This window comes from Stegastes partitus, unplaced genomic scaffold, assembly GCF_000690725.1.
Source record: "Stegastes partitus isolate 25-593 unplaced genomic scaffold, Stegastes_partitus-1.0.2 Scaffold81, whole genome shotgun sequence".
Taxonomy (NCBI): domain Eukaryota; kingdom Metazoa; phylum Chordata; class Actinopteri; family Pomacentridae; genus Stegastes; species Stegastes partitus.
In genome coordinates this window covers 499,644-641,195 of record NW_007577812.1, presented here as the reverse complement: position 1 = coordinate 641,195, position 141,552 = coordinate 499,644, and the positions used below count along the sequence as shown (strand labels likewise).

Genomic DNA, 141,552 nt, shown 5'->3' with positions numbered 1-141,552 from the left:
GTTGTTGTCGTGTATGGAAATTGCATTTGTTTCAGCTGTTTTCCTCTTTTTCCTCACATAGATTCTTACTATTTCCAGTTGTCCTCTTCTTTATATCCACCTCTAGGTTATGTTAACAGCATAACTGCATTTTCTGCTGAAGCAGGAAATCTTTCATTTTCCATTCATTCACATTGTCCCTTATTGAGTATGCAGCAGAGACATTGAATTGTATTGATTTTCCTGTTCCCTCGGAATATGACCTTGACTCTTTAGGTTGTCTTCCCGTCTCTTTGTTTTCTCCGCCCCTCCCGCCACAACATTTTATACATGTCCGTTCTAGGCTGTCCTTCAGGATTCTATGGCAGGGACTGCTCCGAGGTCTGCCGCTGTCAAAACGGCGCCGACTGTGATCACATGTCCGGCCAGTGCGCTTGCCGAACCGGCTTCACCGGGATGAGCTGTGAGCAGAGTTGAGTGGGCCCGGCACATTTTAACTCTGAGCAAAATTACACCCTGTGGATGAGTGTGGTTATGGATGTGTGTTCTCTAAACACTTTGGCTCCCACTCTGTAAGTGCTTTAATTTTGATGGGTGTAGTAATGTGCCTCTCTGTCATGCAGAGTGTCCTGCTGGTACATTTGGATATGGTTGCCAGCAGCTGTGTGAGTGCCTGAACAATGCTACCTGTGACTATGTGACTGGAACATGCTACTGCAGCCCTGGATATAAAGGCATCCGTTGTGATCAAGGTGAGAGGTGACTGAGCTGGTGGAGGCTTTGTGGTGTGTTATCGCTTAAACGCAGATGTGTACACGTTGTTTAATCAACCCGCTTTCTGTGTTTTCTCTGTAGCAGCTCTGATGATGGAGGAGCTAAACCCGTACACTAAGATTAGTCCGGCGCGAGGGTCGGAGCGCCAGTCCGCAGGGGCTGTCATGGGCATCATCTTTCTCCTCCTCATCATCATGGCCATGCTAAGTCTGTTTGTGTGGTACAGGCAGAGGCAGCGGGACAAGGGCCATGAGATCCAGCCCAGTGTGTCCTACACACAGGCCATGCACATCACCAACACTGACTATTCTCTGTCTGGTAAGATATTTTATGCTCCAAGCATTTGGTGACAGTGACTAAATAACTGTGCATTTATCCATCAGTTACAGTACAATAACACTGAAATGTTAGCTAATTCAAAGTTGCATCGTATTACAACAATTGTATAACTTTAAGATGAAGAATAGGGTTGTTTTATTACATATAGAATTGAAAACAAGCAGGTTGGATAGACTGTATGGAAAAAATATGGGCCCCATCAGTCCAACCTCAATGCATCAAAAGTGAGCACACATGTATCCACTGCAGTAAAATTGATTCCACATCTAATTCCCAGTTAAGACTAACTGCATGAGCAATGTGATAAAGCACCTGTGAACACTCCTGCTTTCTCAGTTTTAGCCTGGGTTGTATCTCAAGCTGTAACAAACAACATAGTAAAGGCTTCACTTACTTTTGTTGCTTCTTAAAGACGGACCTTTCATTATTGTGTAACCATTCGTCAAATGTTCCTATTTTTAATTGGACTCATTCTTCCACAGCTTCGGCTACAATAAGTGAAAAGACAACATTTTCATGTTCTAAGCTTTGCTGTATTCTGAAGATATATGTAGCTTTGCCTCAGTTTGATTTATTGTAGGTAAACATAAATCTACACGCATGACAACAGCGGATAAAAATATCGCAAGCACAATGCATCCATTTAGCTTTTAAACCTCACGCCTCGTAAACCCTCAGAGTGTGGCAGCACCGTTGCGATGAGGACCAGCGCTCCTGAGATCAGTCAGAGCCAGAACAGCAGCAGCAGCACCGGCCAGTGTTTCTCCAACCCCAGCTACCACACTGTGGCCCAGTGTAATGTTGTCTCAACCATTTCCAGCAACCTGGATGGCACTCTGACCCTCAAAGTACGACCATTCTCCATGTGTGCTCAAACAAAAATTTAATTTCCCAGTAACAAACAGCAGTGCAAAAGCAACAGCATATCGTGTTCTTCCTTTTCACAGTCAGGCACCCTGAAGAGCAGAAATGGCTCTGAGTGGAGAGCTTACTGCAACCTCAATGACCTAGGTCAGTCCTCCCCTTTCTTATCGTGTAACACCGCATGCATCCGGAATTTGGGCTTTCCACAATCTTCGATTCAAGGGCAAAGAAGCACGTGTCATTAGTGCAGACCTTTTATTGGCACTGGCCTGCCGTGAATGAAGATGAACCAGGGGTCTCTTGTTAGACATAACCTTTGCTCTGATTTTGATATGATATGCGGGTGGGACAGAGAAAGCAGTGGTGTGAAGATGAATAGGGGTCACTGCGAGCTCATTAGTCCTCTTTCACTTCCACTGGTGGCACATTTTTCTATGATGGCTTACATTAGGTCAAACACTGCACTCTTAGGCTGTGAATTATAGAAAATTAAATGTGGGAATTTTTAAGCAGCACTTTAGCATTCCATGAGTTGCTTATAGCACACGACTATACTGTAGATTTAATCACATTGGAAGTGTTTATTTTGTGTTGCTGTTAAAATGTGAAATAAGATATTAGCTGTGGGCAACCATTAGATGGAAACACAGTCGTAGCAATAGAAATTAGTGTCTTCATACTGTAGCAGAAATTATAATTGGCAAAAAAAAAACACTGTAGTTTATTAAGCAGCCACAAAATACTGTTATATTTGCTTACAGCCTCATTGTAGCAAGTTAGAAATGGGGAGTAAAGGTTGTTCAAGAGTTGCCAAGATTATGCATTAAATATATAAATCATGTTCACAGTCTGTTGGTTTGTGGTGGTGCAAGCTGCAAACTGAAAGAGACTGGAAATACTTTACGAAAATTATGCTTGATTACGGCCTCTTACTGAGAAACATCCTATGAATCCCTTAAATCAAATAAGATTTATGCCAAGTTGATTCTGATTCCCGAGTAGATTTATCACAGGGCTTGTCTTCTCTTTGATATGTTGTTGCTGAGCAAATATCACATTTTGACCACAGCTGATGTAAACTTGTCAGCCCAGGGGAAATGTGAGAGCCAGCAACAGGCTCATAGTAACCCCCAAAAAGCAACAACATACGTAGTACATTGTAGCTTAATGAGACACTACCTGTCAACCTCCACACAGCGGGAACGTGCATATGTGATGTCTGACTTTCATGTTTTGGCATTTGTTCCAGATGTTCAGCAGGGTGAGGCACAGACACAAAGAGGCACCAGAAAAGGTAAATTATTAATTATAGCAACAGTTTGTGTGTGTGTGGCATGTGTGTGTCTGCACGTGGAATCCTGTTCAGCTTCAAAAGCACCAAATGTTACCCCATCGTTTTATGTTTAACAGCCAAGGTATCAATTTCCGCAATTGGGCTCCACTCTCCCCTGAGACTGCTATTTCTTTGACCTAAAATCCCACATCCCTATATTCTGGGTGATTTATGTGAAAACTCACTGCGCTTTGGACAAGATCATGGTGGGCTGAGGTTTTATTCCAGCAGTAATTGCTCTCTATGGCTCAGTGCCTGATACGTCATTTTGTCTCCCACACTGCGCGGTCGGTGGTGAATGTGAGGGACCCAGGGGTGTGAAGAGTGGTCTAAGGGGGCTCTGCTGCGGTCTCTAATGAGCTCTCTTATCAGACTGATGAGACTGTTATGGATGAGATGAGGCTTCCACTCGCTCCCCTTTGTACTCTGATTACTACCGCCATTAGTCACCTGTCGGAGACAAAAGAAGTTCAGCTTCCTCGTGGCGTCGAGTTCTTGCGGCCGCACTAATATCTGTTTAAATTTAAACTGGTTTAATATCAGAGCCCAGTGTTAACGCCACCGTTGTACATCAGTGACAATCACTTCATCTTTGGTGATACTGAACATGTCCCTGTCTTGCCGCTGCTGCAGATTACATCAAAGGCTCCATGTGCAGCAACAGCTCCTGCTCCCTGAATAGTGAGAATCCATACGCCACCATTAGAGACCCACCAGGACTGGCTTGCAAGCACACAGAGAGCAGCTATGTGGAGATGAAATCCCCCTCCCACCGTGAAGTGCCCTTTGGAGGCACTGCCACCCTCCTGGGCAGTGCGAGCAGGAATGTCTATGATGTTGGTGAGTGCGTTGTTGCTCTGGTGTTTGGAGCTCAGCAGGGTCCTACAGTTTGTGGCCTCTCTGGTCAAGTCCCACGCTGCGAGCCTGTACAGACTTTGTAAGCCTTGATAAGAGGAAATGTGAGCTGCCTCTCTATTGCATGCACCTCTCCTTTCTCTTTCCCCCCCTCAGTCTGTGCTTGCTGCTCTTTAGCCTCCGTGTTTCTCATGCACCTCTCCCACTTTTTTCCCCCCTTTTCCTTCTTCCCTCAAACTACCACAGAGCCCACGGTGAGCGTCCTGCAGGGACCCAATGGAATGGCCACCGGCTTCTCCCAGAGCCCCTATGACCTTCCCCGCAGCAGCCACATCCCCAGCCACTATGACATACTGCCCATGCGTCACAGCCCCACACACACTCCCCCGCCACCCCCAGAAAGCCCCAGCTCCCTGCTCTAGAGGGCGCTCCGTCCGCCTGGCCCCGACAGCGTGCCGGCAACTTTCAGCCAACTTTCAACCGACGGCCCTCCCTTTGTCTCTGTGTGTGTTTGATTAGATACTGAGATGTTGAGATGGAGGGACAGCCGCAGCTCCTCTGGACACTGCTCTCACTCGCACTCTTTCTGTAGCCCCGAAGGAGGGAGGGGAGGAAAGAGTGTCTCACTCAACAGTGACCATTCACCCATTTTATTTTCTTATATAACTGATCACTCAAACTGCTGCCTGGCCTCTTAATGGACCTCCTCAAGTGGAATGTTATGGTTCCAAACAGTGCTTAGGGGCAGTATACTTGGATTGGGTGGACGGTTTATTTACAGGGAGAGAGCTATACTCACGCTCATTTTTAGCCCATGATATAGGTTCACTATTCAAGAGCAGTCAAGTGTTCGTAACATCCCCTAAACGGAGGTGATTTTCGCCACACGAAGGAGCCGTCATCATGTCAAAGCAGGCAAAGGTTTACGGCATCAGAGGTTGTGGATTTTCACTGTGTGCAGCAGCTGCAGATCACAGTACAGCCGACATGATCATCTGCGCAGGAAGTGAGGAGAAAGTAGAGAATACTCAAAACATGGAAACTGGGCCAAGTCAGAGAAAGCATGGATACATAGTAAAATATTGTAATGGTTCTTTATTCACTGTTATCCAGTAATGATCACACAGTTTATGCTAATGTGATCCCTGTCTGTAACTAAAGAGCTTCTTTAAGTTTTAGTGTTAATGAGGCCCAGTGTATCTGGACATGTATTCAGGTCACCCGTGTTCATGCATTTACTGCATTACTGAGAGTTACACACACATACAGTAAGTATAAAGTTTGGATTTTCCCCCACTCTAATGAAGTGATCTGATCTTGTGTTGTTTTCTATGTAAAAGATTTTTTTTTCTTTTCTTGCAAATGTCTTACTTTACATTTTTAAAATATTGGGTGTTAAGAAGGGATTGCTTTGACCTTTTATGTTTTGTATTTATAAAGCTAATTGCTTTATTATTTATTAATTTATATTAGTGATGGTGTTTTTTTAATCAGTGTGACTAGAATTTAAAAAAAAGATGAGCATGATCAGATAATGGATACCCACTGTTGTAGATAACACACAATTTATCTTCTTGTGAGATTATCAGTGTCATTTTGTGAACTGTTTTTGAAGTCACTTAAAATGTTCTCTCTCTCTCTCTCTCTCTCTCTGTCAAATTGTAAATTGAAAATAAGATTTCATCAGACCAATTTAAGACCCACAAATATCCTGTGCAGTATTTACAAAGGGAACCATATGTATAAAGTCCATTTATAAAATATTTTATGTTTGTATCAGGCTAATTAACTTCTTTATTTATTGAACTGAATTTATTCATTCACTATGTGAATTCCATTTCACCCTCTGTAGAAGCAATAACATGTTGACAATCGATGCACAGACAGCGTTTCATTAGTGCTGGACATTATGCCATCTTTGACCAGTTTGGTGACAGTGGATCATACTTTATGTGAATTTATCCTCTGAGGAAGGTTTTTCTAGTTGCTGTCATATCAAAGCTGGTTGTTGTTTTGGTACATAAGTTTCAGATTAAACACCTATTCTGCCATCCGAAACCTGTTTCACTCAAGTTAATACCCCGAGAAGATGAATGGAAGTAGAGAAGGACTCCAGTCAAACAAACAAGAAATATTATTTGGTTACTTAGTACTTCTAATTTCTAATTTGCTTCTGTTTGTTTTAAGTGTCCAGAGTCTCTAGGTGAGGAAATGAACGACCACGCATAATTCTCTGAACAAAAACTTCAAAATTCACAAATCGAGACATCTTGTCAAATTGTTCTCATGTTAAATGTGTAATTTGCTAAGTAAGTACAGGGGGGACAACATGATATGCACTGTGCCTGCAATACAGTTCTGTACAGCTTGTGACTTTATCTGCTAGATTAGATTTAGACCACTAATGCTACACATGAGTGAGACTACTGCATTAAAAGTCCAGATTTACAAGGTTAAATGTTGGGCAACCAGGACGTACTAATGAAAAGTGGAATACTGGAACAAGACACACGTGGACAAGGATCGAGAATACTGAATAGATGGAATGCTACAATAACAGCAGGCCCAAGGGAAAAAGGTTTTATGCACTGCATGTGGGCACTAGATAAGCAGAACATCCTCGCTGATTAAGAAGAAGTGGTCAGACATAGAAAGTGCCATTTCATTAGAGCAGTGGTAAAGAACTTGGTGATACCCCATCGCCAAGCATGACCGCTACAGCCACTGAGCCGAGGCTACAAATTGTGGCCAGAAGCTTGTAGCTCTTTTTCGCTATCCCCACTACCATTGTCCCCAAAGTCAATGATTTTGTTGGTGCAACTGCAGCAGTAATCCATGGAGAGACTTGGGTATAAGGTCAAGAATGCAGCATTCAGAGAGTGCCCTACACAGACAAGAAGGTTGGAAGCTAAGATCAAGAAAGCCCTCCGGCAAGGAATCCCAGAGGGACACTAAGTGAGGCTCTTGAGACTGCAGAACAAAGACACAGCTTACAGCCCAGCTTCTGGTCTAGCTAACTGCTAGACTGAAGAGATACACCAGGGAAGTGGAGGCTAATGAATGGTTTTTCTGCAAAGACTCAACTGGGGTGTTTTCCCAGCTGCAAGGGAACAGCAGCGCAAGGATAGAGGACTGAGGACACATGGTAGAAAACGGCATCACACAACGCTGATGCCAGAGTAACCTCCTGTAACAAGAAGCTGCCATAATCATAAAAGTTAGACATCGGACGTCATGGCAGCCTGGTGACTAAAGAAGCTAACAGAGGTCCATTATCACCTGGCAGTACAAAGCTGACGATGGGACTCACCCAGTCAGGCTACAACATGGTAGAACAATCCTGATCATGAAGGACATCTTAAAATTACTGACCAACACCCTGTCAGTCCACAACATGGAAGCTCTTCTCATGTTCGTAGCAGCTCAACTGTGTAGGTACATGAGTCGGCACAAGCAAAGCTCAGAAAGATATTGGAAACAACAGCAGAGGACTGGAGCACCAGCTACTGGTCGGTAGAGCAGTCACCTGAGACTGTAAGATTTTGTAGACCAACCTGAACACCACCTGGATTGACTACAAGAAAGCCTACGACTCAATGCCTCACAGATTGATACTAGATTGTTTGGCAGTATGCAGGGCACCGATCACCTTCATCAAGAACCCAATATGGCTGTCAAAAATAATGCTGGAAGACAACGCCAAGGTTGGCTTCCAGCACAAGTCACCATCAAATGTGGCAGTTAATATTAAAACCCACCACAGCAGTGATGTCACACTGTCCTGGGGTTCAAGTTGAGAAGTTAAACTGTTGGAGGTCAGCAAAGCCAAGATTTTTACAGTGTTAAGTTACCCTTTAATTTCCTTATGCACCGGCCTGCACAGATGTACTTTAAACAACACAGTTAGCTGATTTAATATACTGTGCACAATGTAAATATAAACTGATAAAACGCATGGATAACATATAGTTAAACCAAAATTATATTGTATTAAGCATTTAATATCCACCATATAATGTCTAGCCTGTGGCATTTATGCACAATGTCACATTATATGCATAGACCTGTGTCTCACACTCTGCACTAAAACATTTCACACCATTTATCACAGTGCGTTACAGGGTTGAAGTCTTTTCCGGGCACTAGTTTAACTGCTGGCTCAGTGGTGACTGCAGCCGATAGGCTAAGAAAAAGAAATCAAATAAAATCATGAAAGCATGCAACAGTAAAAAAAAAAAAAAAAAAGATGTGCTTTCAATGTAATGTTAAATCTAAACTACTCTGTGTCTTCTTAAGAGACATTGTGGAAGTGTGGCTAATTAGGTTTCTTATCATTAGTTTAATTATTAGAAGTGGGTGACGGTGCAGTGGGCCTGCTTGTCACTGTAGAGGAGTTCTAATTGCTCCTCAGCAGTAAGGAGCAGACTTCCTGAACTCCACAGCTGATGGACAGACCATCGAGCTGACAGTCAACCAGCCCGGAGTGATGCGCCACTGAAAGGAAATGCAGCCAATGGGTCAAGGAGCTAATGGACCGAATACAAGCGGGTACTTTAGAGGGAGCTTGGAGGAAAGAGAAGCAAAGCAAGACGAGGTCACGTCGCAGCGAGGTGAGCACTCAAGAGATTTTATAGCTTGTTGGTATCGTCTCAACACAGAAATAAGTTATGTTACTTTCTCACAGCTCAGACAGGGCAGAGAGTCAAAGGCACCAACAAAACCGAGACCTCAGTTAACTTTGACATCAGATTGAAAACTGGGACAGTGCTGAACAGAGGAAAGTTCTGCGTGTGTGAAAATCGAATGAATCGTAGCTCTCTGTAAAGGTGCTGAAACTACTGCTTTTGCTCAGGAGAAGCTATTGTCACTGCTGATGGGGAGCTTGTGGAGGGAATCTGGATGTCACAATCCCCCTTTGTTCATATGTGTTCTACTAATATTTAAGCCTCCTTTTAGTATAAACGCTGTGCGACTGGTGTGTTTCTACTCTAGTTGACTGGTTGTGATGGGAGGAGCAACACACCTGTGTATAGTGTGACTCCTGCTGAGAGCGCATGGAGGATCTTCATCAGCAGTATATTTAGGTTACCAGCTGGCAGCAGGCTGCGATTCGTCGCAGCTCCTAGCAGAGTATTCTCAGTCTCTCAGTTCATTTAGTTTTCTGCTCCTTCTGATGTACATCGAGAGTGATCACTTTGTTTGCACTAAGTTTGTGAATTCTCCACTTAAAGGTCTGTATTTGTCTTCTCCTGGGTCTCCGAGTCTCGATCTAGGTCCTTCCGTCATGTGACAGGATTAAATATCAATGTAAAATGTGTAATCAAATATACTGTCTAAACTTGTATATCTTAGCTGTGCTCTAACGATTTCTAAATTTTCAATTACACATCCACATCTGTCCACAGCTGTACGCCATCATTTCTAATTTAGCAGTGTCAGCTGTCTCAAAGGAGGCCATTTGTTCTCCTTTCAAACACATTTACAGTTTACATTAAGTATAAATTAGGAAGAGAATGCATTATTTCTCCTTTGTTCTTGTATAATCAAATGTGAGGTGTTAAATAATTTGCCATTTAAATACATTACACTAATGAACACTAATCGATGTAAAAGGTAAGTTTTGTGATGTAACAATGCAATATGAATAGTAAATATTCAGGTAAAAAGTAAAAGAAAAAAAGAAAGCAAATATTCAAACAGGAGAAGTTAAAAGGCCAAAAACAAACAAACAAACAAACAAAAAACTTAGAAGGCAAGAAAAGTCATGTCAATTAATGCAGCACATATCATTAGAGATACATTCACATTTTTCCAGGCTATAAATATGACCATGATGTACTCACACTGCCACCATTATTCTTATTAAAACTAAGATTCCTCTTGATTTCTCTTTTAGGTCTCATATTATGTGCTTTAAAATGCATCATACCATCACTTTTTAAGCCACTTTGGTAATGCATCTCTTTGCAACCACAATTATAGTGCTCAATAACCTGAATAAGTCTTTCAAATCCAAATGCTTATTGTAACAAGTATTTAGTATTTACAGTAATACCTGAATGTACATCAACATTGTTACAATACTTCTTGTTCATTGTGTACCTGAAGAGATTCTTCCTTATGTGATTTATTATTTTTAAAGTGATGGCTTGCCAGATTCAGATTCCTAAATTTGTATAAAAATGCACCCACAGCTTTTGTTGAAGTTAATAGGAGGTTTCAACAGACTGAGTTTAGACAATTAAAGATGATATCTTTCAAAGTTATTGTATTTTGTTCTTATTATCCCTCCACCACAGCTCAACATTGAAGCACTGTCATGGAAAAGAAAACAAAGAGGGAAATTTGTACTCTTTGGAAGAAAAAACTTCCAAAGATTCTCATTTGATTTGTCTGAAACAGTCTGCTGAACCCTCATATAAGCTTCATCTGAAGTAGACAGAAAATAGAAATATATTTTTGTACAGAATGAAGACTGGATTTTGTGCCCCCTCACTTCTATTGCAATCACATTTGATTAGATCTCTTGAGCGCCAGTATGGACATGAGGGATTACAGTAACCCATAAGTCAGTCACCAACATGTTAGTCCCATGTGATGAAAATCCATTTTTATTGTGTTTTGTGGTTGATATAAACTTGGAGATGTAAAATGAAAGTTGTTAAGATATGAAGATGTTTTCCTCTGTCATTCATCTGGCCTCTCCACAGCTAGATAGCCTCCCAGCTTTACAAGCCTCCACCACCAGCTTTGTTTACTTTCTGGAGGTGCGCTAACTCTAAAATGCCTCAACCACTAGTAAATCATATCAAATGTTCTGCTTTTGGCTGCAAGAGTGAACACAAGAGTCTTCATGCACTCTCAGCATTGGAGGAGCTGAAAACCCAGTGGACAGTAGACCTTTTTGATGGCAATGTCCCCACAACATTTATTTATTTATTTATTCTAAACTCCGTGTTCATCCATTAGCTTTGATTGTATGTCCACAGGTCAGAGCTCTGTGAAAATTGTAATGCTGAGAGACAATCAGAAATGGTGGAAACGTTTTGAAACCAGTAAACAAAGACTGGATATGGGCTCATTAGTTTTTAGGTCTCCTGTAGTGCTTCAGCTTGAGCTGGTGTTTACATGTCTTCACTTCTCTCCTTGTCTCTGTGCTCATACATGCTGCATTTTAATTAAATCAAGTTCACAATAACACTGTTCTCATTTACATACTTTTCTGTACCTGCTGACAACGGAACAAGTATTAAAAAGTGACGTAAATGCCGTCCATTAAGACTACATGTTAACCAGCAGTTGCTTCATAGCAATTTTCAAGCTGTAGTGCAAAACTATTGATTTTACAACCGTCTGACAAACTTAATGTACGCCTGAGTAAAACAACAGCTGTAAACTGAAATAGCTGAAACTGCCTGTTTCAAAGCACGCTTAAATTTGTCAATTTTTTCCCCCTAGGTTGTAGTATGTTGATAAATATTTTACATTTTGAGAGGTCATTCAACACTTTGAAATTAGAAATCACAGAGTTGACCTTTTTTAAAATGACATTTCATTGAATGTTTGTTGATGTAGGAGTAAGTGTATCTCTGTCTCCTGTTTTCAGCTTTTTGTATGGAGCTAAGCTAAGCTGTCTGCCAGCAGTAAAAACAAACAAAAAAAACAATGTTTCCCAAGATGTCAACGTCTTTTGTGAAGGACTTTGTCTCTTTTCAACATTGTTAAATGAGTGCGATTAATCTACAGCCAGACCAATACACTAGTTCGATGACGTTAGTGTCCAATATTGACTTTTCATAGATGGACTGATATCAGCGTATATGTTGTCTGACTTTCCACAGAACACAATGCAGGAAAGGATACTTGGAATAATTTAGAAATGGTACCACCACATAGTTTGTCTCTTGCACTTTCTGCAGCACATGTAGCAGAGTATGTATCACAGCTGAGCAGATGGTGCTGGGCAGTCAAGTTGTGTCTTCATGGTAATTTGCTAATTAGTTTGAAATACATTGGTGGAAAGTTAATTAACATCTTCAATGAACTAAACCGTTAAAATAACTCTAACATACAGCATGTCGACATCAATACTGAAATTCTTAACTCCCTATAAATTAGTATTGGTCGTAAAATCCAACATCGGTGCACTTTGGGAGAACCCATTAAACTAGTCGAGCTTGCCTCTGGTGCAGCCAACTGTGGGGCCGGAAAAGGGAGGAAGAAGTATTTTGACTGCTTCTGATTTACATTTAAAAGTCTAACATGTCCTTCATAAAACACTGCTCAACACCTGAGAGGAGACTACAGACAGACAAATCCAGACATTTTAATCCAGGTAGCCAATCAAGATTCCAGATGTTTGCTCCTGAAACGACAGCAGTCAAAATCCACCTAATGCATAAAAATAAAGGACGGTTTCAGTTATGTAACAGCAGTTGTTTTGCATCAGCTCCAGTGATTTTACCTGAGTAGGTGAACCACACTTCTGTTGTTAGCTGAATGCAATGCTGATCTAAATCCCCTTCAGATGTTTTTGCGACAGAAAATTGACACTGATGTACCCTCTGTATGGCTATTACAGAAAATACTGCAGGATGTTTTTGGATTGTGGAACCTTTTAGCTGGAAAACTGATCTATAATGATGTCACTGTAGCTGAAAGAATTTATTTTCCTGCAAATGATCAATAAATCACTTCTCTATATTTCATAAGCTTCAGAAACCTTTAGTTATGTCGAAATTAAAACCAGTGTTTGTACAACAGCAACAACCAGCAGCCAGATGTAATTAACTCAGTAGAGCCATGCACATGCAGAAAGATGTTTTCTTTTGTTTTATTTGGTGGATTTATTTGAATTTGAGGTGAGGGAGGGAGGGATGAGGGGTGGGGGAGAGAGATGATGGAAGATGTGGGAGAGAGGGGTGAAAGAGGGTTAGGGATGGGGAGAGAGGGGAGAGAGGACGAAGGAAGGAGAAGAGGATGCATGAAGGCCTGGTCGAGGGTGGAGGAGATGGAGGAACGGTGATGGTGGAGGAAGACAAGGTGAGGACAAGAGGAGGGAGAAGGGAAGATGGGGGAGGCAGAAGGAAGGTGGGGAAAGAAGAGGAGACACAGTCCTGAACAAGAGACTTGTTCAGAAGAACCAGCCCCTTTCCTTTCTCTGCTTCTCTTTTTGCTCCTTCTCTTTCTTCTCCTTCTTGTCTTTCTTTTTTCTTTTCTTTCAGTTTTTTGATTTTTTTTTTTGTTTCTCCTCCTCTGTCAGCCTCTTGAAAAGTCTCCATCTTGACTTCTTGATCAGGAGATCTTGGAGCTCCTGGTTATCCAGCTCCAGGTCCTTCTTAAAAGCAGTGGAGGGAGGAAAGAATAAGTGTGTGATAGATGAATATTAGAAGATTCTTGAGACAAAATGAGAAGGAAAATAAGCAGCCACCCACAGCTTTAAACCTCCACACCTGCTACCTCAGCAGCCAAGAGCACAATAATTACACTCAAGGAGTCCACTGGCAACCCAACAAATGAGCATCTCTGCAGAATATCCAATGTAGATGAAAGTAACTGACCCAACAGAGGACTGATTGTGGATGATGTGTTCATATAGATTCAGGCTGATATTGTTGTCGTCTGTTGTCATATTTAGTTTGTTAACTTAATTCACAGGTTCTTGGCAAATGTGATGAAAGGAAACCGGCTCATTCCTTACAGGCATAATAAGTTTACAACTTTCACAGGTTTTATTAAATAATTCGGTTACATTCATGATATATAGGCAGAGCCAGCAATTCTGATCTAATGCAGTTTTTTTAGGGTTTTTTTTTTGGTCAAATTCAGTGAATATCTTGTTCAATCTATTAGCTATTTGTTCTGTGTGTGTGCTGAAACAAATTTTGGTTCATGCAAATTCCTATCTTTGTAAGTCTGAACAAACAAAGTGGCTCGGACACAGTGCTGTTCTACAATTCTACAGTTTCATTTAGCAGACACTTTTATCCAAAGCGATGTACATCTGAGAGCAGACACAACACAAGGCCAACACTGTTCCATCATGTTCGTCTGTGATTGTGTTCAAACAGTCATTGTTGAATTAATGACTGAACTGATAAATTAATTTAACTGTTTATGAAATAAATAAATATTAAATATTGTTGTTCTTCAGTTAAGCTGTCTCATTTTACCTGATCAGAGTGAGGCAAGTGCCAAAGCTTCTAGAATATTTTACTTGGCAGCATAGAAAGAGTTCATTTGCAAAAACAGATAACTCCATCTTCACAAACCTTCAGAAAACCCACTTTTCCATCGTCTGCCTGAGACAATATCAATCAAACTTAAGTTATCTCTGTTTTTGTCATGTCTTTCTACTGAGTCAAATCCAATTTCAGTTTGATATCATCTCAAGCAAACAACAAAAAAATAGGTTTTCTGAAAATCTACAAAAATTCAATGATCTGTTTTTGAAAATGAACTCTTCATTTGTTTTTTTTACATCACATTTTACAAACAGCCTCATAACTCATTCTGAGTTTTTGTTCTTTTTTTAAAAAAAGAAACTGAAGATCTCCCCTCATTTTGTGCTGTCGGCTTCCATGTTGTGCTCCTGACTGGACACACTCATTATATCTATTCCCTTTTGTTTCCAATCATGTCGCTAGCAACCTTTAGCAATTTAAAGGAACAGATTGCTGTTTTTGAAAATATGTTAATTCAATTTGTTAATTCAGTTGAATTAAGTTCATTATAAAGGTTTTTGTAAAGGTTTAAAGAAACAATATTGCCAAAGCATCAAAATACAATTTGTCTTAAATTTCATTTTTTTAAATGAGGTGTACGAAATAAAAATACATTTACATTAATAAATACAATAATTAAATATAGTATGAGTAGAATGTGTGTATTAACAGTTGTTGAAGAATGAACCATCTGAACAGTACTTTGAGCTTCAGATAAAGGACACACCGTGGGGACATTTGAGACTTTTAATAGTTTGCTTTAAAACGCAAAATGAGAACTCCAACATGATTTCAGTATTTTGTAAACAAAACTAAATACGTCTTTCCCTGGGTCCATATGTGTGCTGAAAATGGAATAACAGAACTTCTACAATGTATGAATTCAAAGCAGGACTGTCTGTAGACTGATTATTAAAATGTTGTAAAATATTGCTGAACCAAAGAAGAACTGCAGGGACTTTCCCTGCTGATGCAGGCCTTAGGCATAATCCTTTCTGCTGCAGTTTGCCTGTCAGCTATATCTTTTAGCCAAAGCTGTTCCTCACAGAAGCTGTCACAGGAAAGAGGGCATACGTCTACATGCTCTGACAGGCTGCACCTGGATGCTGACCACACTGCTGCCAGATAACCTGCCACTTTCACTTCAGCATCACATCGGCTGGCGAGAGCCAGGGTGGTATATTTATGTATGCTGAAGAAAAGCGAGGTGAACATGGAACATCAGAAATGACTGACACATGACCACCTCTGTTAAAGCTTGATTTTCCCAGTGAATTTCTGCCAGCAGGATCAGCACCAGACTAACAGTGCTTTCTGTTAAACATGTACCGTTTGACTGCACTCTGCCGTGGCTCAGTCCAAAGCACAGCTCAGCTGCAGATCTTTATTGTGGTCACGTCCTGCTACAGGAACTGCGAGGATCCATCAGACCCGAGCTGGATCTTTACTTAGCCATTCTTAATGCACAATCAGTATTCATCCCAGTCGGGCTGCTCATTTTCACTCCCTCTATGTCTATAGCTGCTCCCAAATTTAGATCAAAATGATATACGACACACATAACTCTGCACTATAACTAAATAAGTCGTTTAACAAAGTAGGGATGGAGCAGCAATTATATGGACAAATCCTCCAAAGAGTCTCAAGGACAAGCACTGAGCAGAGACAGAGGTAGTCAATACTTGTACAAGCTGCTGGTTCTGCTGTTGGCCACCAGGAGGCAGCCGGGAGGCCATGAGCGTGTGAAACCAGGCAAAAGTGAGTACAACGTTCAGTGGTAAGTACACAAGTTACTGTGCTAGAGACGCTCTACAAAGAATGTGTCCCAGTTACAATCACATGCTATCAAATAGCTAGGATTCTGCAGCGAACTGAATATTATCTTATTTAGATAGTGCTGGTGTCACGTGGTTCTATGGTGTAATGGTTAGCACTCTGGACTCTGAATCCAGCGATCCGAGTTCAAATCTCGGTAGGACCTACGTTTTTTTATTTATTTATTTTAAAAGTTCCAAGTGGCTCTTTTAGGTCTATGAATGCTGGATTTCCACATTTATTACAGCATTCTTTCAACAAATCATCATAAAGTCTGACTTATGTAAGGGTGTACTGAAGGCTCCAAATAAGTAATTTAAGTCTACTTTAAAGCTTCAAAGGCAGCACATCGATCTAAAATCTCTTCCTCAGGCAAGTATCAAATACAAAAAGGACTTTCTTGTAGAGGCAGTGATAAACTCACATCATAATCACTGTCAGGTCAGCAGGTAACTGAGCAAGATCTTTTTGACTGAAATGTGGCCTTTGAAAAGAAGGAAGGCCTTTAAAGCAAATTAAATTACTTATTTGGAGCCTTAAAGTGTGCAGACCTTTATCTGACCTGTAGTTGTACTCTTCTGTCTTAGAACGCTGGGTGTTGGGTGTACACACATTTGCTACCTCCTCTTTATCTTCTTGTTTAGCCACAGTAAAAACTTTTGGACAGTTTATTTTGATGGACTATAGTTTAAACTAATTTAGCAGCTTTTCCTTTCAAACACATTTGCATTTTACATTCACTATAGACTCCCATTAGAAAACGCATTCCTTTATTTTTAAGTTTCTATTCCAGTGTGATGTGTTGAATACTTCAGTGATAAGCTATACAGAATGTGTTGCATGTTTCCACTAATTTTTTTCACTGTTTGCATACAAATTTGCTGGAATTAGCAGATTTTTTCATGTAACCCTACAATGTGAAGTGTAAATGTTCAGTAAAAAGTTAGAAAAGTTGAGCCTCTTCATTCTCTACCATACAGTCACTATTGCAGAGCATTTCATTTAGACCAGATCCTCACGTCCCTCTCTTTCTTTTATCTTTGCAGCAGTAAAAACTATAGGACCCTGAAAGTTTATTTTAATGGGCACTAGCTTAAAAGTGTTCTAAAGTGCAGACTGTAGTTATATGCATTTCATAACTAATTTTATGGATGACGGAAAAACAATTCACTCTTGAAAAACGCGCATAAGCATCAAAAAGCTGGGCAAACTAGTGCAGCTTGCATGACAAGCTGATGATGCTCAACTGCTAAGCCTATGAGCATTGCAATATTTTCTCATATATTTTTGTGGCAGATTTTTAGCCACCTAATAAAAGAAAACTGTTTGCACTGAGGAGCTGCAAGGTGGTTAGAATTGTTGCCTCGCAGCAAGAAGGTCGCCGGTTCACATCCCGGTGAGGACATTGGGATCTTGAGTTTGCATGTTCTCCCCGTGCAGCGAGTGTTCTCACTGGATTCCTCCCACACAGTCCAAAAACATGTTGAGGTTAACTGGTGATTCTAAATTGTCCGTAGATGTGAATGTGAGTGTGCTTGGTTGTCTGTCTCTAAGTGTAGCCCTGTGATAGACTGGTGACCTGTCCAGGTGACCCTGCCTTTGCCCTAAGTCAGCTGGGATAGACTCCAGCCCTCTAGTGAGGATTAAGCGGTGTGTAGATGTTCTTGATGATGTAATAAACAATAGGCTTAACTGTCCCTATTATAGGAGAATTTCATGCAGACTTTTCAGCAAGAATATTAATAAAACTCACTGTAGGATTCACAATGTCTTTAATGACAGGCTGACATATTTACATAAGACAGATCAAATTAAATCTTCAAACTTTTGGCTGGATTTTACAGCTCAGCAATAACCCCCAACACAAATATTGTATTTTTTCCACTGAAGCTCCTCTTGATGTGAGTGAAGGCACAAAATGTTGGTCCAGTAAAAACAACTTGATGCTTTGTCTGATTTTCCTACAGTTTGTTGGTGAAGTAATGGTAATAATAGTGTCCACATTGCCTTGTTTAATTTCTTTATTCGTTCAGCAATTAATAGTCTATCTTCCAGAAACATCTCAGTGGTGTGCAGGTTGTTGCCACAGGTGCCCTGTTTCCTCCTTTTCATAGCAGCCGTATTGCAGTTACTGTCATCTTTAGATCCTCCTTGTGATTTTATGGAGCGTAACACCTACAGACGTTTACTGATCTGTTTTTGATCTGAAGCTCCTGAGCTCATACTGAGCAATCCACTCAGATCAAAACATGTCATGTGATGTCAGTGCTGCAGATTAATGTTACTGCAGAGGCAGTATGACTCCACTGTCTCATCTTTTAGACATCAAGAAGTATATAAGAAACATAGGAAGATCATGACTTCTTACTTGATGATGAGCCCACTAACATCAAATGAGATCTGTGGTTACGCAACAAAATAATTATTTTATCATTTTGAATAATAGAAGAGAAGGAGGCTACATTTAAACATGGCTGCTGTTATTTGCAGGTGTTCATGAATTTTTCAAACTCTTTAATTAAAATTGAACCACTTTCACTACAAAAATACAGTTCTAACTGATCTGGGGTGGACAAAGATTTCTAAAATCCAAACAAATCTCGAGTCAGGCCTCTGAGATGTTCACGGATACTAAATATGTTGGTTAAATCAAAAGGTCAACCAGAAATGTAGCACAATGTGGCAAGTAGATATAGAATATGATCATGATATTATCATTACATGTGAAATTCTGCGATTTCATATGCAATATTGTAATTTAAACTGTTTTTGTAATTTATTACTCTGGTTTAGGGAACTTTATGTCTCTTTTGCACAGCAGTTTTTATTTACATTGTACTTTTATACTTTTCTCTTCCATATAATATTCTATTTAGAACTTTTTTAGATTTAGATTTCTATATTTCTTGTCTTGTTATTGTTGTGTACCACAGTTTTATTCACCATGTCAAATCCCTTGTGTGTGCGAGCTCACTTGGCAATAACAGCTTTCTGTATTCTGTATTCTGTAAGTTGATATAGAATATGGTATCTTCAGACAGTGCGGGAAAAATTAGCATTTCTAAATTTATATATTTGTTGGAGTTGACTGCAGTGTATCATGCCTTCGGGCTTTTTAAAGTTTGATTATTCATTTATTTTTCAGACAGCCCTGTCGTAATATATTTGGAGATCTCTGATGAAAAACTCATTAAAACTGGATGCCGGAGCAAATGGGATGTTGGGATAATTCAGTAAAATATGAAGAGTTCATTTGCAAAAACAGATAACTTCATCTACACAAGTCGTCAGAAAACCCACTTTTCCATTGTTTACCTGAGACAATATCAGGCAAACTTAAGTTATCTCTATTTTTGTCATTTCTACTGAGTCAAATCCAACTTCAGTTTGATATTATCTCAAGCAAACAACAAAAAAATAGGTTTTCTGAAAATCTACAAAAATAGAGTGATCTTTGTTTTTGCAAATGAACTTAAGTACAACAAAGTAAATTTCTGAATTCATTAAAACCAAATTAGTGAAAAGTTTTTATCTTATTTTCTAACTACAGAAAAGGTTCCACTTTAAACTGCAAACAAATAGCAAATTATATAAGCTGGTATAACTTTTAGCTTCAATATTTGGACCTGTGTGCACTGAGAACTTGAGCACCTTTGCTTCACAATGAATTCTTGTACATTTGAAGTACCAGGCAGCATCTCTTAGTGCTGAGAGCGTTGCAAGAAGGCAGGTGATGGTTTTTGTTTCTGTGCTGACATCCTGCGACGCAGTCAGCGACTTCCAGTCTGTGTGTGATTCAATCTCTCAGAGACAAATGAAAACTCGGCCACTGTCTGCTGCCGCTGAGCACGCAATCCACTTTGAGCATTCAAGCTGTTATTCACATTCTCCCTGCAGATTCATTTTTCTCATTTTCTCTCCAAACACAGCTCCTTCACTCAAATTGGACAAAGGGAGCAATCCAACATGTGATAGGATTATTCAAATATTTGTTCCCCTCCACCTGCCTTATATCTTATCGTTTCATTTGTTTTCAACCTTTTACATAAAGGTATTACCATGTCTAACATTTTTGATGCAGTAGCTGCCATCACATGTTTGACCACGAAACTGCAGCAACAATACAATGTTGATACCAGTATTATAAAGACGCATATCGTCGAAGATGATGCAGCACAATATCTAAAAATGGAGCCCGTCTGAACAGCCTACAAGCTTCTGGTATTAAGATACGGTCATTTGTAAAAATTCCACAGAAGTGTATGTCTTGGTAATCACCACACAAGGGCAGTAGAGGGCAGGACAATAGGCCATTTGTCTGTGCTCTCAGGTCCTGCCAGTTCTCTGCATCTGCATTCAGTCTTTCCAAACATGAAACTTTCTCAATTTCTGTATCAACTATAGCTGCAGATAGAAAAGTTGAATCCCTGAGGCCATCTAAAACGAATTAAATATGTTCATTTATAATCGGCATCCACCCACTTCAGGTCAGTCTAACTAAAAGTTTAGCTTGGACTATCGAGTCTTCTACCATGTCCTAGTTTTGCTTGCTGTAATGTCAGTGATGATGGAGTGATTTTATAACTCTGTGGGGCCAAACTAGACTGTAGTTGTGTATATAATGTAGATATCAGTTATTCTTTTTGGTCTCTGAGGGGATTTTGATTTGTAGCCAGGTGGTCTCAGTTGCAGACACATCTATTAGGCTGATCGTCAGATGTGGAAAAGAGATGTTGTGATGTTTATAGAAGCATGGAACGGACATTTTAAATAATTTGTCTTTTTTTTTTTTTTACATTGAAGGTTTAAAAAATCATTTTATTATCAAGCAGGGTCTTAAATTTGGGTATGTTTCCGTCAGAAGTCTTGGTAATTAAGACATGTCCACACTAAACAAGGCATAAATCCATGAGCTTTATCCAGTGGAAGGTCACAGGAGGCTGGAGCATGTAGCAGCCGACTTAAGGCAAAAGGCTGCTGGACACGACACCAATTCAACACAAAGAGACACCCTCACTCCCTAGAATCCCATATTAACATTGCATGATACCTTATTTGTGCATGTCTTTGAACTGTGGGAGGATAAAACCCACACAGGCTGAGAAAACATACAAACTCTACAGAGAAAGATCCCGGCTGAATAGTAGGTTTGAACTCAGACTCATTTTGTTTGTAAGGATAATAGTGTCAACCCCCCCAAAAATAAGTTGGCAGTAGCTATGTAGGCCAGATGCATTATTTAGACTAAGTAGATTTAAGTGTGGCTAATTTTAGGACCCCCCAAAAAGCATTTTGTTCCCATCATCATGCAGAAAGTCTGCAAACATTTACACCTTTGTGCTGATAAAATAAAATACACTCAAGATTCCTGTACGTCAGGTGAATAAAACTGTCTAACACAACAGGTGTGCATCAAATCCCAGCTTTATGTGGGCTTTGATGTGTCCAGCTTTTGTTGTGTGAGAGAGAAAGAGGTCTTGGTTTAGGTGTTGAGATCTTTTTTTTTTTTTTAAAGGGTTTCCGGAGCTGGGTGTCTCTATTATTTTGTCCAGCCTGTTTACAGTCAATCACTGTCGAGCCTTGAGAATCTTACACAGAAATGACAACACTGATCTTGCTCCATCCTGTGCAGTTAAGTCGCACATGTTGGCCAAATGTTTGCTCACAGCTCAGACGTGCTTCTTCGCTCACAGCTGCCAGCAGAGTCACCGGTGACGTGGGTGAGGTTTGTAATGAGTCACGTGGGCAGCGCAGGTCTGGATAAAGCGCTGCTGTGAACTCCAGCGTCTATTCGGATCTGTCCAACCCACTGTGAATTATTATTGTTGTGATTATTTTTTTATGGTAACTCATTTAGATTGAAGCAAAAAAAATAATAATCGTTAGAAGAAGAAAAAAAAATTACACAGCCGAACCAAACACTGAGGATTAAACATTTATTCTCTGCAGAAATCCGGGTTGTATTTCGACGTGCACTCATATTCGACAGATCGTCTTTCAGTCGTCGTGATGTGAGTAGATTCTTCTTTTATTGAGAATAATAACAAACGACGCTCGCGTTTGTTCTATAAATGAGGTGCTTGATGTGTTATTTTTTATTTTTCTTTAATATATAATATTGCTGGGCTCTCGTTTGTGATGTTATCTGTTTGCGATCGTTGGAATTTTTTATTCTAATGTCAGATTGTTGATTGGGTAAATAGATGAATGTGTATTGCCGGAGTAATTTAATGCTTTATGGTGTGCATCGCTGCCTGTGTGTGATTTGCTGTATATACAGTTCGCCCATTGGCTCCAGTGAAGTCATATGGAGGCTTATTTCATTGCATCCCGTGTAGATGCTCCATAAGATGGCTTCTTCTGTTGTGGCCATATGAGAAAACCCCCCTCTGTTATTGTGGTCGCTCTGGTCAGTGATATTTTTTTAGAGGACCATTGGATTGCAATTCACCAAATTCTCCCTCTGCACGTGATGCAAGCTTTACAGGCTTATCACTAAAGGCTCTTTAGCATTTTTTTTCTTTCTATTTCCAGCACCACCTTAGACTCTTTTCTCCCTCATCTTTCTGCTCTGTTTATCCTGGGCGTGTGTGGTTTCCTCATCAGGCAGCCAGGGTTCCCCCCACTGTCAAACATAAGGAAGGCAAATGGCTGATGAGGCTGAGGGTTGTCTTCATGGGCTAAAAGGGAGCAGATGCTGAGTGAAATGTTGTGGTGGTTCCCTCCTTGATCAGGCTGCCCATCCTCCCTGCCCCCCTGCTGTTAACACAGCCCTCTAATCCCTGCACAGCCTGGGACTGACCAGCCAGCAGCCGCTGCCTCTGTCTCTGGGGCCGTAATTACAACAACACTGGGATACTCAGAGCAAAAGTCACAAAGCCTGTTTCACAGCAGAGCGGATCAATTTTTAAGGATTCTGTGTCAAATTTCTGAAAAAACAAAATGTTCCTGGCATGAAATATCAAAAGATATTGGGGTTACACAACCAGTTGCATTGTTTCAAATGAAAAAGCTCATTATAACTTACAAATTGAGTTTAATGGGATTCCGAGCGGCATTTAGAAATCATTGTTGCCACTTTAAAGCTCAAACATGTTTAATATTTGTTGTTTTGAGCCTCTTTCACCTGTAAATCGTTTGACAATTCCGTCTTTACAAACTGCTGCTGTGATAACTCTCAAAAAATAAAGCAGTTTAGTAAGTAAAATCACAAGGTCCTAGAGCCCAAACACTTCAAACAAGAATAAATGTTTGAAGTGGTGCATGCAACATTAAGAAATTCAAATTTCAGCAATGATGCAAACTGCAAAAGACATTTCGGTTTGTGCTAAATGTAGCTCTGGGAGAAGAGGATGCAGAATGAGATGTGATGCACTCAGACAGTGTGGGGCAAAAATGTTAGGGTTGCACCTCCATTTAGAGGGAAATTGCACTAAATGTTGGGAAGCTTGTGGCTCAAGTGGTTAACAAATTACTGCGAAGCTGATGGTTGGAGGTGAGTCATTAAAACAGTAGTGACTACGAATAGGGAAGTCAGTTCTGAAGCTGACAAGAAGAGGAAATCCGTCATGTCCTTATTTGTGCCGCTATTATGAAGAAAACTCTGGTGAATGAAAAGATTGCAGTTTCTGGGGAGACCGTGAGTCACTGGCTTTCCAGGCCTGAGCTAACACTGGACTGCCTGCAATAAGTTAGACAGTGAGAAGGTGTTTCTTTTCGAAATAATACTGGAAATAAAATACAAGATCTGATTTGAGTTATTTATAGCTTTTTGTAGCGCCCAAGCAGGTCTTGAAGTCTTTTAGAAAACGTGTCTCTCTAGATTGATGGACTAAATAATCAAAGCCATGAAATGTTGTGCAGGAACAAAACAAAGCACACGACAACAGCAGGCTAATGATGTTTCTCAAGTAGCACAGTCTAGCCAGCACTATGATGGAAATCACAGAAAACATTTCTTGGAAAACACTATCGACAGACACTTAGAGGTGAGACGAGTGTGTTCCACTTTCCAGGTCAAAACAAAGAAAGGTAAATTACAACGACATAAACAGACAGAAACTATTGCTACAGCTGTTCTGATATCTCTTAATATTTAAAACGTGCATCACAGAGATTGATTTCACTTTATTAGTTGGCACTTCTGTAGTTAAAAGTAACCTGCACAGTGTTGGTGGCTGTTTTCTCATCAGAGCGAGAAATGTTCAGTCTTCAGTTCACTGTTCAGTTTTAATGTTGTTGCTATGGAGAGGATTAGATATAATTTTAGGCCTCCGCTTCCTGTCGAGGGGGAGGAATAGACGCAGTGGATGTCATGGTAGTTGGAGCTGGAGATTACATCTATATTTAATCCTGAACCTTCAAAGTATTACACGACACATCTGTCATGCTATCAGCTGTATATTTAGCAGCATTCAGGCGGCAACTCCTGAGAGCAGGTATCTTACAGATCGGCTCAAAGGTTGTGTCGCATTAAAGAAAAGCTGGTTTAGGTGAAAAGAATAATTTGAGTCTTTATCAGTGGATGAAAGAGATTCTAAGCACATATTACTACAGATTTTTTTCCCCCCCTTATGTGGCAGTTTGTCCATCATAAACAGTTTAATAGAAGTTTTTTTACAGTGAGGATGCAGAGTTAGTCTAGCTAACCAGATTAGAATATTGGTTCAAATGATGCTTGATCACTTTGTGTTTGTGGAGGGCAGCAGTTTGAGATGTGTTTTGTTTGCAGGTATTTTTCAGAAAAACATCATATGATGTAACATATAATGCATCTAATACAGAAAGAAACTGGGCCATCATACATCTTCTTTCATAGGCAAATCAGTGTAGAAAATGAATGCAATTATTATTTTGGTGCCACTTGTCTAACTGTGAAGCACACTCACTAGCCACTTTATTAGGTACTTGTGAACTATAATGCAGCCCAGTGCAACAGCTCTGGCATGAATTCTACTTTTAGAATGCTACAGATTTTGACAAAATTCTATTTTATGTTTATTGCTGGGTTCATACTAGACTGCATTATAAAAGCGTTCCTCATACCCTTTCATGTCTCTTCATGAGGAGGACTAAATTTAGCAACACTTAAATGTAAAACAGTGTAAACATGTAAAACCCCCACCTTCACTCACTGAGACCTCGATGATAGACGGAAAGTATATTCGTCATCTTTTTGACTTCAAGATTGAAAACGAAGATGCTTTATAAAAATAGAATTCATGGCAGAGCTGTTTTGTTGAACTGCATTATATTTCAAATGTGTACTGAGTAAAGTGGCTGGTGAGTGTAGGCTCAGTGCGGCAACATGCAAACGATGCCAGGATGTATAGGGTGTTTTGAAGAAGTCGTTATGAGTCATATTCTGGATCTCGACTGCACAGCTCATGACACTTTTTGCATCATTTTCGAGAACCTGAGTGAACATTAGAAGAACAAGTGCGATGCTGTAATGAATATTTATACATTTTGGTTGTTCCAGTATTGACAATAGTCTCCTGTGGTGAGGGATTTCAGAAAAATCTGCAAACTTTTTTTGCTGCTTCTCTTGCTGAGTCATCAGGCATGCCCAAAAGGCTCCTCTGCAGAGCACAAGTAACTTCCATCAAAAACAGCCGTCAGCTACGAAGGGAACATTAGACATAAACAAGTGTAGATTGAAAGACCGACTGAAAGACTGAAAGACCATGAACAACCCTGTGAGGATGAGTCACGATTAACTCTTACCGATGTGCAGCGAAAACAAGCTTATGAAACAGGAAATATATTGACCTGAATCTTGTTGTTGTAAATAGTTTTGAAGCATTTTTGGATTTCTGGTTGAGAAATAAGTCAAATGCAAATCAATCAAATCGATCTCTGACTGTGCAGCTTTAAACGGGGGGACTCCTCCTCACCCCTCAGCACTACTTTTGAAATGCTGCTTGCTTCTATAGATTATCTTTATTTTTCCATGTTCTCTTGTTAGCGGTCAGTTCCACACACTAAGCCTGTAAGCGGCGCTTAGCTGTCTGTCCCATCACACAGCCACAGCGAGCAACAACACGCAGCTTCAAAGCTCGTGGAAGCCAAAGTCCTAAGTAGGTGAGATATGGTCAGGGCTTGGTGTGCCATGTTTCCTAGCAGTGACACATCCAGCCCAGAGGAGGGGGATAACTTGAGGCTAACTCCCACATATACCAGTGGGGGAAATAATAGGCATCTGTTTATCAGTTTGCTAGTGAGTGTGGAGGAACTGCTGAGAGAGCTAAAGCAGGCTCTTCAGCTGAAGCACAATGAGCTGGCCCAGCGCTGAGAGGGCTTCCAGGGCTCCATGCTTTGTGATAAAGCCCTAACAAGCTGATTCACAGGCGCTCCCTCTACCCCTTTTCTTTTTTTTTGCGATGTTGTTGAGCCCAGAATAAATGTTGTCTGAATATTACCTCACTAAAAGCTCAGAAAAGCTGTTTGCTGCACTACAGTGTACCCTCGCTCTTCATTTCCGAATGCTGAGTTACAGTTCTGTTTTTTTTTTTCTTTAACTTTCCGCATGTGTTTTTTTTTTTCTTTCTTTCTTTGTTTCTCTACAGAGGCATGTGTTTTATTTTACATAATCAGTCATGGCATACAGCAAGGTCACTGGTCCAAAGCTCTCCTATATTTCTTGGTGAAATATTGTGTTTTCGCAGACAGGAATGCACGTTAAAGGCTTCCAGATGCTCTCATTACATGTTGTTATTTCTTCAGTCTTATACGTATTTATAATGCAGGTGAGGTCTGTGTATTGCTTGCTGCATTTTATCTCTATTCCCATGTTTCATGCAACAATTGAAGCAGCAGCACAACTAATACAGTGTGCTCAAAGAAGGAATTCAAAGGTGGTGCAGTTTTAGCCAAGCGTGGCCGCTCAGCCGTCCTGTTTCCTGATGGCAAAAGCTCATTTTCCACTCGTTTTAAGCCGGAGCACATTTTTCAATATGATTATAAATGTATAAAGGACCCCCTTCTTACACCCTCCCCTTTCTCCACTCTCCAGTTCACAGTGTGGGAATGGGAAATGATGGAGGATAAAGGGCCTCGTGTAGCCGACTACTTTGTGGTTGCCGGCCTCACCGACTCATCCAAGCCTCTGGAGGAAGATCTTCACTTTGATGATGCCGGTCCCAAATCTGTGAAACCCAAAGCCCCCATCACCGATGTCGCCGTGGTGATCCGCTCCCTGGGCGAAGAGGTACCCCCGGGGTTCACCTGTGTGGAGAGCACCCCCTCGGGCCTCTCTGCAGAGCTCAATGGAGCCAGCCTCAGGGGCCCGCAGATCTTCTTGTGCTTCAAGCGAGGCAGAGATAAGCCTCCACTGACAGATCTTGGGTAAGAAGTAATCCTCACTCGCTGACCCTTTACTCACCCAGCACCACTAATCACTTCTCTGCCTAGGGTCAGTGTAATCTGCTTTTATACATATCCTCTACTCTGTCATCTCCTCAATGCATGTTTTATCAAAGCTCTACCGTTTTCAAAAGCATTGTGTAAAAAGTTGGCCTAATGCCGCCTCGTGTTTCAGGGTTCTGTACGAGTGGAAAGAGAAGCTAAAGCCTGGATGTCACATCGTCCAGACCACGCCCTCAGGTCGCCCTGCCAACATCAGCAGCTCATCCTCCCAACGCATCTACATCACCTACCGCCGCGCTCCGAAGAGCCAGCCCCACACTTCACTGGCTGTCACTGATGTCTGCATCATCATTCCTGGGAAGGGGGAGACGCCCCCTCACACCTTCTGCAAGGTGGACAAGAACCTCAACAGCAGCATGGTGGGACAGAGCTCCAAAAATATTCACACATATCTAGTGTGTGTGTACAAATAACGCAGGTTTTCACCGATCTGTGATTTCTTTCTTCATATTCCAGTGGGGATCCTCAGTCTACCTTTGTTATAAGAAGTCTCTGGCTAAAGCAAATGCAATTGCATATAAAGCAGGTAAACTATTGTGTGGATGTCTGTCAATAACCACAAGTATCCTTAAGAAGACTGTGTGTGACTCTGTTGTGTGTATTTGTGCCTAGGTCTGTTGTGTAGGTACCCTGAAGAGGACTACGAGTCCTTCCCACTGCCTGAGTCAGTGCCTATGTTCTGCCTGCCCATGGGGGCCATGATCGAGTGCTGGCCAGCACACACCAAACACTCCCTGCCTGTTTTTTCCACATTTGTACTAACAGGAGCCTCTGGAGAAAAGGTAGAACCACCTACCTACATTGGTGTTACCATGAACCATGCTTCTTTTCTTTTTTTTAGGATCTTTCACTCATACTTTTGTGTCTTTTTGTCGCATGCAATACACAGTGAATTGCAAACTTGCATACTGATATTGCCAAGAAAACCATTACTCCCCTCAGAGTCATTTACAATATCATAAATTAAGGACTTTCCCCAAAGTTTGCATCAATTTTTTGCCCTTTAAACACAAATTCTCCCTTAATTGCTTCATTCCAGCCAGCCTCTCCATCTTTATCTCCCCCTCTGTCTCTCACTGTTCATTAGGATCCCTTATGGATTAGTCTGTTGATGAACTGCAGTAGTATTTCTAAGAATACCAGACAATCTCAATCAACTTCTAAGCTCTGACTGGAATCAACAATGGTCTAAAGGCTGTGTATGGAATACTAAAAGGCTGTTAGCCTTTGAAAGCAATGCAGCATAAAAGATTTTTTTTTTTGTTACAGCTCATCTTTTGAATAATGGATGGCTCATGCACCACTTGGGCTTGTGCGCACGTTCTAACTGCTGAATGCCTCAGTGCTCATTCGTTCCTCACTGCAACCTCTAGTCTCCAGGCTAGTCTCCTGGCTCTGCATGCCTGGAATCATTTGTTTATTTATTTGAGAGAATGAACTTCAAAAGGCTGAGTATTATTTAGCAGATTTATTATGCTGAAAATTCTCCGGTGAAGCTGCCGCAGCATCTTACCTGATTGTGTTCTTTCAAAGGACTTCTTCCTACTGTGTGGATTTGTTTCTGTAAAGTCTGAATCAGGGTGTTAACAGCTATGCGCGTCCTTGAGCTTGTACTAGATGTTCCTTATGATGATCGTCACACTGACATTGTGATCCCTTTGTGTGAAGGTCTACGGAGCAGCTATCCAGTTCTATGAGCCTTACTCGGAGGAGAACCTGTCGGAGCGTCAGCGCTCTCAGCTCGGCCTGCCAAGTTCTGACTTTGGACCTGATGGGACCAGAAATGTTTACAGCAACAAGAGCATCTGCTTACTCTCCCATTGGCCCTTCTTCCAGTCCTTCAGGAGCTTTCTCACTTTCCTCTACCGATATTCCATCTCTGGACCACATGCCGTGCCTATTGAAAAGTTAGCAAGTTTGACAGTTTTTGTCTTTTAGCTTAACAGAAACATCTAAATCTTCTTCACAGAACTTGCTGCCCTGACTTCTTTAATAACTGGTTGTTATTTTTACTTACAGGCACATCTCTCAGTTCATGCAAAATGTGCCATTTCCCTCCACCCAGAGGCCGCGCATCCTCGTGCAGGTGAGCTTAACGTGGTGATGAGCGAAGAAATGACTTCAGCTCGGTGTGGCTGCTGTATTTGGTTTGACATGAATGTCTTTAAAAAAGCAGCAACCACAAACTAAATCATCCACCCACTGACGCACAAACCCACTAATGCTCCTCTGTTTGTCTTCCGCAGCTGTCTCCACATGACAGCCTGATACTGAGCCAACCTGTGTCCTCTCCACTGCCTCTCAGGTAGAGAAACATCAATAAATCGCAACAGTATATCATGACAGCGCACCGTATTTGCAGCTAACCTGGTGCCATCTGGTTTAATCTGTGTGTGTGTTTTTGTGCGGCAGCGGTGGAAGCCTCTCCACGTTACTACTGAATCTGGGACCGAAAAATGCAGCCACTCTGCTGGTGCTGGCTGTCACAGAGCACAAGATCCTGGTTCATTCCCTGCGTCCAGCTGTGCTCACCAGTGTTACTGAAGCACTTGTGTCTGTAAGTCCTATGTTCTTTTTTTTCCCCCCCTTATCCACTTTTCTGGGTAAAGGAGGGTGGTCTTTAATGTGATTGTAAGTGCAGTGGTGGATGAGGCAAGGCTGCAGCTTCAATGAATTACCTGTAATCTCATCAAAGTCGACCCGCTGTGGTATTGTGGCTTTGTAACGTTTCTCTCTGAAAAACATTCTCAATAAGAGCAGGAAGCAAGAAAGACTGCAGACTAACTCAGTGTTTAAACCTCATCTTTCAGCCCTGCAGTGTACGTATTGATAATACTGATACACAGTGCTGATGATTTCTTTCCATCCTTTCAGATGATCTTTCCTTTCCACTGGCCGTGTCCTTACATCCCTCTGTGCCCGTTGGCCCTGGCAGATGTGCTCAGCGCTCCGTGTCCTTTCATCGTCGGTGTAGACTCCAGATACTTTGACCTCTACGTACCCCCGGCTGACATCAGCTGTGTGGATCTGGACACCAACACCATCTCCCAGTAAGTGACCTCTGACCCCAGCCGGTCTGTGATAGATGTCCGCCTTCAACTTTGAAGACGCCCAGCCAAAAATCGATTGTTCCACGGATTAGGTTTTTATTGGTCCAGTCTCAAAGTTATTCCAGAGGTTATTGGTATCTGTCAGCCAGAGCCTCTCTTATGTAATGATAGGAGCTGGAATGTGAAATATTCTTACTGTACACAAAAGCACATTAGGGTACTGCTGGTCTCCCACATCAATTCAAAAGCTATTTTGCGAAGAGATTAAGCTGTCAGTGCTGATGTCAGTGAATCTGTCTCCCTCCCCGTATCTTTTTGCAATGTTTCTTGACTGTCCTCCCGCATAATGAAAACCATATGGTGTGCTTTCAGAAAAGACGACAAGAAGGCTTTAACGTGGAAAATCTTGCCCAGGAGGGCCTGCAAACATCTCCTGAATACCCTGAATAAGCTCCATCAGCAGCTCACTGAGGGTGAGTCCAGTTTGATGCTGTGTCATCTTATAAATGGTTTCATGAATAATTTAGATTGAGTCTGTTGTTGAGTCAGCCTGCACTGTCAACTTTACAGGAAAACTCAGCGGATGAACCCGCTGTTACACAATAACAACTTGTGATTCTTAGTGCATCTGGTGGAGAACGTGTCATTTATGGTACACACACTTCTCCTCACTCTGCCTTTTATACTACCGCAATTTGTCATTCATTTTGATTCCCAGAATTGCTTTGGCCCCTTGCTAAGGTTTCAGCAGGTCATGTGGCTGAAAGGATGAAGATTTATTGTAGTAAAGTCCAGACAATGGATTTCTTTCGTTGTGATGGTTGAACGTCGATGCAAAACTAATCCCAGAAAGAAAGAAGCTGCTTGATTGTGACAGATTAACATTTACCTTTGATGTTTTCCGGCATCACACTCTGTTTTAGCTGGAAATGTAACAACAGAGTATCAGGTGGTCTATTTTTGGCCAGTTTATAACAGCATTTTTAGTATTTTGGCTCTATTGATCGGTTGGTCATTTGGACTCTCCACCACTTTGATCCAGACTAAAATATCTCAAGAACTATTGATTAGATTGCTGTGAAAATCTGTACAGGCTTTCACAGTTCTCGGAAGATTAGTCATAATGGCTTTGGTGACCCATAGCTTTTTTCTTTTTCAAAGTGCTGAGCCTAAGTGTTGTTAAGTGCACTCATCATTGTCGGAAAAAGTGCAAATAATTTCACTGCACGTGCAGAAAAAGCACTTCTGTACTGATGTTCAGTGGCTTAATTGTGCAGCTCTACCTGCTAGTTAAATGGAATAACAACTAACCAGATTAAAACACAGCTTTTCTGTCTGTTACGTGTTTGCATTCTCGCCTTCCACGGAACATTTTGTGATAAACTCGGTGCTGTTTAAAATAACCAGTTCTTCTCTGTCAAGTTGTTTATGGACCCATAGACTCTAAATCATCCACCGTTTTGTGCTCTCAGGGGGTCAGTTAAACCGTGAAGATGTGCAGATGGACCACACAATGACTGACTGTGAGCTTAATGGTGGAAAAAGCCTCCACACTCTGGAGCTGGAGATCCAGGAGGCCTTCCTGCGGTTCATGGCTGCTATCCTACGAGGCTATCGCTCCTATCTGCTGCCCATCACTCAAGCTCCGTCGGAGAAGACCACCGATGCCAGCTCCCTCTTCGACATCCAAGGTATGTTTTACATCTCATACGCTCGACTCTTTGTAATGGCAAACCGTGCTGACAAGCTTTTGTTTCCATGTCCCTGAGATTCAGTGCTGTAGTAGGTTAGGGGGTTATGGACTGAGCGCTTGCTGCATCAAACTTTGCCCTAAATCGCTGCTGTAATGACTCTGGTGATTTAGCTTAAGCCTCAGTGGAAATTAGGCTCGGAGAAGCAGCCATGAATAATAGCACAATGTCCCAGCACATCTGTGTGCTCTTATGCAAGCGGAGCAAGAGAGAACAACTTGTTTCATAATATGGTATTTTATTTCCTGTAGTTGTTGGTTAAGTCCGGATTTTAACCCCATAAATACTCGGTCATGACTTCAGAAGTAAATCTCTGAAGTTATAATCATGACACTGGTATCAATGAGCACTTTTCAAAGTTTGTCATTAAATAATGTGTTTTGTTTCACAGGCTTCCTGAAGAGTAGAGACCGCTCCCATCAGAGGTTTTACTCCCTCATGACCAAGACCCAAATGTTCAGTCGGTTCATAGAAGAGTGCTCCTTTGTCAGCGATAAAGACGCCAGCCTGGCTTTCTTTGATGAGTGTGTTGATAAGGTGAGATTTGCAGCTAATCTTTATTATGGATTTACTGTGTCACAGACAGTTCATCAGAATCACTCTGCGGTGTAGGAACAAATTCTCCATGAATAATATTTAGTCTGGCCTCCACCCTTTTGCAAAGGTTCTCGGAGACAAGCATTTAGAGGGAAAGATTAATCACATGCTGTCCTCTTAATTAAAATCTTATTGTGGCCTTTATTTAATTTGAAGGAGTTAATAAGCAAGGTAACACAAACTAATAGAAATAAACAGAGGGTAATTAAAACACCACTATATCCCTTGAGCCTCTTATTAACATCAGCTTTAAGCTTCTCTCAGCTATAATTTCTAACTGTGTTCTTCCAGCTTTTTAAAAATGTACTGTTCTCTGATTTTCTGCCTTTTATCTTCTCTTTCTGCTCCCTTTTTCTGCCATCATGGCTCCTGCCTGTTAGTTATTCACCACTGGAGGCAAGGTAAGCTGCCAGAACTTGTATTGTTGATTAAACCTTTTGTGTTTATGAGGGTAAATGATTTCTACCCAATTGTAGTGATAATAACATGCAGCGCAGTGTTTTCCATCGTGTATACGTGCCCTTCTTTTGAATAAATCAAAGTGAGGTAGAGTGCAGCACAGAAAAAGGTCTTGACTGTGAGGATGTGCATTAGCTGTCAGAAATCTGCATTAGTGAAGCAGGTGTCATTAGAAAGAAATGAGAACAGCTCAGTTCTTTGAGCGCCAGCCTTTCCTCCAGTCCTGAGACGATGTGATTAATTATATGTGCTTGCCATTTGCTGACATTAGCCTGTGTGCTTTCATGACTTTCCTCTATGAAACATAATACAGAGCAAAACAAAAGCAAGTTTGTTCAAATCCTTCGGGATGTGGGACGTTGTGCTCATTGTTAGTTTGTGCTAATTATTTGCAGATTTGACAGTTTTCATGACACAACATGCCCACATGTTTTGTTACACACACACACAAAAAATGACAAAACATCCGCCTCTGCTCCAAAAATCTCTATCTTCGTCTCTCTGTGCTTGCAAACTTGTGCAATCAGGAAGTCACATACACATCCTGCACGAACAGTAAGAAGTCCTGTATTGATGGTCATTGCGGTTATTATTGAGAAGTGGAAGCGTTGGTTCATTCAGCGTCAGGGCTGCTGAGGTTGACAACAACTGTGGTGATTGAGAAAGACCTCTTGAGTGTAAGAGGAAGGGCAACAAGCGGAGAAACACTGAGCAGAATCGAAGCGAGGGCAGTCAGGTCAGTTGACTGAATCATCCACTCAACTGAGTGGAACAAACCCTGTAATGCAGCACCACTGGGGAACTATTCAGCTGCTGCCATAATATTAACGTTTTTGTGAAACTCATGCCAGAGATAAGCTGGTAATCGATTCAGATAAGCCAAGTGGCTGCACATCAGCATAGTAGGCATTTTATGATTTCCCAGACAGCTATTTGGTGGTGATTTTCTACAATAAAGGAATGTGTGCTGTTGCCCTGCCACTTTGTGTTGCTGTCAGACAGGCAGTGGGGCTTTGTACACTTCAGTCCAAACAGCAGATCAGTCAGTTAAGAGCTAAAACAAACGTAGCAGTTTAGTATTAAGTAGCGCTGCCAAAGCGGTACATTTAAATAGTTTCATGTCCCTAGAGCAACATGGCATCAATTTTGTCCAGGTCACTGCAGCTGAGATTAATTTAGTCTTGGAGGATTCAAAGGATCAAGCCTGTGCCTTGGCAGCGCCCTTTAGATAAATGGAATTGGGGCATAGGCCATATTTCTCATGTACGAGTACATGAGCTCATTACAGACATCTGTTTGTCCTCGCTGACGCTCATATGAGATCAGATCTGAGGGTCCACACTGTGCCAGATGCCCGTGGAGCCTCCAGGCAGGATTAACACCTATAGATATGTGTTTAAAAGAGAGAGGAAAAATAACAACAATGACTGTGTGCTTCTCTTGCAAACCAGATGGACAGTGAGCGGCCAGAGGACACCAGACTGATCGAACTGGACGAATCCCACCGCAGTGAGCACACAGTGTACATCAACCCTCCAGAGCTGCCTCCTCTACCACAGGGAGAAGAACATCCTCTGTGCTATAGGTACCACACTACCGACTGATCTCTAAATCACACATACAAGACAGACTGTCTCTTTTTTCCTTTTTTTTTTGTTTTACTCCGTCTTACACCAGTGCACACAAATGCTGCTCCCAAAGGAGAGACTGAGTGTAAATTGCTTTGTGTTGTTAAAGACTTTGTCACAGCTGCAGGGCTTTGTGATTATTTTGAGCTGGAACACATTGCTTTTGGATTCTTATGTCTGTGCTCAAGCTTGAGGCGTGTCAGAGCCAAATTACTGTGCATGTCACTTGGCTTGCCAGTGTTTAAGAGAGAGTGATGTCTATTTCAGTTTATGTGGTGATATATGAGTGAGTATACCTCTTTCTGCAGCTACTTTGGGTTCCCTGTGCTGAACCCTGAGCTCCTGGAGCCGCTGGAGGGACCAAATCCTTCCTCGGCTGGCGTCGCCTCACGTCACAGCAGCCCGGCCAGTCCTACGGCCATCTTTAGACGCTCTAAACAGGTCAGTCACATGAGTAGTGAAAACACATAGCTATAATAGCTTTTTACTCACGTCAAATAGGTGAATGATGATTTGTTCTTAATGAAACAATATATATAAAGACAGCTATTTGTTTATTTCCCTGATTATCTCATTGACAAGCTTTATTTTATTGTGGAACTGAGAGCCGATAAACACGAGTATGTGTTAGATTTAATGCCATATTTGACCCTTATGTCAACCTTTTTTTATATCTCCTTATGTTGAAGCCTATTTTACTGCTGCCCTTATTACACATGATGACACATAAGGGTATTAGAACGAATGCAAAATGCTAATCTGGTCGGCTACAGGGCAATGATTCATCTCTGCACGTGATCTTTTTTTTTTTATTGCAGGAGATCAAATCAGCTCAAAGGATGGCCAAAACCTATTCATCTATGCCTCAGATGTGGTCCAAGTGTCTGCTGCGCCACTGTTACGGCCTGTGGTTTATCTGCTTGCCGGGATTTGTCGGCAACTGCCACTCTAAGGTGCGAGCTCTGCGCACGGCTTATGATGTGCTGAGGAAGATGCAGGACAAAAAGCTGCAGGCTCCTGATGAGGTAAGGAAATCTAATTAGGTATGCATGCATGAAATGTTGTCTGCAATGAGTACAGTTCACATTTTTAATATTAATGCTATGCTGGTTTTGTATTCAAGGTGTGTTACCGTGTGCTGCTGCAGCTGTGTGGTCAGTACAGCCAGCCAGTGTTGGCAGTCAGAGTGCTGTTTGAGATGAAGAAGGCTGGAGTTCAACCCAACGCTATCACATATGGGTACTACAACAAGGTGAGTGCTGCTGGTATTACCGTAAACATGTAAACAGGAAGCAAAAAGGTCATTTGACTGCATTTACCAGCTTAGTTTAAATATTGAAACGCACTGTGCTGTAACAGGCGGTGTTGGAGAGCACCTGGCCCTCCACCACCAGAGGAGGCTACTTTCTGTGGGGAAAGCTGAGGAACGTGGTCCTGGCGGTGCTCCACTTCAAGCTAGCCGGGAGAAAACAGCAGACTCTGCACAGAGATCCTCAGCTTTCAGGTAAGAAGGTTAACATCCTGGCTCAGTAACACATTAGGTCAACGTCCTACTAATATCTGATACTCCCCCTGTTCCAAAAATAGTTCAGCTGATAACGATAGTTTTTCATTCCTTTGAAATACTTCCACACAAACATCTGGTCAAACATCTTGCTAGAAGGCAGAAATTCTCTATGAATCATAAAAATTTCCCTGCACAGATTTGAAGAAGTCAAACTGTTGCTTCAAGTGAAAAGTTGTTTTTTTCCTTTTAACTGTGAAATATGCTTCCTTCGAAATGTCCCTGAATTTTGTTTGCTGGGTGCGACTGAGTCACAAATGGATTTACAGTTGCAGTGAGGAGTGCAGAATTTTAGTTGTTTTTCTTTCAGAATCGGATGCAAACAGTTTACTGTTCTTTGCAAATTATTAAATAAGACATGTAGAATAAAGTGAGTATATCACAGTTTTAAGCTTAGATTTGGATAATCTCTCTAATGGAAGGGCTTGTGAGAGATCGGTGGTTCAAGGGCTGGAAGGAAAGTTGAAAATCTGGCGACTTTCTGCTTCTGATAAATGAAATAATTTTGTTGATTTAAAAAAAAAAACACACACAGGTGGGTTTTGGGAATCAGAAGGTTCATTCATTTAAAGTAGTTAAATAATCACATTACAGATAAAAAACAAAAATGCACACTTTTACACAAACAAATGAATCATCCACATATAAAATCACTTTGATTTGTCAGTCGTGTCATATAATTATGCAATTATTGCCTAATATCAGTTCACTCCCACTGTGCCTGCTTGCAGATAGTAAAAAATGAAGCAGTAGTCATTGCTTGATTTCCAAGACGAAGCCTGCCTTGAGATGTTTGGGGCTGCATAAGTTCAGTAGTGATTACTTTCCAGTGGCAGACAAATTAAGTAAATGATAGATTGCTAATGTCGATTTCCTTCTTTTTTTCTTTTTTTTTTTTTAGTGACTGTAGTTCTTAATGAATGCATGTAAATGAGTGGTTTTTTTTTTTTTTTTTTTAGTGACTGTAGTTCTTAATGAATGCATGTAAATGAGTGGGATCCTGTGGGAGCAGTCATTTCTTAAAGGCTGTTTCCTGATCTCATAACAAGGTTTATGCGGACTCCAGCCTCCTCCAGCACATATTGTTCCCAGTCTGCGTTTCTTTAATGACTCTAATTAAACAGAGTGAGGAGGTTTTCCTCCCCAGCAGTCACAGCGCACAGGTTGCTCTTGATGTCGGTCCCTAATTCCCACAACATCCCAAAGAGACTCTGATTAGCATAATGACATGTTGTGTGAGGGCTTCTAATGAAAACATTGTGCTTTACACCATATACCATGTTGTCGTTGCGTTCGAGGAAAATTCCAGCTATAGAAGCACTAACAAGTTTAGTAGCGTGATCCTTTAGTTATTTCAGTGACTATTTTTCTGTGACTTTCCAGTATGTGAAATGCTAATGTGTAATTTAATGCGATTCAGTCATCCCTCCTTTTGAGTTTTAAAGGAGACAGAAATCTTTTTATGTTGGGTGACATTCAATCATGATGACAGCTATGTGGCATTCAGAACATTCCAGCATCTTCGCGGTGGAAGATAATGATTACACCACCATCCAGCGCGTGTTTATGCATTGCTCTTACATAAGCTGGGCTCTGGTCTCATAATCCTGTTGGTTCTCTGTCATTTGCTCGGCCTCTCATCCCCTCTCTCCTCTGTTATCTCCCCTCAGATGGCAGTGATCTTGACACGGTCAGTCACGGCAGTTTGGACTCTGCTAATGACTCCGCCGAGCGCACCTCCATCGACACTGACTTCACTAAAATGGATTCCAGTGATGATGGTTTCAGCACAGGTAGGGAGACATGGCACAGCTTCTTTCTTCTTCCATTTATTTCCCACTGAGCCTGTAATTGTTCCTGGTGTCTCAGCTTCTCTCTGATTGATTTGATTTGATTTAATTTACCACCTTGGAAGAGGCCAAACCCCATGATTCATAAACCTTCATTTCTCTGTTCGAATGGCACTGCACTCAAATAGACTGATTTGTTTGACATTGTACTCCACACATTGTGCTTTTTGTCACACTCGGGGAAAGAAATGAAAGGCTCCAGCACCAAGGAATGCCTCAAAAGTCAGAAACATATGTTAAAACAATCCATCTGAACTGTTAAAAGCATAAATAAACACCCAAATAACCACTTAAAGTAAATATGCTAAAATGAAAATTACATTCCCGTGGTATTTATACTGTATAAACATACGTAAAGTCTTTGCATTTGCAATCCTGAAAAAGAAAACAGGGTCACGTCAGTGCAGAATAAATGAATAGGTGAATACAGCGGCATTATGCAGGTGTTTCTGTAAATGACGTTTTTGCAGCGAATAGAGTAGTTATGTTGGTGACACTGTTAGTTTCTTTATGTGCGTCTTTCCTTACATCATGACTAATAGTCTGTAGATAAAAGACCGTACAGACGGCAGGGCTTGTACTGGTACATCGGCAGGCTCTTGCTCTAACAATATCATCAGCTTGAATAAGGCACAATTCTTCTCATCAAACTACTGAATAAAGCAGAAATTCTCTGAGAATGATACAAACCGCAGTGAAGTCGGTTTGTACCTCCTCCCGCAGTTTGACCTTGTGAATATGATGCAAGTTTTTTAAAAAGGCTCCATTCCCTTTCTGCTGCTCTTGCTTTTCTATTCTGGGAGCGTTGTGTGCTATAAGCTGTAGGGAATGTCACTACGCTCTTTTGAAGAAAAACTCTTCAGATCAGTCGGCTCTTATAAAGCATCCATGGAGACTAATAGCACAGATTCAATTCACTCAGCTCCTTCTGAAGATGGAAACAAAACAGTGGGGGTGAAATGTGGAAAAAAAAAAATAACTCGCAGAAGAGTAAAGCTTCTTATCTTTCAGGTGGACAATCAGACCAAGGCTACGACTCTTTGTCTAAAGAGGAGGAGAGGTTGTGCGGCAGGGAGAGTGATAACACACCGCTGGGAGAAGACAAAGGACCGAGGCAGCCCAGTGAGTTGATGGATCGCTTTTATCTCTAATCTTTGACACTGACTGACCATTTCTGCAACAGTGAATCCCAGCTTACATCAAAATGAAGCCTCTGTCTTTAAAAGCTGGGCTATCGTATCGCAGTGTGGGTGTAATGTATTCTCCACCCATCCATTTGCTGTTATATTTAGGTGTTTTTTTTTCAGAAATTAAGGTTCTGCTGATGGCTGAATGTGTTATGCAAGCGAATAATTGTTGGCATGACAGGATTTGTCTTAAAATTTTGTTACAAATAATGACATGCTGTGCTTGATGCAATCTCTGTTCCGGTCTTCATGATCACTAGTCCTCACTAATTGGCGTGGAATCAGAGGCGTAATTGCTTATTATTATTTTTTGGCAGAAAATACAAGGCAGCTATATTTTAAGATAAATACTTGTCCCTTAAGGAACCTCACAGCTGCCAGTTTTTCCTCCTCCTCCCCACTGCAATAGTTTCATGTTGGCATGAACAGCAGCACACCAGCTGCAGCTTACGATTCACAAATGTAACACATTAAATTGTTTACAACAAGAGAAAAAAGTGTTATTTTAGAATTTTGCAAGAATGAAACACATAAGGAGAATCTGATTTAATCTGAATGCACAATGTCAATTGTTCACAGTGTCAAACAATTTGTCATTTAATTCTCCAGCGCCTGAAATCGAGGTTCCGATGAGCAGCACCTCTCTTTCTACTAGAGGCTGCAAATCCACAGATGCCAACACAGGTATGTTTTACTGTCGGAAAGACCTTTCAACTGTGTATAAATGCCTTACATGTCTGAGCTTAATGAATGGCAACATGTGTTTTTGGACACAGGCAGTGGCAGCCGGCTGGTTTCCAGTGCATCCAGTGACACTCTTCTATGTGGAGTTTTGCCAAAGACAGAGAGGCCAAAATCTCTCGACTTGTCTGGAGCACAGGGAACCCTGAGGATCGCTGTCCCTCTCCTCAGCTCAGCCAAGCAGCATCAGCCTGCTGCTGACAGACTGCACGGAGTCGAGGAAGAGGACTCGGAGTGTGATAAACAGAAACCGCTGATGGAGAGGAGTGTCAGCTGCAGCAGCGGGACAGCGAGGAGGACAGGCATCGAGACGGGATTCGATCCCCTGTCACTGATGGTGACAGCACCAGAGCAAGGATATGACCGGGACAGCAGCGGCACACCCACCGCCCGCCGCGACCTCGCCGAGGAGATTGAGACGTACATGAATAACGGTAACAGCCCACTGAGCAGCCGCACACCCAGCATGGACCTGCAGAACCCCTCGAGCCCTTTGTTTCGCTCCACCTCGTCTCCTCACGCCTCCCCGCAATCCTCCACCCTGCTCCGCTCCAACACACACCTCCCGCTGCCCGTCAAATCCAAGGAGAGGCTGAGGCCATCGCCGTCGCTTCCTCTGGGTGTCTGTAGCAAAGACAGGGAAAGGCCTTCCTCCCTGGTTTCACCATCATCGCCCACTCCCTCCACCTCATCGTTCTCCATGGACTCACTGTTCACCCCGACTCTGGACATCTTCAAGAGCAGCGTCATATCAGCATCGAAGGGTGTGGCTGAGAAAGCCAGTCGCCTCTACTCCCGTTTGTCCTCCCAGACGTCATTAACACAGGTCAGTAGTTTCATATTATTTCCACAAACAAACCTTTCCAACATAAGGCTGATAACCAACTATAAGATAAACTCCAGTCTTGTGACAGTGTTTTATCTTTGTTGTTCCCTGTAGGACACAAACTGTGACCGCATGAGTGTGTCCTCACTGACCTCAGGAGAGGCAGACTGCTCCTCGCTGCTCGATAATGACTCCTGTCTGGATCCTGATGGCTTTACCTCCCCCCAGCATGGCAACGTGTCCCGGGTCAGGAGAAGCCCTGTTGGAGCTTACCACACGAACCTGGGCAGCCCCAGCACCCCCAACAGAGTGTTCAGACACAACTCCTTCTCTGGTTTGTTGCACATCCTCTAATCAGTCTGTATACATAAGATTGTTGGAATAAATCTTCAAGATTCAGATGAAAATTTTTGAATGTTTTAAATTCGCATATCTGATAAATGCATCTCCAGTGTAGACGAAAAATCGTGCCTTGCTCCTTCCATGACCGTTATAGCTGCAGCATTGTATTGGTTTAAGCAAAAACACTTCTTGACAATCTAAATTTAGAGTAAGAGAAGAGCTCACTAATGGAAAGAGTTGGGTGTTGTTCTGTGGGAAACTAGGCCAACAGGCAAGCGGGCTGATTCAGTGTGTAGGCTTTTCTGCACCCAGCCACAGGCCCTACGCTAAACATAAACACGTCAACGTGCACACGTGCATGCACACTCACGTGCACACACTTAGAGACACAAATGGGAGACATAGATTCACTAAACCTGTGCCACAAAAACAAAGTGTCCACCGATCGAAGACTTTGGTCACGAGGTTACATTGGTCCACTTTGGCTTTATTTAATCCGGATGTGTATAGCTTTGATGGCTGCGTTAAATCTTGGCTTCGCCTTGTGTGTCTGATTGTATAATCCTCCATCGTATCCAGGTGGTTTGGCGCTTCCTTCTAAAGCTCCTCACACTCCAGATTCCACCCCCGACACCAGCCGCTTCCAGCCCACTCCCAATTACACCATAGAGGTAAAGTACTTATATAGAAAGTCCCAGATCACACACTTGTCTTTAGACTGACTCAGACTATGATAATTGATCATTTGTCCCTGGTTCTGGTGCTGTCTGTTGTAGGTGTTGATGTCCAGTTGTTCACTTTGTAAGACATGTGACTGTCTGGTGTACGATGAGGAGATAATGGCAGGCTGGACAGCAAACGACTCAAACCTCAACAGCACTTGTCCTTTCTGTGGAACAGCCTTCCTGCCTTTCCTCAATGTGGAAATCAAAGATCTGAGACCACAGAACAGGTAAATGGACACACTATATGACACTCACATACAGAAAAGAAGTACTTTGAATAATTAATCAGGTGTTTCCATCCTGCTACGCTTGACTGGATTCATGTCTTTGATCTTATTTTTATAGAGTGCCGCTGTACGTCTGGCACTACTTCCAAAAAGCACTGACACACTCACACACATGCACACAAACGCAGACAAAACGTCTTTTATCCCCGTGGCCTCTTTAAACAGATCCACTCTGTGTCTCCCCGCAGGTCGTCTAAGAAAAGTAATCCTGTTAAAGAGGAAGACACGTCTGCGCCTCTCAGTCCCGAGGCCAAAATGTCTGCAGCAGACCGTGCTACTCCGTCATCTGCAGCTCCCCCGCAGAAGCAGGAGAGCAGTGGAAGCGCAGAAATGGCTGCGCCGGCCTCCGCCTCGGCCTCCACCTCTGCTCCGGTGACTGTGCCCTACCTGAGCCCTCTGGTTCTGTGGAAGGAGCTGGAGAGTCTGCTGGTGAACGAGGGCGACCAGGCCATCTCCTCCCCAAGTGTTGTCGATCAACACCCCATCGTCTTCTGGAACCTTGTGTGGTACTTCAGGAGGCTGGATCTGCCGAGTAACCTGCCGGCTCTCATCCTGGGCTCCCAACACTGTAGCCATGGAGACCAGGTAAAGATGTCTGTCAAGTTCACCTGCATGTACCATATAACTGATGTACTTGCATTTAGTCTGACCCATTACCATTAAAGTCATCATTTTGTTAATAGTTTGATAGTTTCACTTCCTTGGCAAAAAGCGTACACTAAACACTGAGCTGGTTCATTGAGCCCGGCACAAAAAGCTGGAAGCAGGTTTAAATAAATAGCCGAGCAGGTCCAACGGTAACAAATTCTACCACTCAAGAATTAACATCATTATATCTAATTAGTTTATTCCATTCAAACGCCAAAGGGTTAGAAAGACACATTGTTGTTTTACAAGGATATAATGAGAATAACTTTTTGACCGTGCCGACTGCGACACCTAGTGTTAGATTAAAAAACAACACCGTCAAAATCTCATGCACGCAGCGCAGGGAATGTCAGTTTTTTAATAAATTCAATCGAAATACTGATGCAAGACGGTATTAATCTTTCACGTTCTTTTTTATCTCCTTTAGATGCCTCAGATTGTTTCATCTGAGGACAGCAAGCAGGTCCTTGTGAGGATAATGTGGGACAACCTGAAGTTGCACCAAGACAAAGTTCAGCCCTGCTACGTCCTGTGGAACACACACTGTAAGTTATTACTGCTTTTACCTTCACAGACTGCAGTACATTGTATTACAGAAGGTGACATTATTCCGCTGTTAAGGTCAGATATTTACATGCAAATTAAATAATGCATATTAAGGAACCAGAGCATCATACATAATTCATTTCAGGACTCCTATTAGTCATGCCACCTTTACTGGTGCTGTATGCTTTCAGACTTTATTGTGAGTGATGGAGATGAATCAGCCTTTGATCAGGGTGACTTCTAACCGTCTTTCTTCGCAGGTGCCAACTCCTTGGTTCGCTCCGGGCTGTGTGAAGAAGGCCAACTCTTCACCGTGGAGCTGCTGCAGGGTTTTGTGAGGAGCATTAAAAAGAGTGATGTCTACCAGCCCATGAGCCAAATCATACAGCTGCTGGGGCCGGAGTTGGGTTTTAAGAGACAGAGGTGAGGAAATATAGATATTTGTAATGTGTGCAAAGTTATGCAGTGATATGAATGGAAATCTAATTGCCTCTCTACTTTTGTTCTCTTCTCCTGAAAAGGAGCCTCTACAGAGATTTACTGTTCCTTGCACTGGTGGCTTTGGGGAAGAACAACATTAATATCAGTAAGTTCAAAACCCTGAGATGCTGTTTTCAGTCATACTAGCAGTTCACTCCTTGGCATTGAAATCGGGCAGCTGCAACATCATTTTCATACTCATCAGACTATTCAGTGCCTTATGGGTGGTGATACTATCATCCTGGATGAGACTACTCCCATCAGGAGAGAAATGTTTCATCATAGAATAAAGGTGATCACTCAGAACAACTTGATTTGCAGTGATCCTTCTTTCTAACTGGACCTAAATCATATCAGCAAAATCAAAATGCCCTTCAAATTATACCAGTGCCACGAGATCCGCTCACTGTGGGGGTCAAGGGTTCAGGTTTTTCCTATAATTTGTTACTGATCCCTCTTTATAAATGAATCCTGAAGACGGGACTTTAGCTCCACCGGCTGGCCAATTTATTGTTTTTATTATTTTTTTACATGCTCAACATTTGCCTGATGATATGGAACAAAATGTTGTGTGCCTATGTACCTTTTTGATCCCTACTTACTTGTGTAGTGCTATCATCAGGTCAAAATTTCATCCAATTTATGACAAAATACCTTTAAAGCTATCAGCCTTAGTTGTACTCCCTGTTTTGTGCTAATTAGAGACATAAAATGATCAACATGTTTAAATCTTAAATCCTAATTAGCACTAAACACGGAAAACAGGTTTAAATCCTAGCAATAACAAGCATCAGAGAGCTGCTAGCATGACTGTAAACGTCTTCTTTTTACATACACCAGAAGTTCATTCATGGTTAATAAATGGCTTAAGTACATTTCATTTAAAGAAAGTGTTCTGACACATTCCTACCCCGCCATTATCACATTGCAGATGCTTTTGACCGAGAGTACAAGCTGGCATACGACCGCCTCACCCCCAACCAGGTTAAACTGACACACAACTGTGACCGGCCCCCTGGAGCAGGGGTCATGGAGTGCAGGAGGACTTTCGGAGAGCCCAATTTGTGAACTTCTTGTCTTCTTCAGTCTCAGTATGTTTTCCCTTCAACCACGGTCACTGCTGCTGTTTTTTCAGACTGCTCTTCAGACTCAGGACCAGCTCACCTGACTGGAGCACGGAGCTCTTGTAAGCACAATGGGAAATTACACTTAATGTAAAGCAACTGCCATGAGTTTCTTGTATACTGTCAGAGCTGGTAGGCGTAAAGTGACAGGCCTTGTGTTTTGTAAATATTTAGAAAATCGAGCGTATTTTCTGTATAACTATAGTAAAATGTTTGTACAGTTATTATACAGTCTATTTTATGCCTTTGTTTCTGTTGAAGCTGTGAATAAGTACGTAAAAGTAAGTGTACGATCACGTCGTCAAAATTCCTCAGTGGTCCTGGTGACCTTGTTAAGACTGTTGTTAAGTGTGTGTATAATGCATACTTGCTTTTAGACCTTCATGTTTTTACAAAGCACTTTGACAAGATGAGCTCTTGCCATTTTTTCTCATTTATGTAACTCTGTGGCCCTGCAGCCTACGCCTCTTATTTGGCAGCTGCAGGACTTACTGTACTGTCGGTTATTTTCCATTAGATTCAGTTAACAAAAGTAAATATGTGCACCCTGTAAAACCTGACAGGGCGACGCTCATACGCCTGAATACACTAAACTAGATGGTGACGTCAGAACTATGACACATGACATTATTTCTGACTCAAGAAGGGAACACTCATTTAATTTACAGTGTATGCACAATGTTTATTTTATTTCCTTTTTTTTGTACAATGTACCAAAAGAACCCAAAAGGGAATATTACTTCTGTAATTTATTTACAGTTTTTTAAGCAATACCTTTTTTAAAGTGAAGATTGAGTAATTTATGTGTTATATGCGACCACCAAGGATAGCGTTCCTTAAAAACAGTACAATCAAACTACTAGTAGAGAAATACAAACTGAAAAAAATATGTTATCTGTTGGTTTAATCAACACTTCTTTTTTTTTTTTTTTGATAAAGAATTTACGGTAATGGATCCATAAAAATGTACAGAGTATTTGGCTCTAGTATTTTGTATATTTCCTTTTGGTCTTCACTGTATGGTGTAGATGTCAGTTTTAGATATTTGGACAACAGTGCACTGTTTAATGTGACATACGGAGCATAAAATGACATTTTAATCACTTATTATAGCCGACTGTCTCTTTGAGTGGGTGACAGTGCAGGTGTCTTTGTACTGAGCATATTAAAAGATTTATAAATGTGAAAGGTGTTAGGTTTGAACAGCAGCTCTGACCTGCCCGAATTCAAAATCACCTTAGAAATGAGTGTGACAGTTCACTGTGTTAATATTGTCTTTCACTTTTAACTGACAAAAAAAAAAAACCTGCCTAGATTCTGTTCGTAATGTGATGCAGCTCCACAGCTTCTTACTGGACTTCACAATAACTTACGACGACACAATGCTGGATTAGATAAGGCTGTGTGCTTGGAATAGACACCAATCTCACAGCATGTAAATTTGCATTTTAATCACCTTGTAACCCGTAACTAAAAAAAACAAAAAGCAAACAAACAAACAAAAAAAAAAACCACTGATGACCAAAACATAATTTTATGTCTACGTGTTGTTTACACTATTTGTCAATTTGAACAATGTTTCCAAAGTATTATTTATCATTTGTAACACAGATACTAATTTGTATGATTTTTACATTAAAAAAAAAAGAAAAGAAATCAAATTTCTTCCCTGGCTGGATCTATAGTTTGCCTTCATTTATGAATAAACACGTTTATTCTATGGGTGTCAAGTTTCATTTTTATTTATTGTTTTCAAACTGAGTGCCATGTCTGACTGTTTTGATTAAAAACTAAGATCAAGCAAGCTCAGATTCTCTATAATGAACGTCATGAAACAATTCTTGGCGCATTCGTATACTTACATATTGTACAAAATTCACATTTAGAAAGCTATTTTTTTTCCAAAATGTACACATATTCTAGACTTCTATTGTAATTATACAGACAGTGTTGTGTAAACAGTGAAAAAAATGTTAACATCCCTGTTAGTGGACATTCTTATACTGTACAATCTACACAGTATTAAATAGTAGTTCTGCATCTCCTGGTATGATGGGAAAAAAATGGTATAAAAGCTGCCATTGTTACTAAAAGTGAGTATGTATCAGGTTCTAGAAAATGTTGTAGCATGTGTGTCGCATACCAGCCACAATGCAGAGCAACTATAGTAGCGTTCTGAATGTTTTCTATGGATGTCCTGATCCATGCTCATGAGATCCGTACATGTAGGAGTTAACAGTTCTGCTTCAGTGGAGGCAACATTTGCTGTCGTCAAGGCCTCTGTTCACACTTTCAGATAGAAACAGGGCAGACGATGATACGATCCTCCAGCATGACACTGAGCACCAGGAAGATGAAGTAGAGGAGGAACATGGTGGAACCCAGCACCTTATTCATCCTCCACTTACATGACGCGATGGAGATGATGACGAAGAGGAGCATGAGGAAGAGCAGCACGATGGCACAGAAGAGCCCGTTGCTGCTGACGGCCACTGGAGCGAAACCGTGGAAGGATGAGTACAAGAGCCACGGGACTGGGAGACTTTAAAAGAAACAGGAAAATGGGAGAAATTAGTCGAATGTGTGTTCAGCTGCTTTACATTTCAAGTCATGACTGATCAAGTTATAGAGGCTCACCCCACAGTGATGTCGAAGATGTTGCTGCCCACAGAGCTGGATACAGCCATGTCTCCCAGGCCTTTGCGAGCCACAATCACGCTGGTAATGAGGTCGGGGATGGATGTCCCTGCAGCTAGAATAGTCAGGCCCATAATCTCCTCTGAGATGCCGATCGTCTCACCCACCTAAGGGGACAAATCAGAGTTCAAAGTGGGTGGAAGCTGCAAAAATTGTACATGTTTTCCTCAAGATGACTGAGTCCGGACACCAACTTAATTTCACTTTTCAAATATATTCACTGGTTTAGGGAGATTTAAAGGTCACATGTTGTGCCTTTAAAGCAAGTTAATGAAAGTCTTACACGTCCCCTGAATGTATCTTTTATTTCTTCAGCTCAAAATATTGCAAAGTTGGTTCATTTTATTATAACAGTATAACCCCTGTTTTCAGCCCAGTTATAATGAGCTGTGTCAGTGTCTGTAGCTTCATTTACTTAAAAAGCATCTTTAAAAACAACAGGAGTTGAACCAAAGTCTTATACTAACAACAAATTAGGCCAGAAANTCTTATACTAACAACAAATTAGGCCAGAAAACAGAAAATTCTTAATAAAAGATAAGAAAATATTGAGCATAAAAAGATACAAACACAATAAGATGAAGGCAGGATGTCAAGCTGTCCTTAAATCAAATACCAAAGGAAAAGATGTGGGTCTTAAAAAGCGACTTAATTTTTTTTAAAGCAATTCTAGCATGAAAAAGTAAACTGTTGCAGGAGCAGCTGCCATGAAGGCTCAACAGCTTTAATTTTGAGTCTGGATCTCAGAACATCCAAGAGCATTTGGTTGGTCAAATTCAGTGCCCTGAGTGGTTACTCATAAATAAAGCTGTTGTCCATGTCCCCTTCAGGAAGAAGACTTTCTCTGTATCTAAACAGTTGACCACACAGCAGCATACACAGATGTAAACAAATATAGATGACTCTCAACCTTTCTATCCCTTCTAACTTTCTCTCTGTGCAATCATTTTACATGAAAATACTGGCAAATTTACAACACAGCAATTTATTTAAAATGACATGTGGTGAGTTTGATGTCTTAAGGTTATAAAATCGATAATTAATGGTGCTGATTAACATGTAGTCTCAATGGTGAGTATGTCATTCTTACTCCATTGCTGACAACAGAAGCAGAATATGCAAATGATAATGTAAATATGTAAATGAGAACAACTTTATTGCGAAGTTAGTTGTATTTAATCGCAGTGTGTGTGAGCACAGAGGGCAGGAGAGAAACAAACAGATGTAAACACACACTGAGTTTAGGCTTCATGGAAGCACAACAGGCGACATGAAATCTCATTATAAGCTCCGACCCGTGGGGCGTACAATCATGCTAATGTTAGCTGCACTAGCCACAAACCGCACTAATAGTAAGGATTTTCCTGCTTTTGTGGGGATATTGCCATTAAAATCTAAAGTAATCCACTGGGTCTTCAGTTCCTCTGATGCTGGGAGTGCATGAAGGCTCTTGTGTTCACTCTTACAGGTATTTGGTGAGCTTTACTCATGATGGAGACATTTTGGAGTTAGCAGACACAGCTCAAGAAAGAATATAAACCTAGTAAAATGAGAGAAAGCTACTCATTCTGAATGGCTTACTTCAGAAGCAGAGAGTTAGAGCTGTGAAGGAGTGGAATTACGACTACTGGTTCCTTAATTCCTTCCTTGATACGGAATAAAATCCTGACTGGCTTGTAAGCCATCTAGTTGAAGGATCACAACGAAGTTGCTCTGAACAAGTAGATCTACTTTCTGTTTTATTACTTCATTAATGTCTCTTTGCTATTTATTGTTGTTCCTGTGCGATTTTTGCACGGATTGTTTTACTGCTGGCTGCATAGCAAATTACCCCACAGGGATAATAAAGACTCCTTGAACCTTGAAACTTGAAATGGCAGTAATAAGCATCTTCATATTCTCACAGCTTTTAATTTATGCTTTCAAATTTATAAAGCATACAAAACATCATAAAAGAACATTTGTTTTTTTAAAATCCCTTGATACTTGGATTTATGGGTGCATGACATTTACTTTATACTAGTCTTTGTGAGGGCTGCAAAGTGGCTCGGTCGTTAATACCGTTGCCTCGCAGCAAGATCGTCACTGGTGAGGACACCCAGGATCTTTCTGCATGGAGTTTACATGTTCTCCCCGTGCAGCGTGGGTTCTCTCCGGGTTCTCTGGCTTCCTCCCACAGTCCAAAAACATGTTGAGGTTAATTGGTGATTCTAAATTGTCCGTAGGTGTGAATGTGAGTGTGCTTGGTTGTCTGTCTCTAAGTGTAGCCCTGTGATAGACTGGCGACCTGTCCAGGGTGTCCCCTGCCTTTGTCCTAAGTCAGCTGGGATAGGCTACAGCCCCTCCGCGACCCTAGTGAGGATTAAGCTGTGTATAGATAATGGATGGATGGATAGTCCTTGTGAACACTTTTTACTCCATGTGCACAATCAGAAATCACAGCAAAGACTCTCTGCGGTCACTGACCTGATGGGCCCACCACACCATGAGGTAGGAGAAGACAGCAATCCACAGAATCGAGCCCAGGAAGGTAAACACAAAGAATTTTCTGGATTTCTATTGAAAGTAAGTGAGGTAAAAGTAAAAAGCAGTGCAACATAAGGTACAACAGCTGATATCAGAAATGTGTCTGTATCTCCCACCTGGTTGCGAACGTCAGGAACTGTGAGCCACAGAGGGAAGACTATAGGCAGCAGGAAGAGATAGGTGGCTTGTTTACGTCGCGTGTCAGGCCACTCTAAAGACAGGGGCTCATCTTCTTTTTCCTCTCCTTCGTCCTCTGCGTCATCTTCATCCTCATCGTCATCCTCATCTTCACTGGACTCGTCACTGTCATCGTCGCTGTCGTCTTCACCGCTGCCTGAGTCCTCTGAGCCTCCTGAACCTCCTGAACCATCCTCTTTTGCTGGCACATCCTCCTGAAGAGAGAAAGACATTTTGATGGACAGAAGCAGAGAACAAGAAGAAGAAGAAAAAACAGGGTAAAAGCAGTGACTACATTAGCCTAAAGAGACTGGTTGCCAAAAGTTTTTGTTCTGTACATAGACTCTTACATAGACAGGTATCAAAGACTGACTTCTGGGCTTTTTGATAAGGACCTGGACATGGTAGGAGAGTACCTTCTCGTCCTCTGGCTGCTCCTTCTTCTCTGTTTCTGCAGCTGGGGCAGCCTCAGGCTCTTTAGTCTTCTCAGTTTTCTCCTCACCATCTGTGAAAGGAATCCTAAACATTTTGATCATTTCCCTTATGTCTCTGGCTTATTCAGCTATCTGAAGAATTCCCATATCATTTTAGACTTCAGCACTGGCTATACGGAGGAATGCAGTGAATGTGTTGCTGGGACTTACATAATGTATGAGATCATCTTCATGACGAGTGGACTGAATACGTCTCTATCTTCACAGCTGTGTGCATTTGGATATTATAGCACACCCTTTTATAGATGTTGTCTAGTCTTTAGTACTTATTATGTGTTGTTTTTTTACAGTATATAGTCGGCAAATTGATGTATTCCCTGTGGTTTGTTCACACTGTACACACTCAATAGTGCTCTGCTCCTGGTCACACACCTACAGAATGCAGCCAAGCAGTATAAGAAGCTACTGCTTGACAGTTACTTTATTATAGGTGAGGGTATATACCATAAAAGACAAATGAGCCACGGGACCTGTTTGACTCATTGACTTTTTCAAGCAGAGAAACAGTGGCTTGCAGCAGCTTTCAGTCTCTGTTCACGAGCAGACTCTGAAAGCTTCCACGTTACCTTCGCTTTTGTCTTGAGGTTTGCTCTCTGCCTTCCGTCTAGCCACATTATTCAGAGTCTCAGCCTTATCCTTAAATTTCCCTACAAACAGTCAAACAAGCAAAAAACAAAACAAAAACAAACTTAGAATAATATAAGGGCTTACTCAACCGCGTGGCTGAAAAATTTGTGAAAGACAAAGATTTGTTCATGAGCTAGAAAATGTTAGAAGCGGTGCACCAACAGCACCAAAAGCCGCATAATATTCAATATCAGTGTTCAGTGTCATGACAGAAAGAATGATGACATCAAAAGAACAAGATGCACTACAAACCAAAAAAACACAACAGGATCATTCTTCTAACTAGGGAACTACCATACAGGCTGGTCAAGCTGTGTTTCTTTCATTAGTTCTCCCAAACATCACAAAGCTGTTTGATTAACAAAATATAGTTTGCCAGCATTAGGTAAGATGAACCACAGATATCTGAATAATGTTTTTGGATGCATCTCCATGTGACCAGATGTCTCCAAGAGCATAAATTGATTGATTGTACAGGGAAAAAGAGAGTGGGTTGATAAAGTGGCTGCCAGCTGTGATCCTGATTTTCTAGCCCCATTCAAAAGCTGATTATTGTGCTGGTAATGGATTGTTTTGCGTCCTGAGGCCTGAAAGACGAGCAATCTGGGAGCCTGTATCACATATAAACAGATTGTAATATATGATGTACCTCAGTCTGGCTGCAGGCAACCAGAGAACACAGTAATATGTTGTGAGATTACACTGGTACGACTTCCATAGAATGATGCATTAAGCTAGTTTTCCTAACCTATTAGGAAAACCTGTTTTTCTGCAAATGAAAGCTGAACATCACCATCTTATGACAGTATTGTTTAACCAGCTATCAGAAAATGAATCAGTTCTACAAAGGCATTCTACACTCGTAATAGAAATAGGAATAATTTTCCAGTTTAGTATAGAGCAATCCCTGTGTTGGCTATCCACTGTGTACCTACAAATGGATCCCTCTATAGACAGAGGTAGGTATTTATCTGCTTAGTATCAATCTGGACTTAGTGTTGGCTTCATATGGGACACTTCACTAATCCATTTTACAATGAGAAGGACATAGTCCCCAGACAGTTGTAATAAAAGCACTTTCAAAGGTTCGCATCAGGTCAGTCATTGCAGTGATATGTAACTCACCCTGTCCTATGGGGTCTAATGTGTGAATCATGAGTTGGAAGATGGTGTTCCTCATGGTGCTGTTGTGTAGCGAAGCTGAACTCCCCCCTCGCTGAAGGGAAGGCTTCAACTGTGGACAGAAATGGCTGAGGTCATGACAGCTATTCACTTTAGACACATTAGAGAGTCATGCTACAGCAGATGTAAGCAGATGAGTTTTTTTACTACAAGATAATGTTATGATAAATAGGACTGCAGTAGGACAAATAGGATGTAAAATATTACAGAAATGCCAAAAATGAACAAAATATGTTCTTCGTCTTTCTTTTCACAGCTGATAAGTTGCTTGATTGTTGGATTTTTACCTTTAAACGATTCTTGTCCTCTTGAGGAGGAGGTGCATTATCTTCACAGTCCCCATTTGTCTGTGTGCAACAAGGTTTGTTTTCAGCAATAATCATTCATTGGTAAAGATAGACAACAGAAAGTACAGACTGTATACGATAATCGTATACATTGCTGTTTCACATACTGCACCCGCTGGGGGTCTTGTTAGTGTACATATCAGAAAAAAAATATGTTGTGTCATGCACAGAATTATAATTTTGTAACTGTATTGACTGCCACATAAATTTTAAACATTACAATGTGATTGTTTACAGTATGAAATAGCATTTTCAGCAATACATTAGCTTTACAGTGTGTAAATTAAGCCTCAATCACACTTGCTGTTGTGAAACACAGTATGTGTTGAAGCTACAGTTTGTGCAGAGCCATAGCTCCTCAAAGGATTAGTTTGCTGAGGCTGATCAGCTTTGGTTTGCCAGGGCCTGTACGAGTAGCTAGTGCTGGTATCATTCACTCATTTGGCATGTGTGCGCTACAGGCAAAGGCACAGATGTCAAGAGTGATGTGAAGTGTGGCTTTCTATTTCAGTAATAAGCTACACCGCATGTGAAGATTTTGACAGAATGATGGACAAAAAACAGTTTTGTGGAATATCACGTTATGTGATGCTGCTTCCAGGTTCACAAGATTAAAAACCATTTAACTGGTGGCAGTAAGCAATTTGTCAAGTATCATTTTCAGATCTGTTTATTTTTAACTCTTAAAGAGCAATACATATGTTTTCTACAGTGGCATATATTGTTCTTTAAAGTGCCGTAGTTTTGCTCTCAATTAGATTATACTCCTGCCAGAAAGGGATACTAATATATTCAGGAGCATCTAGAAAACTTTGTTAAAATGCCTACATATAGAAAACTGTGTGGAATCTAACAACAGACTCCGAGGACAGGAGGAAAGGACTGATTTTCTATAATCTCTGCTGAGTTCTGTCAGTGCTTACCTTATCAGGTTCCTCCACAGCAATAATTTTAACAATGCTCTTGTGTTTGTGGAGCTGGGTCTTGAATGCTTGCTCCAGTTGCACATTGAACTTCATGAAAATGACATAGAGAGTGTAACCGCCCACCAGCATCATGCTCTCCCACCACATTATCACATTATCCAAGAAGAAGATAATTAGTAGGATGAGGCCAAATATGTAGAATGACACATCTCTGAAAAGTGGCCACCAGGTTAGATGAAGAACCTCCCGAGAAAACAAGGCGCACATTCCAATCACAAACAAAATGTTGAAAACTGCTGAACCGACAATCGTGCCGATACCCACATTGCTGTGGGCGATGAAGACTCCTATCAAGGAGGTAAAAAGTTCAGGAGCAGAACCTCCAGCAGCCATGAAGGTGGCTCCTGCCACATCATCCGAGATGGCTAACTTGTCTATGATTACCCCCAGTGCAGGAACAAAGAACTCATCGCAAACAATCGCAAGTGACACAAACATGTACACCATCCCAAAAATGTGGAGCATCACCCAGCCTCGTCTGCGGTCTTCAACAGAAAATAGATCTTCAGGGTATTCACCCTTTACATGTGGAGCTTCACCAGGGGTCGCTGGAGTTATGGTGGTTACAGGAGGAGTCGGAGCCGCTGTGGGTGTCTCCGGTGGAGGTTCAGGGGCCACATAGATGCAGTGCACAATAGTCCGATTCGTGATTGGTAATAAAGGAGATTCTGTGGTGGTGGAAGCTTCGAAATCTGAAGTTGCGTCTGTCTGATGTACCACATGTATCTCTGCTGTTGTTTGATCTGTAGGCTCTAATTCACCCGTTGCAGTTAGAGGTTCCTCCAGGCCTCCAGGCTCTATTGTAGCCTCCTCAACCCCCTCTGTTGAACCTTCTCCAAAATCCTCTCCAATCTGAGGCATTGGCAAAGGCTCATACAGTCTGGCGCTGATGGTCAGCTGGTAGAGGGTACAGAGGAAAACCCCAGAGAGGAAAAACAGGACCCGACTGAGCTGCAGTCGCTTTCTTCTTGCACAATACATTTTCCTCCAAAGCAGTGTGACTACTGGCTAGGTTGATTTAAGCTGCATAAATGGCCTTTGGTAGAGTCCAGCTCTCTTCCCATCAGACCATAGTTTGACAGAATTCTCAACTTCAGGAGCATTAGTCATGTCACATCCTCGGCTCCTTGGAAAACCCAGCCTGTTGCAAATGAAAGAAAGCAGCAAGGATAAAATGACATTAACATGACATGTGGGATACCAGTAGAACACATCTGAAGAAATTAGAATTATTAATGCACTTCATACATAATTGTCTGTCATAGCATTATTTTTAAGCCCATTTAAAAAGTGTCATCATTACACATGACAGGAGTTTTCCGAGAGAGTGAGCAAGCTGACAGTAAAGGCAAACACCAAAAAAAGACCAAACATCAGTGCAAGCAGCAAGAACTGTGCAATGCTTTAAATGAATAGAAAACATCATGTGGTAACAGGAGAGATTAAGTTCTTCATCAAATCCAGAGAGAACATCAGCGTATGCAATCACAGATACTGACTTACCATCGAATTAATGTCTTGCAAAGTCAGAGGTCCTAAAATGTCCAAAAGCAGATTTCCACCGTTGGGTGTTGTGGCACAAACAAAAACTGTTGGCAATGACCAAAGACTTATGTAGGACGCCGAGCCAGTCTCCACAATGGATCAGCATAATGCCTAACACCTGAAGTCTTCTAAGAGGATTACATGCATTGTCTCACTCTCACTGTCTCCGTAATATTCCTTCAAATGTAAAGTAAAAGGGTTTATTGAGCCTAATAACATTATGTTGCACAGCTATAGCATTAACATTTACTGTATGGAACCTGAGGTGCATTTGGAAATAATACTCTGAGTATGTAATTGAACATAACTGTGAACTCTGCTCCAAAAATACCTATAACAGTAATGTTGTTCCTTATTAAATGTGTGCTATAAAATTAAAATTAAATTAACATGTTAAAGTAGATATTACTTTGGATTTTTTTTTCTAATGTACTCTGCATCCAGCTGGTTGGACATAGTGGTGCACATTGCACTACAAGAGTGGTACCACTAGAGCTGATGAGCAATCTAATGCTGGAGTGTTTGGACAACTGAGTATGGATATGTTGCAAAGGCATAAATGTTTCTGTCTGACCCCTCAAAGTTGTTTGATTTTACTCATTCACCAATAACGGGGACACTTGTGAGTTGGCTTTGAGAAAATTAGCATAATGCAAAGTGAGCCAGACAACTAGCAGTCAGACTGTAAGAAGCTTTCAGAGTTGATTTGATAAGTATGTCCACACGTTACCTTTTAATGCTTTAAACAAACTTTAGAGTAATCCTTCATGTCTGAATCCTTTTCCCGCTTCCATCTTCAACACTGAATAATTACTACACAGTGGATGTAGGAGTTATTTTTGCCACTGCAGCTAACTGAACACCACACAATAGTGCAATGTAAGTGTTAGCCTTTGAAGTGACAGAGAGTTAGGTTAGGTTATCACGGTGGACGAGTTTGTGTGTCCTTGTGATCCTTTGTGTTATAGTATCTGGGCCAAAAGTACCTGGAAGGATCTTCTGATTGGTCCGAGGGAATATGTCAGACTGCGAGTGATTCAGACATCTCAGTGCATCCATGGAACTACATAACCTTGCAGGAACAGGGAGGATGGGGTCCCCTTCTGGAGTCAGGCCAACAAACGTCTTGTGGCCCATGGGGCTTGGTCGGGCACAGCTTGAAATGGCTACATTTGACCACCACCCATTTGGCCCATCACCCACTGAGACAGGCATTTGGATCAGGTGTAAGCTCTGTGGGCAGACCACTAGTGGTGCAGACTGGTTCTGTGGAGGAGTGACTGGAAAATGGAGTATGACCGGACAGAGGACTTGGGGCAACGTCAGCAGTAATGTCAGCATTGTACTGGACTGTCATATTGAAGAGTGTCCAAAACTCACCTATGGTCATGACCAAAAGAACAAGGTCGCAAATACAAGTGACTGAAATGGGTTTTCTCCACGAGGTGGCTGGACAAAAACATGTTGAGGTTAATTGGTGATTCTAAATTGTCCATAGGTGTGAATGTGAGTGTGCTTGGTTGTCTGTCTCTAAGTGTAGACTGGCGACCTGTCCAGGGTGTCCCCAGTCCGTCACCCTGAGTCGGCTGGTTTTGATCTGATGGTTCAGATTTTGCGTTGGACTTCTCTTGAAGATCAACAAGACATAGAATAGGTTTTGTCCTGTGGAAATCAGTTGCTCACACGATTCTCCACTAACTCAATTTTGCAATTTTCTTTTCAAGACAACGAAATGAAAAACTAAATTCACCACAATACACATGTAATTTAAGCATTTATATATATATATATATATATATATATATATATATATATATATATATATATTACATCATTTAATATGTAAATCATCAGTCAGATCAAATGGGTTAAGTGGTTTCCTTCTCAGGTTTTATAAAGGATTAAAAAAAAACATCAAGAAATATATATTATGTAAAATACACACTAGAGAAAGGAAAAAGAAAAGGAACAAGAAAAAGATAGATAGGTGGGATTATCAAAAATAAAAGATGTTTGTATAGGGTTGAAAAATGTGAATAGCATAATATTTATACAAGTATATATTACAAGAAATAAGGTACAAATATTCTGACATACCAGTATACACCTAATACAGTTTCTTATGTCTTTGAGAAGAGGTTGAGACTTGTAAAACATTCTTAAATCAAGGAGAAATATATCTTTAAAATCCACATCAATAGTCATTCGCATGAGCCAGACAATGTTTTTTATGTCAAAAAATATAAATTTGCTAAATATTACAGAAAATCTTAGGGCATGTCTTCTTACCTTTAGAGTAACAAGATGTTTTTTTTAAAAAAGAAAATATTTTCTTCTCACAGAAAGAAAAGGGAGATGGGTAAACATAAGCAACTATGATTTGTTTAAACTGTTAGTACATTACATTTCATTCAAGTTCACATCATACATCTTGGGAGAAGGCAATATTACAACTTGTTTATGGAGAAAACAGAGAGTCTTGTGTTTACTCATGCAATAAAATCTTCTGCAGCCTCAGTGCACACTGTGCTCAAATTGGACATCAGGCACTTGGGTATCATCTATCATTGCTATTAGGTTATTGTGATTGTGGCAGTGCTGGTCTGCATGTAGTTGCAGATATAATACACAAGTAGATATTTATATGGTAGTCTAAGCAGATATGATGACATATGTTAGTTGCATTTTGGTCCACAGACACGAAATGAAGAATTAATTGGCAAAAATTTAATGCATGTAATTGAACTTATCAAAAGTCAAAAGGAGCTTCGGCAACATATGCAGAAACATACACCAGAGAAAAAATTTTAAGCACTTTGTCCAACGCTCACAGGGCAGCGAATGATGCCATTCTGTAGCACAATACTAATGACCACGAAGATTAAGTAGAACAGCAACATGGTGAAACCCAGCACTTTATTCATCTTCCACTTACATGATGCAATGGAGATGATGAAAAAGAGAAGCACGAGGAAGAGCAGCACAATGGCACAGAAGAGCCCGTTGCTGCTGACGGCCACTGGAGCAACACCGTGTACGAATGAGTACAAGAGCCACGGGACTGGTCGACTGAATAAATCGACAGAGTGATGAACAGAAAAAATAAATAAAAAGGGAGACAGAGAAATCAGTTAACTGTGTGTTCAGCTGCTTTAAATTTCAAATCATGACTGATCAAGTTAGAGAGGCTCACCCCACAGTGATGTCAAAGATGTTGCTGCCCACAGAGCTGGATACAGCCATGTCTCCGTGGCCTTTACGAGCCACAATCACGCTGGTAACGATGTCGGGGATGGATGTCCCTGCAGCTAGAATAGTCAGGCCCATAATCTCCTCTGAGATGCCGATCGTCTCACCCACCTAAGGGGACAAATCAGAGTTCAAAGTGGGTAGAAGCTGCAAAAATTGTACATGTTTTCCTCAAGATGACTGAGTCAGGACACCAACTTAATCTCACTTTTAAAATGTATTCACTGGTTCAGGGAGATTTAAGGGTCACATGTTATGGCCCTTTTTAAGCAAGTTAATGAAAGTCTTAAATGTCCTCAGAATGCATATTTCGTTTTTTGGTTCTTTAGCTCAAAATATTGCTCAGACGGTTCATTTCACCATGACGGTATAACCCCTGTTTTCAGCCCCATTATAATGAGCTGTGTCAGTGTCTGTAGCTTTAAATACTCAATACAAGTCAAATCTACTCATGAAGCACACTTTAAAACAGCAGGAGTTGAACCAAAGTGTCATACAGACAGCCAGGATAATTATAAACTGATCTGACATCCCAAAAGTCTCTCCCACCTACAAAAAAATAAAACCAGTGATCAGTTTGCTTCATGAAGAATTTGACTTTTTTGTTCATTGATATAATCCCTCAAAACTAACCTTTGTATCAAAGTTACATATTGATCCACTCCATCTCTGCCTCTTTCTCAAGCTCGAGCACACCGGCTCTGCTACAACTCTACTCGATCAAACACTATAAAACTACTTGACATTACGCAATGGCAACTTGTAATACTGGAGGGATTTAGCCAATAATTATACATAAAGTCCCACCCTGCAAGCTTCCTTAGGTTTGTTACATCGGAGCACTGTAGTTTCAAGTTCCGAGGTGGAAATGCTCAGCCATGGTGTTGACTTCTTATTTCACTCATAATGTGTCGGGTACCATATAAAGAACATCACATGAACATGCTAACAAGGCAAAAAAAAAAACGTTTCCTGGACAGTTATTTCAAGATATACTATAGTGTCTTTTTTATGGAATAAAAAAAAAAAATCTTTCTTTGCTGTGCTCAGCTTTTAGCCATTTTACACCAACCTCTATGTACCTGTGTGCACAATCACAAAACAAAGCAAAGCACTTCAAATGTCACCTCCAAATTTGCTACACTTACTGACCTGATGGGCCCACCACACCATGAAGTAGAAGAAGACATTAATCCACAAGACAGAAGCCAGGAAGGTTATCAAAAAGAATTTTCTTGATTTCTGTTGGACAAAAACAAAAACATGTAAACGTACAAAATGACATTTCAAGAATAGCTGATCTAAAAGATGCGTCCGAGCCTCACCTGGTTGCGAACATCAGGAACTGTCAGCCACAGAGGGAAGACTATGGGCAACAGGAAGAGGTAGATGGCTTGCTTACATCGAGTATCAGGCCACTCTAAAGACAAAGGCTTATCTTTGTTTTCTTCTTCTCCTTGATTCACTTCATTCTCAGCATCTTCATTTTTACCAGAGTCATCACTGCTTTTATTGCTGTTATCTTCATCATTGTCGGGATTCTCCTGATCCACCCCCTCCTGCAGACACATCCTTCAAGAAGTCAATTTGTTGATCATGAATGGCCATAGCAAAAGGTATGTGTTGCTCTCTGGTTGATCTCTTATCATATCTGATCTTTTACAAATTATACAAAGTTGTAATTCTTCAAAAAAGAATGTCTTGCTGTAAACTGCATTATTCTTTAACTGGTTGCCTATTTGATCTTACAAGCGTCATAGCTTTGTTCTCTATTGCATACCCATGTTGTAACATGCAAGTATACAGATACACTGAGATGTATTAAACTGTGGTCAGTTCCTGCAAGTGATATCACAGTAACTACTCATTGTGTATTTTCCGCAGAGTGTGCTCAATCTACAAGGAGACCTTTAGAAAAGCACTCTTGGAAATTATCGTGATCAGTGACTATTGACTCCTTCAGACTCCTCATATTGTCAGTCAAGGAGACGTGTGGGGAAACAACAAAATCCTTTTTACACAAATATGTTTACACAGGGGTGCTTACCTTTTCGGGTTCCTCCACATCAACCGTTTTCACAGTGCTCTTGTGTTTGTGGAGCTGGGTCTTGCATGTTTGCTCTATTTGTGCATTGAACTTCATGAAAACAACATAGAGAGTGTAACCGCCCACCAGCATCATGCTCTCCCACCACATTATCACATTATCCAAGAAGAAGATAATTAGTAAGATGAGGTGAAGTATGTAGAATGACACATCTCTGAAAAGTGGCCACCAGGTTAGATGAAGAACCTCCCGAGAAAACAAGGCGCATATTCCAATCACAAACAAAAGGTTGTAAACTGCTGGACCAACAATCGTGCCGATACCCACATTGCTGTGGCTGATGAAGGCCCCTACTAGGGCACTAAAAAACTTAGGGGTGCACCTTCCAGCAGCCATGACAGTGGCTCCTGCTACATCATTAGAGATGGCTAACTTTTCTGTGATTACCCATAGCGCAGGAACAAAGAACTTATCGCAAACAATCGCAAGTGACACAAACATGTACACCATCCCAATAATGTGGAGCATCACCCAGCCTCTTCTGCGCTCTTCAAGAGTAAACAAATCTGCAGGGTATTCACCCTTTACATGTGGAGCTTCACCAGGGGCAGCTGGAGTTGCTGTGGGTGTCTCTGGTGAAGAGTCAGTGGTGGCGGATGCTTTGAAACCTGAAGTTGTGTCTGTCTGATGTACCACATGCATCTCTAGTGTTTGACCTGTAGGCTCTAATTCAACTGTTGCAGTCAGACGCTCCTCCAGACCTCCAGGTTTTACTGTAGCCTTCTCAACCCCCTCCGTTATATCGTCTCCAAAATTCTCTCCTATCTGTCTGGCGCTGATGGTCAGCTGGCAGAGGGTACAGAGGAAAACCCCAGATAGGAGAAACGGGACAAAGCTCAGCTGCAGTCGCTCACCTCTTGTATTCATTTTGTCCTAAAGAAGCAAAAGTGGTGGCAACAAAAATCAAGCTGTACTGACGGGCAGTGGTGAACAAGTCCAAGTCTTCACACTAGATGATCATATAGTGACAGAATCCAAGCTCTCTGCAGCCCAGTTCATCTTGTCCCATTTGAATACCTGTTGTAAACAAAAGGATTATTAATTAGTATGCATCAGATCAATTTCATATTTTGTATATTTGCAAGAATTCAGGTCTATTCAATTGTTTGTTTGTTTTTAAATTACAGAAGCAGGCTTAAAACCTCCAAAGCACAGTTATAGGACATTGCACAACCTTCATCATACCTCTGGTCTTTCAAGAGGATTATCTGCAGTGTCTCAAACTGATCATCAAAGCATTGGTCATGGATCCAGTAATTCTCTTACACTATTCCTTTCATAAAAAAGTACAGTAAGTGTAAGCTGTCGTACCTTAAAATGGGCGTTACCTCCTCCATCGTTTTCTGCTCACATTTATTCGCCAAATAATTAATATCCACACCGTTACCCAGATGCTACAAACTACTTGTGCAGTCTGGACTTAGCGTTCCCACTTGAATCATCGAGTATTATCCGCTTTTTTTAGTTTTACAATTCGTGCACAAAAACTTCTCACAAAGACCACCCACTTTTTTCCACCCCCGTAAATCTGACTAAACACAATTTAAACCGGTATCCAAACCCAAGACTTAAGTTTAGAATGCGAATAAATCAATGCAATTATTACTTTTTCCATTTTTATCTTAACAGTTTATTTTTTTAGATGCTTTAATGTCACACCTATGTTTTTAAAAAATCTTGAAATCACATAGGAACCATTTATTCACTACTCGATACACTACCCGGACGGAAGTACTGGTGCACATTACACCACAAACAACACTGAATGGCGAGCTAAACGTTCAATGGCACGTACATTTTCAGTTATTCTTTGTAATTAAAATACTGCTTCACTTTAGAGTTTAGCGTGGTAATAATTATTTTCTCACATTGGTAAGATAATAACCGGGACGTTTCTCTCGTTGAGTGTTTTATGGTTACGTTTCCAAATGCTAACGTACTTTAGCCGAACAACTAGCCAACATTAGCCTCTGTTAGCTTTTAACGCCGTTAGTAGTAGTTGTTTGAGGCAGCTAAACAAACCAGAGTAACACAGATACTCAAAGCAGTGGCACTGGCACTGACTGTTGATTATAGCTAAATAAGCTTGATGCATAACTGAGATAATGTGTTAACATGCTCTGAGGAAGAGAAGCGACTACACGCTAAGTTAGACAACTTATTTATACGCAGGTTTTCTCATTAAAAACATCTTTCTCTTTCATGTCCTTCAGTGGGAGCACGTTGGGGGGCTCGTTTAAGTCCGTCGTGTTACTGGGAGTCTCGATAAGCCGAGAGCCATGCCTACCGTGGTCCTAATGGACGTGTCTCTGTCCATGACACGGCCAGTGTCACAGGATGGCAGCGAAGAGTTTCAGAGGAAGAACCTGGCTGTCCACGGACTCAATATGTTGTTCGAACACATGGCCTCAAACTACCGCCTGGAGTTCACGGCACTGATGGCTTTCTCTTCCCTCTATGAGCTCTTGGTGCCTTTCACCAGGGATTACAATGCATTACAGGTAAAGTGTGCCTCTCAGGAGAAGTCAGTGTGAAAAGTTATAGCTTGTGTTCCTGTCTGGAGTCAGTGCCTGAGTTTGAAATGAGTGACTGTAAAGAAGATTTAGGATTATCTCTCTAATATAGGGAGATACAAAACTGGGGAAGAAACTGGCATTACCATATTTACTTCTTCTGTAATATATATTCTGATAAGAACAAATGAAGGATTTTTTGCAGATGACTTGAGTAACTAGTTAGTAACTACTATAGTTTTCTGCTTTGGATGTCATTCAGCTCTGACTTTGCCATTTTCATGCAACAGTTTGTGGTGCTTATTTACATTGCCAGACAAGTTAGTTATATTCCCTTTTACTGTCAACAAAGTACCTGATCAGTGTCATCCTTTCTGTAGCCAAAATATTTTCATAGAAACTGCTGTTGTGTTTCTTTTTGCAACCTTTTCTGTTTCTCACTCATTTTGCTGTGCACATGTGGACTCTCCACGTCAACAAACTGTCTTGTGATTAAAGTGAAAAAAGGAAAAAAAATAAAATCAATGTATCCAAGAACCCTTAAATCATAGTGAATCATCTTATATCAGACAGATTTGTATCATAGGTCAGTCACTGAGAACCATACAGAATTTATTTTTGTGACAAGCAGTGAAAAAGTTTCAGCGGACTGGGTGAAGAACATGATTAATTTGCTTCCCTTCACGTTGCACTGCCTGCAATGAGACGATTGTTCACACACACACATCACAATGTTGATGCTGAAATGATATATTGTTCAGCCCTAATCAAATGTTTTGTTTTTCTGTGCAGGAGGCTCTCAGCAGCCTGGAAGACTATGACAAAACCTGTGTTGAATCAGCTCTTAATGGAGTTAATAACTTCGTTCAGCAGGAGTGGGGCAGTGCCTGTCCCTGTCAGGTATTTTGTCCAGTCCTTTATCTACCATCATCACACATCTGAATTAACCATTGATTATCAAAGCTTGGTTAAACAATTTTCCTACAGTGATTTTAGTAATCTGTGCATATTTGTTATTGCACAGCCATGTTTATGTACCTTCTTCTTTGTCCTATAGGTGGTGCTGGTTACTGATGGATCTCTTGGTATCGGAAAGGGTTCCCTACGTCACTCCCTCCAAACACTGAAGCAGCGTGGGGAGGACAAGAAGTTCCCACTTCCGTTCCCTTTCCCTACCAAACTGTTCATCATGTGTGTAGCCAATGCAGAGGAGGTACTGAAACACAATTTTTTTAAAGGCTGTTCCACAGTCAATTTTAATTTGCCTGCATGGTATGTGAACACAGTCTGTCACTTCATGGAGGTAATTTGATCAGATGCTAACTGCTATTGGTTGCAACCAGAAGCAATTGGTCATAAACACCGCCTAAGGTCACAACCTCTGTTAGGGTATTATTATCTTAGAAATTGCTGAAGGGATGTTGAAGGGAATGGCATTTTGACAGGCGTTTCTCTCTGCAGCCAAGTGAGACAGTGTGTCAGAAATAATAAGAAATAATTAAAAGATGGAGGCCCATATGTGAGCTTGGTCGTTTTGAAAATGTTGTTTATCCCACAGTACTTCTGTATGGACACACAAAAAAGTCTGAATGCCATTTGAAACCTCACAATAGTTGTCAAGCACATTATTTTTGTGTCATGTGTATGATTGTATCTACGTAAAATTACAGTGATTACTGCTCACACTAGATTTTCTAACATTGCATTTCTCCGGCCTTGTGTATTTGCAGTTACAGATGACGGATGCCATGGACAACCTGGAGGAGCTTCTTCGTCTCAGTGGAGGAGACGGACAGATCTTTACTATGGAGGGGCCACTTTGCATGAAGAGTGTACAGGGCATGTTTGGGTATGACTGTTAACTGAGAAAATTACACAAGGAAAAATGTATTTTTTCATCTTCGTTTTAATCACATTATGTGTTTGTATCTCCAGGAGGCTGATTGATTACGCGTACTCTCCCTTCCATGCGGTCCTGCACTGTGGGAATCTTTCCTCCGACGTTCAGGTCTTTCCTCGGCCTGAGCCTGTCGTCATAGATGAAGAAGTGGAGCCGATGCCCAAAACAGTCAGCACAGGTACTGAGCTGGCTTCAGACACAATAGTGAAATTAATTTAAATCACTAATTCTGTAAACAAATCTTCATTCTGTTGCACATCTTTCAGATTTGGAAATTGTGGGCTTCATTGAAATCGCTGACATTTCCAGTCCTCCTGTCATATCCAGACACTTGGTGCTACCTATTGCTGTAAACAAAGGTTTGTTTTAACATTTTTACTGTATCATTCTAAAGAACAGTGAATAGACAAACGAGCTGTGTGGCATGTCCAAGGTGCATTGCTTTTGCTTTAACTAATTTTTAGTGACATAAATACGCATTTAAAAACAAAATGAAATAGTTCATTTGTGACTGCTTTATGTTCCCAAGCTTTAAAATTGTTGCTTGGTTCTGCTGTAAAAAGCAAATGGTTTTAGTGAATAGGGTCCTCTAGCAATAAAAACAGCTTAGAAAATGCTTCAGGTTGTAGAAGCAGCAAGAAAAATAGGAGGAAAAAAATCAAAGGAGCTGTTTATAATCCACCAGATCTGTTAGCATAAATTAACAACAAGGAATGGTAATTTTGTCATGTTTAATGTAAGAACATCAATTTTTAAATATACAACAAAATCCATGATCCCGCACTATGTGCAGATTTCTAATGTCAACGTGTTTTATTTGTACTTGATTTCAGATGTGGATGAAGTCGGCACAGGAACCACAGATGAGCTTGAGGAGGAACCTTCTGCCAGTCAAATGGCAGGCAAAAGTCCTAACTTCTGTGTACTTCTACATGGAAGTCTGAAAGTTGAGGGCATGGTGGCGCTGGTCCAGTTGGGGTGAGATGCGACAAACCTGTTAACATGCATGAATTCTGCTACACTCACCTGCAGATTGCTACAGAAGTTTCTGGTTTTAAATAGAGACTTGGAAATGAAAGGGTGTCCAGGAGTGCCACTGCTCTGTCAACAGGCCTCTTTATTTATTGTCACGGTGGTAATCATATTTCCACACATAAATTACAAAGCTAATTGGTTCTTCCTCTGATCCTCCGGAGACAATAAGCTTATGTAATTTTTCCCCTCAGCTACATTTACCTGGTTATACACTGGTCATGCCCCCACCAGATGCAGTTAAAGGGTCATCTTCATGTCATTTTATGCCCACGTAACAATCTTCTTTATTGAGTAATTGTCCAGCACGGCCTTGTCCTCATGTTAGTGTTTCCTTCACTTGACATTTTTATGACCTTACATCTACAAGTACCACAAGAGGTTAAGGTGCAGATGTTGGTAAAACATTGACATGACATATTTGTAATTATAGCAAGACACAAGCACAGAAGTAATTGAAACACACATCTAGTAATACATGAGTAAGTGATAAGCAGAGCTTTTTCTCCAGAGTAACAGTTGATAGATTCAATGGACAAATGTCTAAATGAACTTTCCTTTTTTTATATTCTTCAGGCCAGAATGGTACGGTATGCTGTACTCACAAGCAGACAGCAAGAAGAAGTCAAACCTGATGATGTCTCTGTTTGAGCCTGGTCCAGAGCCTCTGCCTTGGCTGGGCAAGATTTCATATTTGGGACCAATTTCAGGTAAACTTTCAACTGTCTACCATGTCAGGTTTCTCTGCAGATATAGGTCAGACAAATAAGTTTTCCATGCATTCACAATTCTACAGGACCTCTTTTATTTAGCATAAAGTTCCTGCTACTTTCTTATTCCTGAGGGCATAATTTTACAGGAGACACCTCTTTTTTTTTTTTTTTGTAACATTTGACCCACTAACCAATGTACTATGACTGTTTATCCCTACAGATCAAATGACTCTGCATGTGTACACAATCATGTAGTTAATAATTTACCCAGATTTCTCACAGTTGCTTTTATCTTGGTGCAGTTGACCAACTGACTCTGATGTTCTGTTACCTCTCTTGTGTTTCAGAGGCAGCTGAAAATCCCTATGGGGAGGATGACAGTAAAAGTCCTTTCCCAGTGCAACCACAGGTCAAGCGAAGCTATGCCCAGAATGTCACTGTGTGGATTAAGGCCAGTGGATTACAGGTGCAGTAAAATCACTGTAGAAGTGCATTGCTGTTTGTGGAGGTTGATGGAAAAAAACAAAAAAAGAGATACATTTATTAGCGTTGAATAAGTGTCTGATAAAATACCCACTCAGAAAACAATGAATGTGTGACAACATGTGTCAACATCCATCTTGAGAAACGAAATATAGATTCCCATAAAAGCCAATGTCCATCATCCAGGGACGCTAAATCAAAATTGAGTGAAAATGATGTAATATTGTAAAAGCACTGTATTTTAGTCCTGACGTCGACGCTTTCAAGTCACGGACATGTAGATCTTCCCCATCTCTACCATCCAGCTCATATGATGTAAACACAGCACGAGACTATGTTGGTAATGAGGTGTACAATCAGAGCTTTAACCACATGTTTAGCTTGAAGAATGTCTTAATTATTTCTCACTTGTGGAAATGTGATGATGTTGAGTACTGGTGTAAACATTTTAGAGTCATTTGCAGTCCGAACTGACTTCAGTTATTTCTGCTGGTATTGTACAGACTGATGTCCAAAAGATTCTGAGGAACGCAAGGAAATTACCAGATAAAACTCAGACCTTCTATAAGGTAAGAGCAGCTAAAACAGCTCTGAGCAAAGGATATAATCTCTGATATTTTTCAAAAATTGATAACCAATTTGTGTTTTAATCTGGCAGGAGCTGAACCGTCTGCGGAAGGCTGCGTTGGCATTCGGTTTCTGGGAGCTCCTGAAGGGTGTGGCCGATCTGCTGGAGAGAGAGTGCACACTGCTGCCAGACTCAGCTCATCCTGATGCTGCTTTCCAGCTTTCCCACGCTGCCCAGCAGCTCAAACTAGCTAGCACTGGTGACTCTCAGTATGCTGCTTTTGATCACAACATTGTTCCCATGCACACCGACTTCTCAAGCTGAGTTTGTATGAACGGACCGAAATACAGAAGCTCCAGCCTGTGTGGACCGATGTGGGACAGAATCTGGTGTTTCCCAAATGTTGTGTAAAGAAGTCATCGAAGGGGGACACTTCAAGAACTTTTTTGAGGACACGAGTCAGATGAATAACTGAAAATGTTAGCGTGTACATAATTTTTTTTTTACATTTTCCTTTGTAGGATGTTTTTCACAGATTGACCAGATTCAAATTTCATTTTTATTCAGTGTCAAATAACCGCCACATTTACAGGAAACGTGGGAAACAGCTGGTAATGTTGGCATTTAAAATTCAAGTGACTTTCAAAGTAACACAGAGGAAGAGCGATACACATGAATATTGCTAATAAAAGGTTATTGAGCATATGAGACACAAAATGCTTTCTGTATTTTAGCAGTCACCAGTCTGTGTCTCCCAGAGCTTTGTGGGACGGTTCAGAAATCTGAAATAATAATTATTTGTTAAGTATATTGTTGTTTTCTTCATTCTTATACCAGCCACTGTTTATCAGATGACAACAGCGGGGTTTCCTTATCAGTGCTTCTTGCTGTGCATTTGGTCAAAAATACAAGAAAACTAGATCAAAAGGAAAAACACATGATTACACAAGATATGAAGTGCTATGGTTTACAACAACTCTTCAGTACTTACAACATCAGAGTTTATGAGAAATCACTCACTAGCGTGTGTGATCATCCATGCAGTCATGATATATTGCATCATCTGTAGGGTTTTCATGACAGCCATAAGGGAAGTAACTGACAACAGACTTTGTAAAAGTAAACAACATAATAAACCTATAACCGATTTGACTGGATCAGGGTTTTGGAGTATGATGATTATTTATAAAAATAATCTCCAGAAGCAGGCAGCAAAGGTGTTTGAAGGATGTTGTTGGTGTCGAATCTCAATTTGCTTTCCTCTTTTTGGTACGGAAACGCTTCGTTCTCTGCTTGTAAAGGTGCCGCCAGTTGCTATAAAGTCCTGAAGAGGGTGAGAAAATCAAGACTGATGTAAGAACATAAATGGTGACAATGGAACATAATATGAGAGAAACTGTTTTTATCTGGCGACTTACCCAAAAACATGAAAACAGGAAGGACGCGCAGGATGTAAGAGAAGCTGATGGAGGTACCGATGGCTTTCGGAAGAGGAATGCTGAAGAGTTGAGTTTCGTCAAAGATGGGAATGGATTGTATCACAGCAACGACTTCAGTGGAATAAGAAAATAGATTTTAGCGCTTGTGTGTGAATAATTGTTATGAATTCAGAAAGAAGTAAACAAGCTCACCTTCAGCTAAAGCACCTAACGGATACAGTGGCATCCAGATGGTGTACCGCAGCCAAGTGAGCGTTTTCCACTCTGTATTGAAACAGGCCAGCATGTAAAATGGATACCTGTAAATGGAGCAGCATGTTGGCTTTAGACAAGAAACGAGCTGTGATGCAAACAACTAAAAGTCCTTGACAATACATAGGCTAAATAATGTGCTGATTCTTTTAAAAAAAACAAAGTGCTGCACCTTTCTGCTGCCTTGTAAACCTGAACCTTACATGTGTGAAGTGCCACAATAATTTCATTCACATTGTTTTTACTCATGGCATGCTTGTTGTGTGGAGAAGTTGCTTTGCTGCTCAAAGTGTTTTATTGTAAGCCGAATTGTTTAAAAGCCTAAATCTCATTGACTATAAAATTATGTAAAATTAGGTCAACTTGAAGAATTCCAGCTGATTACAAACGAGGTGCATTTACATGAATGTTAACCACGCAGACAAGGCAGACGCATACTTGCCTAAAAATCTCAATGAAGCTCCACAGATAGAAAACGAAGAACACAACTGGCCGGTGATGCATTTCCTCCAAACAACCAAAAATGATGAAGAGGATAAAAAACCTTCCACCCACCTAGTACACAAACAAGAGCCACAGAAGCACAACAAATCAGTGCTTGCACAAGTAATGCACTGCTGCCTGCTCCACCTGTGGCTTCATGAAACCTAAACTCATGCAAAGGAAGTTTCCCACCTGTAGCACTGTTGGTAAAACACTTGTCTGGACTATGCCGAACGCAGCGCTGAGGACCTCGACTACTGCCAGGGTCTGGCAGAAGAACATCACGTCTGACATTGTGTGATATGTGTCGTAGAGAGAATCTGAAATGAGTTTTAGAAATAACACGCCTTACCAAGGTTTCTGTCAAGCACCTGATCAACAAAGAAAAAGCAACATGAAATTTCAAGCTATAGCAAGGTCACAGTTTCTCACCTTGTCCGAACATAAAGAGGCGCACAGTCATGTTGAAAAAGATCCATGAAAAACCAAGAAACTGCACCAGGTTATATACAAACAAAAATCCTGTTTTCAGGCTGACGAACCCTGAAACACAACAAAGAAACACAAAATATTAGATCCCTGCCAACAGAAATAGTAGAGAAACAAGGAGATGCATCTAAATAGTCAGGATTTTTAATGTCCAGTAATCATTTAATTTGCAAAACATTTTAAAACCACCTGATAAAATAAACATTTTTATTCCCTCAGTATTCACACTGACCTTCTTCTTTATGCCTCGAAGCCTTCAGCCTGTTTCTTTTCTCCTCCTTTTTAAAGTAAGAAAAAAAACAAAGAAAAAACAAGCGTCCAGTCCTTGACTTTAGCAGCAATGGTAAAATCTTTAATCAAACATTTCAGTAACACTGGCATCTTGCAAGCCTTTGTCTGTATGCCATTTACTATAGCTATTAAATGGAAATGTCCCACTGACGTACAAACACAACTTTACCCTCACCTTTTCCCGGATCTCCATCTCAGCGTCTGACTCGTCCAGCCAGCGGTCAAAGTCAGGTGCCAGGAAAACAGGTTTGCGCACCTGTGTGGTCAGTCTTTCCCACCAGCCTCGTTGCTCTTTCTGCACTGTAATGTTTACCTGCCGCTGTGTGGACTTGTGGCGCACCTGGGCACACAGGTTCATGTGATGAGAACAGACAGAAAAACTTTAAGGGCATCATTAAGAAGAGGAGATGCAGATATCTCCGTCCAACTTCTAAAATGAATACATACCCCTGGCTTTACTGGTGAGAAAAACTCCAAGCTGAAGTTGTACTCATTTAGTCCTTTTGCACCATGCCCCTGGGCTACACACAAAACACCATAACATGTCAAAAATATTGCTCCTTTTGAAATATTTTCACAACCAAACATACGTGAGATCAATGAATGCATGTCACCTCTAAAATGGAGGACATTCTCATGCACATGGACGTCGATATTCTGCAAAAAGAAAGACAAGCGGATGATGAGATAAGTTCCTCATACATTCTGAGAATTCACGCATCATTTGACTTCCTGTTCACTACCCCTGAACAGAGATATTAATAAATCGTTTCAAAGGACTGATAAGTTAGACCTAAACAACCATTAATATAAGATTACAAAGTATACAATCCAAAAATAACAGTGATATTTAATCATTTTCTTTCTTACAGCAACTCTCGAGGAAATGAGCCATTTGACCTGAATCTGCTCTTGTTTATATCACCGTTTACTAATTTAAGAACAAATCCTGACAACCTATGTGTTGGTTTCTACTTCTTAACATTAACTAAATGGTAAAAGGCTCTCATAAGGAATTGGAGCATGATAAACAAAGGCAAACTGTGGGCAACATTTCTGCAAAGACAATGTGACCGCATAGTGAATTCCTTCACTGCATCCATTATTATATCTGCATATAAAATTGCAGTATCTGGAATAGACGTAGGTGCTGTTGTGCTGAAACATACAGTGTGCAACATACAGTCTTCATCTGGTTGTAATGTGTATCTTTATGCCGACGACACAATTTTGTTCTGTAGTGCCGATACAGTACATTCTGCTGTCAAGGGCCTTCAGGATTACTTTAATCAGTTGCAACATACACACAATGAGGACAAATAGTTCCCAGTGCAGATAAAATCAAACACCTGATCTTCAAACATTACTGCTCAGGACAATTCAGTCACCTCTACTCTCGATAACAGATAATCAAAGCAGTATGAATATCTGGGTCAGGGTTCAAAGTCGTGTGTCCACTCTGGTTTCTTCTACAGGAATAAATCATGTTTCCCACCGCATTGTAGAAAAACCTTTATTGAGACAACCCTTCTAATGGTATTGGATTATGTTGCCATTTTATACATGCATGCATCAGCAGCGACTCTTAAGCCTTTCAACACTATTTAGGACTTTGAACTGCAACCAAACTTGCTATTTATAAAACTCGTCACTGTGAGCTGTGTGCTAAATCTGCCTCACTCTCTGTAAAGTGAGGAGAAACTGATCCACACTTGTGTTTTGTGTATTTTTTTCGTGTTCCTCACATAAACGTAAAGTACATGCTGACTGTAACACAAGACATAAACCCAGTACACGATCAGCATTTCCATATGTGTCCATTGCAGAAATTGATGCCCTAATAGTTCTCATATCTCGTTTTTTTCTATGACATGATGCCTTGCCAGGCAAGATTTCACTGTACTGAAGAAGCAATTATGGTACATGTAAGAATATCCTATTAGCACAATCCCTGCAAAAGGGCAATCTTATATAAGAAGTCACTAAATGAGTAGATTGTTACATGATGTGCACTTAAACTGTCTACAACCTCAACCGAGGAGACAGCGAGAGCTGCTGTCACTGAAAGCTCAGAGAGACACGTGGCCCATGTACAGCATTACAATCGATTGTATTAATTAATGTTACATAACAGTCATTGTTCTCTCTTGAGGAGGACTGTAAGGAGGTATGTTGAGACAGTTGTGGTCCTCATGCAGCCCAAAACATGCTAAATGGGTCTAGTGGTGCATGAATCTTCAATAAGGACACTCACTTTACTTATTTATAAAACCCTTACTTGTTTTTTTTAACCCCATGCAAAAATTCATGGCTTATGCTGAAGGGGCTGACTGTTTTCATTGAGCCTGGAAAATCCAGTTTTATTCATTTCTTTTTAAATCTTAAATGTGCTGCTAAATATTGTAGGTATTCTACTAACCTTGCCTTTTAATGTTTATTGTTATCCAAGTTTAATATTTGTGTAATTACATCTTTTATTTTTCTTCCTCAACTGAATGAGGCCTCCATACCTCAATTCACCCTGAGCTTAGATCCATAGATAGACAGACACTTTATTCATCCTCTTGAATGAATGAATGAATGAATGAATGAATGAATGAATGACTACAGTAAAAGGCAGGTGCATTTGCAGGTAAAACACCTGTCTGTCACCTGTGGGGCAAGCTGATAAAGTTACACTCCACTCCTGTGTTCCAGGTGGTGATAAGAGGTTACTTTCTAGATTTATTAACCCATATGTGACACATTTCCCTAAAATCAAGATAATCATCTCAGCACCAGTGAACAGGTTTGGTGGGTTCAAACCTGAGTCTTAGCAGAGGGCTTTACAGAAATCAACTATCACCTAAAATGACTGGTCTATTCATATCCAAATATGCAAACTGAGCAGCTGGGCAGCGTTGAGACATTTAAAACATCCTGCAAGCTTCATTTGCATCATTTACTCTTTATCCCCAGAAACATAAACAGACCGCAGAGAAGCATGTCTATGATGAAAAGTGACGGCAGGAAGCAGCTTACACTCACCTGAGCGTCTGTCAGCTCCACTCGCAGGTAAATTTCCTCATGACGCTGAGCCCAGTAGACAAGAGGTGTGAGTGTCATTGTAGCGTGTTTTTGTTTTGCTTTTGTTTTACTGAACTTAGTTTCAAGCGGATATCAGGCTGAACAGCACATGAGTAGACTCTCGCTGTCCTCAGAGGCTTCAGCAAACAGGCTGCCCAGAATATTCTGCGGAGGCACGCACTCGCCATCTGTCAGACGTAGCGGCGTGCTCGTGCCTGAGACGGAGCCGTTGGCGGTGCTCTTCGCTGATTGGCTGCTGGCGAATATTTACGGAAGTGGAGGAACTTCACAGGAAGACAGTACGACAGCGGTTTGACGACCTTCCTCTTGGTGGTATGCGAACATGCAGACAGACGAGCACGTTTCATGTCTGAAAACTGATTTGTTCGACTCCTCCGGGACTTTCCGTGTTCTTGTCGGAGTAACAGGAAGCGTCGCAGCCTTGAAGCTACCTCTTTTGGTCTCCCAGCTTCTTCAGCTCCCCGGGGTGAGCTGCGTGGCGTATATTATTACTATTTATTTTTGTTGTTATTGATTTTTTTGTCTGATACTTTGTTACTAAGTATAATCAATGCACCTATACACCTTCACCGTTTCTCTACCTTTTATGACACGCAGGAGCTCATCTTTACCGCAAGATGGAGACGTTAGGTAGCAAACTCCCAGCAGGATAGGAAATATAGTCAAGTCAATTTTATTCATGAAGCATATTTAAAACAACAGGAGCTGAACCAAAGTGCTGACCCAAAGATTGCAAAACTAATCTGAATAAAACACAATAAAATAAATAGAATATAAATGATGCAGTGCAATAACAGACAAGATCAGGGGGTCATGCTGTACTTGGTTGGAATACCAAAGAGAAGAGGTGTAGCTTCAACAATGACTTATAGTTCTAATGCTCAGCTGAAGTACTGTTTTTAAACATTTACTGCAGTATATTGTGTTGATTATTTAAAGTCCCCAAAAAATGCATTAAATGACAGTGTAAGAAATGTTTTTTGTTTGTTTGGTTGTTTTGGGATTAGTGGCTCCACTTTAGTCGGTCTTCCTGAACGAGCAAATGCATAATAAAAACCCTATTTAAAAAAATAAAATAAAATTTGAAATTAAATTTTTATCATTGTTTATTTTCTGCATTATTCCAGTTTTTTGATTTTTCTTTTTAACTTTTGCTATTTTGATATTGCAATAACCATAAAACCTTTCTTGTTTACTCTAATAGGCAGTTTTTTGTTTGTTTGTTTGTTTGTTTGTTTTGCAGTTTATGGCCAATATTTGAATTGGTTAATTAAGCAGATATGATGGATGAAATCACTCCTAATTGGTCCCAACTGGAAAAATTGTATAATATTGTGACTGGACTAAAAGAAAAATCATGGTTTTCTACCTCATACTGCTTCAAATAATTTTATGAAAAGTGGTACCCAGTTGGGACTGCTGTTGGAGGGATTTCATCGATCATACCTGTTCACTAGCTGTCCTAATATTGGCCATAAATTTTTTTAAAAACAATAATTTCTGGAGTATTGTAGAGAGAAAAATTGACTTTTTTGGACCAAATTTACACAATCATATAACTTGTTTGTATTCTATCAAAGCAAGGTTGTGCCAAAAGAAAATCTCAATACTCTAGCTACATTATTTCTCAAGTTATGGCACTTCAAACATTGCTTCACAGATTGGCACGAACAAAGTGATGCAAAAAAGGACATGACCCCACTCGTTGTCAGATTATGATGGAATGATCCTGTTGTACTAAACAGGGAAATGCAGCTATGTTTCATTTGCGTAGCGATGCAAATACACCCTGAAATGTATTTGTAATAGCTAACGCCACACGCTCAGCAAAGATAAACAAATTTGACCTGACTGACATGTCAAACTCAAGAGTAAGTGTTTGATCTGTGTTAATTAGAATATGTGTGGACATCAAAACTGAACCTAAAATGAAATCTCTAGCTACTAGGCTGCATGTCATGTTCCAGGAAGCAGGTGGGCATAATGGTCCAATTCATTAGTGTAATCTCCACCAAAATGCTATCACAGTGTGATCGCTCAGGGCACTGGAGGTAGTAATGTGAAGTAAAATTGTAAAAAGTGTAGAATTTTATTATACATACACGCATCAGCGGCAACTCTTAAGCTCTTGGACACTATCACATTGTAATAACATTTATGACTGGTGACAGCTATAATACTGAATAAGTGGATTGTTACTTGATGGGCACCTTCACTGTCTACAGCCTAAACAGAGGAGACAGAGAGAACTGTTGTCACTGGAAGATCAGAGAGACGTGCAGGCAACCACATGGCCCATGTATGACAGTATCATCATTGTAAAAAGTAATGTAACATAAGAGGCATTGTTCTGTCTCGAGAAACAGAAAATGGAGTGTTGAAACTGTAAAATTAAATTACAGAAGGCCATCACCCAGATTTTAGAATGTATGTAGATGCTGTTAATTTTTTACTTAAATCGGCAATTGACGAGTGAACAACTAGTTTAAGACTTTTATCTCTGTAATCATCTCTAATATTTGCAAGGAAAATTCAGAGTAGAAAGAGTGAGAGCTGTTCACACTGTCGCCTGAGTCAAGAAACTCAAACTACTGAATGCATCTGAGCATGATTATGACGAAAATGAAGATCTCACCATACGGGTGCTTCAAAAATTACTGCTGGATACAAGCCAGAAAAAAACATTACTACAGCAAAAATGTGTGCTATCATACACATCACAACAACACATTTCTGTTAAAGTTACTACTACTTATGAATGAAATTATCCCTCATCCTATTTTGTGCATCATTTACTCGTGTTAGTTCAGTTAAATTCATGACCAACATTTATTTGTTTTAAGAGCTGATGTTCATGTACTAATATGAGTAACATCATTAACATGTTATTTGTTCAAAACATGGTGCTTTGCATTAAACATTCTGTACTGATGCAACAAGTAGGTGACACATTGCAGAAAAGGAAATTCTATTTCTGCAGCTACTGAATGAGCAGATTGTTATCGAGATGAGAGGACAACAGTGGCACACACTTAAGCTGACCCCTAACTGTACACTTAAACGATCTACCGACTATTTTATTGGGCATTTGAACTTTTGCCACATTTGAACTGTCCACGACCTGACATATGTTCCCAGAGGTGACAAAGAGAGACCCTGTTCTTTGAGAAGAACAGAAAGACAGCCAAGCGACCACATGACCGATGTGTGAAAGCGTAGCCAATTGCATTACCAGTATGTAACCAGTATGTAACATAAGAATCATTGTCCTCTCTTGGTCAAAAGAGCGTAAAGAAAAATGGTAAGAAAGGCACGATGCTCACACAGCGAGACACATTGATTGATGGTTATCTGATATTCATGTCTTGTTTTAGGTGGATGTAAGAGTGGTAACTACAGAGCATGCCAAGCACTTCTACAATCCTGCAGAGGTTTCCGTAAAAATCTACACTGACAAAGATGAGTGGGAGGTAATAATATTCTTGACTTACATGTTCTAATATAGCCGTTATAAACTGACAATATATAGCAGAGTTTCTCAAACCTGCTACCACCGTTATTATAACAGTACTGTGGAGGATTTCTAAAATGTAGATTTTAATAGTTAGTATTTTTAAGAAACTGTTAAATAGATGTACAATATCTGTTTTTTTCGACAGTTAAATGTGAAGGGTCCCTTCATGCTGCTGAAATTAAATGTTAAACAAAATGCCATAGTCAGAATCATACTGAGTAAATTAAAGTGGCATGAGTTCTCAATTTGACAGCTTTACAGCTACTCGTGACAAGTTTGAGACATAGAAACACGGTCAAGGGCCAGAAAAGATTGAGAAACACTAAAGCATCGTGCACTGAAAAGGAAGTGAAAAAGTGAGTGTCTAATTTTTCCAAACACCATGTTGTGTGTTTAGCTGTGGACCAAGAGATCTGACCCTGTGCTACACATTGAGCTACGGCGCTGGGCAGACCTGCTTGTCATCGCCCCCCTTGATGCCAACACTCTTGGAAAGATTGCAAGTGGCATTTGTGACAATCTGCTGGTGAGAAAATTACATTATTATTTGATTATGTATTAAATGTTTTGGCAAATAACAATTTATTCAATACACAATTCCTCTGAAATTGTGTCTCCAGTTGATTCGTTTTTGTCCTTTGCAGACATGTGTGGTGAGAGCCTGGGATACCAGCCGTCCTCTCCTCTTCTGCCCTGCTATGAATACGGCTATGTGGCTGCATCCCATTACAGCACAGCAGGTGTCCAAGCTGAAAGAGTTTGGATATGTGGAAATCCCCTGTATTGCCAAGAAGCTTGTGTGTGGAGATGAAGGTGGGTTTCAATACCAGGAAAAAGTAACCTCAAAATGTTAGATTTGCAATGATGTAATACAGAGAAAAGCAGCCCTTTTGCATTTTACTTGAAAAAAACAGCCAAAGTGATATTTGTTTTCCTCAAATAATTGAATAATCAACTAATCATTGCAGTATTGAATTAGAATATTTACATTTTTTTTTCAGTTTGTAGTAAACTGTTGCCTAAACAGTTTTAATGTGTGCATAAAGAAGTTTTACTGAGTTAATTTACTGCCATAAATGTTTTGTTTGCAAGAGTTGTAATTGTAAAATAAGCAGAAGATGGGCAAAATGCAAGAGAGAACAGATGCAGACAGATGTGCAACAGATGTAGGTATGATACTGAAAGTGAACAGACACGTAGCGTGTAGTGGGAAATTATGTGTCATCAGTGGTCTATGTCGTGACAAAGTCTGCCGACAGTGGCCAGTGATGGTTGGGCAACCTCATCCAACACAAAAATAGTCTTCAAACAGCTTTCATTATGTGCATAAGGTTTATTCAAAACACAGGTTGCAAGAATGAACGTGAGCAAATCTTGAGATTGTCTCAACAATGCAACTTTGCAATTTCTCCAGCTCTCCTCCTTCTCCTGTAAAACCACAACCCATTCTTTTCTTTTTTTTAAAGACCAATCAAGACATCTCTGCCACCATTATGTCTGAATTTGTTCACAGCTGAAGGTGTACAATCTAATCGAGGCAAATTTTCAACCCCCCCCCCTTTTTTTTTAAACTAAAAAAATACTTTCCCTCAGCTTCAACCTACATCTACACCATCTACTGCTCAACCCTAGAGAGAGCGTCCCCTGTTTCCTTACTCATGCAAAAGAGCACGTACGCCACTATCACCTGTCCTGCACCTGCACCCACTCTATGCTCCAGACATGTACCGCTCATCGTCAAATTCAGCTGAGGTTTTGCATTGTAGCCTTAAAGGTCACTGTGGCCCACAAGCACACACTTAGAGGCCTCACACATGAACATGCAGGCTCTGGTGTCAGACAATCTTTCTATTCTAGGTGCTTTATTTTATAACTTTTTCATGGGTTGTGATTACACAGGTTTGCACAGGATGATCCATCTTGTCCTTGAATCAAACTTAATCACCACTGAAACATCATATTTTCCAATATTTGTCATTTGTTCAGTTTAAAATCCCACAACATCTAAAGGTGAATAAATGAGTACAAAAGGCAAAATGGAAAAGGCAACAGTTGTACAACAACAAGGTGCACTTAACCCAGATAAATGTACATTTTTTTCCACATTATGTTATTTTTAACAAGCAGCACTTACTGTGTGGAAAGTTCCAGACACTACTTTGTCTGCTTTGCATATTTCACCTTGCTGCAGCCACTTAAAAATGTATTTCAGGTTGTGTTAGACTGTGTATGACTGTTAGGTGTGGTTGCAGGTGAATAGCGCTAATTTCCAACGACATGCTCCAGGAGATGTCTCAGGTGTCCCGGTAAAGTGACGTTATAAACTGCTCATAATATGATCCTGTGCCCAAACAGGATCTGTCATCGGATTCAGTCATTCGTTCAACCTTTATTTAAACGCAGCGATACACTGGGGTGGAGGCCTGATTTACAGGACAGTAAACAAAGAGCAAATTAGCAAAAAAAAAATTAGGCATACAAGCAAAAATGTAAAAAATGTAAAAGGCAAATTAGTAAAATCATAAGAGAGTTGAGAATATTGAGAATAAATAGTGCAATTTTTATTGAAGACAAAGTGAATCAGCTAAAAAGAGAGCAGGTGGAAATGAGATCAGATGTAATTTAAACCTAATTGGCCCTAAAAATGAAAATGAGTCAAACTTCAGACTATTTTGCATGTTATTCCAGGTTGCAGGAGCACAGTGAGTAAAATTTGATTTTCTCACAAAAAAACAGTTGACACCTTCAGCATAATCCCATCATGTGAGTGAGTTTGATAAGAGGCCATATTAAAAGATAACAGCTGAGTTATATAATGGGCTAAAAAACAACAACAACCAAAAAACAACACAGTTCGGGTTGTAAATAAATGAATACAACCCTGTGCCTATCATGCCCCTAAAAACACAGTTCCCACAGTCACACAGAAAACCTTCTATGTCCAGATGGCTGGTAATTGAAGAACATCTAGGATGACCTTGGTTTACAACCAGTGGAGCTTTGCGTATTTCAGACATATTAAATGAGAGGAAACGCTGGAATGGGCCCAGAACTGATTGGCAGAAATCTGGAGCAATGGACAACATGACTGGTATCCTGCTATTTCACTGAAGCTGATAAAATAATGATAAAACAAATGAAAATGGCATGGAGAATAATATTGGGACAGTTCAATATTTTCCTTTCATTCGTTCATTGTATTTTAAAATGTATGTTTTGGATCCTAATCCTGTTGGAGGAGCAATGACGGACCGACGCTGTGTGCAATGCTTTCCTCCACAAGGTCTGGATAATCTTCTGACTTCACTGCACCCTGTGACAGATGCAGCAATAGGGTCCCATGACATAACAGAGCCTCCTCCATGTTTCACAGTGGAGACGGTGTTCTTTTCTATGAAAGCTTTTTTATTTTTCGTCCTGTGACCACAGAGCGGATGTGACTTACCAAAAAGCCCTAATTTTGTTGTTGTCTGTCCAAACAGCATTTTTCAAGAAGCATTGTGACTTTCCAATAACTATTTTAGAACACTCCTGTCTGTTTTTTTTTTTTATGTTTCTCTTTAAAAAGTGGTGCCTTCTTCCCTTCTTCCAACTTTCATTCTTAAAATGACATACAATGCCAGACACCAGAAACCAGAAACTGTTTTTTGATCTTTACAGTGATACTGGATGTGTTTTGACGTTTCTTTTTTGGTTAATTTTCCACCATTCAAATTATTTATCTACTTGATCTGGAGTCCAAGGAGGTTGGCTACAGTCTCATGGACCTTAAACTTCCGAATTATACTGGGAGCTGTGGTCACACACACACACACATCAAGCTGTTTGGATATGGCCTTCTAGACCATGTTTGCCAATTCTTTTCTTTTTTATTTCCTAAGTGCACTCCATAAAACTTCCCCTGGTTTCTATCTTCTAGTAATTCTTGACATGGAGAAGTGTCTTGTCAGCTCCCTTCCTCAGAACCTGTACTTAAGAGGCAAGTGGGCTTCAAAGTGCTTGTTCAACCGTTGAACAGCGTCTGAAACCTCCTCCACCCACAACAGCACAACACTTTTGTTGCTTTTGTGAAACGATAAGCGTGCCCACTTCAGGCAGCGTTTGGTGTGAGGAGGCAAGGAGGCAGGGTTTTAACTTCTTTCTCAAGAACTTTTTTCATTTTGTCACACTTTTGTAACATTTCAAGTGAACGAATGAGGCCAAACCATTTGAACAATTGACACATCTCACCAGCATCTATTACTGCCACCGTTTTAACTCAGCCTTCAAGTGCTCAGAGTAATCAAATGTGCTCAGAAGACACACCATCAAAGAAGTTAGTTTCGAGCATAACCTATCTTTAGTCACACCAGAAGACCACAACGGCTGGGTCTTGATAGAGGTGGCACACTTCAAGATCTTCCGCTTAAGACTAATAGACGAGATTGTCGCCTGAAGAAGACGCTTTCAAACTTCTTATTTCATCTACAGTTTGGGTCAGTATGCTTTTATGATCATCTATTCCCTCCAAGAAAGTAGACCTTTATTAGCATTCGTTAGCAGAGCACTCAGGCTTTACAACAAATACATTTTTTTTCCTTTTCTGTTTAACTAGTTTTGTCATTTTGGATTTCATTTACTCAAGTGTAATAGACAGTTTTGTTGATCAAATGGGTAGACATGACAGGGAGCTGCATCGGTGTCTGTCAGACTCATTGCCTTTGCTATTGGCACGTTGTGGCCTCCTTCCAAAGATGGAACAAGCAGATACAATACTACAATGCCTGGAAGCGTAGAGTCTACAGACTACATACAGTGCACTTTGTACTTGCGAACGAGTGTGAAATGGGGCCTGTCAAAACTCTGTAATATAGCGTACTACTATTTCATCGTGTCATCCTTATTGCAACTCCCATTCATTCCATTCATTCATTTCATTTGTTGCCACGGCATCTCCTACATGGCTACATGGAGTGTGCATGTCTTTCACATGCCTGTATCTTAACATGCTTTAACATTTGTTGAATCTTTAGATGCCGTGGGTGATTAGGTGAGTAAAACATGCTCAGTATTGGAGAGTATTGGCTCCAGAAATAAGTCTCCACAGTTATCCTGCTTCAGTAATGAGTTGGACAGTTGCTTATCTTGTGTTTTCAGTAAATTTAAATGAGGTTGGCCCAAGGGGCAGGTACAGGAACTTGTCCCCTGATGACACCCATTAACAGGATAAGGTTGTTTGTTGAAGGGTGGAAACTACGAATCTGGCTTTAAAACTCAGTCATGTAACAAGCGATGCAGAAAACTAATTGCTGTTAAAAATGATTGCTTTACGGAGTGTACACTTTTGTGCAGTTGTGCTGTTATTCAAGGATATCAACAGACTGGACATTCAGAAGTCAAGTTTAATTCCTCGGCTTTGTAAGCTTCTTACTTTGTCCCAGTGGTGACGGGATGAGGGCCAGTAAAATGTACCCTGCATCTGCATGATCCAGTGTAAGACACTGATTGTGCCTTATCAACTAAGATGTGTTTGCTGGCGACATTGGTACGTTACTCTAGGGACATTTTTACAAACTATTATAAATGAAGGACAAACGTATTCTTCTGTGGAAAGACATACACATAAAGCCTCAAAAATAATAAAGTATTGGTCCAACGTCAAGGTTTAAAGAAATGATCCACTGAGGAAAGCTTTTACTTTTAACGTTGTTGGTGCAGCTCGTGTTAAATTTCATATTAAGAACATAACATAATCAAGTTTCTGATGGTGCTGTGTCTTTTTAATGCACCAGTGGGATCAGAACAAATCATTTAGAAGTCCTAGCTAAATTTCAGATGCAAACTATGCGACTGCACAAGAAAATATGTGCGTTCATGTGCATTTACAAGCTTGGAGAATGTATGCAAAGATTTGCATCGCAGTTGCATGTGGTTCCTTTGTGTTTTTGCTTCAAGCCACTGACAGATAATAATTATCCTGTCCTGCAGGAGGTATTTCTATAACCTGTCATTCTTTCCTTTGCTGCAGGTAAAGGTGCCATGGCGGAGGTGTCGACTATTGTCCACGCTGTCAAGCAGTATTTACAGAAACCAGATGAGTCATCTCAGAAAACATGAACGTCACATCATATTGTGCATTCCAGCTGACACCAAAGACCAATACAAAACAAACACGACTGCTTGCCTTCAAATTTATGTCCGGACTTTCAAGATCCTACACACCCATGGTAAACTCTCACAGCTGCTCTCACCTATTTCACCCGACAAGTCCTCTTTTTTAGGATTGTGTGGTGGGTGTGTCCAGGAATTGACTGGCATCTGCCTGATTCTTCTGTTCGTCTTGTTGCACCTGTTAGGGCAGGACTTGTTTACCCTTTGCATTCGTACTTGAACTGTGAAAATCTCATGTAGTTCCTTGCTTAGAGTGATCAAACTGCAACATCTGGAGCCGGCTCACTCCTGGAGCGGTTTTTAATACCACCTATTCATCACAGCAGCGTCATTGATGAGCGGTCGGAGAGAGGTTTACGATCAGATGATAAAGGTCATTTAAACCGCCCAACTTTTAAATGTTTGATTGTGCATTTAGTTTCCAAAGCAGCACTTTATTAATGTCATATCAATTAGCATATATAGGTTCATGTGTGAATTGACTCTTTATAGTTGTTGTTTATTGAGCATCGATGATGTGAAGGTGATGAAGAAATTCTCCGCCGATACCGTGTTGTTGGTATATAAAAAGGTTAGCTGCAACAAGTCCGGTATCTCCGACGCCATGGTTTGCCTGTGAGAGGATTCAAAGCCAAAGAGAATCACCCTCCAAAACAACCGTAACTACTGGCTTATATAGGGGGCTGTTTACGTAAACCTAAGACAAAACATATGGTTCATATCACGAGGGGAGCCGTTCTCTAGACAAAGAGGCACCTCTCCTGCAGTACCCAAACCTTTGACCTAGGGACCCCTAGCTAAACATACCAAACCCATGAGGTGGAAACATCAGATACCACACACTGACTGTGCTTACTGTATTTTACATATTTCCCTCACCCCGTACTTCAAAGGTAGCTGGCAGAGAAATGATGCACCGCTGCCAACCTTTTGAAAAGAGTGATATCAAATGGACAGTTTGACAAACCTGTTTAATTACGTGTCCCACCTGGCTTTCAAGGGCGTTCTCCGACTTTCTGTGTCACTGTTTATTTTGTCTGTATTATTGGCTCAGTAAACAATACAGATGTGCTTTTATGGGGAATGATATGTTTAATGCGGGCGTATTGTTGCGTGTCAAATACCAGTACAAATACCAACTCAAATAAAGGCAAAACATTGTACCTGTTGTTACAAGGTCACTGTGAACCCTGCACACACTTTTAAATTATACACATTGCAATTAAGAATAAATTAAGCATTTCCGATCCTGATTCTGAATTGAAAGCACAGCTAATAAAAAGATCCACATCCATTGTGTCAGCTGTCTGTAAATGTTTCACTTTATTTCATTTGTATTTCATGATGAGATTTGGTTTTATCAGCAGTAACACACATCTTGTAGTTTGAAGAGAAAAAAAATGCCACAAAATGAAGTGTTTAAAGCAGCATAGATGAACAATCAGCAAAGTGTGTCTTTACAAAGAAAGGATTTTTAGTGTTCACAGCATTCCTCTTATTTGATGTGCCGATGCAGTTATTTATATAATACAAAGCAGCGGAAATTTCTTTTCAACAAGGCAGTTTAATGGACAGACTTTTTCTGCAGGAACGTCGACCATAAACCTGTTACCTGACTTATAGATGTCTCAGACTGAATAACCACTATGCACTGTAGTCATGGCAAAGATACATTCTTACTTTGTTTGTGCAGACAAGAGCAAAATCATTTTATTGGTATTTTAAAATTGCTTTAATGTTTTACAAGTGCTTTTTTTTTTTTTTTTTAACCATGACTCCAAGTACCAAAGGTCAAAAGTGAAGAAACCCATGGACCACTTAGAGATAGACATGTTTATCTTTGTGGAAAACCTTCCGTCTCCTAACAAAGTGAAATGCACCAATCTGGGTTGTGTCCAGAAAAGACAGATGACAGAAAGGCAAATCTAACCAGAGCAGGTTTGTGTATATCAGTGAGCTGAAGCAGATAGTAACGACTTGTCTTCCTACTCGTAATAAAATGAAAGAAAGTGAACCTTCCAGGTCACAATGTTGGAGCTTCTCTGTAATATCACCGTGGACCGTTTTCGACTACCTGTCTTATTTATTTCCCATAGCGTGTGTGCACTCTGCACAAGAAAACCTTCAGAAGCTGATTCTTGGCAAGCATTGTGGATACTGACCTCATTCTAACCGTTGATACCGGTACTATTTCAGTGGTTTCAGTTATTTTGGTTTACTACGCTGGCGCATCAGCACAGCTCATTCTACAGCAAACCACCTGTTCGTTCTTGTGGGAGCCAAAGACTGTGTGGTGGAGTCTGGCGCTGTGTGCCCAGACGTCTTACAGGGGGGGCAGTGTGGTGTTGTCACCCTGCGACAAGTGCAAGTGTTTGTCTTTTTGTTTGACACGTGGACCAAGAATGAGTTAAATAAACTGTGGCTCAGAGGTAAAAATGAAGTAAAGCGGTTGTAAATCTGCACCCAGAGAGGTGGGGGGACAAATTCAGGAATAAAAGAAGATTGTTTTCAACCTACAGTCAGTGTCTGTGTTCATGAACCAGCCTCGGTTTGCAGTTTGAAAATTTGCACATAACTCTGCCTATCTCGGAGTTTGATCTATTGTTTTGGCACATGTCAGGTTCATTCATGGAGATATTTATAGATTTAACGGTGGCTTAAATTATAAAGATTCAGAGCTCTCCAGATTCATTGAAGGTGTTTTACAAGAGATCAAGACACAATAACTTTTATCACGAGCTAAATCCTAAACTTCACAGTACAGGTGTGAAGTTCATCATTGAAAAGTTTGTTGTCTTTGCTGAAACAAATTCAAACACAAAAGTCTTTTGTGATCACACTCATCACCGGTGAGTCATGAATCGTGTTTCCTTCCCGTCACATATTTCTCCTCCCTGGAAGAGAGAATCTTTTCTTCTTAGATACACAGACACTTGTGCTCTCTGTGTTTTTTTCTGTGCTGTCTAGATAGTTTTGTTTTATCTTGATTTATCTCCGTTCTCACCAATTCCAGTAGGGCCGGAGGAAATTTGGCTTGCAAATAACCAGAGGCATTGTTACTGTTGAGCTGTTGAGGTTGCAGCGAATCAAGCCCTGTGAATGGCTCTGCAAAATGAGAAGCATCCTTCCCCGAGCCGTAACCTGTTCAGCTGCTATTGGCTGCCGTGTGATGCTGTTAATGAGGCCGGAGAAACATTACATCAGCCGCTGTGACGAGGGGGAGTGTCGCCGCGGCCTTGAACGCGCCGTGGAGGAGTTTGCAGCCTGCTGGTGCGTTTGATGGGAATGGACATCATGTTCTCACAACTAGGGTACAAATCATGAAAACTTCAGATAGACGATGAGAAATAATCAAAGGTGCACTCCTCAAGACAAAGCAAACTGATTTTCCACTGCTGCCACTTCAATATACGCTTATCAAAAGATGTCTCCCAAATAGTATAATCAGACTTTTCTTCTGTGAGTTCGTGCAGGAGCAAACTGATCCTTACGTGTCGCTGCGTGTGATTAAGTCTGCAAGAGAGTGACTGAGCAGCGTGTCAGCTCATCACATGACAATTGTCACTTTAGTTTCACTTTGGATTAACAGCCAAGCCTTAGTTTATGTGTCAGTCACTAATTGGGTCAAATACTTCTCATTGATTTATTATTGTTATTACAATCTTAGCCTGAAGCAGCTCAAAACTTTACCACTACTACTTTATATTTGCTACCTTTAGGTATTACCAACTTTATTTCATCGGAACAAGACTTTCACGACCAGCATAAGCTACACGGTATGAATGAGTGACATCAGAAATGGGAGGCACAGAAACGTCAGATAGCAACACATTAAAATCTCAAGGGCATGAGAAGGAATCCAGCAACGAAGCAGTTCAGTCATCCAAAAAGAACCATTGTGTCTGAAACTAGTTCTGCCACAGTTGGTATGTAAGGTACATGTGGGGCATGCACTGTCCGCTGAAATAGGTTGTGGTTTAAATGGAAGAAGGCATGCAAAGATTGTTCAGAAGCACAAGCAGTACAAATCTAAGCCCAACACCTAGCCCTGTCGTTTCTTTAATCCCAAATTCAATGCAGCAAATGGGAGACGATCCCAAATTAATTTGAATCACATCCAACACTGTATATAGCAGCAAATTTGGTTATTCTTAAAGGAACATAGGTTTATTTGCCTCGTTGAAGCAACTTGTGAGAAAACCCATGGATCGCATTAGTGTTAGACATGTTTATCTTAGTGAAACCCCTCCATCTCCTAACAAAGCGAAATGCACCAGTCTGGATTGTGTCCAGAGAAGACAGATGACAGAAGGGCAAATCTAACCAGAGCAGGTTTGTGTATATCAGTGAGCTGTAGCAGATAGTAACAACTGTCTTGTTGCTTGCAATAAAATGAAAAGGAACTGAACCTTGTAGGTCACAAGCTTGGAGGTATGTCGTCTCTGTAATGTTGTTACAGACTCTTTGCTTTATAGGAGATCAGAATATTATTATGTTTTATTACAACCTAAATCAGAAACTTTACTCTGCAGGTATAAAGTTGATCACTGAGAAGCTTTTTTCTTACAATCACACATCTTAAAGATTTATTCTTTTACAGTACACTAAAAAAAAAAAACAGTTGTCTTGGTCACACTCATCACTGGTGAATCATGACTTTTATTTCCCTGCTGTCAAACTGTGATTAATTTCCCAACAATGATTGTTTTTCTTTCTTTCCACGAAAGACAACCTTCTCTTATGACACACAGACGCTTGTTCTGTCTGTGTTTTTTCTGCTCTGTCTAGGTAGTTATGTTTTATTTTGATTTATCTGTGTTCTTTTTGTGTTCTCACCAAATCCAGTAGAGCTGGAGAAGATTTGGCTTGCAAATAACCAGGCACATTGTTACCGTTGAGCTGTTGACGTTGCAGCACATGGAGTCATGTGAATGGAAGCATCCCTCAGTGAGCCATAACCTGTCCTGCTGCTATTGGCTGCCGTGTGATGCTGTTAATGAGGCCAGAGGAACTTTGTTTTTTAAATCCAGTGGTTAATTTGCAATGACAAATGAGTATTATACAGGAACGGTATGATTAAGCAAAGATGAAGGCATTAGAGCGCTTGAACATTCGATGACACCGGTGACCTGACGGCTAACTCGCTATAGTGTAAATTGTGTGTGTCAATACGTGTGTGCGCTCTTCGGAACATGTGCAGCTTGTGCGTCTGATGCAACTCAGGCAGTCCCTCGGCTCAGCGTGTACTCGCTGGCCTCTGGGAACGTTCAAGAGTGTTTCATCAGACACTACATCCTGAGAGATCACCCGCTCTGCTCCCTCTGTCACCACAACTCACTTCATTGTCTCTGAGACGTTTAAAAGTGGTAAACATCTCGTGGTTTCACTCAGGAGCAAATCCAAAATAACGCATCGCATTTGTCTTTCACCGTTTTTTGGCACAGCGTAGTTCAGATGGTCTATTTAAAATTTGACATACATACAGTTATAGGTTTACATCTTTTGCCAAGCAGAAATGTGATGTAAGATGTTCATCTGTTTTTAATCGCAAACGTGGAGACAATTTTATTTGTTGTATGCTTTTGAAGAGATTCATTTTGAAGCGGCACAAATTCTTGGGTTCAGGCTGGTGGCCTCTCCTCACTATGATGCATTTATTACTTTCTTTGTAGATATAAAACCAAAACATTGTCGTTTCTTATTTCTATCCAGGATATGAACCTTTTAAATAGTCACTCTCATCGATAGCCCCTTATTTGAGGTTATTTGTTTACCTTAAAAGTAGCTCAGATTGTCAGCTAAATGTTTAGATCATAATGCATTTATATATTCAATCAATCAATCAGTCAATCAATCAGTCAGTCTTTACTTTTACAGCACAACTCATGCGCTAAATGCCATTCTGAGTGCTGAACATAAAAAGACTTTTAAAGAAAGCACAAGTTTAATTAAAAACAAATCAGAACAATAAAGAATACAGGATAAGAACGATGTATTTGCAAATTTTAATTTTTAAAAAGGAACACAAAGCCAGGTTTAAAGGTTAGTTTGAACTTTTCTTTTAAAGATAACCAACTTCTGATCTGTGGCCTAATAGAGGAAAGTTCTACGGAAGAAAATCATTAACAATACAGAACTGCAAACTCTGCTGCTGGTAAAATAAAAAATCTGATAAAGGAGGCAGCAGATCACTTTAAACGAAAAATAAGATCAAATCAATCCAGTGACTTCATTCTGTGTAATCATTCACAGACTTGGCTACCACAAACAGTTCTGCAAAGGGAATTCAGGGCGTTTGACAATCTCTGATCCTTTTCCTGAAAACTCTCAACATACAACTCTGTCTTACACAGCTGCGCCACCTGTCTCACAGCTGTACTGTGTGTGTGTGTTTCGTACTTAATTTTCACCTTCAAGATTTGTGTTGCCCCTTGATGCATTGTGTTGGTTAGCCTCGGGCTGTAACGCCATGGTAACTGGAAATGGGGGAGATGTGAGAGCGCTCCGCTGGGAGAAGTCCCTCCTATGCGAAACCCCACCGCTGTCGAGCATCTCTTTACCTGCGAAGGGCCCCTGAGACTAATGGAAGCCACTGACTTGTCTAGACTGAACTGTGGCAGCCACACAGGGACACATAAATGAGACTCCAGCTCACAGGCGAAGAGGGGCGGGTATGATGCAAGTGCAACAAGAAGTGAACTCATGAATCCGGTGAGAGTGGAAGAATTTAAGTTTACAATAACGCTATAGTGGTTTTACTATTTTATAAACGCAGGCGACTAAATCAGACTTCACTGGTGCTGTTACAGGCTTGGAACTCACTGAAATGTAGGACGGGATTATTGCAAAGAAGCAAAGCCAGGCTGACTGCAGGTAATGACTGACCTGATTTTAACTTTGGTCAGCTCAAGTCAACCATTAACTACATTAAGATGAGGTCAACAAACAGCCATTCTGTGCCGCTGAGGCTTCTTTCACAGCAGCAGTTTGTCTGTTAAAGTTATTTATTGTATACTCCTTAATTCAATGCTTCTTTCTTTGCCCCTTTTCTGTGCATTTCCCTTTTCTTAGATGACATACATCCTCTTCACCTGTCATGTGAGGCGACTAAATATTAACTCATTTGACTGTTGTGTCACCAGGATGTTGTTAGGTTGTTTTTCTTATTGCAAACAGAGTTTTATTGCAAAGGTGTGCCCCCAATCCGATTTTGTATCAGTTTCAAAGGGAAACCAGGCACAAGTCTTTAGTGTGTAGTTTACACAGTTGTGCAAAATGGCATTGGAATAAGTTAGGGTTCACAAACCTTTAAGAAACACAAAAAATGAAGTGAGGGGGAAGTTGTGGATTCACACACAAGGCTTTTTGAAACCTGATTTTTATATAAATGTCCATGGAGTGATTCACTTTCCGATTGCTTATCCCCTGGGAACCAGAGAAAGAAGTGAAACCGAGAGGCATTAAAGCATACACTGGTGTTGTCAGTCAGAGAGGGTATAAACATGACTGAGTAGATTTGAGGTGGCAGCAGCAGCAGCGGCCAGCTGGCAGCCGGACGTTATGGATACAGCCAATAAAAGCGAGAGAGTCACCAGCGGGAAAACATCACATGTGTAGAAAAGAAGCCGTGGATAGACGGAGGGTGTGACTCCGCCTATTGATCAAAGACCATCCTCCTCCCTTTTGTCTTTTCTTCAGTTTGTTAACTTCTCCAAAAAAAAAAAAAAAACCTCGTGGACTCCGGGGCGAGCCGCGCCAAACCTTTTTTGGGCAGGCCCCTCGTTTCGTTTTGTGGGATTTTGGCGCATCCGGGCTGAAGCGATCCCGCAAGCAAAGACAAACAATCTACACGTCTTCTCTCCCAAGTTGTGTTTCATGGAGCCTTTGTGGAAATCATTTGTCACAGCGGCGAGGTAAGAGAACTTATTTACGACTCGGTGTCCCTAATTAACGGGGGGATCGTGGCTGAGACAGAAAAGACGCGTCCGATCTGAACATAAACAGACCGTGTCCTCTTGGAGAGCATCAACGAACGTGAAACTATTTCACACAGCCTCATAGTAGCCTCGCTGCATCCTCAGTGTTTGAAACGGTGTTTGTTGCCACAGTGTGGTTTTCGTTTTGCCGACGCGTTCGCAGCTTGTATGGAAATGACTCGCACTGCGATCAAAAGTCGAGCTTTTACGCGTACATTATTTTCATATCATTTGCTTCCTATTTATCTGAGCAGGCTGTTCTCGCAAGTACAACAACAGCATTCCTTCCCCGAACTGCAAATTTAATGCGCATCAATAACTACAAGTTGCAATGACGGCAAAAGAAGACGAGAAGTTACTTTTACGCGCGGAAGTTCCGTTTTTTTTTATGTTTGGACATGAATCATTTTTTTTATAGAAGGGTTTAAAAGCAACTGGGGGAGGAAATTACTTTGTTCTTTTTTAAATGTCATGTGAGCTTGCTGACATCTTCCAACGGATCTTAACCTGACACATTAATTGGTGAACAGATAAGTGATTAATGATTGTTAGACTAGAACGAAGGGAAGGTTGTTGTTTTGGGTTTTTTTTTTGGCATTTTCACTCTTTTCTCGCGTGGTTTGGGTTTGAGGCCTGTCAGTTTGCTTTCGGAAGTCTCCCATCACAAGTGCCACACACACACACACACACACTCACACACACACACACACACACACACACTTGTCAGCGTGCGGCTTACAGTCCGTTGAGAACTGCTCTCAGATAAAAGCCATCACCTCTGCACTGCTGAGGAAGGTGTCAACAGGATGAGCTGATAACATCTGTGAGTCTGGATTTGGACCTAAAGAGGCCAAGAGAGTGAGAAGTACGCGCTTATTTCACTAAAACCTAACCACAGCCTGCAGACATGTCTCGGATGTTATTTTAATTTCATGTGTCCTGACATGGACACAGCTGTTTCAACATATAGCCCACTGGCAGACCTTATAGTCTGAATTTGGCAGCTTTTCAAAAGACAGCATGGATGTTTCAATCATACTTTTTTTTTTTGCTGTTTCATTCTCGCCAGTTCATGCACTTGCTTGTAATGAAAAAAAAAAGAAAAAGGACAAGCTGAGTCAGTGTGTTGTGCTCAAGATGTTGCATTACACTGCCTTCAAGTATTACTCGGTAATACCAGTTTCGTATTCACCAGTCTGGCATGTCAGACTAGATGTAAGTATCGGTGTTTCCCCCAAATTCTTGAAGGTAACTGAGTTTGTCGTGTGATCATTTTGCTATGAGTGCTGTCATAGACCGTCCCAGTAATCGGTGTCATGTAGCACATGCTGCATTATTTGACAGAGATCTTCAGGAGGGAGCAGAGAGGAGGCACTTCTGTAAGAGTCCTTGTTTGGCGATTGTTTAGTGTTACTGAAGAATACAGAATATTGAACAAAATGCCACCGAAGTAGAGCACAAGAAAGTAACATATTTGGATCACTCATTTTTCAAACGTTCACTGTTTCCAGCTGCTGAAATGCAGCAATGTTATTTCTTGTCATGTGTGAAATTTAACAGAACATTTTTTTAAGGCTTTGGACTGTTGCAAAACAAGGCATTTTAAAGACAAAACAGAGTTGATTCTGTGAAAAGACAATCAGCAGACTACTTCAAAAATGAAAATGAGGGTTGGTTGCAGCCCCACATTGAAGAAGTGTGTGAAAAAGGAACTAGGTTTGGACTGAAGTGTTGTGGTAAGCAAATGCAGAATAGAAAACATCAAGTCCACTCTGCTGTTTTGTCCCATGTGATGGCCCTCGATATGACTGTGCAGACACGTCTTTCGATGAGCCACAGCAAAACTTTAGCGCGGCGAATATGACTCAAGCCTATATTTCAATCACACTTGCAGTCGCAGCCTTCACGTGAGCGCCGCTTTCAATCACATGTGCGCTTGTTGCCGCCACCTAAACCAGTCGGGCTGGAGGTGACACAATCTGAGCTAATCTGTTTTTTTTGCATCACTTGCCAACGATCACATCGGCTGTCATTGTTAACTTTGCTCATTCACCGATGCCCTTTGCTTTGCTTAAGCACTAAATTAAAAATCAACATCATACCTGCACCTCATGTGAACTGTATGTGCGTCCATCATTCCTGTGCATCAGCTCATAGGGGTGTGTGTCAGATATTTGTGATAAGCCACAAGCTTCTTCAAGGTTGCCAAAATGCTTCTTTATAGTTCTTGGCTAATGATGACTGCTACGTGTGCAAAGTGTTTTATTTTCTGCTATAAATCTTCAGTCTGAGTTTGTCTGAGGTTAACTCTCCTGAACTAATTGTTGTTTTTACATTCTCAGGTCTGGAGTCACATCAGTGCAGCATCATCACAAAGTTGCCACATGATGAGCAGCGAGTCGTTGCAGACCCTCACTGACCCAGCGCTTCGAAGCAAGATGCCATTATTTGAGGGGACGATAGCATCCACGGGGCTGTCAAAACCACAAAGTATGCCCGGTTTCCTGGGGAAGCAGACGCTGCAGTACAATGGGGCCTATTTTACTTATGACCCCAGAGGAAAAGACGGAGCAGGATTCCCTCCTCCCTGGAGCAGCTCAAAGACGTCGCTGCTGGACGGCAGAAGTCCTGTGAGTCACCTCTACAGCATGGAGGGACAGAACCACATCATTTACAGGAAAGACAGCAGTTCTTCAGAGGAAGGCAATTCTCATTCTTCCTCTTTGCGTCATGCCCCTGTAAAACAGGGCTTCATGTTATACACTAAAAGTCCTGAGATCAGCAGTCCCACAGCTGCCACATCAGTCACTGTCAGAAAACAAAATCCTGGAGGAGAGAATTTACCCTCTCCTTCTGAAAACTCAGTTTACTTAGCAATTCCTAAGCCGGTTTACGGACACAACCCCTGCTGTAATGAACTGGGCTGCGTGATCGGACGACGGTACAGTGCAGAACACGGCTCTCCGAGGATACCAAACACTGTGTATGAGCACGACTGGATGCAGAGTGATGCTCACTACAACGAAAGGCCACAGAGGAAACCTCAAGACACAGTGCTGCAACAGAGGGGCTTGCAGCTCGAGTCCGGTGCAGATCCACTGAAGAGGATGACGGTGGAGGCTTACAGCCCAGGTAGAGGGAGGGCTTTGCCTGCTGTGATTGAGCCAAACTTCAGCAGTTACTCCTGCCCCCCCACTCGCACACTGTTTGGTTCTTTAAGTGAGCACAGCCAGCCTCCGCAGACTTCCCCCAGAGGCTACCCCGGCCTATACCCCTCCCATCCAACATATGAGCATATGACCTCAGAGGTTTATCAGGACCGTTCTCTCATGTCCAAATATGGCCAGCTAGCACAGCACCCAGTGTTTTACTACCCCCAGGCAAATGTGGAGGTAGAAAACAGGACGCAGTGTAAAGATAGTGGCAGTAAGCAGAGAGAAGATGGCCCTGTTATTCATAAACACACAATCTCAAACCCTCGGGAGCATTACATAGTGCCTCAGCCGCTTCATGCTGAAATTCCTTTGCCTTTGCCTAGCCCTGAAATGTTGCCAAATCATCCCTTCATGCAGGGTTTTGACTATCCATGTTACACACTTCCACGATTACATTTCAAGGCGAGTCAGATTGGAGCCCCCCTAAAAAGGCAACATGCATCACCTACTTTTCACCCGAGTCGCATAAATGTTTCCCCATCCAGTCAACACATGGATCACCCCATGGCCTCTGCAACCAGTCTACATAAAGACAAACCCAACACCAGCCTGCGTGTTGACCAGTTGCATGGTTCCTCAGCTTTCCTACGTGTGGACCCAACCAGCCCTAACAGACGAGTCAGCCAAACTCCACCATCCAGCATACAAGTTGGCAGATTTTTACCCCCCCTCACCGGCCTTCACATAGACCCATCCGTCCACCCTCCAGCCGGCTTGAGCATGGACAGACTCCTGGGCTATTCCTCCCGTGAAGCCCAAATGACTTGTTCAAAACCACCAAAAACGTTTCCTGTTTCCTCAGCGGCATGGCTGCCCCAGTCGCCAAATCACCGGTCGGATCGAACCCACACAGATGGACCTAACAGTGCAAATGTTCGAAAAATAATTCATTACCCCGCCGGTGCAACGGGAAATAAACACAACGGGTCTGCGTCCAGTTCAGAGACCAGTCTTCATAAACGGTGCCTGAAGAGAAGCATTTCTCATTCATCTGCGCACGTCAAAGTAAAAGAAGAGGACGAAGATTTATACAAAGTGGAAATCGCCAAGAAACTGCAAAAACTAGAAAAGGAAAATATCCAAGTAGGAAATCAAATGGACTCTCCTCCTATGCCAGTTATTGACAGTGTTTTCAGCTTGGCGCCTTACCAAGCATACCTACAGGCCTCTGGAGTGTTATTTCCAGGCAGGTTACCTCCGAGAGCCATCGAGTCTGAGCAGCATGAACTCAAACCCAAGATAGACATCAAAGAAAAAAGGCCAGATCGAGATCAGCAGCAGTCTGTTGTCCGTCTAGGTTCCAAAGAAGTCTGTCCAGACACTCCAACAGAGAATTCTGTTGTAGAAGTCTTTGAAACCAAAAACATCAAAGTAGAAAAAGTCGATCCATCAGATATAAACAGCTCGGTACAGGCTCATGTTCATCAAAACGACTGCACCAAAGTGACAATCAAAAAAGAGTCTGAAGACACTGGTTCATCTGACAGCGGGCCCACGCTGGTGAAACAGAAGTGCGAGCCTGAAGAACTTGAAAGTAAGCCCTCATTAACAGATGAAAATGAGACTTCTGATGAGTGTAAACCTGCTCAGCTGACAGCACAGATGAACTCACCTCTTCATCGTGACACACACACACTGCACAAACACGCCGACACCCTTCAACCCAAACCCAGTTCTCCACTTCAGCCGTCGGAGAACAAAATAAGTTTCAAGAACATTCCTCCCCATTGTCTTAAACTGTCCACGTACAAAATTATCATCCCCGATGGCAAACATTGTGGCCCTGCTCCACCCCCAGAGAAGCCACCTGCACCTCCGGCAGCTGAATTAATCAAACTAAAGCTCCAGATGCCGGTCCGCAAGCACTTCTTGGAACTGCACCATTCTCTCTGCAAGCTAGTGTCCAAATCTGTTTTGGCCTCTTCAGAGCAGGAGCTCAAAGACTGGATGTCTCAGCTGGAAATGACTGAACCTGCAGCTCCGTCCACCAAAGTGCAGAAAGTGTCGTGCTTGTTGGGGGTAAAAGCCAGAGAGGCGTGGCTCAACGAGGAGATGAAATCTGCACTCCACGCGGTCCTGGAGAGGCTGAGAGAGTACACCATGCAGGAACGCTGCCCGTTTCCACACGTCATGCGGACTGGAGCTGTGTTTCTCCCCATGCTGGTGGTGAAGGAGCTGCTGTTCCCGATGGTCCAGGGCAGCTTCATCGACCAGGTCCTGCAGGAGCACAAAGTGGAGCTGCGGCCCACCACGCTGTCTGAGGAGAAGATCCTCATCCAGCTCCACAAACGAGCCTTCTCCTCCCGGCTCAGGAGGCTGATGTCCCTCAAACACCTGCCGGACATCTACGCCGATGCAGTCAACCTGTTGTACTACACCTGCGTCTGCAAACAGCTGGGTGAGTCCATCAGATGTACTGCACAGTGTATGTGGGTGGACAAGGATGTTTTTCTAGGATAGAAACTGAAAAGAACTGTGTAGTACAGAGATATTATGTTGGTTATAGACACTTTATTTTAGCTCTTTTCCAGCTCGAGTCCAAATCTGGGATTATTTTGTGTATTCTTTGGTACTTAATGCCAAATTGCAGGTGTTGCTGTGAGCAACTGTGTGCTAATTACCCCTCGTGGTGCAATGCTGGACACAGCTGTGCATTTCACCAACACTGGATGGAAGCAAATATTGTTGTGACAAAAAAAACAATGGATATTTTTTTATTTTAAGGCTGTACAAGCACATGCATACATAAATGAAAGGCATGGAAAAAAAGACTGCAGTTCATGTCATCATTGACCTGCAGCTTATTGGTCAGGCTGCTGTGGAAGTAGAACTAAAGCAGTGCTTGTGAAAACAAAAACAAAACGAAGGTATATCATTTGCTCACAGAGTTGCTGAAATTTCTGACATTGTTTCAGAGAGAAGTTCATGAGAATTGTACTTCCTTGTACAGAATTTCCTTACAAATGCTTTGAGAGATCATATATCTAGTTTGATAATTTGATCATGTGATGTATACAACCCGACCGCCAAAGACTACTTCCTGCCTTAGCTTGCAGATTTCTGGAAATCCCCATTGGGTACACAGTGTTATGTAATGGATTCTTCTAGACTTAATTATAAAACTCTATATTTTGAATCTGTAGCGTGGCTCCAACAGTCTTTCAGTGGTCATATTTTCTGCATTATTGGCCCTTTTTTTTGTATAGAACTAATCACAGTAAAGAAGGAATATTCAATATAAAATCCATTTATTTTTTACAGAATCAACTTCACCTGATGTCCAAAAGAGAGTCCAGGTATATTTATTTTTTATGTTGTCCCTCAGTCTCACTACTCTTCGCTTTTTCTGACTAGAAATGGGGAAACCTTTCTGCTAACCTTCAATAACCAATCACAAGAAGCTGCATGATTACATTCTACTTGTTGTGGGTGTGGGGGGGAGGAGAGCACTGAGCTGGGCTGCTTACGGGTAGATGAAATTCTCCCTTGTGAATTTATTATTCAACGGAATATAAAGACAGTAATGCGGGCTGGTGGATGACATTAACAGAGGAAGGAAGTGGCAGGCTGCTACAAGCAAAGGGCTCAGCGGTGCAGCATTATTGGGTTGGAGAGAAGTTTACAGAAAGATGGTGCATCGCTGCTCTTAACGGACCAGTTCCGGCGAAAAAAAAAAAAACCCACATCTGTGCTGTTTAGTCTCAGACAGATGTGGCATTGAACAAGTACTGCTGCCTGAATGTGTGAATGTTGATGTGTATTTAAGGGGCAGGACTGTGTACACTATGTTTAATGCTGATCTAATGTTTTTGGTAAGATGAGCAAATCCCATGAAACAAAACAAAACCAAAACAAAGCCTAAATGTGTTGATCTTTTCCTTCCTCCACTGCCTGTCCGTAGCTCTCAGCCTCCTACTGAAGGCTTAAATCATAAAAAAAAAGGGTCACCAAAACAGTTTATTTTTATGATTTCCTAAAAAAGCATTCAGCAAATGTAACTCAAACTAAACAGCAGTGACTAGTGCGTTTTTGGATATTGCATGTTTGGCGTGCTGCTGTGTGGTCTTTGTGATCCAAAGGAGTGTCCAAGGATGACTCATACTAAACCCTCGTTTATCTTGATGATGGACTTATCGCCTGCTTTAATCAAGTTGTGACGGGATTCGGCTTCACAGGAATTACTCGGGAGAAGGATCGGGTGTCGGTTTGAGTCTTTTCGTGGAATTTGACGTCATTGAAAACAACATGACTCGACTTCTCTTCTCAATATTTGCTTCACTTTGTGTTGTTCAACAGCTGTTCTTTCATCGAGCACATGCATTTGCTTACTGAATTTTGCTTAATCAAACGTCTGTTCACTGCTGACCTTGTCGGTTCACGTGGGAGCACCTGATTGTGGTATCCGAGCATTTCTCCTGTCACACTCTTACCTCACTGCTGTTTTATTCCCGACTGATAGCATCCCTCGTAGCAGCTGACTTGTTTCCCAGCCTTGGCGTTTACTCCCACAGCCTTTTCTTCTGTCTCTGCTCAAACGCCGTTTCATGGTGGTGGATCATGCTGCCCAATCACCATGTGCCAGCTGATATTAATAGAATAGCTTCTTCTTGTTCCTGTGTGCTGAGCAATTGCTCTGGGAGAATTAGTTTGTCTGCTCGTATAGAGGAGCTGGCATCTGTGGCAGGTAGCTTTCCTTTTCCAAATCAGCAGTTTAGAAAGGTGAATTTATTCATATTCGTTTGGGTCATTTTCTGATTTGCTGTTCACTTGATTCTAATGTTTCCCTGAGCACTGAATAACGTCTCATTTAGTCAACAACCTGATTTGTTTGTGGTGTAAAATATGTTGTACATTTTTTTTGACCACTCTGAATTGCTGCATTCATTGTGTTGCAGGATTAGATACGGATCCAGATTGCAGAGACCAAGATGGAGTCTGTGAGGCGTCTAACAGCACGAGGGTATTTTCAGACATCTCTGCCTCACCGTCCTCACCCTCAGAGTCACACCCACAGAGATGCATGCAGAACCAGGAAACACCATCACAGTGGAGCAGGAACAGGACAAAACACAGAGTAAAGAGCATTTCAAGGCGCATGTTTCTAGACGACAGTTTGTCAGATGAAGAAAACACAGGAGTCATAGAAAAGACAGCGGTTGGAGGGACTCCGGACACATTTACAAAGAAAGACTGGGGCGCTCACGAGTCCCCGAGGATTGAGGATGGTGGAGTTGAACATGCGGTCGCAGAGCAGGATTCTTCCCTCATTCAACAAAGCACAGCTTCAAAGAGTTCCTGGACGTGTCCTCTAACGCCGGACCAGTTATCTCCATCTCCCAGTGACACAGAAACAGAGGAATCCTCGGCCCCATGGCCCGTTGGTCCGTCCTCGGGACCGGCCGCATCTCAGGTCAGATCCAAGAACTGCTCAGGCATGATTCTCAAACTGAGGAGGATGCTCAGTGACGGTATTAAGAGAAAAAAGGCTCGATACCAAGCAGTGTCCGACTCGCAGACCGACGACGTGAAGGGAGCGAGCGGCGAGAGGGGCCGTAAAGTCCGTAAAGTTGTGCACAGGTGGCAGCGAACCGGCAGCTTCTCCCACCACGCCTTAAGACCTCTGAGCAGCTCCTCTAAAAGAAAACCCAGATCGCTCTTGAAGATCAAATACTGCCCCTACTTGTCGGCCTGCCACAGCGCCGAGCACAGGAGGCGGTGGGTCCTGCGGTCGGCTGTCCAGACGGCTCGAAGGGCCATGAGGTTCTACTACCCGGACTTGGTGGGAAAGAGGATCCGCCATCTGTATGAGGAAGATGACAAATCAGAAGTGTGGTACAGAGGAGAGGTGCTGCGTATCCACGAGGCTCACACAAACCCTCTGAAGACTATATTTGAGGTCAGGTACGACAGTGAGCCAGAATGGAAGTACTATCTAGAGCTGCTGATAGACTACAAAAAAGGTTGGCTCAAAATCGAAGACTAGTTTTCCCACAAACGCTTTTTCTTTTTTCTCTTCTCTCCTCAACTTGCCAACAACAGGCGTACATCTGTCTGGCCTCCTCAAGAATGAAGCTGGACTAGATATGGTTGGTAATAAGGCCACTGAAACATTCCTTGTCACTTGAGAGCGATGAATTGCTTTCTTCAGGGATGGGCTCTATATCAAGTGTGCATGTTTTAAGCTCTCACCATCCTTGACGCACGGTAGCTTTTTTATTTTATTCACACATTCTGCCCTCGCTGTGCTTGGCTAAATAAAACATTAGAAACCCCCTCCCCAAACAAGCCTTCGTTTTATAAATTGACTTGTGAGCAACTGTGAAGTTAGATATTTATTTTTGGTCACTTAGGTGTTGAAAAAAAAAAAGTATAATCCCGAGTGCAGTTTGTGATTTTTCTATTTTGCAGAATTGACATGAAGTCATTTTTTTTGTAAGGGTTTCACTGTCAAACAGTGCCAGACGCATGTATGTAGGTTTACAGTAATGCAGTGCCAGTCACGTGTGCCTTGATAGCACAGAGTGAAGTTTTAACCCAGTCGTCTGTGGATTTTATTTTTTAAAGTGTGTGTAACTGAAGCTGGACAGGCATTAGTGTAGTTGTGAACCAAGCTGAGGTTTTTAAACGACACAGACTAAGATGCTGCCATGTCGTCGTGTATTTATCACTGTGAGCCTTAAGACTGAACCTCAAATCATATTACAATTTTGTACATCTTGTCTGACTTCCACAGATTGAATTTAAACATTTTTCTCATTTTGTGTTAAATATTTGAAATGCTATTGTGTTTTTATGTCATGTTGCTGTATAAATATTCAAGCTAAACTTTGCAAATTGCTACATCTTTTGGCTGCACCTTCTCTTCTCGCTATGCAGAAGGAACTATCAATGTACACCATGCAATCTGGGAAATGTTTTGTGCTGACTGTTCTGTCGCCCTGCAGTGAATGAATGAGTTAATGTGTCAAAAACAATGCACTGAATGAGTGTTGCATTTCTTTCCTCCTGATATCAGTGTGGCTGTCAAGTTGTAACTGATAAACGAATTTCTTAAATATGAGCATTTTTGTGAATTGTAATATATCAGTACCTTAAATGTACAATTAGTGTTTTTGTCTCCATCCTGTGGCAAAATGTTTCGCTGCAAAATTTCCTCTTTTACTCTCAAGGATGCCGTTTAGTTGGAAATTCCAAGGATTGGCTTCGCTACAAGTGACGGTACACAGTGGTAGTCTTTAAGGACACAGTTTAACAACACATCACATCGTTATTGTGGCAACTGAATGAAAATGTACGCCGCCACAACAGAGACATTGTGTCCGTTATCAAACAACCACCCATGCCAGAACCATGTTTGCAACATTTTGCACTTTAATATTTTCTCCAAAACAGACATCTAATTTTTCCCACATTTTTACACTAATAGGAAATAAAACACCTTTGATAGCATAAAGAAAAGATATGTAGAAAAGTATTAAAAGTTTTTGGATGTCTCAATTTAATGTAAGTAGCTGCTTCCGTTACTTCAAACGTTAAGTTGAAATGTTCATGAACTACTAGCAGACACAATGAAAACAGAGTGAGCCCTGGAGAGCATGTTAGCCTAATGATCACAGCTAGAGCTGGTGTTACTGCAAGACAACTTAGAGAAGAAAAAAAAAAATAGCCCATCTTTTATCCATTCACCTTGTGTCATCATTGGTTTGTGACTTGAGAGACAAAATTAATTCAAAAGTGACATCATACAAACAACCACCTGATCGTTATCGTACAATCTGCAAGTAAACGTGGTGCAAAAAAGCTAACACTTTTACCTAAAAAATCAAAATTATTCAGTGAAATTAAGTCCACGCTATTCTGGAAGACACAGCTCTGCCAAGGTCTGTAGTACACTACATTGCAAAATACATAGCGCAGAAATGCATCATGGATGTTTGGGTAATTAATATGCTTGAGACAAACCTACTCTAATGACTCACACAGTACTCCCAAAAATGAGATTTCTCATGACATTTATTCAAATAAACAATACAGTTTATAATTTGCTAGGATAAAATAATAAGTTTGAACACATAAGAAGCATTTGGGAGAGAATTCCCCAAAGATCTGAAACTGGGGCAAAGGATGTGTTTTAATGATGGCTGACACTTTGGTGTCATCTTCTGACTTGCATCAGTGCCTGTATAATCATGTCCCCTCCAGTCAATCTTGTGAAGACTGCCACATAGCAGAGACATGAACGAGCATTTACAAGCAGAGAGCTTGACAACCAGAGCAACCACCACACAGAACAATGCAAAACCTGGAGGGGCACTGACATTTCAATGCTAAAACCTCAACCCATGTGCGAAAAATACAGTCTTTAATGCAAAAGCATAACAGCGTTACAAAACACTCCTACAACCTTTAGAAGTTTGCCCTATATTCCTCATCTGCTTAAGGATCACACGAGTTCATCTGTGTAGCTTGATTTAAAGCAATGCTCAGTCTCACTGCAAGGCAACAGATCTCTTCAAAGAGGCGCGGCAGCTATCAGCCTCATGCCATCCAAATAGTCCCTGCAAGAGTGATGCAAATGCCTGACCCTGTTTGACAGTGATCGAGCCCAATTAGCAGCACTACAAAGCTGTGCTGTCAGTACATTCTATTACCCTCATTCAATCCCCAAAGTGCAAGCTGAGCTCTAAGAGGGCTACCTCAAGCCACGTCAGGAAAGAGAAAAAAAGAAAAAAAAAAAGAAAAAGAAAACAAAAAAAAAGAGTGAATGTCACTCAGTTTGGCTCTTGCAAATAATTAGTAATGTTCTTAAATGTTAAACAGCTCTAAAAACAACTAAGAGGGTACGGCAAAAGGTTAGCATAGAGGGACACAGGGCCGGTGCATTCTACCTTACCTTTGACCTGTAAAACTTTTTTCTTGGTTTTCTAAGTCGACCGTGCACTTTCACTGAGTCCTTTATCTGATCGCTTGGCAACTAAGAGAAATTCTTTCTATCAGTCCCCTTTTAGAGTTACTGATAAGGTGTAACTTGTGCACTGCTCTGAAGAGACCGAGGATGATAGGACGAATGCCTTATTGCCAAACACCTCCGAACTCCCGCAGTCAGTGGAGGGAGTGAATAGACTCAACCTACATGGCAGAAGTACACCTTTTTCAATATTGGTAAAGAATAAATATTTCAAAATTTCAAAATTATGCAAACACGTGCCACTCTTGCTCTTTAACTTCCATGCATATGGACTATTTACAAATTGAAAAATACAGACTTGCTATTTAGTTCTTTTTATGTTTTTTTTTTTCTTCTTTTCCCCCCTGAAATGTCTTTGCCCCTTTTGCAATCAGCCTATCAACATTCAGCCACTCAGACAAGGATCTCACCACATATTGCAGACATGGCCAGGACAATTAAAGCTGTGTTGAAAACATTTTCACACTAATGGGAAAACAAAAAGTCAAAATCAAAACAGAAGAGATTCACAAGCAAAAAACAGAGGAAAATAAGATAGTTCAGGGGAGGTATTACAATACAAGCCAAAAGGATGTATTTGTTTAAGATGGATTTTCTGCTTTCTCAAGACTCCACTCTGCTGCTAACAATACTGTAGTACACTTTCTTTTTATTACTCTACCTTTTATTTAAATATAATTTACTTTGAAGATTTTGTTAAACAAATCCAGGAAAAATGATGCAAAAGTGGTTGGTTTGCCAAAGGAGAGGCGGCAGAAGGCCCGTGCTGCCCTGTTTAATTGCATCAGCGCTCTAGTTTGTCAAGATACTCAAGAGTCCGTTGCATTGGGACGTGTCCTCAATCCTCAATGTACTCCCACAGGTCCTTCTCATAGCCTTCATGCACGTGCTGTAGAAGCACTCTTCGCCTGCTCTCACAGTATCTATAAACACAAGACATTTGTTTTGGTTTTAGAATTCAAGAACACACAAACTTGATCGTAGCAGACAGATACAATCCTTTTACTGACCTGTACTTATCTTGTACTTTCTGCTTGATGTCCTGCAAGGAATCCTGGGAGATGTCCCGCTCTAGGTAGCCTGAGAGCACCTCAGTGGCATTTTCCAGGTCCGCCTGGTTGTTCTGATGAACAAAAATGTCATAGGTAATATTATTCAGTGTCATTGGATAAATTAAAAGACAGAAATGTCAGTTATCTGTGATAATGTTTCCTAAACTCTGGAGCATGGGTGTCAAACTGAAATACACAGTGGGTCAAAATAAAAAAACTAAGTTGAGGGCCAGACTCGATATTTATTGAAAAATGGACTAAAGTTGTGCCTGTTTTCCTTTCTCTCCAGGTATACAATGATAAACTGTTTCATATGGAAACAAAGATTTTGCTTAAACATTAAATCTGGAACAAACAAAGCTTAATTAAGGTCTGTCCTTTACACTCATGAACAGATAATCTGCCTCCCGCCTGTCTTGAAAGCTCCTGTTTTTCATCTTTTGTTTGGCCATTCTTTGTGAGGGGTGGCTTAAATTTTCCTGAGGTGACTGGTAACATGAGGTTGCTAATGAATGTTGAGAGTTGCTAACGCGCCAACTCACTAGCAAAGCATTCTGGGATGTGTAGTATTAACGATGCATGCACTATATATCAGTGAGCCTGGTCTAATAGACGTTTGATATTATCTTGCGGGCCAAACATAATTACACTGCGGGCCCGATTTGGCCCACGGGCCTGCGTTTGACACCTATGCTCTAGAGCATCCTGCTTCAAGTCAAGCTCAGACTAGAGGAAGGATTTGCCCTTTTCACCGCTAAGAAAACAATGAAAAAAAAATACATTTACAAAGTACACCTGTGTTTTTACATCACTTAGAATCGCGGCAGTTTCTCTAATTTCCGTTTCACCTTGTTTGTGTGTGTGTGTGTGTGTGTGTGAGGGGAGGGACAGAGGATAGATGAGTGAAGGGAAAAGAAATGTTACCTGTGTTGATGACAGCTTGTCAGGGTAAAACCTTCCCAACAAGTGTTAATCTGTCTAAGGCCACAGATGGACACACATCTACCCCAAACGCCTGAAAGTCAGGCCACAATATCTGCGTTTTTTTAAATGCACATAGCCGAGCTCGGGATTTTAGAGACGAGATTTCCTAAGTTCTATGTCAGTACTGGGGAATGGTCTGGCTGCACCCGTTATGATTCTGCTATAGGGGATTAAATGTGCTGGCTCGTTTTGTATTTATTTAAACCAATTAGAGTTATCTTGGGCTGCAGTGAGTCCAGGATCCTGCCATGGTGCCCCTGCAAAGTAGTGTCAGGGGGAGAGTTGTTTGGTGGAAAATGAAGCTTTTTTCCATATCTGGTGGGCAAACATGCAAACACATCCCTGTTGGACCGCAAATGGTGTAATATATTCTTTGTAGCATTCACTGAAAGAACCAAGCAGGCTTTCCTTATCGCATGATTTAAAACTTGCCATTCTGCCATTGCCCTCCTAAAAAAAACAGTAAACTCAGGGTAAACACTGAAGACAGAGAGGTGGGATACTGAGAGAGACGAATGTGTTTCAGAGAGAAAATGCTAAAGCTGTCACATGGAGGGTACCCAATTATATTGTTATATTTTTGTGTTGCATTCATTCAGACTAAACACCATTACAATTACGTTCACATCTGTAACATTTGAGGCAACGCTTCCCCTTTGATCGTACCTCAAAAATAATGGACTGGTTGTTCTTCTTGAGGTAGAAGGCAAAGACGTAAGTGAACATGAGTGTGGAACGGCACTGGCACAGCACATCCACGGCCTTCTTCAGAAACTGCACCTCAATCCAAGACATGTTGTGCTGTTGCATCTCCTCCATCTTCTGCTTGACCTGAGCATAGAGCTTGTGCTCAAAGCGCAGACTCTGCATGTGGTTCATGTAGCGGTTGCAGTAGAACAGGTACCTCTGCAAGGCTGCCCTGGAGCGCTGCACACACATCGTGGAACAGGTTTTAACTTGTGCGCACTCTTCCTGTACTAGAAATCTTCAAAATCACTGCGCACTTGATCGTAGGAAATATGTTACTGAAATGTTTTAATTGTGTTGGTGGGTGTTTCAGACAAAAACCATTCTTCACTGTGCAACAATCATGTCAGAGGTGTAAATTAGCATAGAAGTGAGTCGGTTTGCTGTGTGCGTATTTACAGTGTGCAGCATGTTAAATCAAACTGTCACTTGCTTAATTAGTTGGAGTTGATCACATTTTTCATGAAATTTTAAGGATATTTTGGTTGCAGGCTATACTATTGTCACATTATTATTTTTCAGGATTACTTGTATGAATTTTTAAATGTCATCAAGACCGATGGGATGGAAACAATACCTGGGATGCTGTTGCCTCTGCGTGATTATTAAAGCAGGTTACACCTGTGGCAAACATGACTGCACACTGAAAAATGGTGTCTTGACCGAAAAGTGGACAAACAGAACTATTGTGCCATTATGTATAGAATCAAAGATTTGGAACACATTAATTACATTTATTACCTCTTGAGCATCTCTGGCTGCCTTGGCATCATCTTCATTGTAGCGATTGCAGTTGTACCTGAAATGAAACATAAATTAGGCTTACAGAATTTTATACCACACTTTATTTCTGGAAATATGTTCTAACATGGCAAAATAACTGAGTGCATAAGCCACAATGTCGACAGCAAGTAGGTGCAATGCCTTCAGTTGGTGGAGAGGATCTGCTGCCATTTCACCCAGTGTGTCCCCACCGGGTCAGACTGGGTCACATTTACAGTAAACACAGCGAGTCTGTGTGTGCCGATTTAAGTAGGGAGTGACACACAAATATAGAAAAGATAAGAAAGGAGAGAAGGTGGGACAGAAACCGTATCGTTCTGGCCCGTCCTGCTCTCTGTGATTTTCTACATGGTGTTTTAATGCATTCAAATACAAAATACAGATGTTTTTTTGTTGTTGTTGCTTTTTTAACAACCCTGTCTGTTTCTAGATATCCTGAACTAATGTGACATGTAATCATGACTCATCTTTAGCCTAGAATAGTACGGAAAGCAGCAGTCACTATCAGGGTAGCGTGCTGCAGATAAAATTAGAATTTTATTGTTAAATAAGCATTTCAGGTGCACATTAAAACCACAAGCCAAAGCGTAGCATGATGACTTAAGTATTAAGCTATTATTTCTTACCAGGCTGAGCCATGAGGTTCCCATGGACCCAGACAGACCCAGCAGAACTCAGCTTTGCAGTTCTGGTTCCGACAAACCATGTGATTGCAGCCTCCATCTTTCTCAATGGTCACATGGCATTTTGGACACTCCTGTCAGTGAGAGGAGAGGAATATTAAGTCAAGGCAACTGATGTGCAAAAAATTCATGACATGCAAAAGCAAAGACCAATTCAAGCAAATAACAATCATAATACAGAAAAACACTCCTAGAAAAAGCTATAGAGACTAACAAAGGTAGGTTGGCTTGGATTCAGCAAAATGTCAAACAGCAGCCATTTTGACTGGATGCACACACAGCACAGCTTGAAGACACATATCACAAATGGTCAGACTACAAGTATATGCTAAAATTCAGGTACTCCATGACTGTGCAGTCCGACTTTAACTTTCAGTTCTCTTTCAAACATTCATTTCGATGTCCCACAACGGAGAATGCTCTCCCAGTTTTATCCTCAGAGGCCTGTATATCATGACTCCAGTTAATATTGGCTGGCATTGGTGACATTTGCGTCAAAGCTGAGTCATGCTCACTGGCAATAAAAGCGATTGACATGGCGTCACCCATCATTCAATTTTCTCTTCTTGCTTTACTCAAAAAGCTTCTTTAGAGTCAGGTTGAAGAGTGCTAGCAGCTACCACGCATCTTCACCATATTAGCTAAGTCACCGTAGTTCACCGTAGCTGCTTGATCCAGATTTAATTTAGTGCTAGCTATCTTGACTGACCAAGGTAGCTACAGCAGGCTAAGCTCTAACATGGCTGACAGCAAAACACCACGCAGAATGTGTCCTTATGATTGCAAAATTTCAGGTTTACACACTTGATGCTATGTGTGATGTGCTCAAGCAATAACATCCACACTGGGCTTATTTGAACACTGGATAAGCGAGCTCGCCAGATGAGCAAGGACCCAAGGACGGGTCCAGTCGAGACATCCATGGAGTTCATGGAGTCAGGCAAAACCCGTGTCCGACTGGAGTGATGAGATATACGCCATTTTCCTGCCGATGGAAGGTGCTAAAGCTAGCTGCGAATCCGGTCTGTTGGGACTTTAAGCTAATGAGGAGCTCAAAAGGAGTGTTTGAACGCTGGCATGTACTGTCACCTCACTTTATGAGAACAAGAGAGTGATAGATAAAACAAGAGGCTTCCCAAGGTAAAACACACCACCAAACAGGTTTTGCTCATCTTCTTAAGTCCATGAATGAAGTCACACGCTAATGGAGAAAATGGTTGCATTTGATTGCCTGGAGATGAAACAATAAGGTCTCTACCAGATTCCCACAGTAGAAAATCTAGTAGCCTGTCATCTTCATCCAAAGCAAAAGCTCTGCATGTCATCAACTGGCTCAGCGTCTGCAGTCTTCCTTGGCTAATAAGACGTATAAATCTGTTGCTACTACTGTGCAGGCCCTGAATACCTTGTCACTCCTCCTAGTCTATTCATTGGGCTCTAGAAGCCAGTCATGTGACATTCCAATTCATCCCCCTCACAGAAAATATCTATGATTTGTGCTCCAGAGGAGGATGTATGAATACCTGGTTCCACCTTTAGACTGCTCCCTGAGTGTTTGTCAAATGCACAGAAGTGGCCATTGCCCCCGTTTTATTTAAGAAACAGGGCATTCGTACTGCAAAACACATAGACGTCTGGCTATTACCGTTACACTCAGACAGTGAAAGGAGAGCACACTCGGATTGCAGATCACCTGACTGCTCTGGGCTTTGCCAAGAGTCTCCTGAAACCAGGTCATTTCTTTCACAAGAATATCTCTGAATTCCACTTTATTCAGAGCACACCTCTCCACAGACAAAGTAAAGAAACTGCTGTCACCTGTGAGTGTGTTTCAAAGTGGGAATTACCTTCCATTCAGACGGCCTCTGCAAATGTTTGGATTGATGGTACCTACACTGACAGTGATTCCTCTAGGTAGACTGTACATGAGAGAATTTCAGCAATGGATGGCACCACCAAGACTGTTCCAAACCCACCATGTCCACCTCCATGTTTTGTCTATAAAAGTGACCACAGACTGTGCAGCAGCACCATATCACTGGAGAAATCCACATTTTCTCTCACAGGGATTGCACTGGGATTGGTTACCTCTAGGAAGGTGGTATTGACAGATTCGATTCTTAGAGACTGGTGAGCCACTCACGTGTTCAGACTAGTGAGAGGCCTTTGGGACCCATAACTTTCTGGTTTTAAAGGACTTTGAATTCCCATTGTTGAGGAACCACCATGTTTTGATCAGAAAAAACAACACCATGGTGCTAGCTTACATCAACAGACAGGATGGGCTACAGTCCAGCCCATCACACATGCTGGCTCGCATACCGATTATATAGACCAGCCTTCACCTGCTGCAACTGAAAGCCACTCATATCCGAGAATTCCTAAACTTGAGAGCCTATCTTCCTGTCTACGGGAAATCCACAGCATGGGGATTGGACTTTCCACCAAATGGTGGTTGGTCAATTCTGGGTCTGTTTTAACCAGCCACAGGTGGACTTGTTTGCCTCAGGATCTGTAGCGGCAGTTCTCTCCCTCCTTTAGGAACTGCTGGAAAAAGGAAAGGCCTTTTCCACTATTAGAATAGTAACTAATAGTGTATTTGTCAGTCTTTTTTGCCTGTCATGTAGGCGTTGCTGACCATTTGGTGAGACAGCACCCTCTGGTCGGTCACTTCATGACAAGAGCACAGTAGCTCAGCCCAGTTTTGAAACCGCTTGTCTTTTTATAGGATTTATTCCTGGTACTAGACACTGTCTCCCATTCACCATTTAAACCTCTGGATCAGGTGGGCATGAAGACGCTATGTCTGAATATGGCTTTATTGCTGGCTCTTGCGTCAGTAAAAAGTGTTAGTGACAGTCATGCACTGTCAGTGCATGTACAATGCACTTAGTTCGTGCAAGGTAATCTTAAGGTCATACTCAGACCAAATCCTGTCTTCATGCCCAAAAATCCATCACTGGGGTGCATTCCTTTGAAGCTAGGGGCATTTTATCGCCCTCCCTGCACACTAGCACCTGCACGCTCTATGTCCAGTGAGTACTGAAAGAACAAAAGCATTTAGGAGGTCTGATCAGTTGTTCGTTTAATGGGCTAAACCCCAAGCGGGCAAGCCCATTAGTAAACAATGCCTATCCCACTGGATTGCAAGAGCAATTGAGATAGCCTACACCAGCAGAGGACTGCAACTCCCAGTACGGCTCCGTGCTCATTTGACCAGAGGTATGGCAACTTCCTAAACCTCTATTTAAAGGTTTGTAGTTGGTAAAATCTGTGTGGGGGAAAGCTGGGCTTCATCTTTGACCTTAGAGGTTGTAAAGGTTAGATGTCAATGCACCATCACTGGCCCACACTGTCCAGTGTAGGAGGACAGCACTGAAAGAACGCTCCCATAGAAAGACCCTCATCCATGATAACAGAGAACAGGGGTTACAAGATGAGTAACCTGAAGCTCCTAGTTTTAAAAAATAAAATAAAATCTAATGAAAGTCTAGCTGGCTGGCATTTTTACAACTTCAGTTTCTTTGTGGCCATCACAAAATTTCTCTACCAGCACAAACCCAGCAACGAGGGGCTAAAACTCATTCTGATTCCATACCTTGGTATTTGCTGCAATCCAGTTTGAAGTTTCACTGTCATCATCGCATTTCTTAATCCATTTTCTCAGCCACTACAAACAATAAAATAAAGAGTATAAAATAATCATGTTGACAATGAATGTTATTCTTAACAGAATTGTAAAACTGCAGAAGCTGGAAGATTAGCTAAATATTACTGTAAGGTAATAAAATAAATTATATTCAACGTACCTTGCACTTCACAGGATCATGCCAGTTCTCTCCACAGTTGAAGCTGCAACAACAGTAGCCATATCAAACCAAACTCACGGTACATTCAATAATTGCAATTAGATTGACAGAGTCAACATTTACTGTCATCCTTACAGTTATCTAAACAAGCTCTCTTACCAGAACTGACGGCCACACTTGCACCTCACTGGCTTGGCATCTGGGTACTGGACTTTGACAACATGATGGCAGTCTGGTGCAGGGCACCACTTTAACAGTCGATTGCACTTGAAGGAGTGATGAGAGATAGATTTTCAACTCACAGTTTCACGGGCACTTAGGTACAAAGGTCTATGCTTTTAAAGGCAGCGCACACAAGATAATCTAATAGCTCATTATTATAAATCAAAGCTTTATAATCCATTCCAAAACATTGTTAAGGAGAAAAAAAAAACTCAAAGCTTACCTCGACAAAACTATTCGTAATTAAATGCTGGTACTTCAACTTCACTTTTGAATCTGTTATGAGGCGCCTACAGGAAAAGTCAAATCATTGATAAGCATTCATCACACAAAATGGGTGACTTTGGTTGAAAAAAAAGACAAAAAAAAAACAAACAAAAAAATTGGCCTCCAAGCCAAAATGCAAGAAAGTGTTTTCTAAAATACCCATTAACTAACAACACATTTCAGAATTACGTAATTACGTGTGGGTCACTAACTAGCAGACGGCAAACAAATTTCATGTCAAGTTAAACAGTGATGTGGGGAGCATACGTTTATATGCACGTGTGCCATAAACTGATGACTGAAAACACTGAGGTCTCCTGCTAGCTGGTTGTATCAGAATGTAGGTTAAGACAATTACTGTCAGCTTAGGAGCTGGTGCAAGAGATTAGTGTTCAAGCTTGTGCAGGTATATTTCTTTGCACCTCAAGCTGAATATCAACTTTAAAATGTCCTAAAGAAGTGGTCTGACTTGAGAGCTCTGTACTACTTTAGAAGACAAAATGTCAGCAGAAATTCTTTCAATTTATAGTTTCTACTCCTGCTACACACACTAAAAATCAAAGGTTTCTATAAGGCATGTCTAACTTCAGTGCAATGGTGTCAACTTTCATTTGATTCATTTGTGTTTAAATTAAAACAAAACATAAGATCAAATTGCATAGTATATATTTATTTCTGATTTCAACAAGCGGTGTAATGGTAGATGTATTCGTCCTGAACTGTTCAGTATGCAATGTTTGGTTTGATATGAAATTTCCTTAGTTTGGTATGCCCTGGAAGTTAAACCATTATAGTCAAGAGGTTAAGGTATGTCTGCAGAAAATTCCAAACCCAAGTTCAAACTGGAACATGTTTGGCAGTGCACCAGTTATTGTCAATCGGCTACAGCGCGCTAGCAGAGCCAGCCTTGAAAGCTGAGCAGACACTGTGCCAGTTTCATAAAACATGTATGCTGTGTTAACTCAGAATGCACACTGAAGTTTAATCGGCCTTCCAGCGCAGCCAGAATCTAAAACTTTTTGGCTGACATTGTACGTGTGAGTTGACCAGGCAACATGCGGACCTCACACGGAGCATAAACACCAAGTCAATGGTTGTCTCTGTCCTTCAGCAATTTCTGTAAAGTTCTTTCAAACAAGACAGCAGTGTTCTCGGAGTTGACCAAGAAGGACGCAGCAACTAGCATTTAGATGCTATAGTTATTACAGTAAGAATTATGGCGAATAAGGCGTATTTTCATTTTTGAAAAGAAAGGGTGTGCTTTTTTTTCCCTCTCCGCTGTCTCTTAATACTTCATTCTCAACCATGACTAAGGTTCATACTAAGCCAAGATTTTGTGTACTGATACGCCCCTATTTTACATGCAACAATGTTTAATGCAAAAAATTCTGACTAAATTAAAGAAGTCAATTTGTTTCCTCCCAGAATGGGTCAGTCACATCCTTTGCTGACCAATATTTAGCAACATAAAACAAATATATGCACAAACAGATACTCACATGACTGTGTTGTCATCAACCAAAATGTCACAACTATGAGCGGGACAAGAAATGGTCTGAGAAGACAACACAGAGGGCAAATCATTAGTCAGACAGCTATTAAAAGACTAAAGGTGCTTTCAGAAGGCAAGTGGTTGCCACTACTGCCTGATCACTCTAGTGAATGATAGAGATCATGGTGTCTCAGCTTCTATTTGCTGTCATAGCTCACTGTGTGATCATGGCTATCAGAGAAACTGCACAGGGGACAAAGACACAGGAGCTGATTTTACAGGTACTGAGTTATCTGAGTGATTCACCTTTTTACCAGCAAAGAACACAAATGATACTGGGGCAATATCTGCATCAAAGAATGATCATCTGGTCTGGGACAATAAACAAAGTCTGTGATACTAGACAGCTAAACTTGCCATACTGTTCATGTTATATTGCTAACCATTTCCCCTATTTTAGGCTACAATCCACTCTGTCTATCAGTGTAATGACATTATACAGGTTGGGCAGTGGCGCCTGTGGTGTATCAGCTGGTAAATCTGGAGGTAGCCGGGAGCTGCTGGGACATCTGTGTGCCCTGCTCATGCTGATTAAAAACAGGGAACACAGACACTGCCGCTTGCTGTCTGAAAGCAGCTCAACACTGATCAGTGATTTGTATCCTAAAGACATTTTCATAGGTACCTGTCCCATTCCTTCCTCTATGATTTTGGTGGTCAGATAATCTCCCCAGCACTGCATGCAGAACTTGTGTCCGCACTCCAGGCCTGTAAAATACTACAAGAGAGAAGCATCTAGTTAGAGTTGAAACAAGACAAACAAGGCATCAACCAGTTACATACATGTGCACGAAGCGATTCTTAGGATAAATGTAGCCCACATTTGAGAAAACAATGTTTTAATAGACTGAATAAAATAACTCAAGAATGATTGCGTGTGCTACAAAATCCAACGTTCAGAACAGTTTGGACAATAAAGCCATCTCTACTACATCTTAATACAACAGTATATGATAATGATAATATGGACTCTTCATTTTTGTGGATTTTTGGTCATCTGTTTCACCTTGACATTTGAGCGGTCTCGCTTGATAAATGTCAGAATTCACAGGTTTGTATCTGTAATTGTAGCAGTTATGGCTAAATATTAATTCTAGCACTATTCGTGTGATCACATTTTGTAATGTCAAATTAGTCATACTCATTTTATGTTTCTACCACAGTTGTGTTAACCATCACTGTCAGCTGAGTTGGCAAAAAGGGACATATTTTTGACAGCATGATATTAAAATGTCTATGACAAGGCTTCAGTTAGATCCACCCTTGCATTGTTCCAAGTTCAAAGGTGCCCAAATACTACATTGTGCTATTAAGCCAAGTCATAGCTTTTGAGTCTAACAATTATAAGAAAAATCCATTAGTTACACCACAACTGAGCACATCTTCAGTTAGGACAGTGTTGGTGTCGTTCTGTGACTCACGGAGTTGGGGAAGTTCAGATAGCAGATCTGACATGACATGTCCTGCGCCGATGATCTAGTGTTGATTGGAGGACGGATCCGAGGCTTCTTACTTGGGTTAATGACATGACACTCAGAGAAAAGCTTGTCGAGATTACCATCAAAATACCTACATGGATTGAAAGAAACAAAAAAAAAGAAATAAGTGTTAATAAAGAATATAGACATCAGCTCTCCCAGGGACTTCTAAGCTAACACGACTGGTTAGCTGGGAAGTTAAGGTCGGCAAATAAAGTATGTAATTCAGAAATTCCAACCTTTCCATAAGCTTTTCTTTGTCCCAGTTGAAGTGACTGAGAAGGATGCGGGTTATTGTTGCAGGATTCTAGAGGAACAAGAAGTTGTTGGTCAGAAAAAAATGAACTACAATTTTACATTTAACTGCTGCTTACTTTCAATTTTTACTGCAGCAACTTATTACAAGTTACAGTTTCTTTTGTGGGACAACAGACAGCTTTATGGCCCAGGTTTTCAGATATGGATTAAGGCGAGCATTAGATCAGAATGGTACATTAACAAAACACCATCTGCAACAATGATGGAGTCATTTACATAATGACCACACAGTGAGATAAACTCATTTGACACAGTCTGAAAAAATACGATTCTAAAAATGATTTACTTAAGGCTGTATTCATTGTAAGATTGTTTGACTAAACTGCATTACATTGAAAAGAAGCTCCACTTTCCCAATTCCACATTGAAGTTCTAGATTTTACCAAGTCTTTAGCCTTTTCAGGTTTCTACGACGCAATAAACCAGAACACCACATACATGTTTTTAAAACAGTTAAACAACTGGCCAGTTTGGGCAAACTGCAGTGATTTAAACACAATGTGGTGCTGATGTGGTGAGAGTACTGTTGATCTAAAGACAAATTCCTGCTTTCTCCATCCACAGGACAGAAATCTCATCATCCACTCAAATCTGTGGAGGTCTGCGTGCGTTGGTTTTAGAGACAAAATAGTTTTATTGCACGAATACATATAATTACAGAGAGCACTGCTTTACGTCAATGTTGTAATATATTCTATGTATTCCTGCTAATCTAAAAACCACCAAAATCAGACGTAAAATATGGTTCTTCTTCACTTGAATTCAGTGCGTCTCCTTGAAGCAAAATGTATCTAAAATTGAACCCAAAATGCCTCACTGGCTGAACATCTCCTTATTGGTAGATCGTACAATTTACCATTGTTCCTATAACATCACCCATGCAGGTTGTGTGACATGCTAGCTGAGCAGCTGTACACATCGGAGTCTCTAGTTTCCTCACTCAGTTACTGTAAGGCAGATACTCAGATGTGTGTGACCAAAAATTCTTTTCAAAAGAGTGAAGTAAAGTGTTCTGTGTCAGATTTAACCTGAAACCAAGAGACTTTATCTACAGTGGATGTTTTCCATTAATAGAGTTTTCTATGAATAAAGCACACATTTTAAACTTTCACAGTCTATAATGTTAATTAAATTGTAGGAGACCAAACTTGTGATTGTGATTAATGCAAATAGATTCTTTACAGTTGTTTTCAAACTACTGCCATTTTTTATTGCCTTGTTGCTATTGGCTACATTTGTAAAGCCAACTTGGTTGCATATAAGAAAAAAGTCACCAATGAAAATAGTGAATATACCCCGTCACCAAGTCAATAACTGCACAAGTCAGTTAACAATCACCATATCTGTAAAAGACATTGGTTGACTGATGTTGAATTTCCAACCCTGCACCACACCAAACTAGGTCTGGCCATGCCATTAAAGGCACAGAGCTGTTTAATACAAAAAATGGTGAACAAACTAAAAGGAAAAATTGACAAGAAGTTTCTTGGTAAAGCGCTGGGTCGCCATGAGCGACCAGACTACCTTCACAGACATATAACAGTCTCTACCACCAGTTTCGTGGAGTAGGAACAACTCAAATTCTACATTTCTCACTAAACTCTTTAGTTGAAGCCATGCGTGATTATGTGAGAAGAGCGTAGCTGCTGCTTTCAATAATCATTCATGAGCCACTCTGGGTTTTCTATATGCTGCCTTCCATTTGTTCTCTGGTCACGTTGAGACAAAACCTGCTCCAGTTTACTATGTTCCATGTGGGATGTTTCCCTGCCGTTAGATAATAAGAAGAAAAGCAAATTTTAAAGGTGGCATACAAAGAAAATGTAAAGATGCAAACAAATGAATGCTGGTCATCGGTGGCATCTACAAGAGCAGATACCACTCAGACTGACGAGAATGGAAAATGTTTCAGCATGAGAAAAAACAAACTGCAGTTAACCTGAACTGATGATTCCAGATTCAATAAGTGCAGCGAAAAAATTACGTTTGTGATATATTGTGATATATAATCATAGACATACGGTACATGTGTGTACAGCCCAACCCCACATAGACGTGTGGTTGTTTGTTGCCAAAAATCTACATTCCAAAAAAGAATTCAAGAAATGAAAAAAATTCCTTTAAACAGCACAAGACAAAAATTTGTATTGCACTGCATTACGACAGATCTTACTTAGGAGAGCAGTAGAGGGACATATGAAGGAACACTGATGTCCTCATTTTTCAAACAGTACAAGAAAAAAAGTCACACAAAAGTCATCCCCCTCTGAACTGCTAACAAACCCACCCTATTAATAAAGGTACCAATATTTACTACAGGCATAGAATCTATGCACCAGCAAAATAACTGGACCAGATTCAGAATTGCATAAATATTTTTTGCTAATTGAATGGTTCAATGCATTACAGTAGATATTTTGCAGTCCATTTTAAAATGGGAATGATGCTGCCGCTGTAGCATACAGTCGAGTACGTTACAGTCCACGGGCATGGTTCCACTGTTTAAAGAAAGCACTTTATGGGTTGTTATGTTCCTGTTATTCTAAACAATACTTGTAGTACTACATCCATTTTATTCATGACACAATATTCTTAAAATACAGTTTTCTGTGATGTGCTTAGTGATGAGTGTCTCATGATAAAAGAGAGTATGTTATACTGTAAGTTGTGTTATCTGTGTAACGTTTATTAGCAGTTTCGCAAACATCCGTGAGAGATTCACATTCACCACATGTACATATGTGCCGTCACTCGAAGGTCACACAGGCATAAACAGGCAAAAGGCTTAAGTGCCATAAAATCTAATGGTTCCCACATAAAACCATATGCAATTAGGAAGGATACACCTTAAGAGAACAAATCACAGCATTGACTCCAATGTACTGATAACATACTATATTTAACGTTTATTAGGGACATCTGGCTAAAACGAGCACACTTTACAACAACCCTGCAATATATCCCTTCTTCAGCAAGGTTAAAAAGTTCAGTGTTTCTTGATAATGTTTTAGTGAGGTGCTGATTACATTTTTTACTCATTTCAAAGGCTGTAGTTTGTGGTGCTGTTAAACTGTTTTGAGTTACACTGAGAGGCGTTCTTCAAAGTTGATCTAGCCTCACATGTATATGTAGTTGGCAAAAAATAAGAAATTTCTTTCCATAATTTCAAGGAACAAGTTAACACAAGCCTTGCCTGTTATGTTTCTCTGAAATTTACAGTTGAAAAACAGCCATCAGTCACTGGTAACTTTACCCCTGAAGCATCTTCAGGGGCCAGGAAGAACTGTCACTCCTGACATGTGAAGACACAGTCACTAGAAACATTTACAACAAAAGTACATTCAAGTCAAGTCCACTACTCTAAAACTTCAGATCACAAAACAGATCTGTGACTATAGATGAATAAAGGTATATATTAGTGTTGCAATAATATGAAAATTTAGTTGCTAGATTTAAATGGCTTTTTTTTTTTTAAAGAATCACCATGTCACTTGTTTTTTTGTGCAGTAGAAACGACTGCCATGCAGCTGTACTGTACCCACATTACTGATATTTTAGCTATTTTACTTTTAAGTCTTGTGTATAGTGAAAAAATGACTATGAAAAATTCAACGCCCATTCTCGAAAAACCCCAAAGAGTGGTAGGTCTATCAAGACCACTTTCCATTTTATTCTGAGCTCAAGTACGTGAAAGGAAATGGAGGCCCAAGTTAACGCTGGGTTAAGACGATGAGCTCCGCCGTGTTTCCCACAAATTTAATCTATACCCGTTGACAACTTCCACCATCCGAGTGTGCTCCATCCAAACTTTTTTAGAAGTCATGATAAAAAGCTTGTTAACATTATCGTAACTAACCTAGCATGCAACTTGCTAACCAACTCGATGGCCAAGCCTTATGTCTAACATTAAAATAACGTTAATGGCAGTGTTATTTTACATTATTTGTAACGTCAAGTTTCAATTAATTCATTAACGCAGCCCAACTGTCGTCAAATATGAGCTGGCACCTAACGCCATCTAAATCTAGACCCAAAGACGTTATCCTTTTCCATTAACGTTAGCTAGCGGTTACAGTTGGCTAGGTAGCCAGCTAGCTAACTTGCAAGCTAACGTTAGCTTAGCAAGCGCTGCTGCCAACTTCTCGGTCGGGATTAGACTACTTCCTGGAACAAAACTCCTATGGAAATAGTTATTTTGACATTTATATTGAACGTTGTCCTCATCTTCCTTTTCAACTATATGTAACAGAAGAGAGCTATGCTGAAAATAAACGAATTTAGCACTGGATCAATCTTATTAGTCTTGTGTAACTGTCAACTTCCAGCAAGTAAACTACTCCTACACGGCTAACATTTGAGCTAACGTCCATGGCCTGTTAACGCTGCTCACCAGCCCGGACCCCGGTCTTTCCTGACGCTGACATACCAAAATACCTACCTGGATGACCTCGTTGACCTCCCTGATACACTCCACCATATGCTGGAGGATCTGCTCGGCAGTCAAAACCTCGAAGCGGTAGTCCTCCTCCTCTTCCTCGCCAGGACCGTGGCCACCTCCGCCAGTCTCGCCGCACTCATCTCGCTCCCCACCGGCCACCACGGGATCGACCAACTCCACCTCTCCGAGCTCCAGGGTGTCGTCCTCGGGCTCCTCTTCGGCGCTGTCCTCGCTACATTCCTCCTCTTCGTCGTCGTATTCATAGTTATAACCCTCGTCTGAGTCCATTCCTAAGGTGGTTATCAGCTTGTGACAAGCACACCTAAAGGTCTACGGCGTGTGAGATGTTGATTGCGGAACAATACGAAAACCCAAATTATCCGAGCCTGTTTTTCAGCTGCAGCGAAAATAACAACAAAACGTCGCCGCTGCTAAGCCAACAAAGAGACACAGCGTCACCAACTGACGACGCCTTACGTCAGATGGACTGAACAAGAAGATGTAAAAACATTATTAAATGACAAACTTCACTTTCCGTCCGTACATTTCCAGACATATATTTATATATTTAAAAAAAAATAACATTGTACGTCGAATTTTAACTTGTAGCAAAGGTTGTTAGCAAGTTACAAAACTACTCCCCCATTGTAAGATAAAGGCCAATGGCGAGCAGGAGAACTACACAACTGTGGCGTTTGAGTTTGTAAGTCAGTAGGGCTTTTTTTTTTTTTTAGTAGCCTACATTTTGTCTCGTACATCTGATTCAAATGCCGGATCAAATATAGATGTAGATTTACAGTAAAGAAAAAAAAAAGATAAATAATAGGATAGATAGATAAACTAAATGAACCATTTACTTCACCAAGTGGCACCCTTTCTAATTCTTAAATCCTTAGATGGTTTACAATAAATTAAATATAGATGAAGCTGAAGCCTGGTAGGGATCTGGGACCTGCTGGGACCTGGTTAGTTATGGTACCCAGAGCTTGGACCAGACACGGTGACATGGCGTTTAGTTATAATGCTGCCAACTGGTGAAACTGGTCTTGACTGTCTGGATTGTTGTTTTGCACTTTCATCTACTTAGAATTTATTTCCGTCTGTGCCTTTTTAAACATTTTTTAACATGTTTTTATTTTTCTAATCTTTGGTCTCTTTCTTTCTATTCTATTCGATCAGTTTTATTTACCCTATAACATTTCTGTGCGCTTTATTTAACTTGTCAGTACTTTTTTTTTTTTTAAAGTTTAAAATGATGTATTTTCTATTTAGTATTTTTGCATGTTTTATGAATGCCCTCTGTGAATGACATGGTGCTATACAATAAACTTGCTTTAGCAAAAATGATAGTAAAATGACTAATAATTGTCATCATAATACCTAAAATGATAATCCATTTTATTCTATGAATCGTCTTGTCCTGTGGCTCAGTCACGTGACTCCCGCACCTGACAGGAACAGTGTGACCGGGCCGTTTACCAGTGCAGGTGAACAGGCTCAGATTGGAGTCATGTCTGCTGTTAGTTCTGGACAACAAACTCGTCCCATGTATTATCTGCTGCTGTTGATGATCCTCCAGCTTGGCCTCCACACAGCGGAGGGAGTGTGGCCGCTACCCCAGACTCTGATCTCCTCCACGGAGCGCTTCCCTCTGAGCCCTCAGGCTTTCTACTTTGGCTACGGAAGACAATCAGCCGCCCAGCAGGGCTGCTCTGTTCTCGATGAAGCTTTCAAGAGATACTTTTCTCTGATTTTTCCCGACTACACTTCTGGTAGGTGGAATTCATTTAGTTGTGAAAACGAAAGTAAGATTTCCCTCCATGTTGTGCCAAGTCATGACTGTACTGTGTGTACAAAAGTCCAAACTATAGGCTTCATAATATGTGTGTTAAAACTATCTATTTAGATTCTTCTGTGTCAATTAGGAACAGACGATCTGGTGATAACACACGTTTAAAAAGTTCACTGTAAATGTCCAAAAAATGGAGAGCAAAGTGCCCACTGTGGTTTTGTTTTGAATGTTCTGTTTGTCCTGTTGGCCTTTAAAGAAGATCAATGGGCTTTGTATAGGCAGCAGTTCAGCCCACCAACTCTAAAAACCCACGATGACAATGGGCCAGAGTAGCACAGCTTCATGCTTGTGTTTTCAAAAATACCATTGCTTGTAGAATAATGGCGGTTTGTTTGTGACATGGTGAAAGTGAAGCTACACAGAGACAAACTTTAACCCAGCAGCTGTAGTAATAATTGAGCTTTTATGATCAACAGCATATGGCATCCTGCGATTCAGCACGGACAAACCGTTTACTGTCGAAGTCAGTGTTGACCGCGCTGACTGTGACGGTTACCCAGATGAAAACTCATCTGAAAGGTGTAAGTATAAATGCATAGAGAACCACAGATTAAAATGTGTAACAGTAAATGTGGCTGGATGCATTATCTAACCTGCTGCTATTTGTGTTTCAGACAACATGAGTGTCTTTGCTGGTCGAGCATCTCTGAAAGCAGAAACTGTGTGGGGTGCACTCAGAGGTGACTGAAGCTGATTTTTTTTTTTCAAGAACACATCAAAACAAAAGTACAATAATGAAGCAAACATGTTTACAATCAGCTTGGATTTCCCGTTGAATCGCATATTAAAATGATGATTATCAGTCAAGCGCCATGTCATTCAACCATCATTTCTCTCCATCTAATCTGATCTTCTGCTTTCTGAATTGTGACTGTTGCCCGTTCCATGTGTAAGCCATGATGTCAGTCCGTCTATCATTTTCATTCTCTGTCTGCCTTGTCCTCTCTTCCTATTCATATTTCCAGTTGTGACAATATATTCCAGGGTCTCTTTCCTTATGATGTGTCCAAAAAATGTTTTCAATAGCGTATAATGTGTGTTTAGTAATTTTAAAACATCTTCATTGCTGATTCTGTCCATATATGATATACGTATCATGCGTCTGTAGAACCACATCTCTGCTGCAGTGATTTTGTATTGACTATATATCCTCTGATTAAGGTCTGGAAACCTTGAGTCAGCTGGTCTATCAAGATGATTTTGGCTCAGTAAGTCAAAGTGCTCAAACTCATGAGGTCTTTAAAGTGATTAGTTCTTGAATACATATCTTCATCTTGCTCTAATACTTGATTAATAGGATTGTGGTTGTTGTTTTTCTTCATTTTCAGTATTTCGTCAACAAGACTGACATTGAAGACTTCCCCCGGTTTCAGTTCAGGGGGATTTTGTTGGACACTTCGCGCCACTATTTACCAGTGCAGGCCATTTTAAAGACTCTGGTAATAATCAGATGACAGGATCTAAACTTTAGTGTTCCGTTTCAGTACAGATTACACTTATTATCACTGGTATTCACCTGTGTGTTTCTTGTCAGGATGCAATGGCCTACAGCAAGTTCAATGTGTTCCACTGGCACATTGTTGATGACCCCTCCTTCCCTTACCAGAGCCGCACCTTCCCAATGCTCTCCAGTAAGGTATGTTCTAATTGAGAGAACTATTGAGTAAAGAACAAGTCACTTCTTGATGTCCACAGCGACTCTGTACACTCACGATTTGTCATGCAAAAACATAACAACAAAAAAAAAAGTCTTGGCTAAGTTATAATCTAGAATTTTAAGTGTTCCAGCTGCTTTGGATTCATGAGGTAGGAAAACGCTGGCAAGTAGCATCCACCCTGAACACAGACTTCTGGCTTTGATTCAGGGGGCTTTCCATCCGATGACTCACATCTACACACAGTCAGATGTGAGAAGAGTGATCTCATATGCCAGGATGCGGGGAATAAGGGTCCTTCCTGAGTTTGATTCACCAGGCCACACTAAGTCTTGGGGACAAGGTAAAAGACCAACATTAACAAAAACAGTTTTATCCAAATGATTTCAGGATATTGATTTTTTTTTTGACATATAAAGTACTTGGCATGATGCCTGGTTTGACTCAACAGAGATAGTTTCTGCCAAATCTTTATGTTCAGACTTTAAATGGCAATATGACATGGACTGTCTCACTTCTTATCTGTTTGACTTTCATGGTCTAGCAGTGATAGCAAATGTCTGCGCTTAACAAAAAATGTATTTAAGGAAAATTGTGAATTAATTCTAATTGATGATATGTTTCTCAGGGCAGCCTGACCTGTTGACTCCCTGCTACAAAGGGGGAATCCCTTCAGGTACTTTCGGTCCGGTTAATCCAGCTTTACCCTCCACCTACCAGTTTATGGCAGCACTATTTAAGGAGGTGTCATCGGTGTTTCCTGATTCCTATATCCACTTAGGCGGGGATGAAGTTGACTTTTCCTGCTGGTAGGCCAATCATTTACATGCCTGCTGACTATCAGTGATATCAACCAGGATTTCCTGGTTTTGTCTGCAGTGTCTAGTCCTGCTGTTTTCAGCCTTCTGTGCCAGATACTACAGTGCTGCATACATATGCGTGTCTTTTGTTTTTGTCTCTTCACATAATGAAATTAAAAAGTGAAAGCCCTTAGCATAATATTTAATTGAAAGAACATTAAGCTTCTAAAAAGTTAGATAAACAATCAGTGTAATATGAGTAATTGATGCCCTCTGCTTGTTATTGTAGGAAATCCAACCCTTATGTTCGAGCATTCATGCAGAAGATGGGATTCGGATCAGACTTCACCAAACTGGAAGCGTTCTACATGGAGAAGTAGGTTGTCAAGAAGGACATACTAAGCAGCCTAGAAGGCTCAGGAAAACACATTGACTGACACAATAATGAATTCATCTGTTTCCAGGATTGTAAACATCACTTCAGCTCTTAATAAGACATCCATCGTATGGCAGGATGTTTTTGACTACCATGAACGAGTAAGTACAACCCTACGAATAACATCATCATCTATGAAGTGGAAAATATGTTATTTTTGTGTGCATTAGTTGTGTTCAAATAAATGTATGAGCTATGATTAGAAATACTTGCCTGCACATGCATGACATAAATGTTTACAGATAAGCAAAAAATTACAATAGCACTGTGTAGAAGTTTTCACATATTTAATTTCATTACTGCATCACCATGTATTTAGTCCACATTTGTGAAGTTTGCACTACGACATTTGGTGCAGATTTATTTTGGTTCACTCATTCACTCAAGAACGTATTTAATCTCATATAAAAAAAACCCCCACAGCTTTAGTTAAGTCATGATATAAAATTCTTCTCGGAGCAATGAGAGTTTTCCTGTATATGTGACTGAACACTGTTGGCCTTTATGAAACCAGGTTTTTTAAATTTTTAAAGACAATAATGAGCTTTTTTGTGCCCCACACCTCAACACAGTCTACGAGCAGTCGCATTCAAACAGAATTAGCTTATTATGCTTGAAATAAATTCGAATGAACTATTATGGAGTAAGACACATACTCCATCCATTTTGTTTAGCCTTACCTTGGATGACATTATCATTTTAACTTAAGCAGGACCAACAATATCCAACAGTTTGTCGTCTCATAACGTCAAGCTAATGTATCACATGACCCGTTCCTGTAAGTCTGATAGGATGTAGCCTTGTGTTGCAGCGCAGTTCTCTGTCAGTGGTGGAAGTGTGGAGAGAGGGCTGCTACCTGTGTGAGGTACGCAGGGTGGTTAAAGCAGGGCTCAGGGTCATTCTGGCCTCTCCGTGGTACCTGGACCAGCCAGGACCGACACACAACTGGGCCCGCTACTACACCGTGTGGCCTCTCGCCTTCAAGGGTCAGAACAAAACCTGTGTGCCGTGACGAGTTGAAGTTGCACTAACAGCTGTGTGTCGTTTGTCTCTAATAATAACTGACAAGAAAAATATAGTTTCCTTTTTAGGCCAAAACCTCTTGACAGCACAAAATGTTCTATTCGTAGCCGTACCACTAGGTGGCAGTGAGAACTGCTGTTTATGCAACAAGGAACTACTGTGTCCCACTTCCATTCAGCATGCTCATTTTAAAAAGAATGTATAGCAAACGGTTTCTCATAACATAGAAAACTATTTTAATCACTTTCCCACAGTTGGTTAACAAATAGAATTAGTGTGTAGAAAGGAAGCTACACAGAGTTGTGACTGCTGTGGTACAATTACACAATGCTGTCTGCTGTATAGCTTTATGGCTCACATGCATAATTTTTCCCCTGGCCAAAAAAACAAAATTGACATTGATTAACTAATATGCAAAATCCCTTGAATCCCTCAGACTACACTGCGAAACAAAAGACTCACCAAAAGAGAGCTGGAAGGCTACATGCACATGACTTATCAGATAAGCATTCAAGTGACTATGCGTCATTATAGTGACTTACCAAATATTCCAGCGTGGTCCAGTGGTACTTCACATGCATTCATCTGGCTTTATCTGGAGCTGGAGCATATTTCCATTGCTGCTGCTATCAGAAAAATAAATGTACTGTTTATACTTGCCTCTAAAACATGGTGTTAAAATCGCTCTTTCTAATGTAGCACATGTTGTATTAACATTATGCAGTTATTTGCAAAACTGCTTAGTGTAGGGGGAAGGTGTCAACAAGTTATTCATGGCTTTGTCTTTTGCAGACACATTACTGGCTTAGTTTAGTGGCATACTTGAGTCAGTGAGGGAAAAAATGTAGCGATAAACAAAATTACATATCTTAAAAATGATGTAAAAAAAGCAGTAGTTTCTGTAGGTTTTTGCAGTCTGTCATGGTAGATAACTTGTTTGCAAGCATGGACTTATACTGTTTACTTCATCGTCCATTCTCCTTGGTTCCATCGTGTCCAGTGCACAGCATGCTCCAAATTGGTACGGATGCAGAGAACAATATGCTGATGAGACTCTGAGTTTATTAACAACCAAGGGAAGATTGTATTTTTTCAGCACAAGAACCAGTGTCAGGAATCCACTAAAGCTGAGTTAGATGCTTTCCAATACAGCAAAATATTTCTTGTCCACATCTTTTCCTTTCATCTGGCCCACATACCAAAAGGAATGATGGTCCACTCCTGGCTGCCAAATGTTGGCCACATGCGGACTGCCCTCTGGCCATCATTCTGGTGTGTGAGCCAAATGAATAATTCTGCTATCTGGGTTGCCCCATAGGAGGGCTACAAATTCTGTGAACCATGCCTTGGCAAAAACTTGCATCTGCTGATAAAAGCTCATCAAGGTTTCATTTGTTTTTATTTTTTTTGCATGTGACTATTTTCTGACACATAAAATGCAAAGAGATAAATCATTACAAAGGTTCATAAGGCAGATCAGTGGCAGCGTGTTGTTTGTCATTCTGCTTAGATTCCTAAGGACACGGTGCTGCACATCTGGAAGGGCACCCCGGCTAGCTATCATGATGAGCTCAGTAGAATGACCAAAGCTGGCATGAGGGTCGTGCTGGCCGCCCCTTGGTACATCAACCACATTTCCTATGGCCAGGACTGGCGCAACTACTACACTGTGCAGCCACTGAACTTTTCTGGTGTGTGCATGGCCAAGTAATATCACATACTATTATAATCTGGCTCAGTTACATGCTGGTGATGGCGCTTGTCTGGTGATGGAAGCTGCCAGTGCCAATTAAAGACACTCATTTAAACATTACCTTTTTCAGTTTTGATTTGCAGTGGTGTGATATATTTGAAGTGAAGATGGTGATCGGTTGTAAACTCATCCTTAAAACTCATTGTGTTATGAAAGCAAAACTTGTCCTTATTCCCGTCACAGGTACGGAGGAGCAGAAGAAGCTGGTGATAGGTGGAGAAGTCTGCATGTGGGGCGAATATGTAGATGCGACCAATCTCACGCCACGTCTTTGGTACGAGGTTAAAAATACTCCAAAACCACCAATGTAGTAAATCAAATTTTAGGAAGTGCAGCAACAATGTTATGAAACTATTCAAAATAACCACTAGTTGCACTTACAACCACAGGCCAAGAGCAAGTGCTGCTGCAGAGAGACTGTGGAGTGATGAGAAGCAGACATCCAATGTGGACAAGGCGTTTCCCCGATTGCAGGATTTTCGCTGCAAGCTCGTGAGGTAATTTACCTTTTCTAATCAGGCTCTTTAAAGAGCTTGGTGCAATCAAACCTCCAGAAGACACTGAGCTCTTTCCCATAATGTTTTCTTGTCATATACTGATGCTTCCGTTTCACTTTCTGTTCAGACGTGGTATCCAGGCAGAGCCTCTCTATGTTGGACACTGCAAACAGGAGTACCAAGGTGTTTGAAGATCCTGGATGGGCTGATACAAAAATTTAAGATTGGAGTCTTTGAACGAATTAAGTTCAGTTACAGTCTGCGTTAATTCTGAAAAGGATCTTGTGTGGGCCATTTAAAGAGATGTAGAAATCTTTTAAAAAGTATTCGTTTTTTTCATTTTCAGTAAAATGTGTACAGACGAAAATGCTTTCTCAGGGACTTATCTCATTACCTATGTTTTTCTTTTTCCATTTTTGTATAGCAGTTTGAGTAGTTCTCTTTTTATTTTCCATTTTTGATTATTTCTTAGTAGTATACGGTAGAAATGTCATGCAATGTTGAATTTTACTTTTCTGACTGCAAGATGATGACAAACTAGACAAAACAGAAGAGTTTGATTTAAGGTGAACACTGACCATATGCTGTAACTTGCACTCTTACATTGAAATTTAATTAAAAATCATGAGTAGACCATTTAACACTTAAATGTTTTTTTTGTTTGTTTGTTTTTTTAAATCCATCCATCCATTATCTATACACCGCTTAATCCTCACGAGGGTCGCAGGGGGGCTGGAGCCTATTGTTTTTTTAAATTCTAAGTGAAATATAACAGGTGGCCAGTTTAAGTGTGACACCATTAAAATAGAAAAATGAACACATTTAGAGCCGGATTGTCAAAAGTTGGAAGAGTTTCCGTTTACAAAGTACAAATGTTTAAGGAGGAAACATGCACCAAGAAGAAAATGAAAGCAGATATGACAAATATACGCATTACACCAAAAAAATTCCAGTCAAACTAGTTTTATTTATTTACCATAAAATGCAGTTTGTTTTATGGGTCTTGTTAACATATACTGTCATCCTCAGGTGCAAACATGGAACCCACAGAAACCAGGAGTCTCTTCTGTTTCTTGTGTTGTTTTGCAACTTTACAATTTGAGTAACTGCTACAAATCAAGTTCATTAAAAGGTTTTCAGATTCTTTAATATACCAAAAAATGTTATGAAAAGGAACCTATCTGACTCCATGCTGCCCTCTAGTGAGCGAAGAAAAAGCCAACAAAATATTTTTGTGAACTAATTGTGTAGTGAACTGGATTTGTCTGTCTGTAGTCTCCTCTCAGGTGTTGAGCAGTGTTTTATGAAGGATATGTTAGACATCATTGGCAGACTTTTAAATGTAAATCAGAAGCAGTCAAAATACTTCTTCCTCCCTTTTCCTGCCCCACAGTTGGCTGCACCAGAGGCAAGCTCGGCTAGTTTAATGGGTTCTCCCAAAGTGCACCGATGTTGGTTTTTACGACCAATACTAATTTTTAGGGAGTTAAGAATTTCAGTATTGATGTCGACATACTGTATGTTAGAGTTATTTTAACGGTTTATTTCACTGGAGAGGCTAATTAACTTTCCACCAATGTATTTCAAACTAATTAGCAAATTACCATGAGGACACCACTTGACTGCCCAGCACCATCTGCTCAGCTGTGACACATACTCTGCTACATGTGCTGCAGAAAGTGCAAGAGACAAACTCTGTGGTGGTACCAATTCTAAATTACTCCAAGTATCCTTTTCTGCATTGTGTTCTGTGGAAAGTCAGACAACATATATGCCGATATCAGTACATCTATGAAAGGTCAATATTGGCCACTAACGTCATCTAACGTATTGGTCTGGCTATAGATTAATCGTACCCATTTAACAATGTTGAAAAGAGACAAAGTCCTTCACAAAATAGCTTGACATCTTGGGAAACATCGTTTTTTTGTTTGTTTGTTTTTACTGCTGCCAGACAGCTTAGCTTAGCTCTGTACAAAAAGCTGAAACCAGGAGACAGAGATACACTTACTCCTACATCAAAAAACATTCAATGAAATGTCAGTTTAACAAGGTCAACTCTGGGATTTCTGATTTCAACGTGTTAAATGACCTCTCAAAATGTAAAATACTTCTCGGAGAAGCAGACAACTGTACAATATTTGTCAACATACTACAACCTATAGGGGGAAAAAACTGACTTACTATAAGTTTAAGAAGTTAAAAGTAGAGAAAGTGTCTGCTTCCTGAACCCAGTTCTTACAATATAACACGCAAAGTCAAACTTGAAAAAAACAACCATGTTTTCTGGGAAAAATTCTGAGGAAAAAGGTAAGCTTGAGGTGTTTTCTTGACAGTGATAACAACATGAGTGATAATAACTCATTTAACAATGTAGAGGTTTTTTTTTTAAGTACCTATCTTGGTATCACGCTGTATTGAACCCCAAATATTCTGTTAGAAAGAAACTGGAGGATTCTTTGGGGTTAATGATGTCTTTTTTTTCTGACAGCAAATGTTAAGAACCCAGCTCTTTTGTTACAGTACTTAAGTGGCCAAGGAAAAGATTGGAGGTAAGATTGGAGACCCTTCCTGTGAGGCCTGCGTTTGCCTTGACAGTGCCAAGAATACAAACTAAGGCAATATAATAAATACAGGAACAAAACAAAAAAATCCTACAAATAAGCTGCACTGACACCACCCTAATTTAAAAAAACTCCAGAAATGATTTTAGTGTGTTGCAACTGGGATTCATTGGAAAGAATAAAGCAACAAACAAACTCTCTGTGGGAAGAATGAGAGCAAATAGCACATCCCAGTGACTTAATCACAGCTCTGAGGATTGCACTCAACTGATTTTCCAAGAACTGTGCTGTGGGTTTACTCAGCGCTGATTAGCCACGCTGCCTGTAACCACACTTTGATGACTCAGTCAAAGAGGTTCTGTCTCCCTCTACAGACCAGCCAGCATGTGGCTGTGTGGATGATGGGTTTGTATTTTAGAAAGGAAATGTCGCGGAGAAGTTTTGGTTTGGTGTATGACCTCATAGGGGCTGTTAGCAGTACTTTTATTTTTATTTTTTGCTATTTACTGTAAAGCTTATAAGGTCTTTGTGCTGGAGAAGACATTAGGCCTTCTTTTACATATTTAATACGGGCATCGTGAACTAAAACAGAAGTCAAAGTGCCTGGATAATATTATGAGAAAATTATGAGTTCACCTTGGAGGAAATAAATCACTTCACACTTTAAAGATTTAATTTTTATTTTAATAGTTTATACATTTTGTTGCTACACTTCATCTGTGCCAAAGAATCACAGCTTTTTGGTTCGTGGACAAATGGCCGTCTTGATTTCTTTTGTCAGCAGTAACACGGACTTTAACTGTCACTGGTGTTCATTCACCTGTGGAGCTGAGCTGACATGACTTTGATATGAACTGAGACAACTGATTTTCTCATTGTGTGGATTACAGTAATGGCAGCAGATGGCAAGGCGGGGCAATCCCTGGTAGCCATAGTGCTGACACCTCAATCCTTGTACTTCATCTGACTTGGGGGGGCGGGGGGACCACAGGAAATGCTGAACTGAACATAACAAAGCTTAACCAAGCAAGCCTGGTATCACCTGGCATCAAGCAGACATGCTGAGTGCGGTGTAACCAAAAGCTTATACTGTTAACAGAGTGTTTTTTTCCCCCCTAAATGGATGCTTTATTTACTCTTATCATTTGGGATAATTATTGTATTGTATTGTATTGTGTTATTGTATTTCAGTGAGATCTGCTTTTTGATGAATGCCAAAAGTTGTCATGGTTATAGTTAGTTTTTTGGATTTAAAGCTCGTGACTCAACTTTTAACAAAAAGTAAATGTCATCAGTTGTGACATATCTTGTTCTTTAGCAACCTTGAAGCGCTTGCTATCTGCGCATAAAGAGAACGACGACAACTTTAAAAGTTAATCTCACTCTTTGACAATAGCTGACATTCAAGGAGATTATATCAAAAAGCTGATTAGACTGATGCAAAGATTTGTGAACTAGCATGCAAGGACATCTTCTGAAGGACGATAAAATTATGCCTTGCACATGCGTGGCTGCTGTGGTGCCTCCAAAGTTTTATGCACTGCAGAGGCGTTGAAAAGTATCTGATATGCACAATATGTACAAATGACACTTTAAAATACTGTGTGACAACAAAAAATAACCCTTACAGTTGAGGGTTAAAGTAATGAATAGCTGATCTGTTTGATCTGACAGGCAAGTGAGGGAGGGTTTTAGTAGTGACGTGTGTTCAGTCACCTGCAGGGCTCTGTCATCATAAAAGCTTCCACTAAATACATAATCATCCAGTTGGCTCATGGCAGCTTGCTGCTAAAGATTGTATCTGCGCAACAATCACAGGGCTGGAGGGTGAAGAAACGTGACAGTTATCCCTGGCAGGTAAAACCTCAAAGCAGCACTTTGCTGATGGCTGCAGCATCTTAGCCGCGCCAACAACTGGAGGGAGAGGCATCCAAAAAAAGACAAGGAAATGTAGGATTTAGAGCTATTAAAAGATTCACAGCTATGGAAAGCTTAGTTTATGCATAGTTTACTAACTGGCAGACATTAGTAGGATTGTTGAGTCATTTTAAAAGGTTTGAATTAGTTTTCTCTAACAACTTTACATGGGAAGTTTCTGTAGCGTTAAGACCTAAATAATCAACTCCCTTTGACACGTGAGCAACACTTGTGTTACTATTCTCATACAGGATTACCTTGCCACACTGCTTCACTATAAATATGCAATTTGGATTTATTAGTTGGTTTAGACGCTGTTTTCAGTGTAAATTTATCCTGCTGGAAATTGTGCAGTAGTTCATAGTATGTTTGCATCATGTAATCTAGTCTGTTTAATTTGCTTAAATGCCCCAAACTCTGTTTATTACATCCAATGTAAGCTTTTCTCTTAACTAGCTGTCTGTCAAGGAGTGTAACAAAATGCATCAGAATGGCTCTGAACAAAAGTGAAAATAGAATAAAATCAATGACAGTAGAATAATATACAAAATATGCCAGACATAACACAGTAATAGCAAACAATGGTATATTATAAAGTAGTAATAGCATAACAAGAAATAATGTGCAGGAGAAATTCTCAGGACAACAAGGTGGCCGAGGTGGATTAAGGATGATTAGGAATCAGTATCTGTGTGTATACAACTTTAATGTGTTCATACTTGTAATGCTGACAATTATCTTATATTTGTAAACTAGCAGCAGCAGTTAAGTGTAAGACAATGTGATGATGTAAGACTGACAGTCAGTTTTTCCCCAGGTGATGTACTGTATTAGTGAGGTGCACAATATAAAGCCACTAAATAATGTACTATTAGTTTACTCTGTTGTAACTGTTAGAAGCTTTGAAATCTGTACGGTTTTGTTCTCATTCCAGGAATACAAAAATGACTCAGACAGCATAACCTCTGAGTTCAACTGGTCCCATGTGAACAACAACCAGGTTTAGACTTCCCCCAGTTTGTAATCCTTTTATACACCAGTTTTGGCCAACAGAAAGAGCTCTGTTTTTACTACTAAGGTGGCCTCTTAAACTCAAGAGTGACTTAAGAATGTCAGACATCTGTGGACAGAGCAGACATCAGTGTTTCAAGTGATTTTGTTACTTTTGGTCAAATTAAAAGGCATTAAATGTTATCAGTTCAGTAAAGAAAATAGCAAATAAACGTGTTGAGGGCTTTGTCGCTTTCTTGTTGTCACTCACCGTGTTGTACAGAGAAGACAGGAAGTATAGTTTTCTGTTTGAGTTTTATGACTAGTAAAGTGCACTCTGAGTCATTAATTAGTGGGACGGAGGCTTCAGAGAGCAGCCACCATATGGCAGAGCAGTGGAATTAAGGGTCAACTTGTTGCTGCTCTTTCAATCTCTGTCCTAATTGTTTTTGTTCTCATCGCCCTCTCTCGTGATCCCCCTCCAAGAAGTTGACCACATTTCATGGAGGGTTAAGCTACTTTGCTGATTTGGGGTGGCTGTGTTCTCCTGAGGCCATTAGCGTCGCTGACAGGGCCAATATGGCGCCGAGGGAATGCCTCAGCTATGGTCTAAGATCACCCTGTTTACGTGGCTACATATAATAAAATTTAAATATGTGGACAAAGATTGGAATAAATAATCCACAGTTCAAATAGTTCACCTTCTACAACCTGAAGTCAGTGCTGTGGGCAGCAGTGGGTGACTCAAGGATGATTTTAACAAGGATCGCCATTTTTAATTTGATTGTACACACATTTTTCTTTTTTAATGCAACACTAAATCATGTTAATACAAATATATTGTACACACTTAATGGGAAACAGACCCACAATGGTTTAAAACACAACAAAAGGCTACTTACATGCATTAAGTGAACTTTAAACGCAAAGTGGTTTAAAGCTTTTCATTTTTGCAATGACTTTTTATATCATTGCAGTGATATTTCTTCTCTACTGGTGTCAGTCAGGTGTCATGATAACTTTAGCTGTAAGTCATGTTTAGAATAGAACTGACACAATTCTATTTGGTGTTGTTTTACACATACCACAATACATAACTATACTGCTGTTAAAGCAAAGCCTTGTTGATGGGACATCTCTGGAATTCTTTTCTTTTTATAAACACAAGGTTGGAAACACCAGAACAAAACAAAACAAAAAAAAAAGTCAAATGTTTTTGTAAAATTGCAGTGTCTTGTAATCTCATGCGGGTCAGATGTTCCAGATGTATAATTAAAAAATAAACTAACTACCAAACTATTTAACAAACAACTGCAGATGAATAAACAGAGAGAATGCTGAATGATAACACAGTATGAGTTGATGTGGAAATAAGAATGAAATAGATGATCAACAAAGAAAAATGACACGATAAACGAAGACTGACACTGATTGGAAGTAACTGAGTTGATTACTGTACAATTTGGGGACCTTGGTTACATTACAATGTCCCTGCTGACTAATTCATGACGAGTGAGTGTAGCAGAATAATTTCTGATAGTACTGTGGCTGACAGCCAAAAGAGGTGATGAACCCTTTTGCTTTTTTTTTTTCTTTGTTGAATATCATTAGTGCCCATAAGAGGTGTGACTGATTGATTTACCCTTATAGACAGTAAAGATTAAGAGGATGACAAATCAGCATTTGCTTACACAGCGCCTGGTGCTAATCTCCTTGTCTTCCTCCAGAAAGCCTCTGGACGACTCAAGCTCTCACACGCATTCTGGCTGAGAGGAAGAGGACAAGTTGGAACTTCACTGACCGAAGAAACAAGAAGGACATCAGCACTGGATCCACATCAGTGAGCATCCCAGAGTTCGTCTTTGAGGATCTTTGAAGAGGCTGCATGTGAATCAGTGGAGAGAACTACAGATTTAAAATCTTCTGTTTGCTGTGGAACTGTCATGTGCTGTACTTTGATCCTGACGGACAACTACGCAGAAAACATTTAATATAAAAGAGGAAATACGCCCAGGAGTCATCTCATATCTGTCGACAACAGTTTATTGAGACAGAAGTCAATATGGAGGAGCACATGATCAAAATGAATTCGTTTTCATCGGACAACTCTGATGAATTCACACAGCAGAGCCCAGATGGAACTCAAGCAGGTGAGTCATTAATTGTTATAATATTTACGCTAATATAAAGTTTCACATAATGGCATATCAAGCAAAAATACTTTTCTCTACTGTAGGCTACATGCTCAGATTTCTAATTTTTACACACAGCACCTTTCACAACAGTCACACACTTTATAGAATACAACGAAGCAGAAAAGAAAAATACAAAGAATGAAAATATTGAATTTAATATTGGCTTAAATACAAACCAAGTTGAAAGTTTATGAATAAGTGAGTTGATAAAACTGATTTAACTGAGTCTGTCATGGTTATTGCTCAAAAGACTCAACAATGGAAGTATTCATTTCTGCCATTTGTGCTCCACAGAGAGGAGTCCACGCAAAGCACTTGTCCAGGGCCTGCTCTGTAAAGTGTGTTCTGACTCAAGCAGCGGCAAACACTACGGAATATACGCCTGCAATGGCTGCAGCGGCTTCTTCAAACGCAGTGTGAGACGAAGATTGATCTACAGGTGAGCAAGAAGCACAATGGAATGAATGCATACAATTTTATGGTGTGAGACAAACTTTGAATAATGGAAAACTATAACTCATATGACAATTAATTGTATGAACTTTAACAATCTACTTGTCTTTTGCCAATGTCATATAGATGTCAGGCTGGAACTGGCAGGTGCCCTGTTGACAAGGCTCACCGGAACCAGTGCCAAGCCTGTCGACTGAAGAAGTGTCTCCAAGCTGGCATGAACAAAGATGGTGGGAAATAATCTGACCAAGCAGATTATGTTCTCTGTGCATGTACCATTTATGTATTAATCATATATTATCCACTTTGGCAGCCGTGCAGAATGAGAGGCAGCCTCGAAGCACAGCACACGTCAGCCTGGACTCTATAAACGTGGACACGAAAAAGGAGCACTTGGCCACCACACAGGAGCTCACCTCCTCTGACGCCTACTCATCGGTCATCTGTAGACCTCTGGTCACTTCATCTGTCAACACTTCAGCTGCCATGCAACCCTGCAGCAACCCAAATAACAACCACCGCTTTATGGTCAGCCTGCTGACTGCAGAGACCTGTGCAAAACTAGAGCCAGAGGACGGTAAGATCATATGAAGGGTTGTGAAATTATGTAAAATTTGAATGAAAAACACCTTTCTATTTAGTTTAGACTTAATTATTTTGAAATGAATGTTTATGATTTTGGGTTGGTATTTGGATTGCTGTATCTTTAAATTGAACAATGTTGGACTCAGTTTTCTTAATATTTGCCTGAATCTCTTTTTAAATGCACAGTGGAGGAAAACATTGATGTGACAACAAATGACTCAGAGAGGGACCGGACTCCCTTTGGCAGCTGCACATCCCCATACAGCTCCAGCTGCTCAGAGAGTGTGTACGAGACAGCAGCACGACTCCTCTTCATGTCAGTCAAGTGGGCAAAAAATTTGCCTCTTTTCGCTCACTTGCCATTTCGAGACCAGGTAAGACTGGATGATTATTTCAGTATGTTTCCTGAACTAGTTCAGACACGGATCATGTGTGAGACTGACAACATGTACTTCTGTGACTTCCACAGGTGATTCTTCTTGAAGAAGCTTGGAGTGAGATGTTCCTCCTGTGTGCCATCCAGTGGTCCCTGCCCATGGACAGCTGTCCTCTTCTGTCTCTGCCAGATGTTTCCCCCACACAGCAGACCAAGACCAGCCTTCCCACGGCTGACCTGCAGATCCTGGAGGAGGTCTTCAGCCGCTTCAAGGCCCTGGCTGTTGATCCTACTGAGTTTGCCTGCCTGAAAGCTATTGTGCTCTTCAAGCCAGGTAAGGAATGATTCATCCAGCAGTGTTGGTCATTGTTGAGTGGATCGTGTAACTGATGTCTGCTGTTTGACTCCTCGGTGCAGAGACCCGCAGCCTCAAAGACCCAGAACAGGTGGAGAATCTGCAGGACCAGTCACAGGTGCTGTTGGGTCAGCACATCCATTCACTTTACCCCAACCAGAGCGCCAGGTGACCCTGCTCTCTTTTCTGACAGAATACAAAGATTTTCAACCTGAAGAACAGCTGCACTGCGTAAAGTTTGGCAATATAGAAACATGACGTTCACGCTCATCTGTTCTTGTCTAACCAGGTTTGGGAGACTGTTGCTTCTGCTGCCGTCCCTCCACTTTGTGAGCTCTGAGAAAGTAGAGCAGCTGTTCTTTCACAGGACCATCGGCAGCACACCCATGGAGAAGCTGCTGTGTGACATGTTCAAAAACTGAACAAGAACAGACGCAAGCAACGCGTTTCCTGACTGTTTATCTCATATATTCTGCTTAATATGTTCATTCAGCATGAAAGGTGTTTGTTACTGAAGACATTTTGAAATGTCACCGTAGGAAAACACAGCTGTAAATTATGAAACCAGCGGTGACTGAATGAACCAGTAGCTTCTTCAATTTCAGTGTCTTGGTAACATTCATGCTGATTCACTGTTGCGCTGACTTAGCGGGGTACCTCAACAGACATCATTAATATTATCTTATGCTTATCCTACTGCGACAATTGAAATGTGGTGAAAGAGACCTGTTGAGATTGATGGCATTCTAATTATACATGCTACAGTTTCTCCTTTTATGTTTTTGTTAAGCACCGACTTACATGATCATTTTGTAGCACATAGGTACTGAGTGGCAAAATAAAGCTTTTTTTTTTTTAAAGTCACAGAATGTGAGGACGAAGACATGTGTGAATTTAAGAATTTGTCCTGAATAAATAGACATTTTGTATTTGCTTAATTTGTCAAGTTTTATTATCTCTAGTAATTTCTTCTCCTTTTTTTTCGGTTGACAACAGAAATTGAACAGTAAACATTACATATTCCAAATAATGCTATGAGCGACATTGTAACATATACATTTGAACATCATATAGTTATTTTAATTAATAAATTATTTATATTCATAAGAGATTTGTTCATGATATGGATGATGTTAAAAGGCAATTTCATGTTATTACAGTAGCAGTAAGAAGGTACACAATATGAAATACAAAACTGCAGCACAGAAATAACAAAGAGATATTTGAGGTAACTATGAAAACAACTGGGCTCTGGAAAGTTTATTTTTCAACTGTCCGACTCCATACACATCTTCTTTAAAAGATTAATTCCTGGGATTCTAATCAGAAACGTTTATTTTGTGTTGCGGCATGTAGCAGTTCATTAAATCCTAACCATTCTGTTTAACATAGGAGTAAAAATAGCTGTTGTTTCAATGCATGGCATCTGGACAACAGTGGGACCATAGAACAGAAATCACAAGTCAGTAACGAATCACACATCTACGATGCAGAGAGGTAATGAGGTTGTCGATGCTGGTTTGTTGAATGTTGTCCCACTCTTCCTGAAGGGCTCAGTGAAGTTGGCAGAAATTTTGGGGGACAGCATCATGTTGGCAGATTGTCTGTCGTACCATGCTGTCCATGAAATAATTTTTTAGATGACAACCTGGTGTGGTTGTGGATATTCAAGTGCCTGGCGATGACCTTTACTGACAGCCAGCATCCAGCAGCCAACAGCCTGTTCTCATCTTTCTCTTGTCATCTGTGGCATCATTTGAATAAAGCTACAGGTGAGATGTTTTTTATAGTCACTGACTACGGAGTGTCTGTGTGCTGGTCTCACTGTCCTATCATTGTCCTTTAAAGCCACACCTGACTAGAATGTAGAGCATCTCAGTGTTTGAGAATTTATCACCGGTTGAACAGCTCAAAAACTTTTCATGCACAATTGGCTAAATTAAATCCTCTTCCAACTGTAACAGTGAAAATGAGATTTGACAGCTTTTCCCTTAGAGTCCATCAGAAAGGTAGTATTGAAAACAAAACCATTTTGCATGCTGCATTTATGTTTTTGCTCAGTGCAGTGTTGGGTGGGATCTAACAAAATGAGTCTACTTTGCAATAAGACAATATTTATTATAGCTAAGGAATTTGTTTTAAAAAATAAATAGCGTAAATATAATAAATAATTTTTACAATTCAGTAACTTTTGGCCACTAAAATATTTGAAATAGGAGATCATGACAGGTCAGCCTTGACCTGCAGAGGAAGCTGCAGTTGCGCCACATGGACGTGAGGTGGCGATGACGAGCAGCAGCAGCAGGAAGCTCCACGAAGAAGAGCTGCAGCAAAACACGGAAGTGTCACGCCAGTTAATTAGCAAGATGAGCTAAAGTAGAGTGTCTTGAAACTACTTTTTCACACCTCGACGAGGCGTTTGTGTCTTGACACCTGCAGACTGATAAATAATATGACGTAGCTTTGAGTAAGAACTTACCTTTATTTTATTTAACTATGTTTAGCAAGTCGTACCAGCTGCTCCCTCAGAGAGACTCCGCCACTCCGAGGACTCCTGGTTTGTTTGTGGACTCTGACAGCTTCAGTCAGCACAGCTACCACAAAGGACTTTCTTTTGACTACATCCCCAATGTATCTGAAAACAACTTTAATGGTAAGTAACTGGCTTACCAATAAAGGTAGCATGTGTTTTGGTGTGTTGTGTTGTTCCTGAACCATATTTGCCTTGCAGCCTGGTGAACCACAGTCCACAGCCACTAACTTCCAATAAAATATCTAAAGAGTATAACAATGTAGAATCACACCATATTGTAATGCATTTAGCTAAAGTTCCTTTAAGATTTTTATCCAATTTAGCCTGTTCAAGATACATTGGCCAGATTTAAGCTAAATATATTCAATGTCTGTGAAGAACAATATTTCATTGTTTTGTTTTGTTTTTTGCTACTGTGGTGCAGATTAATGTATTTGAAGTGATTGTATAGTGTGTGTTCACTGAGCTGAATAATATCAAAGTCATAATTCAGCTTCTGATCATTCATGATAAACTCCACATCTATAAATTGTCAAATTGCTTTAAAATGTTTGCTGTAAACAATGTGGCACTTTGGCCAAATACATGGAAAACAGAAAAAACTTGGAGCCAATAAAGGCTCAATATTGCTCGTTACTGTGGTGCTCTGTTTGTATGAAAATGTATGTATTCGCTAATGGTTATAAATAAAGAACATTAAAGAACAAAAGCACATCTTTCCAAATCCACACTTTAGCAATTCAGGGTTTTGATAAAATGTTGTTGCCTCCTCTTAAAGCCAACATCATGATCCTATTTTTACAGGTTGTGC

At 40.8% G+C, this 141,552-nt stretch overlaps 12 protein-coding genes and 1 non-coding gene across 17 annotated transcripts in view; 9 read left to right on the top strand and 4 right to left on the bottom strand.

Annotated features, from left to right (window-relative positions):
• The window catches only part of megf11 (multiple EGF-like-domains 11), a 49,567-nt gene extending 45,001 nt beyond the window's left edge, over positions 1-4,566 (top strand). The window contains exons 17-24 of the mRNA XM_008276835.1: positions 323-451; positions 603-731; positions 835-1,071; positions 1,771-1,940; positions 2,040-2,103; positions 3,206-3,249; positions 3,916-4,129; positions 4,391-4,566. Of these exons, the coding sequence (XP_008275057.1) occupies positions 323-451; positions 603-731; positions 835-1,071; positions 1,771-1,940; positions 2,040-2,103; positions 3,206-3,249; positions 3,916-4,129; positions 4,391-4,566 (1,163 nt within the window). The remainder of the gene's footprint in view (positions 1-322; positions 452-602; positions 732-834; positions 1,072-1,770; positions 1,941-2,039; positions 2,104-3,205; positions 3,250-3,915; positions 4,130-4,390) is intronic.
• An 11,710-nt stretch (positions 4,567-16,276) lies between these two features.
• Positions 16,277-16,348, top strand: trnaq-cug (transfer RNA glutamine (anticodon CUG)). The gene has a single exon. It is a non-coding gene; the product is annotated as a tRNA-Gln (tRNA).
• A 5,629-nt stretch (positions 16,349-21,977) lies between these two features.
• Positions 21,978-47,134, top strand: dennd4a (DENN/MADD domain containing 4A). The gene is made up of 30 exons (XM_008276834.1): positions 21,978-22,193; positions 27,197-27,528; positions 27,722-27,968; positions 28,066-28,135; positions 28,222-28,391; positions 29,278-29,516; positions 29,629-29,695; positions 29,856-29,914; positions 30,022-30,166; positions 30,484-30,659; positions 31,032-31,132; positions 32,132-32,350; positions 32,802-32,947; positions 34,918-35,051; positions 35,403-35,535; positions 35,913-36,119; positions 36,218-36,346; positions 36,454-36,598; positions 38,329-38,451; positions 39,520-39,630; positions 40,305-40,379; positions 40,472-41,262; positions 41,377-41,596; positions 42,184-42,275; positions 42,381-42,556; positions 42,805-43,201; positions 43,692-43,809; positions 44,071-44,233; positions 44,332-44,396; positions 45,222-47,134. The coding sequence occupies exons 2-30, from the start codon at positions 27,218-27,220 to the stop codon at positions 45,356-45,358; spliced, it is 5,166 nt and encodes a 1,721-aa protein (XP_008275056.1). The 5' UTR covers positions 21,978-22,193; positions 27,197-27,217; the 3' UTR covers positions 45,359-47,134.
• Positions 47,135-47,706: 572 nt separating this feature from the next.
• LOC103353720 (sodium/potassium/calcium exchanger 1-like) lies at positions 47,707-55,522 on the bottom strand. Its single transcript, XM_008276833.1, is given in 10 exon segments — positions 47,707-47,956; positions 48,052-48,218; positions 50,578-50,667; positions 50,754-51,029; positions 51,231-51,319; positions 51,875-51,955; positions 53,061-53,169; positions 53,405-53,464; positions 54,388-55,441; positions 55,443-55,522. Coding segments are annotated over 10 exon segments (2,256 nt in total).
• Positions 55,523-58,203: 2,681 nt separating this feature from the next.
• Positions 58,204-62,821, bottom strand: LOC103353736 (sodium/potassium/calcium exchanger 1-like). Its single transcript, XM_008276852.1, is given in 7 exon segments — positions 58,204-59,064; positions 59,189-59,355; positions 60,397-60,486; positions 60,570-60,780; positions 60,782-60,816; positions 61,292-62,368; positions 62,663-62,821. Coding segments are annotated over 6 exon segments (1,692 nt in total). The 5' UTR covers positions 62,219-62,368; positions 62,663-62,821; the 3' UTR covers positions 58,204-58,802.
• A 244-nt stretch (positions 62,822-63,065) lies between these two features.
• Positions 63,066-69,368, top strand: ints14 (integrator complex subunit 14). Its single transcript, XM_008276830.1, has 12 exons — positions 63,066-63,138; positions 63,565-63,852; positions 64,657-64,764; positions 64,922-65,077; positions 65,595-65,713; positions 65,800-65,942; positions 66,031-66,123; positions 66,598-66,742; positions 67,373-67,506; positions 67,857-67,975; positions 68,496-68,561; positions 68,651-69,368. Exons 2-12 carry the CDS (start codon positions 63,631-63,633, stop codon positions 68,882-68,884), a joined length of 1,539 nt encoding a protein of 512 aa, XP_008275052.1. The 5' UTR covers positions 63,066-63,138; positions 63,565-63,630; the 3' UTR covers positions 68,885-69,368.
• hacd3 (3-hydroxyacyl-CoA dehydratase 3) lies at positions 69,106-74,723 on the bottom strand. Its single transcript, XM_008276832.1, has 11 exons — positions 74,542-74,723; positions 72,129-72,171; positions 71,962-72,035; positions 71,690-71,854; positions 71,456-71,501; positions 71,167-71,277; positions 70,927-71,054; positions 70,694-70,806; positions 70,192-70,298; positions 69,979-70,110; positions 69,106-69,884 (listed from the first exon to the last, which is right to left on the bottom strand). The coding sequence occupies exons 1-11, from the start codon at positions 74,617-74,619 to the stop codon at positions 69,808-69,810; spliced, it is 1,074 nt and encodes a 357-aa protein (XP_008275054.1). The 5' UTR covers positions 74,620-74,723; the 3' UTR covers positions 69,106-69,807.
• A 119-nt stretch (positions 74,724-74,842) lies between these two features.
• On the top strand, positions 74,843-85,567 carry ppcdc (phosphopantothenoylcysteine decarboxylase). 2 transcript variants are annotated; one of them, XR_520019.1, is made up of 6 exons: positions 74,843-75,067; positions 77,976-78,071; positions 78,513-78,641; positions 78,760-78,928; positions 84,123-84,821; positions 84,852-85,567. XR_520019.1 is itself a non-coding variant. In XM_008276829.1 (5 exons), the coding sequence occupies exons 1-5, from the start codon at positions 74,924-74,926 to the stop codon at positions 84,209-84,211; spliced, it is 627 nt and encodes a 208-aa protein (XP_008275051.1). In that variant the 5' UTR covers positions 74,843-74,923; the 3' UTR covers positions 84,212-85,567. The 2 variants fall into 2 exon arrangements, 1 of the variants encoding a protein (XP_008275051.1); XM_008276829.1 differs by having other exon boundaries at positions 84,123-85,567.
• A 6,417-nt stretch (positions 85,568-91,984) lies between these two features.
• cunh15orf39 (chromosome unknown C15orf39 homolog) lies at positions 91,985-102,555 on the top strand. Its single transcript, XM_008276828.1, has 3 exons — positions 91,985-92,178; positions 94,584-97,854; positions 100,352-102,555. Exons 2-3 carry the CDS (start codon positions 94,626-94,628, stop codon positions 101,437-101,439), a joined length of 4,317 nt encoding a protein of 1,438 aa, XP_008275050.1. The 5' UTR covers positions 91,985-92,178; positions 94,584-94,625; the 3' UTR covers positions 101,440-102,555.
• Positions 102,556-102,805: 250 nt separating this feature from the next.
• On the bottom strand, positions 102,806-121,223 carry arih1 (ariadne ubiquitin-conjugating enzyme E2 binding protein homolog 1 (Drosophila)). Of its 2 annotated transcripts, none has more exons than XM_008276826.1 (14): positions 120,758-121,223; positions 116,241-116,308; positions 115,945-116,092; positions 115,149-115,241; positions 114,471-114,526; positions 112,928-112,994; positions 112,642-112,748; positions 112,483-112,525; positions 112,272-112,343; positions 108,617-108,747; positions 107,940-108,006; positions 107,127-107,387; positions 105,435-105,547; positions 102,806-105,347 (listed from the first exon to the last, which is right to left on the bottom strand). In XM_008276826.1, the coding sequence occupies exons 1-14, from the start codon at positions 121,043-121,045 to the stop codon at positions 105,263-105,265; spliced, it is 1,599 nt and encodes a 532-aa protein (XP_008275048.1). In that variant the 5' UTR covers positions 121,046-121,223; the 3' UTR covers positions 102,806-105,262. The 2 variants fall into 2 exon arrangements, with proteins under 2 accessions (XP_008275048.1, XP_008275049.1); XM_008276827.1 differs by having other exon boundaries at positions 107,949-108,006; positions 120,758-121,221.
• Positions 121,224-122,194: 971 nt separating this feature from the next.
• hexa (hexosaminidase A (alpha polypeptide)) lies at positions 122,195-129,414 on the top strand. 3 transcript variants are annotated; one of them, XR_520018.1, is made up of 14 exons: positions 122,195-122,529; positions 123,026-123,130; positions 123,224-123,289; positions 123,771-123,817; positions 123,938-124,048; positions 124,144-124,245; positions 124,475-124,607; positions 124,893-125,073; positions 125,354-125,440; positions 125,529-125,601; positions 128,034-128,143; positions 128,460-128,550; positions 128,666-128,773; positions 128,901-129,414. XR_520018.1 is itself a non-coding variant. In XM_008276825.1 (14 exons), the coding sequence occupies exons 1-14, from the start codon at positions 122,268-122,270 to the stop codon at positions 128,962-128,964; spliced, it is 1,605 nt and encodes a 534-aa protein (XP_008275047.1). In that variant the 5' UTR covers positions 122,196-122,267; the 3' UTR covers positions 128,965-129,414. The 3 variants fall into 3 exon arrangements, 2 of the variants coding, with proteins under 2 accessions (XP_008275047.1, XP_008275046.1); XM_008276825.1 differs by lacking the exon at positions 128,034-128,143 and adding an exon at positions 126,312-126,486 and having other exon boundaries at positions 122,196-122,529; XM_008276824.1 differs by having other exon boundaries at positions 122,197-122,529; positions 128,034-128,214.
• Positions 129,415-136,306: 6,892 nt separating this feature from the next.
• On the top strand, positions 136,307-138,630 carry nr2e3 (nuclear receptor subfamily 2, group E, member 3). Its single transcript, XM_008276823.1, has 8 exons — positions 136,307-136,394; positions 136,734-136,878; positions 137,019-137,122; positions 137,206-137,469; positions 137,664-137,851; positions 137,947-138,187; positions 138,271-138,376; positions 138,498-138,630. The coding sequence occupies exons 1-8, from the start codon at positions 136,307-136,309 to the stop codon at positions 138,628-138,630; spliced, it is 1,269 nt and encodes a 422-aa protein (XP_008275045.1).
• A 1,900-nt stretch (positions 138,631-140,530) lies between these two features.
• stoml1 (stomatin (EPB72)-like 1) overlaps positions 140,531-141,552 on the top strand; it is a 3,895-nt gene continuing 2,873 nt past the window's right edge. Inside the window, exon 1 of the mRNA XM_008276822.1 lies at positions 140,531-140,861. Within this exon, the coding sequence (XP_008275044.1) occupies positions 140,705-140,861 (157 nt within the window). The 5' untranslated portion in view covers positions 140,531-140,704. The remainder of the gene's footprint in view (positions 140,862-141,552) is intronic.

Coding starts and splice junctions, on each gene's coding strand:
- dennd4a (XM_008276834.1), top strand. CDS start 27,218: ATGATGGAGGATAAAGGGCCTCGTGTAGCCGACTACTTTGTGGTTGCC. Junction 30,660..31,031: donor GACACCAACACCATCTCCCA/GTAAGTGACCTC, acceptor GTGTGCTTTCAG/AAAAGACGACAAGAAGGCTT. Junction 32,948..34,917: donor TTGATGAGTGTGTTGATAAG/GTGAGATTTGCA, acceptor CTTGCAAACCAG/ATGGACAGTGAGCGGCCAGA.
- ints14 (XM_008276830.1), top strand. CDS start 63,631: ATGCCTACCGTGGTCCTAATGGACGTGTCTCTGTCCATGACACGGCCA. Junction 63,853..64,656: donor GGGATTACAATGCATTACAG/GTAAAGTGTGCC, acceptor TTTTCTGTGCAG/GAGGCTCTCAGCAGCCTGGA. Junction 67,507..67,856: donor ATATTTGGGACCAATTTCAG/GTAAACTTTCAA, acceptor CTTGTGTTTCAG/AGGCAGCTGAAAATCCCTAT.
- hacd3 (XM_008276832.1), bottom strand. CDS start 74,619: ATGACACTCACACCTCTTGTCTACTGGGCTCAGCGTCATGAGGAAATT. Junction 70,299..70,693: donor AGCTTCATTGAGATTTTTAG/GCAAGTATGCGT, acceptor CTCCATTTACAG/GTATCCATTTTACATGCTGG. Junction 70,111..70,191: donor GTTAGGTGCTTTAGCTGAAG/GTGAGCTTGTTT, acceptor ATTCCACTGAAG/TCGTTGCTGTGATACAATCC.
- ppcdc (XM_008276829.1), top strand. CDS start 74,924: ATGCAGACAGACGAGCACGTTTCATGTCTGAAAACTGATTTGTTCGAC. Junction 78,642..78,759: donor GCATTTGTGACAATCTGCTG/GTGAGAAAATTA, acceptor TGTCCTTTGCAG/ACATGTGTGGTGAGAGCCTG. Junction 78,929..84,122: donor GCTTGTGTGTGGAGATGAAG/GTGGGTTTCAAT, acceptor CCTTTGCTGCAG/GTAAAGGTGCCATGGCGGAG.
- cunh15orf39 (XM_008276828.1), top strand. CDS start 94,626: ATGATGAGCAGCGAGTCGTTGCAGACCCTCACTGACCCAGCGCTTCGA. Junction 97,855..100,351: donor CTGCGTCTGCAAACAGCTGG/GTGAGTCCATCA, acceptor ATTGTGTTGCAG/GATTAGATACGGATCCAGAT.
- arih1 (XM_008276826.1), bottom strand. CDS start 121,045: ATGGACTCAGACGAGGGTTATAACTATGAATACGACGACGAAGAGGAG. Junction 116,309..120,757: donor AGGTCAACGAGGTCATCCAG/GTAGGTATTTTG, acceptor TTGTTCCTCTAG/AATCCTGCAACAATAACCCG. Junction 108,748..112,271: donor GGATTGCAGCAAATACCAAG/GTATGGAATCAG, acceptor TCTCACTGACAG/GAGTGTCCAAAATGCCATGT.
- hexa (XM_008276824.1), top strand. CDS start 122,268: ATGTCTGCTGTTAGTTCTGGACAACAAACTCGTCCCATGTATTATCTG. Junction 128,215..128,459: donor GCAGCCACTGAACTTTTCTG/GTGTGTGCATGG, acceptor TTCCCGTCACAG/GTACGGAGGAGCAGAAGAAG. Junction 128,774..128,900: donor TTTCGCTGCAAGCTCGTGAG/GTAATTTACCTT, acceptor CTTTCTGTTCAG/ACGTGGTATCCAGGCAGAGC.
- nr2e3 (XM_008276823.1), top strand. CDS start 136,307: ATGGAGGAGCACATGATCAAAATGAATTCGTTTTCATCGGACAACTCT. Junction 137,470..137,663: donor AAAACTAGAGCCAGAGGACG/GTAAGATCATAT, acceptor TTAAATGCACAG/TGGAGGAAAACATTGATGTG. Junction 137,852..137,946: donor ACTTGCCATTTCGAGACCAG/GTAAGACTGGAT, acceptor TGACTTCCACAG/GTGATTCTTCTTGAAGAAGC.